This window comes from Chelon labrosus (assembly GCF_963514085.1).
Source record: "Chelon labrosus genome assembly, chromosome: 17".
In the NCBI taxonomy this organism is placed as follows: Eukaryota; Metazoa; Chordata; class Actinopteri; order Mugiliformes; family Mugilidae; genus Chelon; species Chelon labrosus.
This window is the reverse complement of record NC_140350.1, coordinates 15,283,370-15,422,563: the sequence shown is the minus strand read 5'-3', so window position 1 is coordinate 15,422,563 and position 139,194 is coordinate 15,283,370. Positions and strand designations below refer to the sequence as shown.

The 139,194-nt window shown below is 42.2% G+C and overlaps 17 protein-coding genes across 19 annotated transcripts; 12 read left to right on the top strand and 5 right to left on the bottom strand.

Moving 5' to 3' along the window:
* Positions 1–957: 957 nt before the first annotated feature.
* On the bottom strand, positions 958–2,658 carry LOC311502350 (beta-crystallin A1-like). Its single transcript, XM_084564534.1, has 5 exons — positions 2,611–2,658; positions 2,369–2,487; positions 2,097–2,238; positions 1,869–2,011; positions 958–1,684 (listed from the first exon to the last, which is right to left on the bottom strand). The coding sequence occupies exons 1-5, from the start codon at positions 2,647–2,649 to the stop codon at positions 1,537–1,539; spliced, it is 591 nt and encodes a 196-aa protein (XP_084420660.1). The 5' UTR covers positions 2,650–2,658; the 3' UTR covers positions 958–1,536.
* Positions 2,659–7,224: 4,566 nt separating this feature from the next.
* On the top strand, positions 7,225–21,603 carry unc119a2 (unc-119 lipid binding chaperone a2). The gene is made up of 5 exons (XM_084564150.1): positions 7,225–7,597; positions 17,520–17,633; positions 17,932–18,031; positions 18,143–18,315; positions 19,657–21,603. Exons 1-5 carry the CDS (start codon positions 7,336–7,338, stop codon positions 19,767–19,769), a joined length of 762 nt encoding a protein of 253 aa, XP_084420276.1. The 5' UTR covers positions 7,225–7,335; the 3' UTR covers positions 19,770–21,603.
* A 1,708-nt stretch (positions 21,604–23,311) lies between these two features.
* On the bottom strand, positions 23,312–29,717 carry slc13a2 (solute carrier family 13 member 2; the record flags this gene model as incomplete). The annotated part of the gene is made up of 12 exons (XM_084564400.1): positions 23,312–23,782; positions 24,489–24,626; positions 24,716–24,877; positions 24,975–25,090; positions 25,257–25,357; positions 25,494–25,703; positions 25,779–25,901; positions 26,005–26,170; positions 26,251–26,528; positions 26,780–26,916; positions 27,337–27,465; positions 29,616–29,717. 12 exons carry the CDS (start codon positions 29,715–29,717, stop codon positions 23,651–23,653), a joined length of 1,794 nt encoding a protein of 597 aa, XP_084420526.1. The 3' UTR covers positions 23,312–23,650.
* Positions 29,718–33,653: 3,936 nt separating this feature from the next.
* On the top strand, positions 33,654–37,449 carry vtnb (vitronectin b; the record flags this gene model as incomplete). Its single annotated transcript, XM_084565491.1, has 7 exons — positions 33,654–33,717; positions 34,645–35,079; positions 35,432–35,571; positions 35,719–35,875; positions 36,554–36,712; positions 36,804–37,142; positions 37,246–37,449. The coding sequence occupies 7 exons, from the start codon at positions 33,654–33,656 to the stop codon at positions 37,380–37,382; spliced, it is 1,431 nt and encodes a 476-aa protein (XP_084421617.1). The 3' UTR covers positions 37,383–37,449.
* Positions 37,450–38,246: 797 nt separating this feature from the next.
* Positions 38,247–39,864, bottom strand: LOC311502845 (uncharacterized protein). The gene is made up of 3 exons (XM_084565250.1): positions 39,431–39,864; positions 39,003–39,181; positions 38,247–38,904 (listed from the first exon to the last, which is right to left on the bottom strand). The coding sequence occupies exons 1-3, from the start codon at positions 39,558–39,560 to the stop codon at positions 38,287–38,289; spliced, it is 927 nt and encodes a 308-aa protein (XP_084421376.1). The 5' UTR covers positions 39,561–39,864; the 3' UTR covers positions 38,247–38,286.
* A 5,404-nt stretch (positions 39,865–45,268) lies between these two features.
* Positions 45,269–51,759, top strand: LOC311502748 (aldehyde dehydrogenase family 3 member A2-like). The gene is made up of 9 exons (XM_084565111.1): positions 45,269–45,592; positions 46,004–46,235; positions 48,270–48,355; positions 48,504–48,712; positions 48,865–48,982; positions 49,131–49,272; positions 49,382–49,548; positions 49,629–49,728; positions 51,195–51,759. Exons 1-9 carry the CDS (start codon positions 45,353–45,355, stop codon positions 51,539–51,541), a joined length of 1,641 nt encoding a protein of 546 aa, XP_084421237.1. The 5' UTR covers positions 45,269–45,352; the 3' UTR covers positions 51,542–51,759.
* A 3,614-nt stretch (positions 51,760–55,373) lies between these two features.
* ca4c (carbonic anhydrase IV c) lies at positions 55,374–60,510 on the top strand (the record flags this gene model as incomplete). Its single annotated transcript, XM_084564306.1, has 8 exons — positions 55,374–55,428; positions 57,356–57,403; positions 58,791–58,955; positions 59,069–59,214; positions 59,528–59,620; positions 59,727–59,793; positions 59,902–60,065; positions 60,322–60,510. 8 exons carry the CDS (start codon positions 55,374–55,376, stop codon positions 60,508–60,510), a joined length of 927 nt encoding a protein of 308 aa, XP_084420432.1.
* A 1,822-nt stretch (positions 60,511–62,332) lies between these two features.
* asl (argininosuccinate lyase) lies at positions 62,333–68,221 on the bottom strand. The gene is made up of 16 exons (XM_084565475.1): positions 68,094–68,221; positions 67,691–67,885; positions 66,551–66,634; positions 66,332–66,388; positions 66,122–66,219; positions 65,957–66,034; positions 65,780–65,857; positions 65,637–65,689; positions 65,492–65,554; positions 65,266–65,380; positions 64,957–65,041; positions 64,331–64,390; positions 64,154–64,237; positions 63,426–63,506; positions 63,070–63,176; positions 62,333–62,881 (listed from the first exon to the last, which is right to left on the bottom strand). Exons 1-16 carry the CDS (start codon positions 68,106–68,108, stop codon positions 62,737–62,739), a joined length of 1,398 nt encoding a protein of 465 aa, XP_084421601.1. The 5' UTR covers positions 68,109–68,221; the 3' UTR covers positions 62,333–62,736.
* Positions 68,222–69,136: 915 nt separating this feature from the next.
* On the top strand, positions 69,137–72,914 carry LOC311502258 (serine protease FAM111A-like). Of its 2 annotated transcripts, XM_084564399.1 has the most exons (4): positions 69,137–69,281; positions 70,289–70,366; positions 70,597–70,659; positions 70,851–72,914. In XM_084564399.1, the coding sequence occupies exons 2-4, from the start codon at positions 70,322–70,324 to the stop codon at positions 72,693–72,695; spliced, it is 1,953 nt and encodes a 650-aa protein (XP_084420525.1). In that variant the 5' UTR covers positions 69,137–69,281; positions 70,289–70,321; the 3' UTR covers positions 72,696–72,914. The 2 variants fall into 2 exon arrangements, with proteins under 2 accessions (XP_084420525.1, XP_084420524.1); XM_084564398.1 differs by lacking the exon at positions 69,137–69,281 and having other exon boundaries at positions 70,279–70,366.
* Positions 72,915–75,152: 2,238 nt separating this feature from the next.
* On the top strand, positions 75,153–77,505 carry LOC311502178 (serine protease FAM111A-like; the record flags this gene model as incomplete). Its single annotated transcript, XM_084564305.1, has 3 exons — positions 75,153–75,181; positions 76,125–76,308; positions 76,489–77,505. The coding sequence occupies 3 exons, from the start codon at positions 75,153–75,155 to the stop codon at positions 77,503–77,505; spliced, it is 1,230 nt and encodes a 409-aa protein (XP_084420431.1).
* Positions 77,506–79,043: 1,538 nt separating this feature from the next.
* crcp (calcitonin gene-related peptide-receptor component protein) lies at positions 79,044–83,300 on the top strand. The gene is made up of 6 exons (XM_084565588.1): positions 79,044–79,060; positions 79,810–79,846; positions 79,938–80,036; positions 80,135–80,229; positions 80,842–80,899; positions 81,286–83,300. The coding sequence occupies exons 1-6, from the start codon at positions 79,053–79,055 to the stop codon at positions 81,430–81,432; spliced, it is 444 nt and encodes a 147-aa protein (XP_084421714.1). The 5' UTR covers positions 79,044–79,052; the 3' UTR covers positions 81,433–83,300.
* A 1,165-nt stretch (positions 83,301–84,465) lies between these two features.
* LOC311502616 (protein-tyrosine sulfotransferase 1-like) lies at positions 84,466–93,345 on the top strand. Its single transcript, XM_084564929.1, has 6 exons — positions 84,466–84,710; positions 87,527–88,179; positions 88,590–88,748; positions 88,893–89,146; positions 91,664–91,865; positions 92,438–93,345. The coding sequence occupies exons 2-6, from the start codon at positions 87,772–87,774 to the stop codon at positions 92,471–92,473; spliced, it is 1,059 nt and encodes a 352-aa protein (XP_084421055.1). The 5' UTR covers positions 84,466–84,710; positions 87,527–87,771; the 3' UTR covers positions 92,474–93,345.
* A 25-nt stretch (positions 93,346–93,370) lies between these two features.
* On the bottom strand, positions 93,371–96,546 carry LOC311502177 (pinopsin-like; the record flags this gene model as incomplete). The annotated part of the gene is made up of 5 exons (XM_084564304.1): positions 93,371–93,598; positions 94,117–94,350; positions 94,442–94,613; positions 95,430–95,598; positions 96,204–96,546. 5 exons carry the CDS (start codon positions 96,544–96,546, stop codon positions 93,371–93,373), a joined length of 1,146 nt encoding a protein of 381 aa, XP_084420430.1.
* Positions 96,547–100,474: 3,928 nt separating this feature from the next.
* LOC311502693 (clathrin interactor 1-like) lies at positions 100,475–112,851 on the top strand. Its single transcript, XM_084565025.1, has 12 exons — positions 100,475–100,597; positions 106,924–107,028; positions 107,211–107,307; positions 107,738–107,846; positions 108,034–108,210; positions 108,681–108,849; positions 109,084–109,300; positions 109,381–109,462; positions 109,554–109,631; positions 109,922–110,244; positions 110,358–110,541; positions 110,827–112,851. The coding sequence occupies exons 1-12, from the start codon at positions 100,557–100,559 to the stop codon at positions 111,225–111,227; spliced, it is 1,983 nt and encodes a 660-aa protein (XP_084421151.1). The 5' UTR covers positions 100,475–100,556; the 3' UTR covers positions 111,228–112,851.
* Positions 112,852–113,391: 540 nt separating this feature from the next.
* Positions 113,392–116,510, top strand: LOC311502176 (uncharacterized protein; the record flags this gene model as incomplete). Its single annotated transcript, XM_084564303.1, has 5 exons — positions 113,392–113,587; positions 113,734–113,850; positions 114,435–114,674; positions 115,432–115,699; positions 115,987–116,510. 5 exons carry the CDS (start codon positions 113,392–113,394, stop codon positions 116,231–116,233), a joined length of 1,068 nt encoding a protein of 355 aa, XP_084420429.1. The 3' UTR covers positions 116,234–116,510.
* Positions 116,511–116,777: 267 nt separating this feature from the next.
* On the top strand, positions 116,778–130,046 carry tcerg1b (transcription elongation regulator 1b (CA150)). Of its 2 annotated transcripts, XM_084564222.1 has the most exons (21): positions 116,778–117,203; positions 118,159–118,402; positions 119,143–119,295; positions 119,626–119,908; positions 120,010–120,252; positions 121,905–121,964; positions 122,960–123,160; positions 123,374–123,480; positions 123,599–123,684; positions 123,790–123,950; positions 124,093–124,174; positions 124,307–124,442; positions 124,559–124,648; positions 124,747–124,865; positions 125,017–125,167; positions 125,330–125,494; positions 127,375–127,557; positions 127,844–128,023; positions 128,121–128,204; positions 128,906–129,006; positions 129,260–130,046. In XM_084564222.1, the coding sequence occupies exons 1-21, from the start codon at positions 117,157–117,159 to the stop codon at positions 129,459–129,461; spliced, it is 3,078 nt and encodes a 1,025-aa protein (XP_084420348.1). In that variant the 5' UTR covers positions 116,778–117,156; the 3' UTR covers positions 129,462–130,046. The 2 variants fall into 2 exon arrangements, with proteins under 2 accessions (XP_084420348.1, XP_084420349.1); XM_084564223.1 differs by lacking the exon at positions 121,905–121,964 and having other exon boundaries at positions 116,779–117,203.
* A 684-nt stretch (positions 130,047–130,730) lies between these two features.
* On the top strand, positions 130,731–138,754 carry pcyox1l (prenylcysteine oxidase 1 like). The gene is made up of 7 exons (XM_084565110.1): positions 130,731–131,049; positions 132,404–132,610; positions 132,693–132,867; positions 133,602–133,813; positions 134,134–134,274; positions 134,941–135,352; positions 135,561–138,754. Exons 1-7 carry the CDS (start codon positions 130,941–130,943, stop codon positions 135,808–135,810), a joined length of 1,506 nt encoding a protein of 501 aa, XP_084421236.1. The 5' UTR covers positions 130,731–130,940; the 3' UTR covers positions 135,811–138,754.
* Positions 138,755–139,194: the final 440 nt, after the last annotated feature.

The window sequence follows — 139,194 nt, the reverse complement described above, 5'->3', positions numbered from 1 at the left end:
TTTGTCAATATTTTGTCTACAATACACTCAGTAAATCTGGCCTAATAGCCACTTAATTAAAATTGTAAAAGTGTAAAATGTGATGTGAATGAATATGAAGAATTTTAATCTTTATCCTCCATTAATTATGACCCCTCAGATTTATGGCGACCTCTTGGGGGTCAGAACCCGAAATGATGATTTACTGAAAAAGTACTGAATGCATTTAAAGTAATTAAAACTATGTAAACTTACCTCCAACAACTTTAAAAAGCTGATCACTCGTGGACAACAATATAAATGAAAGTGTGGTGACAATACTTATTTAGTTTTATGTAGGGTTTTTACAGCAGAACTTTCCATTTCCAGTTGTGTGTAGTTCATGTTACAATAACACAGGAAATACACTGAACTTTTCTGCTCATATTGAAGTGGAACAAGTGGTAATATGTTTATATTAAATTTGAGTCTACAGCCTGCACTACCCTGTCACTGATCTCAGTTCTCTGTCTAGTCAGTCATCTCTTTATTCTATTGCACCGTAATACAGTGACTAAAGACACACCAGAAAAACATTTTCTGAATCTTTTCAAAAGTAATTAAATTGAGAACTGTACACCTTTACTTTATGTTCTGTTTTAGTTTAGTCTGTTTTAGTGTTTTAGTAGTTAAAGTTTAATATTGAAGACACTATCACACAAACTGTAATAAGTCTGTCCTACCAAACACCTAGTTTTTGTTTGTTTGTTTGTTTGTTTGTTTTACGCTAAAATAAGATAATTTAATTGAGTTTAATGCACCATATTGATTTAAAAAATGACTGTGAATCCATACATTTCAAGCTAACGTATTTAATATCTTAAAATTAAGCTTTGTGAATTTGGACTGTGGGTGTTTTAAAGAAATTCATTCCTATCCATAGTTTGACTCTGTGTCCAAGGTATTCACCAATTAGTTTCATGTTTTTCGATGGTGGATTACTATCATTTGAAGGGTTTGCCGCTCAGTGTCAGTGCAGAAAAATAAAACACAGATGTGATTGAGGTACATGTCATGAATCTCTCTGTCTCTTTGCTCATTCTCTTTATTCATCGTCTTGAACATAGGCAGTCATGGATATCACAGTAACAGCAAGACTGGTTGATGTAGAAGACAATGACGATGATGATGATGATGATGATGATACCATCAGTGGTGGAGATGAAAAAGAGCAAAAACTCTGTGGTGTTTTCACCGTTCTGCAGCCAACCTCAGCAGATGAGGCCTCTCTTTCATATTGATTCAACTTTTTCTCTCAATTCTATCATTCCTATTTTCTGTCTTTCTTACATCTGTCCTTTCTGCTGTGATGTTTCCTTTAAAAAACAAAAGTGTCATGAACAACTGACACCAGTGAGCACCTGAAGTCCAGTCCTGGATCCCACTTTGAATAGCTGGACCAGCAGAGCTGGGGAGATGGAGCTTTTGGGAGAGAAGGGAGGAGAAGGAGGGATGGAAGTGCAGGAGGAGGGAGAAGAGGAGGAGGAGGTGAGGAGGAGTGAAGGACGTGCTCCCTTCTCAGTGCTGGATCCTCCTGATGGACTGAATCTGGGGAGTCTGGGAGTGGGAGCCGAACTCACGGTAACACTTGTACTCTCCTCCGCGACAGTCGCACTCCATGATGTACTGGTGGCCACGGTAGCCTGGGTACTGGTAGCACACAAAGCTGCAGAAATACATAAGAACATGCCAAATAAATAAACGCACTTAAACAATCAGGCAAACATAGTTAAAAGTAGTGATAAGCAGACAAATGTAGATCTCAAAGTGGATTCAAGTGAACTATTTCCAGTCAGTTGTTCAGTAAAGATTCAATTTATATTTATTAAAGATCATGATAAAGAACTTACGCTCCACACTGAACGTGCATGGATCCAACCTCGTTGTTCATCCATCCCATGCCCTGCAGAGAGGGGTAGTCATCACACAGCTCAAACTGACGACCCATCATGTTCTCCATCTCGAAGATGGTCATGCGGGACTCCTTGTGGTTCTGTGCAAAAGTAGAAGAAGGCGGTTAAAACAACTTGATATTAATGTCAACTTGAGACTGTTCTAGTGTCTTGTGTTAAACATACAGCACAGCAGATGGGCCTGAAGGAGATCATTCTCTCAATGCGGTAGGAGTTGCTGCCACTGTAGGCCTCAAAGCGAGGATAGTCTCCCTTCTCAAGGACGAACTGCTGGCCGCAGAAGCTGGAGTGCTCATAGCCCACCCAGCTGCAAGTCAGAAACCAAGAAGAAAATTAGGTCTTGAAAGTCTAACATTCTGGAGCAATGCTGCCCCAATTTAGTTTTTAAATCAGCTCTTGCGTTTCAAAAAATCAGGAGAGGCTCTTTGGATACGTACGCGCCACACTCGACCTTCAGGGAGCGGATGTTCTCCATACCGCACTCCATGATGTTCTGGCAGCAGGCGGTGAACTCCATACGCCTTCCCTGGAAGTACTCCTGGTCGTACACGGTGATCTGAAAAAGACAAAACAAAAAACAGGTGAGCATCAAACTTTATTACAAACAAAGCACTGCTGTGTTTAATCATGAATACAACTTCTTCCTGCTCCTTGTGCTCATTGGAGATGTGGTGTTTACCTTCCAAGGGCCCATGGGCATGGGGTTTGTCAGTGCCATGTTGTCCTCTTTTTCAGCAGTACCTGTGGGAAAATACACAGACAGTCAGGACAGGGATGGATGAAGATGCAGTTCTTTACTCTGTCTGCTACCCTGAACTACTTTACCCGCTACTCTCTGTTTACACTGTCACACAGTTATTACAAGAGGCTAAAGTGTAAGCCTCCTGTTTCTTTTTGTTGCTTTAATTTCCTTTTTAAATTGGACTCCCTCATTTGATGCTCCTCTGACTTCCCTCCAACTACTCAAGCTTAATGATATATTACACTGGAGGACCACACTGCATCATGTCTATAGATTGGGAAACTGTGCTGTACTGTCGACTAGTCTGACCTACCCAAACTGGTGAGCTGTGTGTCGCAGGGTTCCACTGAACGATCTGAAGAGACAGTGGTTTTGGGGGTATATATACACCCACGGGCGTCAGGGGCCAGGGTGTGGGGGGCAGGCACGCCAGGACTCGTGTCAGCACTTTGCTTTGGACTCCATTGTTTTGTTGTGCGAGCCACAGAGGGGTTAACACGCACAGACACACAGTGATTCATGCAAACACAAAGAAGGCACAGCTATACTGCAGCTATACACACGGCTATACTGTGGTGAATCGATATGTTGTAGGGAAAAAAACGGTCCAGTAAAGGCATACGTACACTGTTAATCAATGATTAATCAGCGGGTCAAAGTCATATCTTCTTTGAATGTCTCTGTTATTTGATTACATTTGACTAGTTTGTTAACATGGATGCAGGAAGTGGGGATGCAAAACATGATTGGACTTACACGCTGTTTCCTCTTTTTTTTTTTTTTGGGTTTTGTACGGTGATGTTTGTGGCGGGACCAGTGGTTTTTATCATTTGTTTGTTTTAATCGGTTCATGTGACACTGTTGCACGTAGTAAGTTTGCCGTCATTAGTATGAGCGCCATCGTTTTGTTTGTCAAGACCCAGATCAATTCTCTGTCTCCACCCTGTGCGGGATCCTTTGTAAACGCATCAACTTTAATCTGATTTTCCGGGTTTCGTGACGACTGGAAAAACTGGATCAATGACATTAATTTGGAAATCGATACGAGCTGATTTTTGTTTGTTTGTTTTTTGATGATGATGAAAAAAACATCTGCAATCCGAAGAGGTTGTAGTTGATCTAGTATAGTTTTTCTTTCACCAAAATGCAAAAGCCATCCATCAATAATCAATAATACTGTTTACTGCGCCTTTGTCCTGTTTACACTTGGCGCTCTTTATGTGAGTTATGAATGAAAGTACCTGTTGCTAATTTTGGAATATCTGCACACGTGAATTAATCAACAGTAAAGGTTAGCCGGGGGCGAGGGCACGGCACCAAATAGGAGGCTGCATTGGCAGGTCTGGCAGCGGTTTGGCATCGACTGGTGAGCTGTAATTGGTAGCTTCACTTTCAGAAGGCAGCGTGCTGTACGGTATTATTACACAGGGATAAACTTCCCACCAGTGCCCTAGAACTGAAGAAGCTACTCGGATGAAACGTCTTCTCAGAAAACGCTACATGTCCAGTTGCCTTGTTTAAACGCTTTTTTGGATTACACAGGGAGATTATTGTGATATAATAAAGACGAGCTGACCTCTTCGTTGCCCCTTTTCTGACAGATCTGTGCCATCTTAGGCCACAAACATATTTTTTTTTAAATACAAACATGTAATTTTGCCTCAGCATCTGATAAAGGTGTTTTTCCAACTGTTTGCTCTTTGTTGTGTCACTAAAGTTGGAGACAATGTTAGGGGAAAACAGTGCGAACAGCTGGTAACTGAACGTTCACCCTCCTCTCGCCTCTTGCTGCACTGAACAATAAACATTTAGGAATGGCTTACTGAGGTCAGCACATTGCCCAGACTGTGTGTGTGTGTGTGTGTGTGTGTGCGTGCGTGTGTGTGCTCATGTGCATGTCCATGTTATTTCCTGATTAAACTTTCAACAGAGCGAGAGAGAAACAGGGAGGTACGTGTACAAATGATATCGCAATAAGAGTATTTTTGAGATCATATTTCTGACCAACGTGGATTTATTCAGGTCTGAATGTGAGACGGGACGGGGCATATATGTCAGCGTGCGTGGGTGTGTGTGCATGTGTGTATTTCTGCTGATGAAAGCAGCAGCTCAGATGTGACAAAGGGACGAGCAAACTCAGCAGGCAGATATGAAGAGCCCACACTGACCATATAGCCGACTCTCAGTGCGTGCATACAGACGCATGAACTCCACAAAACCTCGGTTTCTTCTCTACAGGTTTTAATAGACACTAAAAACCGCCTGCAGTCAAACAGACACACGCGTAACAGATGCACAAATTGTACAAATCAATTAAGATATCTGTTTGAAAAAGGTTTTCCTTAAAACTGACATTTCCAATATGGGATTTAGCAGATAGGGATGAAACTGAATTCGCCTCAGTTGAACTTTGGTGCCTGTTCTATGACAAAGAAACTTCTAATGACGGCATAAACCAGCCGAAAGGATAAATTCTCGTCTTAACTCAACCAAATTAAATATTCAGGCTCAGCGGTAGCCATCAAAACAGCATAAAGAGAAAAATCCTTTTGATTTCTTACTCAGTTCATAAGACTATTCAATGTCAGTATTTGAATCTGGTTTTGCAGTAAGCACATGCTACCTCTAGGGTGCAACATTTCCACACAAACCCAGAGTTTCCAGGTCTATTGTTTCTCATTAATCGTCATTCAATGATTTTCCTCTGAGCCATGTGTGAAACACTGCTGCAGCTGAAAAAAGTCTTTATACACTGTGTTCAAAATCTCCATATACTCTAAATAAGTCTATAGGCGTCTGTCTTATCTACTACTTATTGATCGGGGCTGCTTCACATTGTTTGGCACTGTTGCCATCACAATGCCACTGCAGAGCTGCGATAGATAGTCATGTGTGACTCTGAGCTCCAGTGAGTCATGCAGAGACTTTACATGCATCAGTAGAGAGTGAAAGAGACAGAAATAGGATTAAAACTGTGCTGTGTTGTTTCCATGCCGCTCCCTCCTCAGCTCCCCCAACTGTGTCACAACAATCTACAGATGTCTACGAGTTCAAGTCCATTTGTACCTGTTGTTTTTTTTTTCACTGTGTTTTGAGTCAAGGTTGATTACTTCAGTGGCAAAATAAGTGCATCCAAGTAATAGTTAATCCTGCTTTAGTGCAGAGGTTTTATCAGGAAAATGTAATGCAAGTGAAACTGCTCGTTCAGCAGTAAAATCCCTCCCGTGACTTTAGTCTTGTGTGGTTTAATTTGCACGTATTTACAGGCAGAAGTTTAACCACTTCTCCTGGTTTAACCTTAATCAAGCGAATCTATTTTAGAAACACAACATTTCCTTCCTTTTCCTGTGAAAGCAACAATACGCGGATGACCTCAGCAATGTAAGGACAACAGAAGACAACTGTGGAGGGTGATTCTTCCCATGGTGAAGAAAGCCCTCTTCATCCAGTCAAGTGAAGAAATATCATTATCAAAATATACCATAAAGAGAAGACCTCATGAGAGCAAATAGAGAAGGTTCACTGAAAAGGCCAGACCAGTCTTGAAAGAGCATGAAATAATAAAGTGTGTGGAAGGCTTGGAACTGTTCATTATACAAGGCATACAACATTATCTGCAAAGCATGATCTGTCAGTTATTTATAGTCCAGATGGACAATGACACAAAACGGCTCCAATTCTTATACACTTCAGGTCTGTTTACGTTGTTGCCCATAAAGTTGGAATTAAAAAGTTTTACCTTTTCTCATCAAATAATTAAAACAATGTGATTTATTCTTGATAGATAAAGTGTATATCTTCTCAAAAACATATAACTGATGTGTAGAAATAGGAATAAAAAGAGGAAAGTGTCTGAAAACAAGATTATCCCAACTTTATGCACAACAGTGAAATCGTAACTTCAGTTTGGTTTGGTAAAGAGCTAAAATAAGAAAAATTGTGTCCTAAGTGTATGCAATTACACAAGAATAGGCAACACCACGGTGCCCTATTGTTGTTTTTATTATTTTATTGTCTTATTATTGAATATAGCCACTTTAACTCTTTCCCACAGATATACAAATATACTTACCAGTGGACCTAATTTTATTTTTTTTTATTTTCGGCTGCACCTTCAACAGAAAACTTAAATAAATGCAAATATCAGGGGGTTTTGAATCAATCAGCTGTCTGTCATGTTGATTGCTGTGCGCACTCGTCGGTTGGAGCGCAGACTGTGCGCAGAAGCACCCGCCGCTCTCTGCGCTACTGAGACGCTGCCCCCATCCTCCTCCCCATCCTCCTCCTCCTCATTGACGGCGACAGCCATCTGCCGCCTCTTTTTCAATTTCAAACCCAGCAGATTATTTGCCACAGACGTCTAGCTTCACTTGACACAACCGAAAACAGCGTGTCAAAGAGCAGCTGCGCAGAAAAGCAGCGGCGAAGAGAGCCAGCTCTCCGCATATTGCGCTCTAGCCAACCAGAGCTTCGGGGTCGTTTGCATGCAACCCGCAGACAGACTGTAGGATCATACAGACGAAGCGGATTTGAATTAAGCACCGGATAACGGACAGCAACTCTGCATCCTTCGGTGGAGGGAGGGAGGGAAGGAAGGAGGGAGGCAACTGTTTTGTATCTTCGAAGCCCTGGGTTAGGAGAGAGGGGGAGGAGGAGCGGAGAATGAGCTATTCTTGTACCAGCAGAGGCAACAGCCAGGACCCATCAAGCGCTAAGAAGACTGCCGGTAGTAATCCGGGCAGAGACACCGACAGCGGCACAGACAGCACCAGCAACGGCAGCCCGAAGCAAACGGCGGCGATGAAAGTGAAGAAGGGCTGCAACTCGGCCGATGTGGGGGTCCCGGTGACCACGGAGGAGGACCTGCTCGCCAGCGCGATGGTCACTCCGGAGGATGTTCTGGGCTTGCAGAAGATCACAGAGAGTAAGTTTGAGAGAGCTGCTGGTTGTTGTTGTTGAGGGAGAAAAAGAAGGACACGGGTGGTCAAAATGTGACAGCTCCTGTATGACTCATGCATCGCGTCATTGTGTCCCCCCCTCCTCCTTCATTTATGTAATCTATAGAGGCCCGTTGAAAACACATGATGCTGCACCCTCAATGTCTGCAGATGTGCATTAAAACCCCCTCTCTAGTCTGCTGGCATCTCAGTAGAACCTGTGACCTGTGGAGGTGCAAGCCTGCCAGTGATGTATGGAGGTTAAAGCTTAGCACGCAAATGGGGGGAGGGAGGTGAAGTGTGGTGATGGACTTGAAGAAGAGCTGGAAATTATGACGAGGAGCATTTTATTCCCTTCAGTTTAATTTGACCCGAGAGGTTTAGAGTGAGATGCCAGGGGTGACTGAGGGGTCATCCTTCAAAGCAGCCTGTGCGCTTCTCTTTGCCTCAGTTCACATCTAGTTCACAACGGAGCGTTCAGTGTGCAGTGAAAATCAAATGAACGCAGGCATATTACATGACTGCATTAATGTTAATGATGCATCCATGTGTACGTGGCCTTTTGCTGTTGAGCTGGGGCTAATTTTAACTTCATTATATCCTGTTGTTGGTTAGTTTGATCTGCAACAACGAGACACATCAGCTGAAAGTTTGTGTTTCTTTAAATGGAAGTAGAGCAACAAAACCTAACAATCCAAATTATTGTCTTTAAGTACTTTTAAAGTCAAATTTAGCTACTCCCTACTCGTGGTTACATAGCATGCCACTTAATGCAGCTGTTTTTTTAATTATATCACAACACTAAATCTCCAGGAAGCTCTTAATGTGCACAGGAACACTTACATCTACGCTCAGGTCTTAGTTAGCTAACAGGTGGCAGCGGGACACTGACTATTTAAAGGCCGGTGTAATACCTGACTTACACAACACAGTTACACACACTGTCAGATCTTCTCGGGGCGGTTTCACCCCGAACCAAGTGCATCTTTGCTTCTGTCGGTCACATACCTTCCCGCTCAGCCGAACGCATTTCCACGTGTAACTGTGAGATGCTATAAGTGCTTGTCGTCTAACTCCTACAGCGAAGACGCCTCCACTCAAATCATGCTCCTCTTCTTGTAATCCCTTTTTATCTCATCCTTATTTTGATATAAGTGTAAGATACAGGAAGACAAAGTTATGGTGAGTCCTTGCTTGTCCACTCGAACATAATCACAGCTTACTGAGCTTTGGGAACATCCTTTGGCTCAGATTGCTTTTTGGTCACAGCCAACTTTAAAGTCTGGTAGTTTCTGTAATTGTCCTCTAAGTAATCCATTTTTAGAAACAGGAAAGTGTTCAGCTGGATTTTTTTACTTGACCGTGAACACATGTGAGTGTATATTCGTGTTCAAATCAAAGGCTGTGGTCGGTGATCCCTCAAGTGAGTCCGTGTGGGATCGGTGTCCGGTTGCGCAGGGACGCGTGCACTTTGTCTCCCACGCTGGACCCTATTATGGTCTTGGAAACTCTCACTTTCCTATCTCGCAGCGTCATCGCTGGAGGCAAGAGGAGGCATGTGTGAATCACCACAGCAACGTGGATACACGCTTGAATCACTACGGCAACGTGAAGCATCTCCCCTTGGTTACAGACAGTGGAGCTTGCATCTCTCTTCTCCCACACACTTCCTCCCTTCTTTCCTCTTCTCCCCCGTTTACCAGCGTAGGTGTTCTGACACCTGATGGATTTTATGGACAGAAATGGACACACACACATGCTAACACTTGCTTGACACTGTTATTGGTGTCGAAGAAAGCAGGAAACAACACAAGGTCTCTCCTGAGAAGGCAGCCACTAAAGCCCTTCTGTTGTTTTGTGACTTGTGTGTCCATGTTTTGTGCTGCTGCACATTCGCCAGTGGCTGAAATTGATTCCCTCTCTAAATGGCATGAAACATAATTGACTGTATGCAACACAATTCAGCCCGGCTTCACAACAGCATCGCAAGTCAAAGAATGTTTTGTTGTTTTACCCTGAGAAATGTCTCAGAAACTTCACTTCTCAGTTAAACTGTCGCTCATCATCTGTTCTGTTCACAGACAAATATATTCACCCACACTTCTTTTTACTATAGTGGATCTTAAACAACATTTCACAAGCCGAGTATTAGGTTCAGTTAAAAGATGTAGCCACAGCTTGTGTTATACACAATGTTTTAACACTGTGTTGCAGACAGCGGGGAGTGATCGATACTGTTTACATTGTCAGCCACACTGATCAACACCACTCATGTGGTTTCACTGTTTTAGATGACGTTTCCTGAGTACCGTGAAAAGCTTTCACAGCAGTGAGACTTGACAGAAGCTCTCATTTAAACATGAGGTGTGAACCGGCCAGTGACCTCGTGTGAAAAATAACTGAGTGATGATCTGCTAGAATAAACTCTGGTTCATGCTGTTAGGCATCTGGAGCTGAAATAACCCACTTAGGCCTGCAGCCGTGTTGGTTTGTGCTACTTTGGTGTGGTGCTGCAGTTAAATGCTCAGTGCTGTGAAGTTAAATGGGGAAGCAGGTGAAGAAACCAGGCCAACTTTGTTTGCTTGTCAAGATAATTTTAAAATGACACAGATGTGTCTTATAATTAGGGAAGTTCTGACATACATCATAGGCCTGTCACGCAAAGATAAGAAAGAACGACTGAGACGTTTTTTTTTTTTACTCGTTCAACACTGACGACCTGCAAATGTGGATTTATTTCCTCCCATGTTGTCTTCTTCTTACTTTTAGCAAATGTAACTGAAACACAAGAATCCTACAAACTTTTACGAGCTGCTGACATTTTGGATATTAATGATGCCTAAATGTAGGATTGTGTGCCTTCAAGTCAAAGGTTTTGATTTAAGAAATGTAAAAGTGACGATAAAATGCCTGAAGCCTGAGTGGTATCATTTCCAGTGTGTTAAATATTACATTAATTGGTGCTTCTTAAAATGCTTCTCCAATTATTTTTGCTAAGAAACGGGTCAGGGTGTTGACGTCAAGCACAACTTCACTAAAACATGCAAGAATTTTTAGATAAAAATGTGCTATCAGCTTTGTAGAGCTGTAAATAGACTCAGTAATCCTTTGAGTGAAATGCTATTATGCTAACATTGGCATGCTAACACGACTGTGAAAATATCTAAGGTTTTTGGCTGGTATGAGGTTGTAAGTCATTTTAGTTTAGCCTGTTAGCATGCTAACACAGACGCCACGATAGTTAAAAGTGTAAATGCTGCTTTTTTTTTCTTATTTAATCAGCAGGATGTTTCCCTTAAAATGCAAACTAATTAAAAAGTTGCAGGGTAATGATGAGATGGCATTTTCAGCATCTTGCCTCTACAGTTTGTCCCAGTTCACCAGATGTTAGCAAATCTCAATGCGGTAAAAAGGTCATTTCTTTAATTGCAGTCATTTAAGCTCCGCTACTTATGTCCTGCTTCTCTCTGCACACCTGCAACTCTTTGTCCCGCATCTCCCTCCCCCTCCTCACGGTTTTCCCCCTGCCCCCCTCTCCAGTCATTAGTTGGATTTGCCTTCATACGAGAAACTAAACCGGATTAGTCCATGTGAGCTGTGTTGGGCATAAGTGCCTTCCTTCTCCCACCTAACTGGGAGACCTAATTTCATTAAAACCAGCTAAAGTGGTCCTGTCTGTTGCTGTCATATATTCCTGGTTCTCTTTTATTTCACTGTCCTTGGCAAGAAATCAAACATTTCAGGCCCTGAGTGAATGCATCACTGTTCGTACTGTCTTCAGTGCAGCTGTGTTCAGTTTGTTCAAGTCGGAACAATATCATCCTGTGCAGCCACTGTAGTTACTTGTTAACTCGGTTATCACTTTACATTTGTGTTCGTGGCCTTGGTGTTCTTTTAGCGAGCATCTGAACGTGCTGTAACACATGATGACGAAGCCTTTCATGAATCGCACTGCGTTCAGTTTCCTCAAGCATAGAGTGATCTCTCAGAAATCGTCCAGAGAAGCTCAATATTCACTTTGTACACGTTTTAAAATAGCATTTAGTTTAAATAACTAGGTTTATATGTTTTTTTTTAATCCAACAGTTGTATTACTTGTTGCAAGAAGACAGTTTTTACAGTAATTTACATCAAATATTTATTTAATGTGGCACAAACAGCTCATAAATTGCCTCTAGTTTTAGTAAAAGATGATAATAAACAAGATTTATGGCTGCATCTCACTTCGACGCTTCATGTATGGCATAGCACTGGATCCCACGGCTTAGCCTACGCTGCAGTTTGTTGTGCACTTCCTCAGAAATCAGACCGCAACGGCTGAGTTTAGTTGAAAAAGCGTTTCCTTGTTCACGTCTCTAAGTGGTCAGACAAGCACAGAAAATGATCTCCTCCAGCCTCTTTTCTGATTCGCGCTCAAAGTCACTATAGTTCAACATTTATTAGCTCCAACTCCAACACGAGCCGCTCAGTTTCGGTCACTACAGTCTGAAGTACACAGAGAAAGCGACACACCAACATGGAATAGGCTCTGCATAAACCTATTGTGGGAGTATAAACCAATCTTCAGCTCATTTGCAGCCAATGCAAATGAGCTGAAGATTTTAAACATTAGTCCCTATTGTGTTTTTGATAAGTTATACTGACAGAAAGCTGCCTTCAGGTTCACATTATACACTTAATAAACCAGCATTAAAGCCAAAATTGCACATTTCTCAGACTGTTATGTTTATATTAATCAGAAAAAAAAAAAAAAAAACGTGTAACAGTGGAAACTTCCTGTCAGGATGAACCCACCAACGTGCCTCTTCCATCACTCGTTGTGTTAGGCCCTGCTCAAATGGGACACCCTGAACTAGATCCCATTATCAGTGTCAGCTGTTATTTTCGCCAGCGCGCACGCCATGTTTATAAGCCTCTAATATGGTTTCATGTGCCAGTGATCTTAAGCCCTGATACTGGAAGGTTCCTCGGATGGGTCCCGTCCCAGCGTAAACTGGGTGAAAAGCTAAAACGAGCTCAGAACTGTGTATTTTGACTGAATCGAGGTCATGTGGTACAGTATGTGTTGACCTAGTCTGGCTCTGAACTGGTGATTTCCTCCTTATCGCGCATACTGTGTACAACATCCCTTTTTTTCTGTGTTTTCACTAAATGGTTTTAGGAGTTTCTTTAAATATCCACAAGTACTCCCAACGTGCCACTTTGCCTTTGTCTGTGAAAGTAAGAAGAATTCACGACTGGTTCATTTGGTGACGCCAGCAAATTCTATATCAAACATTCACACATATAGTGCAGTTCTGGAAAATAATTAACCTTTTCCGTCATCTCCTCCCTGTATCTGTTACCCCCCTTCAAAATTTAGAAAGAATATCACAGCAATAAAACACAACTGTGCAATAGATAGATGTGTGTGCCTCATGCAAAACTTTAACAGAAAAATGCCAAACGCATCAATTTTACTTACTGAAGATATCAAAATATCATAAATAAAGTATAAATTCAGGCACAAAAACATTACCAGATTTAAATTCTCTGTAAAAACAAAATAGGTATTAGCCATGTGCACAAACAAGAGCTGTTACACACTAAGCCGTTTGCCGGTGGTGAGCTTTCTTCAAGTGTGTCCCTCACTGTTGTCTCCATAGACAGTATAAAGGTGGACGGAGGAACTACTCCTCAAAAGTGAAGCCAAAACAACTAGAGCTTCCCCTGGTGACTGGCTGCAGTATAGGTCATAAGCTCCACCTCCTCCATGTTAGTGGATGGGACTTGGACCAAAATTTTTTGGATAACTTTCGTTTCAGTTAGTTATTTGATGTTATAGAAACAGGATGTGACATAATGGTGACTACCAGTTGCCATGCTAACCGCTCCGTAAAGCGGTCCCGTGGGATCATAACAGTTGTAAGACAAAAATAAATTAAAACAAGTACAGTGTATAATCCAACATTTCCTTGTTACTGGAGGAGGTAGAGCAGAGCGTTGTATTAATTGAGTCTGGCGGAAGTGTGGTGGTGTCATTGATATCGCGGCTTCACGTGGCTCCACTCTTGGACTGTACTGTACAGACTCTGGCTGCAAAGTTGCAAGAAAAGGCAGTGGGGAGACGTTGTCCATATTTATACAGTCTATGGTTGGCTCTCGTCGGACCTTTATTGGCAGCTTTCTAGACCAGGCGTCTTCAACGTTTTCCAGGCCAAGGACCCCCAAACTGATGGAGAGATGGAGTGGGGACCCCCTACTTATGTATATGTGTATTTAAAGACATTTAAATTCAAAAAATATAATATAAAATATAAAAAAAAATGTCTAATCAACCAAAACTTTCACGACCCCCCATGCAGTACCTCTGCGGACCCCCTGTTGAAGACCTCTGTTCTAGACAATTCAGCGTGTTGAAACAGCAGTGAAATGAGTCGGTGAGAAAGATCTCTCTGATTGGCGAAACAATTGCTCAAGAGCAGAAACGAAAGGGACGAAAATAAACAAAACTCCTGTTACGCAGACATACGTGACAGCTGACTGTTGTCTGAAGTCTTCGTGCTGTGTTCAAGTGCAACATTTTGGTCCCGACATGGTGGACCTTTGACCTTGGACCTTTGACGTTAGTTTGGTCTTCAAGATGCAACTGTAAGTGGCAGGAATAAAATATTAAACCTCATACATGTCTTCACTGATGAGGGACATTAAGTCACTGCAGGATTTTCTTAAAACCTGCTGACGGTGACGTTTGAAGAAGTGGTTTGCGGATGAGCTTCCTGTTTCCAGCAGCAGAGTTCATCTTTGCCCGATGATAGTCTTCTTATTCTGTTGCGTAATTCAGCTTCGACTGCAAGGACCATACACTTCGCTGCACGCGTTGAATTCGCATGAATCTGATCAGTCTCGCACAAACGCACTGAGAGCTTGGGACATGTTCTGTCTGGAGGTGTTTACTATCGCAGCCCAGAAGGAGAGCTGACAGTGATGAACTGGAGTCTGCCGGGCGGATTCAGTGGCTCCTAGCAGCAAGCTACCCTCTCTGTGTGTGTGTGTGTGTGACCCGAGGTAGCAGACTGCATGTAATTTACTACAAACACGTCAGGTTTTATGAGGCCAAGTGCACCCACATGCACAGAAGGACACTGAGATTCACAGTCTCACACATAACAAATCCATTGTCTCTCAATCTACCACATTGTCCTTGTGGGACTTAATTAGGAGGCTCTGAGGTAACTGTTAGCTCTAGGATAGCAAAAGAACAAGGATGACACCAGCTGTGCTGTTACAGGTTATATATTACACACATGTGCAGCACACACGCACTAATCCTTGCAGGCATAGACATTTAATGTAAATGATGCGGCTGCTGAGGGTGTTTGTTTCGCGTGTGGGGGTTAGTTTGAATCTTCAGGTATTACATTAAGTGAAGTGCTGTACGCAGAGCTGATGTGTTTAGGAGAGCCGACCTCAGCGTTCAGGCTGACAGAGGAGCAAAGGCATCCCGGCGTCACAACCAATCAGATCAGCTCTGTCAGGAACACTCAGCTCAGTAAATGGAGTTGACAACATGCTGGGACGTCTTGAGGCTATGCTCCTTACTGTACATTAAAAAAAAAAGAAAAAAGAAAAGCTCACAGGGAGTATTGTGAATAATCCTCCAAGGTGGATTAAAGTAGAAACAAATAAGCTCAGCTTCCAGCTTCATCCTCACTGGTTCTAATCAACATCTTATTTATATTTCACATGTAAAAACACAAGTGATCTCCTGCTGAACCGCTACAGAAGCGTCATGTTTAAACTGATTTCTTGACCACTTAACATATTATTTAACCTATTTAATATCAAGAAAAGTTTATTAGCAAAGTGTGAGTAACATTCGGTTTTATGAACCTCAGCTAAATGTTCGCAGTTTTTAGCGCTCGTTTTGGTCTCTACTCAGTGACAGCCTCCGGCCACGGTAGAAGTGCCAAGGGCTGCAGTTCCTCTTAAGGCTGGCTCCAAAAATGAGTCAGTCCCCATTGAGCTCCACTTTAAAGTGCCCAACGTTACAGCACAAATAAACATGTTTACTGCCTGATAAGAAAAACGGTTAAAAAGAAAAGCAAATTTTCTTATGACACCTATAATTTTTATATAACCCAGCTGTTTAAATGATGTAGTTTTAAAGTTAAATAACATGAAGGATGATGCCGCTTTGAGTGACAAATAGGTGCTCTCATAGGCTGCTAGCTGTCTGCCTTATCGTCCCACAGTGAGCTTCCAAACTGCTCTTCAGGGGTCCTTTGTGACGTCACGGGGGTTTCGTCCGTCTTTATGAACATCCACTGGTTTCTACCAACTCCTAATCTTGCTTTTACCTGCACAATGCGCCACTACGTTCATCAGCTTGCCTCTGGATGTGACTTTTTGCCGATTAGTGCTGAAGTATTGTCCAGTGGGATTTAAGAGCTTATTTTTTTGTTGTTTTTATTCATTTTTTTTTGCTGAGAAGACAGCTGAGCAGCAAAAGCAAAGTTACTGAAGCAGTTAGAGTGAATAAACCTGTAATTTTATAATCTGACAGTTGAGAAAAATGAGCTGAGACTTGCTTTAAGTCTTCAGAGACAATACTGTGTGGGTTCATTACCATAAACACACGTTGTTATTCATTTTAGTATTTTAGTCGCTTTAAATATCATTACGTTACAATAGTTCCCAGCAGTGTACACGGCTGGTATGATTGATGCACATGTCTAAAACTATTTGGTGAAACATCTATCCGTGTTCATGTCTGCTGCGGCTTCATTCACGTCACGTTGCTTTGAACTGTGACAAGAAGCCGAGTGGGACAAACTCAGAGTGTCGGAGATATTGTGCATTTCTTGCTGTCAGTGTGCTATAACAGCCGTTGGGTTGATTGGCTGCTCAGAGCCGCCATCATTAGCGATTAAAGTGTCTCCACTGTTTCTTTGAGCGAGCAGATGCGGTCGGCTTAATGTCTGCTGACATAGCAAACGTGCTGTGTGAGGGTCGTGAAAACAATGCGTCAATCATGAGATACTGTAGAGCTGTTAAAATCAAATGAGGAGGACAGACAGACACTAAGCTAATAGATGGCAGTGAACAACACAACTCTCTGTGTTTGTCTTGTGGCTCCTCAGACCTGCAGTAATCCACGTTCAAGTCCCTGAAATAACGTCATCCTAAATATTTTCCTCTCTCACGTCACAGTTTCCGATGTGAGAGCAGTAACATCATCTCTCAGTTAAAACAATGGGGTAAATGTTTCTGTTTCACCTGCCCGTGGTATGGGATCAGGCAGGAAGCAGGAAGTGTCTGCTCTGCTGGGGAACTCTAATAAGTAGTGACACTGCCTGGTAAGGGCAGGAAGGATTAGGGGAACAAAAATAACTCACTTCTTGTTCTTACTGGGTGTTTGTGTGGGCGCCTGTGTTGTGTTTGTGAGCAGGTGGCTCCTCTAAACTGTTTTTCACCAAGATTTTCAGCTGTCTAAAAGCTGAAAATCATTTAAGCTGAATTAAATGGGATACTGTTAATTGTTGTGGAGCTTGTTTCAATGATGTTATTGATGTTATTGAATGTCTGAGAGCATATTTTGACTTAAAAATAACTTTTACAGGATGTGTTTACTCTCAGTATTGTTTTCTATTCATATAGCACTTGAGATTACAGCTTCACATGGTTCATCTCCTGTTTTTTTAGAGGATTAATTTTCTTTATTCAAAGCAGATTACTTTGGCTTCCCTCAGTGTTAAATCAAGTGCAATGATCAAGATATAAATATACAGATAAACCGCTGTTAGTATGTGAAATAAATTCTTCCAAATGAAGCGTGGCAAAAAAGCAACGCCCTGCTCGGTTCAAATACGTTCATCCGTAACTCTCTCATCTTCTTTCATTCATCCATTCTTTCAATCTCTCTCTCAGACTATCTGTGCAGCCCAGATGAGAACATCTACAACATCGACTTCACCAGGTTCAAGATCAGAGACATGGAGACCAGCACGGTGCTGTTTGAAATCACAAAACCTCCATCTACAGGCGAGTCAATGAACATCCTTAACAAACACACAGGCTGCATTATCCTCAAAAGATTTTCATTCACCTGCTTTTTTTAGGACATGTTTTACGGTTTATGAATGTACAATATTTTAAAAAATAGAAATTAGAAATAGAAAATAGAAATTATCTTCCATTTTGCTGACAAAAACCAAAACACTCAAATTAAAGCAAGTGGACAGTAGTTATTACATAAGTATAGATCTGTTACTTCTACTGCTCTTCCACGTCTAAAAGCATTTTATTTTTTTTTTTCATTTTAATCCGTTCTTCACCTCAGATAAAGCAGGAGAGAAGAGAGACATTGACCCAAACGCCGGCCGGTTCGTCCGTTACCAGTTCACCCCAGCTTTTCTCCGACTGCGGCAAGTTGGAGCCACGTAAGTAGAGAGTGTGTTTGAATCTTTATTTGCATTCAGCAGCGAAACAAATGTTTTGTTTTAGCCTGATTTCACTCGCTTTTCTCTCTCCGTCCGTCTCCATCCGTCCAGCGTTGAGTTCACGGTCGGAGACATGCCCATAGAAAACTTCAGGATGATCGAGAGACATTATTTCAGAGAGAAGTTGCTCAAGAGTTTTGACTTTGAGTTTGGCTTCTGCATGCCCAGCAGCAAGAACACCTGTGAACACATCTACGAATTCCCACCTCTGTCTGAGGACACCAGTAAGTCCACACACATTAGGAAACACTGTGGAAGTCCTGGGGTCCCAACTATCTCCCAGGCAGTCTTTGGGTAAAGTAGTGTAGGACCTCCTTTTTGCATGTTAACATAAATTAATCAGGAGTAAACACAAAGATCAAATGAGGCCAATGGGATTATGATTAGTTTTGAAAATGATCAAGAGAGAGGAATTCAGATGTTGGCCTGATGATGGTGCCAGACGAAGCGTTACAGGATTGATGTAGTGGTCACAGTTCTTGTTGGGAATGACATTAACGTGTGAGACAATTTCACTGTGAAGCCGTCCAGATATTTTAAAGACGTTCAACTGAAACCTGCAAATGGTTTACCTTGTTGTTTTAACGGCCACAAGATTCAGTCCTTAGACCTCCTTATATAGCACAATGGTTCCTCTCAAAGACGAATCGTCTACAATCCTACAGGTTAACTACATAGTTAGATACACTGAATGTTAGCTGACTTTCAAAGTTCCTCAGACGGCTTCTTGTCCTAAAGCTATTTAGTGAAACATTTAGCCGGGATAGGCTGCTGGCCTCCTACGACCCTCCAGAGGACAAGAGGTTACAGAAAATGAATGAATGAACTTCTCAAATAGGTCTGTGTAACGCACCGGCTATGTTTCGTCAACTCAACTGCCAAATATGTTTTGGAAAGTGCCTGCACTAATCCAGACTACTTCAAAGGATAACTTCTCAAATAGGGCAGCACGGTGGTGTGGTGGTTAGCACTGATGCCTCACAGCAAGAAGGTTCTGGGTCCGAATCCATCGGCCGACTGGGGCCTTTTGGATGTTCTCCCTGTGTCTGCGTGGGTTCTCTACGGGTACTCCGGCATGCTCGTTAGGTTAATTGGTGACTCTAAATTGGCCGTAGGTGTGAATGGTCTCTCTGTGTTAGCCCTGCGATAGCCTGGCGACCTGTCCAAGGATGCACCCCGCCTCCTGCCCACTGACAGCTTGGATAGGCTGTAGCCCTCCCACGACCCTCCAGAGGACAAGCGGTTACAGAAAATGAATGAATGAATGAATTAACTTCTCAAATAGGTCTGTGTAACGGACCATCTAGCACAGCTGGTTACTTGCCAGTAAAGGACAAATTGGAGGATCAAATAAACTGTTGGGATTTGACTTTTGGGCACCAGGAATTTGTGAAGATTCTTCACTGTGAAAAGGATAGCTAAAGATAAACATGTATATAGTTTAAGTCTTTGTTTATTCCTTTTATTATGTGACCTGCTCATATTTATCTTGGGACCCTGTTAGGGGCCCTGACCCACAGGTTGGGAACCAGTACTCTAAGTCTTATTTTTGTGTCTTCTCGCAGTCAGAGAGATGATCCTGCACCCGTACGAGACGCAGTCTGACAGCTTCTACTTTGTGGACAATAAGCTGGTGATGCACAACAAGGCAGACTACTCGTACAACGGCGGGACGTAGAGGCGAGACGCCGACGCAAGAGACGGGTGGATTCACGTATTGACCTGAGGGACGATCAGAGTACACTGGTGGGGTTAACGTCCTGTCAATCCAGCAGTCTCTCTCTCCCCTTCTTTCTCTCTTTTGTTATACTTTTCTCCTGCCGAGAAAACGCCGTCCAGAAAACGCCCACACAGAGTGTCAGTTACAGTCTGCGTGTGTGTCTGTGTGCATCAGGTTGTCGGAAAGAGGCGACATACACACAAACACACACACGGACGCGCCACAGTGTGGTTCAGCAAAGTGTAACATGACAAACCAGCAGGTGAGCAACTCTAACGTAAAACATCAGACGGTTTTCTCTCTCTAGCCACGTGAAAAAAAAAGATAAAACTGATAGAAATTATTTTTTTCAATCCTTTACATACATGTTAGCGATTAGTAACAAATCTCGATCTGGAAATAAAAAAAAATGTGTGTTTTTAGGATTTAAATAACAGTTTTTGGGGGAAATTACTTCTCAGATTCAGTGAGTGTGTGTGTCTGCTCTTGCTCTCTGGTGTGTGTTTCTTGTCTTTTGTATGATAGTGTGTGTGTGTGTAAGTATTTCAGTTTAAAGCACGGTCATGTTAAAATATATTAATTTAAATGTCAATAATGTGATCATCCGGTTTGTAAAATAGATTTCCAAAACCTGTTAGCGTATTTTCTACACAGTAGGCAGAAGGTAGGCATTTAATTTATCATACTATTTTTCGTCCTTTATTCATTAGTTTCTTATTTATTTCTCACATCGTGTGACAGTTGTAGGGCGTAAGTGTTTATTGTGTAAGATAAAAGCACAAAACATCTTTAAAGAGCCAACAATGAGGAAACTTGTAAAGGTGATCTGATATGACCACATACGTACTTTGTCATCCGTGCACCAACTGTACTTTTCCAGCCTCATGCCTCGTTGTTAATGTGATAAAGACGTTGTTAAAAACCTTGTAAAGGCGCAACATCTGTGCCCAAGTTCAAGTCTGCTGTTCGGAAACTCTTCGCAGGAGAAGAAAAGAAAAACTTGGATTTGCAAAAGTAATTTTTTTAGCGTGAATTACGTTGCGGGAAAGAAGAAGGTCAGGAAATGTAGCAGAAGAAAAAGTATTTTTTTTTTGTTTGTGTTCAGTCTAATGTCGGCCGTGTTCTCGTTCAGTCTTCTCATTCTCTGTGTTGTTTGTTCTGCTTCTCATATGTTTCCCTCTCTTGACACATTCCAGTGAACTGAGTGCGTTGATCTGTTGTTGTTTGGAGGCATTTATTAACCGAACTGTGTCGGGATGCCTCTAAACTGTAATATGCACAATTTCTTTTGGCTCAAACGCAACCTTGACTCATCCGGATATCTCTTTGTATTTTTTTCATTGTCATCACATCTTCACTTACCCTCTAACTTGAAGCACATGAACGTCAGTTAAGTTTGTGTTTGCTGACAATTAAAATTCATCGAAATTTATATTTGCAAATGCAAGTTGAGCCGGGTCTGTGGAAAACAGCAGCCAGCGGAAAGGAAATTACTCGAACGCAGCATATTGGTTTTTCGGATCAACAATCAGATGGTCACCCGAGCGATTAAAATGTGGATGTTTTTGTTGTTGTGGGCCTGCACGAGTTGCACAAGAGACTAAACTGGAAACGTGCTTAAAGAAGATAAAAGGACAGCAGGGGACTCAGATTAATCCGAGATTAAACTGATTGACTTGAATGTTTCGTCCTGAAATGTAACACAGATATGTAGAACAGATTTATATGAGACTGATTGTCACTCGTACAGATTATTTTGGACATTTTGGATTCAGATGTTGGTGTGACTGAACAAAAGTTAAATAAATAAAGATTTATGCGACTTTTTTTTTAAATATCACAGAGTCTTGACTTTTATTTATTTTTTTGCTGAATAAAAGAGATGCTTTGTTCACGTGGTTGAATTTTATTTACAGTGTATGAACGGTTCGTATGTCTTGTGTAATGTGGAAAAAACACATCTCTGTGCTGGGACGTTGTGTCTCCTGTCCTGTAGATATTCAGTTTATTACATTCACTTTATCATAAATGCGATAGACCTGACCTCCGCCACAGTCACATCCAGTTGGCAGCCTCTTATCGCACAGTTATCCTTCAACCAACCTTTTCATGTCTGCGCACTGTACACAATAATAACAACACATTCCTGCTGTTGACTTGTGCACTTTCCACTGTACATAGAGTTGTTTGTTTGCCTTGTTGATGTGAACACAATGCTCACAAGCTCTTAAGTGCAAATCTGACGTTTTCTGTTATGGAAGTTAATTTTTTCATGGTACTTTACTTGATACAGATTTGAATTCATCTTCAAAGCTGCGTACAACGTCTGTAGAAACTGTTGATTGTTGCTTGGCCACTTTAATTCATAGGTTCTCTGTATTTTTCCATTTTGCGACATTACGTAACTGGTTCGCTAAATTGCCGGACTCAATGGAGTTGACTAGCAGTGGTTTCCAGACATCTGAGTGCCAGTGTTACCACTTGAACACCAAGCCTTTCGTGTTCACGACTTTCCCGTGTCGCAATCACGAGCTCACGTTACATTTGAGGACAGCACATGCTTTAAAACATTTTTGACAAGTGGAGTGGACCTTTGACTGATATCTATGTGTTCAGTGTGAAGCCGGAGACAGTTAGCTTAGCTTAGGATAAAGACTGGAAAGTGAGGAAACTGCTCGCCTGGCTGTGCTTGAAGTTAAAGCCTAGCAGCGCCTGTGGAGTTTAATATTTAGCCTGTTACAACTGAGGTATAAAAATCATATACTTAAGGGGCGTTTATTTCACAGATTCATTTTTGACAGAGCAGCAAAACTTTTACTGTCGCCATCCAAGAAATAATGTGGCTCGTAATATTTTCACAGTGTCACTGATTTTACGTGTACACGTGATGCACTTTGAACACCGTTGACAGTTTTTACCTGATCTCCGTTGACCCCGTGTTTATAGTCTGAACTAAATCAGCTGCCAACTACTAACAGCGATCTATTTCCAGCAAGAGAAGAGCATGTTTCCAATTAACAACACATTAAAATCCACCGCAGGTCTACAAATAATGACCTAAAGTCTGATACTTTTGGTGACAAAATCAGATATACTCTATAAAGTGACAAAAATACTAATACATAAAATGTGCAGCAGCAACAAAAAAAGTCCACAAAAGGACCAGTGTAATAATAAGTTAAATTAACAGATACAATTCATTCTCATTCACCTCATTTACATTTGTCCTGTATAAACAGCATAATTATCTCATTATTTTATATAATCACTCCAACACAGCGCACTGTGTCATCGGTAAATGATAAGATGACGACGTACATCGAGGAAAATGTGTACGAGGAAATGACCTTCATTCCGTTTTAATACATCATTTCTGTTTTTGTTCTGTCTCTGGAATGGCACGAGGAAGTGCTGAACGCTAACACGAGGGAAAGCCTGGTTATTAATCGAGCTAATAGTCTAACAGCGGTTAAGGTTTACCTCAGTTGCTGATATAAATCGTCGAACACTGTTTTTCACCAAATTTTATGCCCAATGTGTTTGTAATTAAAAGACTAAGACAGGCGCTAAATTGCGTTTTGATTCAGAATCATTTAACATTGTTTTGGGTTTTTTTAACCTGCCTTACCTTCTACAGCTGTGGAAATTCAATGTGACTTTCTCTTTTTTCCTTTAACGTCATCATTCAAAAACACAATATTTTCAGTTCTGGTTACTTCGCCTGAAAGATTTCTCCACTTGCTTCTTTTGTCTTTTGTCTGGTTTGAAGCGTCTGACCTCATCTCGCGACCAATCCGATTTTAACATTTGATTCTGTTTCCGGACGCTTAAATACTGATTCAAGGCTGGCTGTATGAGGTGTTGGCCCACTGAGGGAAAGTGCCCATGTCAAACATGGCATACCCCCAGGTGTTGACGCCTAAATTAATGGTCAGGATCCCGATGAGATTCAACATGAAGCCAGCTCTCACCTGAAGGAACAGAAAGGCAAGATCAAGCAAAAGATTCAGTCTCGTACAACAACTCCATACCATCAGAAATATATGAAGTTCATCATCATATCATGCAGTCGCTCTAAAGGTTATGTAAAGTTGCTTTCCTTATCATGGTGTCCTTTGTTTCCCTAACCCTACTGTAAGTGTATTCAATATGTTTTACAAAGAGGGACTGTGAAGGAGGCAACAATGGATCAGCCAGACCTCAGAAAGGTGTTCAGACTGTTTGTAAACCACGTCTGAAAGGTGGAAATTAGTTAATAGCCAATCAGCTCCCACCTATTCACCTCTTCTTATGAGTGTCCTTTCGGAAAAGATTACATAATTAACTACACGTTTGGTTTGGAGGCGTGACTGTCTTGATTGACGTCTCTGGTCTGGGGTCATTGACAAATCCTCCACTGGTTCTTAACCAAACACGATGGCAGCAGCCAAAAGGTCTAACTTGAGGCTTCAAGATGGTAGAAGATCTCTGTGATTCCTTTCTTCCACAAACAAATACCACCTGTTTTGTAACTTTAACATTCTCGCCAACTGGCACCAAACAACTCTGTGGTACCTCGACCATAAGACTTGTGAAGATGGGTTTACTTTTTCAAATGTCTCATCTTGTTCTTCTGATTCTCTGATGCTCAGCTAAACATACTGTATATTGTGTGTTATGGACGTATATGGATCTCACCATGTCTACGACTTTGAGGTTTCCGAATGAGAAGGCGATGGCGTTCGGCGGCGTGGCCACAGGGAGCATGAAGGCCAGAGAGGCGGCGATGGTGCAGGGCAGCATCACATAAAGTGGATGTATCCCAATGGCTGACGCCTAAGATACACAAAACGCGACAAGGTCAAGTACACGAAGGTGGTTTGTGCACAGATATGTGTTGATGCAGACATGTGAGTCCAGTGTACCATTGAGCCCAGTATGGGCAGGAAGAGGGTGGTGGTGGCAGTGTTGCTGGAGCACTCGGTGAATGTTGCCACAAGCAGGCTTAGCAGCAACGAGATGGCAAAGGGGGGGATGTTTGCCAGAGGTGCCAAGCTTTCTCCCAACCACTTGGACAGACCTGATTTCTGCAAACACATTTTCACAGTTCACATTTCAGATCGTCATCCAAACCTTTCAGCCCAGTGTGAAAGAGAAAAAAACATGGTGTTCTTGGATGTTTACCTCACTGCCAGCAGCCAGAGCGAAGCCTCCTCCCAGCAGCAGGATAATGTTCCAGGGCATCCGCTCGTGGACCACCTGCCAGGTCAGCAGAGTCGGGGGAGCCTTCACCAACTTACCTGTGAGACCCAGATGAAGTTTGAACATGAAATTGTAATTAGTTTGAAAGAGCAGCACCGTGTCCGCTGGGTAATCATCACAGAGCGCTCGCATGAGCTGAAATTTAGGTCACATGGAGATCATTGAAGGCCTTCTATAATGGTGATGTTAGAATAAATATCTCACCTTCGTCATTGTAACCGTAGCCGCCACACCTGGGCAACTGAGAAGGGATGACGAAGAAGAGCATCGACATAAATATGGCAACGGTTCCATCTGACACAAACCTGAGAGACACAAGATAGCAAGTTTTTTTTTAAAGTATCTTGTCTAAGTGTCTCTACAAAGGAAAAGGAGAAAATCACGACATTGACCCTTAAAAGTCCTGACAAAGAATATGTTGAGAGAGAGTAAAAGACTCACGCCTGCTCCTGATTGAAGAGTACCGTTGCCCAGCCGTCTATGAAGCCTGGCTCCCGGGTGAACCACAAAACCACGAGCAGGATGAAGATGCAGAGCACCGCCACCTCAGCAAACTTCATGCGTCCCAGCTTGCTGTACTCCTCCCTCATCACTGCGTATGCCTCCTTGTCTCTGTCGCTTTTCGCGCCACAGCCGAACGTCTGCTTCAGTCTGCGGAAAGGAAAAGCACAAAGATGCCGCATACCGGTCAACAAACAACGGAGAGATTTACAGGCGAAGTCTTACCTGAAGCCCAGGAACAGGAACTGAAGCCAGAGAAAGGACAACACCAGCATGATCACCATGTTGGGAAAAGCAAAGCCGAACCAGCTGGCAAAGTTGATCACGTCGCCGTTGTTAGGGTAGAGCCTTCAGAAAAAAATGAGAGCGATGAGAAGAGAGGCAATATACACCAGCATGTTGTGTTGTCTTTAATGTCTTTGTGTTGTCTTTAACGTAATTAATGTCTTACTTGTCAATTTGACCTTTGAGGATGAGGTTAGGAGTGGTGCCGGTGAGCGTAGCCGTGCCTCCAATGCTGGCAGAGTAACACACACTCAGACTCATCCCTTTGGTCAGGTGCTCGTACTTCGCCTCCATCGCTGTTCTCCTGGCCTCCTGCTGTGCATCCTGCTGATCTGGAGACGACCCATTCAAAAATTAAAAGTCGCTGGACGCATTACTCTCAAGAAACCCATCCGTGCGCCTTTTTACTTACGCGTTGTTCCCTCAACCTGAAGCTTTTTCTCATCCATTGTTTCCTCCGCCTGAGGCTTTTTCTCATCCATTGTTTCCTCCTTGTTTTGTCTGATCTCGAGTTCAAACGCATGGTTGTCCTCGGCTGCGGCATGGAAATCTCGTTCGTCTGCCCGGGCCTCGGTGGCCTTCAGCTGCTGGAGGACGGCGTGGGCGATGGGCAGCATCATGGCCGTGGTGGCCGTGTTGCTGATCCACATGGACAGGAAGGACGAGACGATCATGAAGCCCATCATCAGCCTGTGTCGGAGTTAAAGAGGTGAAAATGACGACGGTGATCATGAAGAGTGTGGATGTTAGTACCATGCTGACATTTAACACGAGATTGTTTGCTTGGCTTGGTTTTAACTCTTTAACTTAGGCTGGTCCTGAAGAAGTCATGCATATGATTGCCCCCAACATATGGGCCAAAATAAATCTGGAAACCCAATGCATGGCGAACTGTCTGAGCCCGTGGCATAGTACACAGCTGTATCACAAGTCTCTCTTACAGCGACGGACGAACGCCAACCAGCAGCAAAACCCAGAGTGCAATGCGCTTGTGCAGATTCCAGTTCTCTACTGCGATGGCCACCAGCAGGCCGCCGATGAACAGCATGTTGGAGTCCTTCAGATACTCAACGCTGACCTGAAACAGATCACACAAGATTTACCGTACATCACCAGCAACCATACCATGGTAACCTGTGAACCCGCTGTCCCATGGAGTCAGTCATCAAATTTGTTTTATGAGCAATAAAAGGGAAATGGTGCTGGCATCAGCAGATTTGTGCATGTCGGTAAAACTGAATCTTAAAAGAAAGAAGTCAGATTGTTATTCTATTGTTCTGTGTGTGTCTGCTGTACTTAGCTGATCCTATAATCTCCAATACAGCTTCATTATAACACTTTAACCACTTTTTCTGTGAACTCAGATCTCCTTGCAAAAAGCTGAGTGGATTATGACAGGTTTCTGACGTACCCTTATGTAAGCAGCTGCATTTTCCTTTCAGTAGGAACATGTAATGTGTCACAAAATGAGGCACAGAAGTGTGAATAAGGTCTGTACCTCTCCAGCCTTCATGATGCCCATCATAGGGAAGAGGATGACCGGCAGCAGGGCCGTCACAGCCAGAGGCATGCACTCCGTGCACCAGTAGAGAGCCATGAGGATGATCGCATAACCACATTTTGCTACCTGTAATCACACGCAGATAAACCAAATCTGAAACACGCTCACAGACATTTGATTAAATTTGATTTTTACAAATACAGAAGCAGCGACAGACACACAGCTTTCTCATCCACTGGCCCATCTCCGGGCGTCTCTTTAAAAAGCGATAAGATTGAAGACATGCAGATAGCGGCAGTCCTCATAAAACAAAGTGTAATTCTTTATGGCGCGTTTAAACTACCCGACACGAAACTTTCCAGTGCCATGAGATTAAACTCTAATCTCTGCAGGTCTCTTTAGTGAGCCTGTCTGCTTCGTGGCAGATAAACCGCTTTTATTTCGGCAACGGACTCACAATTAAGTAAGCATGTTCTGCAGTAATATCATGTGCTTACTCATCTTAAATGTTTCATTTAAGATTGGACAACACCAGATGCATCATATTACGTGTTTCTCCTTTCATAATTTTCACTTATTCAGTAATTAGTTAATTACTTTATGAAATCGATTTTTAAAAGACCTTGAAGGGTTTTACAAGGCGAGAGATATCACTAAGACTGAAAAGGGAGCTGGCTGCATCAAACCTCATGACCTGATTAGATAATCCAGAACTCATTATTAGTCCCTTATGAGACCCTTATCTTTATGACTCTTTATTGGCACTGAGGGTGCAACTGTTCAGTCCTCATAAGACAAGTATTTTACCTTTCTTTTGTTTCAGTCTTTTACATATTTTAAATGATTTAGTAGCTGAGGGAGACATGCGGTGAGAAATGAGTGCAGTTTGCATGCAGTGCTCACAGAATAAGCAGCCTGTAGTCATAGTAGTAACGTTACCACATTTGTTTGATCCATTACAAAGGAATAAATGGAAAGTAATTCATAAAATGAATCTAGTGGACCTGACTTAGTTTTGATGAACCTGTTTCTACACTTTTAATTAATTGCAGAGATCTAGGGTAGAATCATTGCACATGCTCGTTTTACAAAAACATCTGGATAAAGTGTTTTTTCTTTCAACATTTGGACATGCAAAGATGAGAAAACTATTTTCCCTCAATGCAAGAGACACTGTAGTCATTTGTGAGTTCATCAAAAAAAAGGGATAGTCTTCAGATGACAGCTTTTAGGATTTTAACGCTTTAAAGGTTACAACATTCTCAGAGTTGTAATCTGCTATCCTAGTAGGAGTATCCTATCCCAGGTTCAGGGACAAGTGACTTTGTCTCAGTCCTAAACCCCTCCTCCTTATCCCTCTATTTTCTTTGCTTCCTCTTCCTTCTTTCGTAAAGTAAAAGTCAATCCCTCAGGACAATGGGTTGTAGTCGTGTCCCCACATCTTAAAATCATCTCCAGCCTCCACGTTCGACCCCTTTCACCCACATCCTTTCAACTGATAGACCTCTTTGCATCTACTGAGGTTTTTGCTCATGAATTTTTGTGTTGTTTCAGGTTAAAAAAAAACTTCCTCCACCTCCTACGTTTTGTCTCCTTTTCATTTCCAGTCATTAAAAGTTTGTGTGTACGGTTTTCTTTCTATTCTGCCTGCTGTCATCGAGGCCTTAGAGTAAAACATTTTCACTCGTTGTTCCCTCAGCGCAAACTCACCCCAGAAACATTTTTACTGCCATTTCCCCTCTGTATTTGTTAGTTTGAAGACTGTCCATTAATAAAAGTGGGCATCGATCCCAGTCAGTCACTGTCAGGAAGTTATTTATAGCAGCAAAACTAATGTTGCAAAGTCCTTCGCCAAGAGATTGACTGTCATTTCATGTGGTACTACTTTTGCTTTTGCCTTGAGGCCATGATGCATTGAAGCCTGAACGTCCAGTAGTGGCATTTGATTAATTGTGACTAAAGAGATGGTATGTTTCTTAAATCGGCACTACCTGAAGTTTGATCATTTACTTGTGTATTTGTACCAATATGAGATCAGCGTTTGGGAGACGAGTTAGCAGAATAATTTAACAGGTTGTTGTCAAAGGTTGTTGAATCCTCTGGACAAACAGCTGAATAAGGTGCATGTATCCACTTCTTCTTCTTCAGTCTCAAATAGATTTCAATGCACTGTGAAAAGGACTCAATGAATAAATCAACATATACAGGATTTTTTTTCACTCGGGGCAAACACAGATTAAAACAGCCCAGTTTTACGCACAAACACACATACTCACCGAATTAGGATAGACGAGTGGCAGTGGAAGGATTAAGATTGGAGTGATGAGGGTGATAAGGACGTTTCGGTGGTGCCACAGCCAATGCAACCCTGAACCCATGATGCCCTCAGAAAAAAGCAACAAACAGAGTCAAAAAAGCTCCCCTGAAGTCTGGCAGGTAACTCAGAGCTGACAGCTGATCAAGACAAACACTGGTTCAGGTGTGAGGACAAGGCTAAGTGCAGACAGTAGGAATTCAAACCAGAGCCAGGTGAGCTAACAGCAGAGATGAGCTGCACAAAGAGCCACTGAGGTAAACAGGCTAAAATGAGTGGAAATTACTGTTTATATGTCTGGTCGCAAATCAAACATTAACTCAACATCAGTCCCGCACAGAGAGGGAGATGAAGCTATTGGGAAAGAGAGAGAAGGTAGCGGTAAAAGGTGCAGAGAGGGGGAGGGAACGACAGATGAGGAGACAGATAGCTTAACAATAGACACGTTTATCATCTCATGGAGTGCAGCCCTTTCGGAGTTATCCAAAGGTCAGGTGCTTTGCATGTGTCAACTGAGTCGAAACCTTCTCAAAGTCTGTAGAACAACATCTGAGAGAGTGGAAATTTTGAGTGTAGCTTAAAGAGGAAAACTGGTTGTCTTCTGTGGAGGACATTTGTAAACCTGAATATCTCCCACCCACAGCGTACCACTGAATTAACTCCTTTTGCTATCAACACAGGACATTCAGGGCTTTTCAGTGATATCAAATGTGAAGGGGTGGGGCTTTGGTACCTTTCTCTTTCTCATTAAGGAAAATGTCGCCCATCAGTTATATGATATCTTAAAAATAAAACTGTTTTAAAAAAATAAAAATTGTTTTCAGTGGTCTAATTACCTTACAAGGATTGGGGAATTAAAAACAAACAAAAAAAAAATGTTGGACAATATTTTTTTTCCTGGTAGTCAGGAGGCTATTCTAGGAAGATATCGTCTAATGATGCAGAATGATGTTGACAGCTTTACTGTGTGTGTTTTTTTCTTAAATGTACATGAGTATTCCTTTTAGATCGCTGATGCAACATTCAGACGTAACATGGAGTTCAGCTCCGTAGCTTTAAGCCGACTTTAAAACTTGGATGTTGTAGTAAGACTGTAAACCAATAAAGATCTGTTCCTAATAAACTCATCACTGCAGCACTTTATGATCTAAAGCAGCACACGGAAACCACTGCAAGCCCTTTGTTGTTTTATAAATTACTTTCCCCCTAGACCATGTGTCAGATAAGAGACGGCTCCAGTTAAGTCGTAAAACAGAAAGCATGAAAACGGGATCTTCGACAACAAGTCTTTGGATTATTAAACGTTCTTATGTTGATCTTGGAGTTGGCAGTGGATGTGTTGTGGTTAATGAAAACTCTTGATGGGGTATTATTACAAATAAAAGGGTTTATTGGTTTGAAATCAGTCTATTAAAAGAAAAAAAAAAAGCACTGCAGGTTTGAAAATAGATGTAGAGAAAAGCATCGTATGACTTGTGATTCGAATCCCAGCTCCCGTATAAACTATTCCAGTGTTTTCAGGCTGATTATTTCAGAGAATAGTCAATCAAATTAAAATGATCTTAATTAAAAAGTGGAGAAATGACCTGTACCTAAAGTATTTACCTTAAACTAACTATTCCTCAGTCCATATTTAAAATTACACCTTTATTAATACAGAACACACTCGTTTTTAAATACGTTTTGTGTGTTGCACATTAGGGAGTGATTATTTTCAAGAGCAGTTACTGCAATTTGTAATAAATGTTGCTGCTCACTGTGGGAAAGAGTTATGATGTGACATTTTAAGGGTAAAAATAGGGACAACCCAAGAACTTCCTGGTTAATACGTTATATTTCATTTATACCTCACGTTAAAGCTGTTTGCTGTATTTGTACAGATTTTATGACTGAATGCGTAACATTGTGTCTAGAATGAAAAGCTCAAAGGTTTGGAGATCGCCTCTGAAAGCCAGCCTTCATCATGTGACCAGATTAATATTTGACATAAAAAGGGGTAACGCCAAAAAAAAAAAAAAAAAAAAAAAAAAAAATGCATCTAGAACTCATACTAGACAACAAGGCTTTATCGTTCATGGAAAGATTATGCACGTAAAATCATGTATCATGATGTAATAATTCCCCACCCATTAAAGTTGCGTTTAGGTAACTGTTATGTTATCTATGTTTCACTTTGGGGAAATGCAGTGGAGACGTCACATCTAATCAGCAACAGGGATCAGCATGAGTTTCAGAGTTCCTCGTAATAATCTGTCCTACGTACGGACACAATAATAACATGTGAACTTAAAATAGATAGCTCAGCGTTTGTGTGGTTATGTAGTGACTGTAAGAAGCCGGTAGCACACTGGAGCTGTGTCTAATCAAATATTAATTTAGACTATTAATCTGTTTTCATCTCCCTTGTCCCATCCTTTGTTTTCCAACATTTTGCAGCTGCTGTGATAAATTGCTGGAGTATCCCTTTAAAAACACTAAACATTTCCCCTTTACGGATGAAAATTAACTTCATATTTCAACTCGGTCAGTAAGGGTTCGACATGTGAGAGGCCAAAATGAACAACATTTGGATCTATTTGAAATTCAGCAAGTCTCCTTGCAGCTCCATCGATTGCTTTTGTCTGAATGATGAGTCAAAATACCCTTTTATGAGTTCTGTAACACAGCTGTACCAAGGAAGTCGTAGTAAAACTTGGACGCCTCTTCAGTGAATGTGTCTCGCTGACTGTACGTGCTCGCTGCAGATTAGACCAGATGAAAACAGCACACAAACACGCGAGCCTTGACTTTGCTTTTCAGTCTCACACTAAACTTATCTCTGACCTTAGACAACACCTTAGACACATGTCTATGCGTTCAGCGTGTGTTCCTCTGAGTGTCCATATATTATTGACTGTCTGCTATCGAAGATATGGCAGCAGCCCAGGTATTAACCAACAGATAAAGAGCTGCTCTAACAACCAAAGTCCAATAATCTGTCCTCTGCATGTTTACGCACACTTTTTCCTGCCCTTCAAAAAAAAAAGTTATTTACACTTTTAAATGCCGTCTACTTCCTTTATTGGTTCACTGCAGGGCTGACGTGTTTGAGTTTAGGTTTAGAGCTAAAATACCAGCTCTTTTTGACTGTTATGTGTGTTTCTGTTTATATATATATAAAAAAAAGTTTAAGAGCTGCCTGCTAGTGGCATTGATGAGTGATAAGGAGGCACTAACGTCACTTTAATCCAGACGCTGCATCTCTCCATGGTGCTGAATCTGATCGGCTGTCAGAAAACCCTTCGGCTGTTCACCATCCAAACAAGATTAAAAAAATAAATCCCCCCCTCCTCATTGTTCTCTCTTTACGGCATCTAGTTATATCGAGGCTACACTTGGAGGAAGGTGCTGTGTTGGTTTTAGGGTTGTTTATTCACTGCAGAGATCAATAGAGGAAAACGACCGCCCTGGTTACACAATGTTTGAGCTCAGATGCCCGTTCCTCATTTTCCAAGTCATTTGACCAGAAGATACAAATATATCTGCTCAAAAGAATCAGACACACTTCTGTTTTTTTTACTCTCACTTCTGCAGTTTCTTGTCTGGTTTGTAATTGTGCATTTCAGGCATTTTCCTAATTAGGAAACATGCTAATAAACATGAATTATTTCAGAGATTCATTTTAAACTATTATTAAATGATATTACAGGGGAGTAACGGATTCTGCGCCCCAAATTCATGCTGTGCATTCTGTCCCAGGAGGATGTTTCAGGGACAGACAGGACAGACATCAGCCCTCACAGTTTAATGATTATCACAGATCTCTGTTGACCAATCAGGATAGCAGGCGCCTGGGGGAAGGGGGGGTCAGCAGCAGCTCCAAAATATCTATTGATCGTCTGCACTCAGTGGTGCACCCCAACTGGGGCAGTCAGCGCAAAGTGGTAGGTTGTTTTTGCAGACGGGCTGTCATTAAATTAAATAAAAGTTTCCTACAACTTTTAGTTCGAAGCCAGTCAGCATGAAGGCAGCCGTGGTTCTGCTCGGCCTCGTCCTCCTGCTGGACATCGCCTTCGCTGCAGAAGGTAAGTCTTCCACATTGTCTTACTGTATGTCCTCAGGCTGTTATGTATTATTATGTGAACAATATGTTTTGTTTTTGATGTAGATGAACTAAAATATCTCTGTACTGGACTGGTGGAGGACGTATGTGCATCTGAATTGATGCCACTTACTCCACATGCTAGAAGCTGGGGGAACAGTGGTTAGAGAAGCAGATCTGGGAGCAGAAGGTCACTGGTTTGAATCTACTGGATGTCTGGTTGCATGACTGAGGTGCCTTGAGCAGCACCTGAACTCCAAACTGGTCCTTAGGGGTCTCGTATGGTTGATCAGTGAGCTCACTGCTCTCAGTTTGTACATATGGATGCACTGAATGGAGAGAACAAGTTCTTCTTCTGCGTGCACATGGTCAATAAAGTTCAAATATATTTATATATTCGCCAGAGGACTGTTATTCTGAGATCATTTCCTTTATTTATCTATGCATTTTTACTCTTGTGCATCGTTTGACTGCTATAGTTTTAACATCACCTCAAAGAAAATACGACAAACCTTAAAATATAACTACTTGCTGATCCAGACTAATGTTTCTTGTTACACCAAGAAGACATTACCTCCTTAAAAAGTCCAAGGTAGGAAGAAAAACATCCAATATTTCACCAAAAAAAAGTTTAAAAGTTTTATCTTGTGACAAACCGGAGTAACCAGACCCTCAGTAATCCATAAAATGCTAGTTGCAACCCTCAAGGATAAATCAGAAGAGTCATCATGCAATACATTGTTTATTTTTGGTTCTCAAATTCTTCCGTGCAGCTTTAAAAGCAGCACTTTTAATACTTGAAGTGTTGGACTTTGCTGTAGCCGTTTCCCTCACCTTTACTTCTTCCTTTCACCTTTCCCAGCTAAACAGTAGAGTCTGGCACTAAAACAAACCAACTGTGTTTCCACAGAGTCCTGCGAGGGCCGCTGTGGCTCCTTCAGCTCTCAGAGCAAATGTCAGTGCGACTCCATGTGCGTGTACTATGGAAGCTGCTGCAGCGACTTCTACACGACCTGCCCCAGAAAAAGTCAGTGGAACATTTCAGTGGGTGGACTATTGTTATTGAAATGTGGTCGTGTGACAAAACTTTCTCCTGTCCTGCCCTCAGTCTCTCGAGGTGACACCTTTGAGGAAGCAGAGGATGTGACGGGAGCGACGAGTCCGACCTACTACACAACTCTCATGCCAACTTCAAACACAGTCGCCCCAACCAAGCCTACCTCTCCCGTGTCTGACCCCACCAAAGAGCCCATGCCGACTGTAGAGCCTGATGCAGCGCCCTGCAGTGGTCAACCTTTTGATGCCTTTCTGCAGCTGAAGAACGGGTCGATCTATGCGTTTAGAGGTAAACCAGGACACACTCTGCTGCTGGTCCACTGCGCAGATTAAACATGTCAGTTTTCAGAAACCTAAAGGGGAATTTGCTCATATTTTAATCATGGATTTGAGTTTATCCTCTAGTGTTTGAAAAGGTTAACGTGCATTCTCCATGTCATCTGTCTCACACTCAAATGCTTCTGTGAAAGCAAGGATTTAAAATCCCCAAAACGTTTTTTCATCCAGTAAAGTTTGAGGAAAACAAAGCTGAATTTAAAGGCAAATCTAGACAAAGCAATGCAAGCAATTCTCCTTGAGGTGAATCCTGACATGAACACTGATCCGAAGCTTGATTTATTTTTTATTTTTTTATCTCCTAGGTGAATATTTTTTTGAGTTGGATGACAAGTCCATACTTCCCGGTTACCCCAAACTCATCCAGGATGTGTGGGGAATCTCTGGGCCCATCAGCGCTGCGTTCACACGCATCAACTGCCAGGGAAAAACCTACATCTTCAAGGTAGCAGCTCCAGTCTTTCCACAGCCTGGGATTACTGTAGGGTTTCACCAAGCCATAACTGAAGATTCAGCGTATTCTGACAACTCTTTACATTAAAATCCAATGATTTAAAAACCTTTGATGATAATTTATCTGTTCTTCCCCCAGGGTAACAAGTACTGGAGGTTTGAGGGCGATGTCTTGGATGAGGACTATCCACGGGACATTTCAGTCGGCTTTGAAGGCATGCCAGATGAGATCGATGCCGCGTTTGCCGTACCAGCACCGAGTCACCGTGGCAAAGAGAAAGCCTACTTCTTCAAAGGTGTTTGTGCAGAAATTTTTTTTTTTTTTGCATATGACTTTCAAGCAGCTCATCCAGTGATGATTGCTTTTAACCTGGCTGGGGAAGCGAATCAAAAAGAGGCATAGTTAGTGATTGTTCTGATTGTTGGAAAGTAACTTTAGCTAAGCACAGTCTTGATGCACATAACTTTAAATACTTATATTCTAAACTGTATTTCTGTCCCAATACAGTTCAGAAGGAAATACCGTACTTTTCACTCCTAGGGCTTTTTCTGAAAACTTTAAGACTTACCTTATCATTGATCAATGGATGCACTGTGAAGCATTAAGCCACCCTTAAGTATATCAAGTTTAAAGTCACATCATAACCAGCAGCACAATTAAGGAAATGCTTATTTGACGCATCTTGCATAATGAGTAAGTTATCGTGTGCTTTATGAGGACACACACCCACAGAAAAAAGAGAGTTACAAGTTTACAGGCTGTATAAAAGTTATATGTTAACAGATGCGTGTATTAGTTGTTTTTTTTTTTTTTTTTACTCATCACAGGAGGAAAAACAGCCATCAAAACTTTTAAGGCAGGACCATAAACTTGCAGCTCAATGGATTTCAGCCGGCTTTACAGTTTAAACACGTTTTCCTACTTTGAAGTGTCTTCTGAGGAACACAGTGTGTGTGTTTGTGTCTTCATTCAGGGGACAAATATTACCAGTATGAGTTCAAGCACCAGCCTTCCCATGAGGAGTGTGTCCAGATGAGCAAGTCCTCGCCGTCCGTGCTCTTCACTCGGTACACAGACATCTACTGCGATCAAACATTGGAGGATCTCTTCACAGATCTCTTTGGAAGCTCCCGTAAGGCCCAGCTGTTGAGTTTGCACCCCTAAACACCCCTTATTACTTCTTTTCTATCTGCATTTAAACTTTGTCCCTTCTCCTCGTTCAGTCAGCAGTCGCCAAACGGTCCCTCGTCTCATCAGCAGGGACTGGCACGGCGTGAGGCCTCCGGTGGATGCTGCCATGGTGGGACGAGTCCACCTCAGTCCCCAGGCCACACCATCTCCTCCTACAATGGGGATGAAGCGCAGGAGTCGGAGGAAGAGGCCCAGCAAGAAAAGAGGACGGGGTAGGAGGTATAGACGCTTTGTGTGGGGAGATTTGTGGTTTCATGACGATTTGTACGATGATTTGTTTGACTTCGGCGACTACGGCGACATCGCAGAGGAGGCCGCCACACAGGAGTACAAAAGCACCCCGGTTCAAAATGTGTATTTCTTCAAGAAAGGTATGAAAACATTTTCACACGTGAGTCAGGCTACAAATGAACAGGAAACTGAAAATTCAAGCCAAAACTATGACCTTTTTTTTCTCTCTCTCTATGGCGGCAGATAAATACTACAGAGTGGCTCTGAGGACAAAGCGTGTGGATGCTGCCTTCCCTCCTTACCCACGATCCATTGCCAAATACTGGCTGGGCTGCGAGCGTGAAGGGGTGACTGATGCATCAAGGGCAGAGAAGAAATAAGCCAGCTGACCACAGTCTGGACACAAAGAAATGCACCTCTATGTTGAGCTTACTAACAAGCACATGTTAATTTTGTTGCTGCAGCATTTAGTTCATGAACAATGCCTTTCCAATGCTTCCTTAGTTGAATACATCGAAATTATGAATGGTTTAATGAACTTTAGATGTTAGTTTTGTTTGTTTTGCTTTAATATACACTACCCAAATATGTACACACATGTACAAGTAATGCATTCACTATTGCTTTCTTTGTATATACTAACATTAACCACCGACCCTTTACTTAAACCGAATTCCGACCTTAAGTCCATTAAAACAAATGAATGTTTCCTCTCAAGATAAATAAATAAATAATTAAATAGCCAAAGCTCAAATGTGTTTTCTTTTAAGAGGGAGATTAGTAGATGTGCACATATATTAGTGTGACACGCAGCTGTATGTGCACACAGTGGCCTCTACTGGTCAGTGTGCTCATCTGCACCCTTACAAGAGTAATAAGACTTGATCTGCGTTGACCTCCTCAGTCTGTCCATGATTTGTATTAAATATCTTGAGTTGTGAAAAGAAAAGAAAATTATAAACGTGTGGTTTCGTACTGAATGCTAAGCGGCGTATCGGGAACAAAAAGGCACCGCTGGGATTCGAACCCAGGATCTCCTGTTTACTAGACAGGCGCTTTAACCAACTAAGCCACGGCGCCGGATGATGACGATTCGACAGAAGACCTTATAAATGAAAACAAAACGAGAACTGAGGACTATGATTAAAAATTGTTTTATTTCTAATGATCTCGATATACTCTCCAATACAGTTCTATAAATTTTTTTATAGTACATTTCTATACAAAACTATTCTATAGCTAATAACAGCGTGGCTTTAAATAGGTTGTATAACTTAACTGTTGTCAGCTCAAGAGATAATCAATCATAGCCGGAGAAATGTCTAAATTCGACAGATTGAAGTCGCCCATCAGCTCCTGAAAGCACATGTCAGACAGATCATCCATGGACTCGTCGGTGCTGGAGAAGCCCTGGTGGTCCAGCTGACTCTGGACACTCTCCTTTGACTCAACATGTCCCACAGATCCACAGCGGCTGCCCGCTGGCTCCGATCCCTGTCCATCTCCGAGGAAAGCTTCAAAGTCCTCTGTTGGATCCCACTCACCGAGCCGTGGGAAAACGTCTTGGCAGTAATCGGTAAAGTCTGGGGTTTGGTAGTAAAAATCGTCGGGGACTCCTGCATATCCATGCGGGGAGCAGGATGTAGGGAGGTCAGGGGATGAAGGTACTGCCCGGCTGTCCAGGATGTCCGAGAGCCTGGTGGACTGAGGCAAACTTGGAGCCGGGTAGCCTGGTGGAGACGGTATGGGAGTGGGAGCAAACGAAGGAGCCATGTGGAAGAGTGGAGGACTTGATGGTGCAGGGGAGGTGAACCCATGGTGGAGGTCTGTGCAGGGTTTAGGAGCTTCTCTGTTTGGTTTCTTGCTCTTGAAGAAGCGAGCGCGTCGATTTTGAAACCAAACCTGTTGAAAAGAAATAACAGTGCTTATTAGCCCATGCTGTTTAGCGAAAACATCGATGAGTTGCTATCAAAATTACGCATGAGAAACGCTTGACATACCTGGATTTTGGACTCCGGAAGTGCAGTTAGAGATGCAAGGGACTCCTTTGTTTTAATGTCTGGGTATTGAGTGACAGAGAAGGCCCTCTCCAGCTGGCTCAGCTGCGCCTTGGTGAAGGTCGTGCGCTTCCGGCGGCGTTGGGTCTCCGAACGTGTCCTTTGGGGGACATCGGGGTGCACTGCAAGGAGAGGACAAAATGTTTGTTATTTACTATGTATAGTCTCTAAATTAGAGCTCAACTAAACTGAGTGGAGAAACTAATTCAATCTGAGTGGATGGTGGACATATTCAGCTGCGTAAAATTAAGTTATCCATGACTAAATTATGTACACTTAACTTTATATTGAGATTTTAAGCAGCCAAAATAAAAACAACTGATGTATTTTATACACACACACATACACAATAAAACCGTGTATCCACTCACCTCTGCTGGAGTCCTGTGCGTAATCGTCGTTGTTGTTCATATCCATGCATGTAGCAGGCCAGTAATGTCCGGAGTAAAACGACATCATATCAGGAACACTGCCGCCAGTAAAATCCAACCCGTGTGCCATTCTTTTCTATAGAGCTCAGACACAAACCCAAAGACAGTATGCTTCCTTGAGTGTGTCCCAGGTGAGTCTGCAGTGACACTGTGCCCATGCAGGACGCCACAGGTTTTTATACTTTGCTTGACAGACACAACAAAAAAAAACGACCCCCCCTGCGCCCCTTCTGCTTACACACCTCCGTGGATATTGCCAGGCTTTACAAACGCGTGCCTTTGATGTGGTGCACACCTATTAATGGCTGTCCCGCTAATAGGTGTCTGTTTGATCCCAGATGAGCCATTAACGTGCCCATTAGCCTGGACGTGTCCTAACCTTGTCCTTTGCTAGCAGAATCTAAAATTATTTGTTGACATTTTTAAAGTTATTCATGATTTATTGGAAACTGTTACAATGCAAACTTAAATAATTTAAAAGTCTATTTGTGCCTACTGGAGGTAGTTTGTCTGCCTATTTCATGGGTTTGTGTAAAACTTCTACTTGTTGTTCAGACTTTTATTCATTTACAGTGCTCCAACTACTAAAGGGAAATGATTACATCTGTACTAAAGTGAATAACACCACAGGTAAAGCAGCCATTAGGATTTCTGGCACTTCAGTCTGCAGCACATCCTCTCCTCTGCAGCCCGCTCCCTCCTGGTGCGCAAAAGAAAAAGAGAAACAGTGAAAGTGTATTGCAGAAGCTGGCGGAGTGTGAGGCTTCAGTCAGCTGTAATGTGTGAAGGTGACAAATCTGGCTACTTTCTCTTCTTCCTGGTCGGTCGCGTTTCCACAGATCGAGACATCAAAACACCGGATAACGCAGAGTCCAATGCACAAGTAGTTCCCAGGCTAGTGCCAGACTCACCGCGTATGGCGCCATTAAAACTGGATTTAAACGTGTATTTTATTATATTTTACTCTTAGAGGTTATTTTAGATGAATATCATGACTGCCTGACTACTATTTGTATACTCAATGCTTTGGCAGAGTCACATGATGTTAAAATTGAACAATGTGTAATGATTGCCTCGAAGTAGCAGTGAAGTATTGCACATTGACTCCGTGAACAATGAAACCATTAAGATCTTAACTCAAACTCCTGCTGCCCGTCACATGACTGACATTATGACAGTATCGATGCTGTGGCCTATGGATGGGCAGTCGAAACCGAGTCACATGGTCACAAGCTACCGGGACCCAGTGACCCCTCTGACCCATGGCATCCAGACACAAACGTGGAGGAAATGTTTTACAGCAGAAATGAGTCAGACGTGTTTAAAGCTTGCAATGCATTGTTTTTGACATCTACGTGCATTTTATTTGACCTGGTTTATTGTAGAGGAGTATAACACCCAGTCTGAAAAGATTCCACTAGGTGGCAGCATTAGACCATTTGACCAATGTTTCATAAGCATCTATCTATCTATCTATCTATCTATCTATCTATCTATCTATCTATCTATCTATCTATCTATCTATCTATCTATCTATCTAGCAGCTATATGTAATGCAGACAGAATGAAATTGTGTTTCTCTGTGAGATCTGTGCAGACAGGTGAAAGACTCAGTTCAAATAAGTTAGAGACTTTCGTGCTCTGTTCTTGCACCAGCTCTGGAAAAGCTCTTGAACAGGAGGCAGCTAGACTCCGATCACTCTTTCCGCTGCCCTCACTACCCTCTGCAGGGCCTTCTTGTCTGCCACTGTTGAGCTGGAGTACCATGAGGATATACAGTAGGTTTACCACTCCTCTGTAGAAGGTGGTGAGGATGCGGGTGGGAAATGAAGCCTGCTTCAGTTTCCTCACAAAGTACATTCTCTGCTGGGCCCGTTTCATGATTGCGGCGGTGTTGCGTGAGGTTCTCAGAGAGATGAACTCCGAGGAGCTTGATGTTGCTCACCCTTTCTGCTGTAGAGCCACTGATGCAGCAGAGTGTGTGCTCAGGTCGAGACTTTCTGAGGTCATTTTTGTTGTCTCTGCACCAGCCCTCAAGATGTTTCACCTCTGTCCCCCACCGTCTGCAAACTTGATGATCAAGTTCTCTTCCTGACAGAAATAAACAGTAGTAGTAACAGTAATGGACTGAGTACACAGCCTTGGGGTGAACCTGTGCTCAGTGCGTCTGTGTTGGAGGTGTTATTCTCAATGCGGACTGACTCTGGTCTTTCTGTCAAGAAGTCCAGTACCCAGGGGCAGAAGGCGATCACAGTATTAAACGCTGAGCAGAAGTCAATGCACAGGATTCTGGCATAAGTGTCTATCTATCTATTTATCTATAATTTACTCCCGTTATTCATATATCAATTTGTATAAACTCAGTCAATTAATAAATGCAGTTTCTCTGCGCTATAAAAGCATGTTATTTAACACAATTTTTATTTTTACTGATGGCAAACATTACTGCATTAATTTGGATAATTTGAACATTGCTGGATCGTGCAGCTGACATTATAAAAGTATGCCAGAATGATGGAGGATTTTAACAAATGCAAATGCAAAGGGCTTCTACACTCACTCGCCTTCATTGTCACAAACAAAAGTTGGACATTTTAGAGCAACATGTTATAGTTCAATCTTTAAAAGTGCCAAATGATGGGGAAATTATCTCTATCACTCAAAGAGAGCCCAGAAAATCCTCCGAAACAGCTGTTGGGTCTCATTTTGGCCCCACAACTTTTAAATGCATTTCTTTACCAAACACAACACATTATTTTGAAGACTTTCATCTCACATGTCTCTAGCTCGCTTGTGCTTTTTGTCTCATCTGACTCTGTGGCCTGCTCTGCAGCCCAAACTGTGTTCCTGGCCTCTCCATGAAAAGCACACAATACACAAACTCTTCTTTTCTCTCCGTGTGTGTGTGAATGCTTCGGTTTATCCCTCATAAACTCAGGTGTGCACACAGAGCAGGTCTACTGTGTCCACACTACTCAGGGTTCACACTCGGGTGTGAATGACGCTCTCGCTCACCTACACCCTCGCTCCTTCATTCACAATACACAAACAGCACTCCTCAGGCCGCTGTTTGATGTGGAAAACACATTTCCCATTTCCTGTCAACCCTGAGAGATTTTTGGGCCTAATCCATGTGAAGCATGGCTGAGGAGAGGGGCTCCCCGCTTGTGTCCAGCTTTCCTGGACCCGTGAAATAGAAGCAGTGTGTGAGTCCATCTTGGCTCTGGATAAAAGAACAGCAGACTGCGCAGGGAGCGCAGGAGACATGATTTAGTGCAGCTATAGTTACAAAATAAACAGGTATTTCAGCTCAGAAGGAAAGGAAAGTGAAATATTCTGACCAGTGCTGCTAACAGTGCAGCAATCCAGCAGGTCAGTGTGACTTCAGCTTGACTTTGGATGAAAGTGATGAGAGCAGGAACGCAAAGCAGAAAGTCCACAAAGAAGACAACTGTGGTTTTAATTGCACAAAAATTCACCTAATGTTAAACAAAAAACATATGAAATGTACAAACTACAGTGTGACTCTCTCTAGAAAGTGTTCTGTGCAAGTTTAATGTGTCATTACTCAAGCAAACGCTGTAACATTCAAACGTTTGCTGCAAGTATGTTTGTTTAATAGTCCTGAGCAGAAGGTGACATCCTAAAATTTGTTTGTTTGCAAGTGATTACTTGTCCATCTGTTGAGTTTTATCGACTAAACCATGGCCTACTGGGTTTACATAGCCTGCATAACCTAAATTCAATTTCATTCAGATCACTTTATTTTTGCCCAGAAGGCAATTAAAAATTTAAATTTTCCTGCTGAGCTGTGTGTACTCGTATAATGGTCCACCATGGGAGATGTTCTAGGAAAAAGACTGTCCGATATTTGTCTCCACATTAGTATGTATAAATAAAGCTCTTTGTGGGGCTGGTATTTGCAGGATTTCTTTGAATCAGAGAGAATCACACGGTGTTTAAAGCTGAAGTGTGACTGCTGGCGTCTGATTAAAGACGGATTCATCTATTAACAACTGAGTTATCATTGTGTTCACCAGTTTTGATTAAATGACAACTTAAATAGTACAATATAATTATTGATATGTTATTTAATGTCCTTTAAGCACGTGCTTCAAATGTCTCAGGGACTTTTGATGAAACTGTTTGTGGTTAAGTCAGACAGGGAGATACTTTAAAAAGTAACACACAAATATGTGACTGAATTTAACCACCTGTAAACACAGAGTATGTTTTATTGTGTAGATTTTTAACTTTGATTTTATGTAACTGTCAAACATGATGATGAGTGATTTAAATAATTTTCTTATACTTTTGCTGTTAAACAAGCACTGTGAACGTGTAGGCAATGAGCGAGTAACTATTTTTAACATTTTTAAAAGGAAACTAATCAGGAGATTCTACCTTTATACATTTAAAATGAACCAAGGACACATTAAAGTGTAGAAGATAAATTCAGATGAATAAGTATTGAGAACTTTCAATAATGCTTTTTTCCTGGTTATATTTACATAGTTTTACATAAGCAACAGTTTTAGTGCAGAAGTTTTGTTGGTCATAGAGCAAAGTACTGGACAAACTTTGACCTGACGATGGCGCTAGAGATCTAGAGTCAAGGTCGTCGGCACCGGGACCCTCTCAGGTCCTGCCCCTGTGTCCGAGTGACCTAACAGAGAAGGAGGACCGCTTCCTCCGCTGCTGTCATTGCTCTGCTGCGCTGCTGCTGGTTGTCTCGACTCCAAGACGGAGAAAAACCTGAAGAATTCAACCGCAACAGAAATAATAAAGGTAGGACTGAGACAAGGACTTGAGGCGCTTTCTCTCTGTAATTTACATAACCTAAAGTAGTTTTTTTAAAATGTTCTCAGCGTGTTTTCTGGACAACGTTTGTTAAAACACACTAAGCAAAACACAGCTGTCCACCGTTTGGCTGAAGGGTCCTTCACATGGCATCACAGTAGATCAGTAAGGAGAACAGTGGTTTACTTCTGCAGCAGTGGAAGACACATATGGTTCAATTATTGTGTTGCATTTTATTCAGCATTGCAGAAGTATTGTGCAAAAAGTACTTTCATGTTTAATTTATACTGCGTGTTGTTCACAATTTATATATCATTGCATGCACTTCAATAAATATCTAGAGTCAGATTTGATATTTCCATAGATGTATAATGTGCACGCATCTAAAAACAGCTCAGTTCTGTTTTGTACTCTGATATTTTTCTTAAATTTGCATAAAAACAACACTATTTAACGTTTTATTAATTTACATCGTCATTTTGGCTCTCTTACATCTATAACATTCAGAGATGGTTTGGTTTGTGAAGACGCAACAGATATGTCAGCTGTTAGATGTGTCAGTTTTCATTAAATTTGTTAATCGATGTTGCCTAAATGCAAAAAAAAAAAAAAAAAGCTTGTTGTATTAGACCAAACCTCAAAGATATGCTTTATATAAAGCAGAGAAAGGCACTGAATCTTTGCGTACGAGCAGCCGGAACCAAAACGTGTTGCACTACTTTGAGCTAATTTATATTAAACGTTTAGTTAAATCTTAAAAAAGGTTGTTAATTATTTTGCTGGCTATCAATAAAGTGTTTAATCAAGTATCCTTCTCTGTTCTTGTAGCAACTGGTCAGATGTGCATAAAGGAAATAACGAATATCAGGACATATTGGCTGATGTGTACTTTTGAATGCGATTTACAATATCTCTGTACTAATGTGTAGTAAAAATGAGCCAAATAACAAAATGACATAAACTGTTATATATCTATTTTACAGAAACAAGGTAAATAAAAAAACTGTGACAAGTGAAAACCTCAAAGTTTCTTTTTGACCATCAACCAAAGTGAATTCTACAATGTGTTGTTACTTCACTACAAACCACATGGAACAGCGGACTAAAACCATCCCGTCCTCTTTCCATTTGGTTTGCAGGATGTCCCGGGAGCAGCAGGCGGTGGCCCGCGCCAGGAAAGCCTTCGAAACAGGCCGGTCCAGACCTTTGGAGCACCGGATCCACCAGCTGAAGAACCTACAGAGGTTGTTCATTGAGAGACAAAAAGAGATTTTAGATGCGCTTAAAAAAGACCTCAGGAGGGTGAGTAAGACATCTGATCTCCAACAAGCCGGCCGGGTTATGCTCTTAAAAGTTAAAACAAAGGCAGCTGGTCTCGCTTGAAGTTTCTTGAAGACGTGTCCAAGGAGACTTCTTCACTTCTACCTGGCTAAACTCTTGGATAAGTGGTGACACATCCCCAAGTCCAGCTGCTTTTGTTTAAACTTTGTTTTAGACATACCATGACCTGGATCCCTGAGAATCTTCCCACACGATACTGAAATTGTTATATTGGCTCAAATTAGCTTTGGGCTATTTGGTATTTTTGATTCTTCGTATTGTAGATAATAAGAACTAAAGAACAATAGAACTGATTAATGTATGCGGTATCTAAAGAAGATTTATGAAAACTTAAGCTATGAACAGGTTCAACATCATTATCTTCGTCCGCAGAGCGAGGTGTCCAGCCAGCTCTTTGAGACTGTGGGTCTGGAGGGGGAGATCAACCTAGTTATCAAGAATCTGAAGGAGTGGGCAGCCACTCGGCCAGCGGCGAAGGGCCTGTTGACCCTCGCGGACACCGTCTACATCCAGCCCGAGCCGCTGGGCGTGGTGCTGATCATCGGGGCCTGGAATTACCCCTGGGCTGTCACCATCCAGCCGCTCATTGGGGCCATCGCTGCCGGTAGTGTAGCATGCTGAATGTGTGTGTGTGTGCAGTGGGTGAAAGGGCAGGGTGTGTGTTTATATGTGTGTGATGTAATAAGGCGAGTGTTCAGTTTTTTATCCGTGTAATTTGAGCTTTGAGAAGGAATCAGTTATTCACAATATCTCCAGTTGAATCTGGACACGCTGATGCGAGATATGTGTCCCGTGTTCACTCTAACTATAGCACAAGGAGACACACTGTAGAAGTCAATTTAACAATTTAGCATTTGAAATGATCTGATTTCTCTGCGTTCTGTGGTCAAGTGACACCCATGTAGCTGTCTATAGATCACAACAGCTCCGTCGTGGTGTTGTTCTTTCATTTTTTTCAGGCCTATTGAGTTCCCCAATCCTGTGGTCATAGCTGCTCCAGTTCCCTTTGTATCCAGGCATTGCTCAATGTTCTTTCAGCATGTGATTACCAGTTCAAAGGCCACTCTGTGAACTTTATACATGCAATCATGAGCGCAGAGGTTTTAAGATTAGCATTAGATCCACTAATAAGTATTTCTGAATTTGCCACTGTCGAAGAAAGTCACAGGCCTGGAGAGTTGTGAATTCAGAGTTTAACGCGATGAACTAGAGAAAGGTTGAAGCCACACACATAGTTATAGTCGCTGTCGACATACGTAGATGTCAAACGGTGATATTATCACTGGGACAGTGGAACGCGCTGACCCTTTATCTATCCTGATATCTTAACACTTCAGAGACACTTGCAACAATTCTCAGGACATCGTGGTTTCAGAACAACATGTTCACACATTACCAAAGTTCATTTCAAGACTCCAGACTCTCACGTTTTCCACGTGAATACGTATGAATTTTTCAGACAAGGTCAAAGTTGGAGTGAATCCTTCAGCTCCAGTAAGGAGTGAGCAGGGGTGCCCAACACGTAGATCAACCGGTAGATCACGAAGACGAAAACAAACAAAACCATCTTTTTTTTTTTTACTTTTTATTGCAACATGCCCTCAGTTCAGTGACACACATCCGCAGCCATGCACAACTTCAACAACTACAACTCAGGACTGCCGTCTTTCTTAAAGGGACAGCGCTATTTTTCTAAAGGTGCAGTGCACCAATTTTTCTTAATAAAAATAAAAACAAAGATGGATAGAGCTTTTAACACTGTAGCAACAATTAATATGACTTTATGACTTAGTAGATCACTTTGACTTTGTAAAAGTCATTGTAAAAGTAGCTTGCAAGCCAAAAAAGTGTGGGCACCCCTGGGCTAGAGGCTCTTTAAATTCAAAGAGTTGGCATTCGCGTCCGCGGGGCGCCATCTTGCCAAATTAACACACATGGTCTGATCTAATACATATTAGTGCTACAAGCATTAGTGCTACAAGAACAACTTCAGGCAGGCAAGACGCCTTGTATATCATTTGGCTTCAAACAAATGATATACAAACTCAAACATTTAGGGCTAGAAGGCTGAGCCCTGCAGCGCATGTACTATTTACACAGCTTGAACTTTGTTATTTGCTCCTCCAGTATCAGATCTTGCATAAGGGCTTATATTCTCCTGTGTGTCAGAAGTCTTCTGTTAAGCGGCAGAAGCAGATAATAAAATAAAAGCTGAGGCCAAGACTCCAGAATAAAAGCACATGGTTTTAAATTAACACAGTTTCAGGTGTCCTGTATTGTGATAAAGTAACGGCAAAAAAGACAGATTAGAGCAAACACACAGAGCCATAAACCACTGATATAGTCTGTATAATAGCCAGGTAACACGCGTACCATTGTTCAAAAACAAACCCAGTATATGTGACACCACCTGGTGAGAGTTATCAGATAAATGTGCATTTCAAGTTGGAATCAGAGGACACACCCAAACTTAGTATGAGGGCAGCTAGTGACCTGTAAGTGTAGGTAGTAAGAAGATTGGACAAACAGCACCAAACTAAATCAGTGAACATGACGTTAATGAGGTTTATAATGATAATATTTTGGTGGAGCATGCTTTTCTAGCTTGTTCTTTGTCCATTCTCATTTACCTGTGCAGGTAATGCAGCTGTGGTGAAGCCCTCTGAGGTCTGTGTTCACACCTCTAAAGTCATGGAGAACCTGCTGCCACTTTACATTGACAAAGTAAGCATGAGAACAAACCTCACAGAGTCAGCTGTGAATGTAACGTCTTACGATGTGAAATATTAGTGTTTGCATAGATTTTATTACGTACAACTGACCAGTAGTCATTCAAAAAACCTGAACGTGTCTTTTTGCGTCTGTTTGTCAGGAGCTTTATCCTGTAGTAACCGGAGGAGTGCAAGAGACGCAGGAGCTGCTGCGCCAGAGGTTCGATCACATCTTCTACACCGGCAACACCGCGGTGGGCAGAATTGTCATGGAGGCTGCTGCCAAACACCTGACACCTGTCATCCTGGAGCTGGGCGGCAAGAGCCCCTGCTATATCGACAAGAACTGTGACATAAGCATAGCCTGCAGGTCAGAGAACTGGCTTCTTTTTGTAGTCATTTATTTATTTCACTTATCATTTATTTCATACACATTTATTTGGGTTGTGTCCCTGTCCTTTGCTTTGACATAATATTTTTAAACCCAATTTTTGTCTACTAATCTCTTGCTGTGTACTGTAGGAGAATCACCTGGGGAAAGTACAGTAACTGTGGACAGACCTGCATCGCCCCAGACTACATCCTCTGTGAGCCCAGCATCCAGGACCGGGTCATCGAAGAGATAAAGAAGTCCATTAAGGTACTAAATACAGCTCCCAATGCAGATTCGAACTCTAAAAGTAGAGCTATATTCTTCAAGGGTGACTAATAACGGCAACCTGAGATATAACTGAAAGTCCTGACATGTATCTAACCTCTCTCTATGGATATGTGGATATATTTTGTAGGAGTTCTACACAGACAACCCAAAGACCTGCCCCGACTACGGACGCATCATCAACCAGCGCCACTTCAAGAGGATCATGTCCATGCTGGAAGGCAGCACCATCGCTGTGGGAGGAGACAGTGAAGAGTCTGACTGCTACATCGGTAATCATTCGGACAGCTACCGACTTTTTAAATGAAAATCAGTCAGGACATAAGAGACTTAATGTGTCATATTTAGGTTTTAATTCAGGTGTTCCTGTGTCATTTTTAGCTCCCACCGTTCTGCGGGACGTGAAGCCAGAGGCAAAGGTGATGCAGGACGAGATATTCGGACCTCTGCTTCCCATCGTGCTGGTCGGCGGCCTGGATGAGGCGATCAAGTTTATCAACAAGGGAGAGAAACCTCTCGCACTCTACGTCTTCACACAAGATGACAAGGTAACTGACAAGAGACACTGCATGTATGCAGATTCTGTTCAGATTGGCAGACTATTATATTTTGACTTCTCCCTCTCTAGGTGGTTCAAAAAATGAGAGATCAGACCTCCAGTGGAGGACTGCTGGCCAATGATTGTCTACAACATTTTGCTGTTAGCACTCTGCCGTTTGGAGGAGTGGGTAAGTGCACAGAGAATATACACTGGCTAGCCAAATAAAAGTCGCCACCAGAAATAAAGGTCACACACTCTAAGATTTATTTCCATCCAGTGTTGCATTCATTTTTCACCAAGATCTTGTATTGATGATGGGAGAGTCTGCCCACTGCGCAAAGCCTTCTCCAGCACATCCCAAAGATTCTCAATGGGGTTAAGGTCTGGACTCTGTGGTGGACAATCCATGTGTGAAAATGATGTCTCATGCTCCCTGAACCACTCTTTCACAATTTGAGCCTGATGAATCCTGGCATTGCCGTCTTGAATATGCCCGTTCCATCAGGGAAGAAAAAAATCCATTGATGGAATAACCTGATCATTCAGTATATTCAGGTAGTCAGCTGACCGCATTCTTTGGGCACATAATGTTGCTGAACCTAGACCTAAGCAACTGCAGCAACCCCAGATCATAGCACTGCCCCCACAGGCTTGTACAGTGGACACTAGGCATGATGGGTGCATCACTTCATCTGCCTCTCTTCTCACCCTGATGCCCCCATCACTCTGGAACAGGGTAAATCTGGACTCATCAGACCACATGACCTTCTTCCATTGCTCCAGAGTCCAATCTTTATGCTCCCTAGCAAATTGAAGCCTTTTTTTCTGGTTAGTCTCACTGATTAGTGGTTTTCTTAAGGCTACACAGCTGTTTAGTCCTAATCCCTTGAGTTCCCTTCACATTGTACGTGTGGAAATGCTCTTACTTTCACTATTAAACATAGCCCTGAGTTCTACTGTTGTTTTTCTTTGATTTTTCTGACCACATTTCTTCCTCAAAGACAATGGTTCCCCACTATCCTTCCAGTTTTTAATAATGCGTTGGACAGCCCTTAACCCAATTTTAGTAGTTTCTTCAATCTTCTTAGATGTTTTCTCTGCTTGATACATGCCAATGATTTGACCCTTCTCAAACAGACTAACTTCTTTTGTGTGTGTGTCTTTAGACATGGTTGTTTAAGAAATTAGAAGCTACTCATTGCATCAGTTGGGGTTCAATAACTTGTTTCGAGCTGAAAGATAATCACCCATGCAGTAATTATCCAATAGGAGGCTTCTACGTATTTGCTTAGCTAAATCTAGGTGGCGACTTTTTTTTTTTTTTTGGCCAGGCAGTGCACATGCTAATGAAAGCTAGTTCACTTATTCTGTGTTTTTATAGTTGTCACTCAGTAATCTGTCCCTTGAGAAAAGGTGTGTTGCAAACATATGAGGTTAAATGACATTTTTTTAGAAGCAGAGCGCTTCCACGTGGACATGTTCATTGGACTGGTTTACTGTTTTACACCTCTGAGAAGTTTTATATTTACATTTTTGTAATGGTTCCAAACCTTTTTTGAGAATTGGTTTGCTGAGATTTTAGTGTGTGAAGCAGTTAGTTTTGGCAACTTATACTCAAATACACACAATAAATCTATTAAATCTATGTTCCAGGAAACAGTGGTATGGGCTGCTACCACGGCAAGTTCAGCTTTGACCAGCTGAGCCACCTGCGTGGCTGTCTCATCAAAAAGCTGAAAAACGAGGGCATGAACAGCATGCGCTACCCGCCTCACACAACCAAGAAACTGGACTGGGCGCGTTTCTTCATCTTAAAGGCTGCAAACCTGGGCTGGATGAAGCCCGTCGCGGTCTTAGCTCTGCTAGTTGTGGTGACTGCTGTTGTTCTACAGGTGAGTTGTGGAGGAAGAGAGACTTTTCACTGCATTCAACACATTTTATATAGAGGTGGACAAACGTTCAGTGACGTCACCCATAGGTTTTCTGAAGAGTGGTATTGAAGCTCAGTGTTGGTGGTTCTGGCAGTCGCCATCTTGGCAGTGCCTGACTCCGCCCAACGTTACTAGGTTGCAAAGCCAAAAGAAAACACATCTCTGGACCATTAGTTGCCACTTAAGCTGTTTCGACTGTCACTTACCAATGTCACTGTTTGTTTGGCTTGAAGATCCAGAGCACAATAGACCCCAAAAATAAAATTACGAGTGTAAATGAATATAATATGGCCCCTTTAATAGTGCACGTGTGTAATTCTTTTTATTACTACTTTATGCTTCCAGGTTTACTTAAATGTGATTAAATATTTGCTAAAAGTTTTCTCAAACTAACAGTGAAGACATAGCCTAAAGGCTGACACAACACCCCCATGTCAGCCAGATTCCCTCCAAGCGTCTCCACTTATTTGCATTGGCAAAACTGACACTAGTTTCCCAGGGATACATCTTTCAAGTTTAGAGCCAGAATCTACACAATACGGTCCAAGAGTGGAGCCACGCGGAGCCGCGTTATCGATGACCTGCACACACTTCCTCCACACTATTATTTTTTGCTTCATGGCATGCCGACTGGTAGTCATCATGATGTCACATCCTGTTTCCATAGCGTCAAATAACTAAACCGAAACTTTAATCTGCCACTTGAGTATGCATCAGTATTATATTAACTACCTAAAATGACAGAAACCATCCCTGAAAAGACATTATTTGACTTGTATTATAGTGTTTTAGTTTGGTCCAGGTCCCATCCACTAACATGGAGGAGGTGGAGCTTATATTGCACCAGGGGGAGCTCTACTTGCGTTGTTTTTTGGGGATCTGCTCCATCTTCATACAGTCTATTTGATAGATAATATTGGAGAGTCAAGTAAACGCTGTTTCACCCCTGCCCTCTATAGTCAGATATCAACTGAGAGATACTGGCATAGTAAGGAACAAAAGAGATTGTCTCTAAGTTATTTATTTATTTATTTATTTTTCAGAATTATGTCCTATGAAGACATCCTGCTGCTTTCCACACAGGACCGGGACTCACGAGAGAACAGCGTGACATCCATAAAAATACAACACAAATCAAATCTTCAGTGATACAGGGATCGATTCAGGTGTTGCCTTAATCCATTTCATTAACGGTGTGAAGGAGCTCTCTGTAGGGAGCGGCTATTTTCATGAAGGTAATTATTTATTGTCACGTGTTGCTCTCATATTTTTACCCATTTCATAACGTCTCATGAAATGCTGAAGTCTATTATGAGCGGTAACTTGACGTACAGTATTTGAACATTTTGGCGGCCGAGTGCAGTTTAAAAGCGTTACGATGAAAACACCATGTTCAGTGTGCCTCTGAGATTTCAGTGTTTGGTCCAAGCTTTTCAGTCTTTCAGTTAATTTCAGCTCAAACAGAACCATTAAAATATTAGAGTTTATACTGATAATTGAATCAATATGAATGTATTTCACATATGTTTTCAAATAAATATAGAATCTTGCAACAGTTTGTGATTTGATAATTTCTTGTTTTATCATGTGTTATTTCATACTGTATATTATTTATTATATGGGTTTCTTTTGTCCTTCAATCATCGTCCTTGAACCTGCCCTCAGTTTAGGCCTCGACCGCTGGGGGACTTGCCACAATGCACCGAGCACCTATCCTCTAATTTTATCTAATTTCTCCTCTATTACTCTTTATGCATTCGTGTGCTGCTACTGTTCGCTGTGTTATTAGTTGTGCATCCCTCTTTCCATCTCACCTTTCCTCCCCTCCTCTAATTCCCCATCTTCCTTTTTCTTTGGCCTGGAGTTGTGCATTTCTGATCTACAGAGCTGCATACGACCCATTTGCGGTCCTGGTTTCATCAACCTCCAGTTATGTTACAGCAGGGGTGTCAAACTCATTTTCATGGTTCGGGGGCCACATACAGCCCAATTTGATCTAAAGCGGGCCGGACCAGTAAGATAATAGCATAATAACCTTTGAGTCCATTTGTTTTAGTGCAAAGAAGATCAAGTAAATTAGGAGAATGTTTACATTTAATGAACTACATTTACATTTAATACGGTCTGCTGCTTTGTCCTGGGTCTCTGTGTTGTGTTCTGTCCACTTCTCTTACTAAAACAGTAGACAAATTATGGATGGCAGTTATTTTCATTAACAAATTGCAGTCTTCTATGTAATTTTCGCACTTTCGCAAATTCGCCCTGCGGTCCAGATTAGACCCTCTGCCGGGCCGCTTTTGGCCCTCGGGCCGTATGTTTGACACCTGTGTCTTACAGTATCTAACAGCTTTATGCCCCTATGCTCTTGTTTGTATTCATTTTCAATCTCTCATGTAACATGCACCAGATTTATGTTTATCTTGTTCCTCCTGCTCCTCTCTATCTTTTTCTGTCCCTACCCATCCAGCCTCAAGAAGACGGGTCCTTCCATATGAGCTGAGTTCTGCTCAAGTGTTTCAGCCTCTGGGCTCTGTATAACCTCTTGAGACAATTGACCTTTGGCTAAGCCCCGCCCCCCTTAGTTACTGTTGCTACGTCCGACATTCTCTTCTGGGCTGTGGTTTTCTGGTTATCTGTAAGGCTCTGGTATCAACATGGCTTATGCTGTGACAGCTCTTCCTGCTGAACTTTTGTCAAACTTTTATAAAGCAGCAAATAAAGTGTCCGATAGAAGTAGGCAAAAGGGGCTGCAATATGCGTTCGAAGGCTATATTCAGGACATACAAGTGAAACGCAACGAACAACAAGGCATCCAAACAGAGGGGAAAGCATACCGGTCACAGTCAAAAAATGAACTACCGCATATCCTATTAATCGAGACGGAGGCTGGGACTAACAGTATCAAGGAGCAACACTGTTCATGCAAAGCTGTGTACGTCTCTATTCACTTCTATAATCGTTATTACGAAGCAAACGGACTAACGTTACGCACGTACAACGTTGTATTTCTTCAGTGTGTGCTAGCGTATCAACAACTGTGCAACTTAAGCTGTAACGGTGATGTTTTGGTTAGCTCCACAGGGTTTTGCTCGCACATCATTGAGCTTATCCATACCCTGGATATATACCGACAGTATAGCCTGCCGAGACCGAAAATATGAGACGCCTGCGTTAAAGTCAATGGAGCGCTGTGAAAAAGTGTCGGACCCCTGTGGGAGCTGTGATTGGTCAATCTACATTCCAGGGCGGGGCTTAGCCAAAGGTCAATTGTGACGCCAAATAAATAAAACTGAATTGAAAGTTGAACTGAATAATGATGCCTCGGTCCCAGAAAGAAAGCCTGACAAATTACCTAAAAAAAGATTATCAGAAAGCATTTATCTCAGCAGACGTTAAGACTTGCTGTTGCAGGAAAAGCAGAAGTGAAATTCATGATGGCTTGCTTCCATCAAATGAGCCAGGGAACTGTTGAAGCGATCCAGTTTGCACAACAGCAGAAAAATCACTAAAACTACTGAATACATATGTGCACTTCCTGCTATAAAATTTTTTCCTGTATCTTTATGTTGAATTTGTATGATCTGCACCTTCAAAACGGTCATTGCTGGGGCAGCGACACCTCGGATGAAAGAGGAACAGAAAGCTACAGCGAGTCAGATTTTACCACCAGGTGTCCATCTTTCCTCCTGCACACACCTGACCTCTTCTTTCTTCTCTCTTTCTTCGACCAACACACACACACACACACACACACACACACACACACACACACACACACACCTTTTGTCACGCTCATGACCTTCTCCCTCCCACCCTCAAATGCCGCTCCGAATCGGTACGTGAAGGCAGCCATAAATTTAGTTTATGAGGATCTTGTGTCGTCTCCACGCTGGTCCTGATCATGGGTTTTCCTCTCTACCTCCCGACTCTGATTTTTCTCCTCTCTCAATGCACAGGTAGGACACATACACATTTTAGGGGGGGAAAGATTCAAATTAAGAAAAAGACTGGTTTAACCTCAGCTTTCTGGGGCTCGTCTACACATTGACACACACTGTTAATATTGTTGAGTTTCTGGCTTGTTTTAAACAGGTAAATAATGCAATGATGCTTGAGTGACAGTGATTTCTAACACTAATTAAATTAAGGGATTCTCAGTCAGCTGGAAGACAGAGGTTACAAGGTAAATGAAAGGAGAGATAAACACAGTGGCAAGACAAAGGCATTCATATTTTTACTAATCTTTGCTTTATTCTTGTAAAATACTGCTTTGTAAAATTTTACTTTATTTAGAAAAACTAAAACTTTTATGAAGTGGTTAAAGTTGTTTAATTAAAATATGACTGTCACTACCAGCTATTTTTACTATTGGTTAATAATATGCCGTCATTTTCAACAACTGTTTCTTTGTTTGGGGTATAAAATGTCATAAAACTGGGAAATATGTCTGAAGATGCCTGGAAAAAAACTATATAAAAAAATGGGGTGCTCAAGGTGAAATCTTATTTTGTCAAACTAAAACCTCAAAATATTTATATCATGTAAGACAGGGGGAAAAAAAACAGTAATTCTCTCATCTGAAAAGCTGAAATTGTTAAATGTTTTCTTAAAAATGACTGATTACCAAAATGTTTCCAGATAATTATTAAGTCCATTACATGATTAGTCAGTTTACTTATTAATTTTACTGTTGTGTCTCTGGTTTTTAAGTCAATTTGATTTAAAGGAAGACTGTAACGTTTGTTGAAAAGCAGTGATTTTGGTCACAGTTCACAAGAACCACATGAAAAAAGTCATGAGGTCAGGAAACTGACTAAACTATCAGTCCAAACTGATTTTACATGGCGCCACTTTAAAGGCTAAAACTGTTGTTCATGCAAGCGGTGAAGTCTTCGTGGATGCTAGTTCCTAAGATTAATGAAATGCAGGTTTAATGAGAGAAAAAGAAAGGAATTAAAAGAAAACAAAGTGGGCAAACACGGGATTGTCTTCCGTGCTGCTCAATCTGACACAGGTGCATGAGCCAGGTGGAGTCGAGCCAACCTCAACCTGTGCATTGTTCTCACTTGGTGAGAACTGTTGTCCCCTTTCAAAGGACGGCATTGTGGGAGGCAGCGGGGTTAATCTGTGTTCCTATATTAGCTAAATGGTTCTCTATAGCGGCCTTCATTCCCACCGCAGAGTCAGACACTGGAGTTTCATTCACATCAGCAACACAATACGCAGCGGCAGCGCAACACTAAATGACTTCATCAGCACCTGTTGGACGGGCACGTTTAATGTGTAGAGGCAGTTAAGGAGCTGGATAAAGCCCGACATCCACTTCACACCCAATGCAATCAGTGTAATAACAACCAATGACCTGTCTGACAGATTAAAATCAGTCTTTAAACTCACTGTCATAGACAGAAACAAAATAGTGGTGAAATAATAATAGCCTTCCCTAAAGTAAATAAATAAATGAAAGATCTAAGTTAATTCTAATATTCAAAAATGGCATTTATCTTCCACTGTGCTCATCAGACATTATGATCACAGCTTCTTTGAATCTCTTCACTTCACACAAGACGTTGTGTAGAAAGGCCTTTTTTTCCAGAGAGGACATTTTCAAACACAAATATCCCGTGTAGGTCACTGGATTTTCCGCCAAACATTAATGACAAGACAAGACCGCCTTATTCATGTGACCTCTCAAAGTTCAGCTGCAGATCACCTGGTGAGGTCGCTGACTCAGTGCATGGCTAATAGAGCGTGAACGTGGCATCAATTAATATTCATTAACTGCAGAAAGACGGCTTGTTTGGCATAATAGAGAACTGTCCTGAACTCGGATATGTTGAACTGAATGCACTGTATTTGTGCGTATTGTACTTTCTCCTCCAGCTCAGTGGTGTTACCAGAACCAGTACTCCTGCGATGACACATGCAGAGGTAAGGCCAAGATGGAAAGACTCCTACGGAATAAGTAAGAGAAAAGCCTGAAATTAAACCCTCATCTGAACCATCTTCAGCTAGAAAAACAAAAAGCTCTTTTTTGTTCAAATTGGACTGAGGCAGTCCACCAGGTTTAGTGGGTTTACTGGAGAACCAGCCTGCGTTGAAGGCAAAAAGAAACTACAACACCCTTGGTTTAAAAGTGCACGGGACGACTGGACTCTGGACTTTGGCCTCCAACTTCAGTTTTTCAATCTCACCAACTCTAGTGGCCATTTATCAGTAAAAATGAAAAATAAAATTAAAAAAAAGACAAAGTTAAAGACTAGATAGTAAACACAGTGTATTTGGCAGCTAAAAAAGACCAATACGCCCCTAAAGCAGTTCTATAAGAAAGTTCATATAGGGCTTTCCTTCACCCGGAGGCCAGAAACTCAACTCTAAGTAAATACCAGTGTTTCTTTTAGGGAACTATTAGCCATCGCATTTGCTTAATCAGCTTGATAAATATAATATGTTGGTGTCCTGGCTGGTTTCTGCCGCCTCCAAGTGGTGGAAAAAGCATTTCAGATGTATCCTGGATTAAATTTAAAGGGACATTATTATTATTGCACTTGATTATAGTTGGGTAATTCACTTCTCATTTCTAAAAAGTAGTCATTGGTGCAGCAGAATACTAAATATAAGACAAATAAATACACTTTCTACTGGTTTTTAATGTAAGTGATTTTAATGCAGGCCTTTTGAGGGAAATATCTGATCCCGACCCGTGGTTACATATAACCCGCCTCACTAGAAGCATGTGTAAAATTTTCTATTAAGACATCTGCAGTGTCCTTTTTTAAAAATAATAATTAAGAAAGGAGAGAAGAATAGTCTATTGATATATTCATATGCTGCTAGTTGTTAAGAGTAATGTGTTAGCAAACATTTAAGCAGGGAGTGGCTGTCAAACAAAGATTAATCCAAATATTAGCCTCAGTTCCTTATAGAGCAATTATTCATTATTCTATTCTATACTATAGAACAGAACAATGTGCTCACATATTCCTACTCACGTCGCTCCAGTTAAATACGTTTTTAATTTTATTTACTGGCAGACATTTTGGCCCAGAGCAACAAGCGGTGAGGGATGAGCCAAGCTAAAGCGGCTTGACGTCCAGTGAATTTACATTTCAGCCGTTCCATTTGTCAAAGAAGAGCAAACAATCCAAACAACTGGAAGCAAATGGTTTTGACGTTGTGATCAGCACTAGCAATTATCTCACATTCACAGGGCCAGTTGACTCAATTCTACTTTAAAATACCAAAACAATAAATTGTGAAAGAGAGCTAATAAACTTCTAAATTACTTTTTAACACTCTTGCTGCTTGTGTTGTTTAGACCCCAGCCACTGGGCAGCTCAGTTTCCCAGCTGCGGAGGATTACGCCAGTCACCCATTAACATCATCACCAGCAAAGTGCACATCAACACTGCCCTGCCACCCTTCGACTTCATTGGTCACAACAACATCATCAACATCACAGTGGAAAACAAAGGCCACTCAGGTGAAGGGGCCTGCACCTTTTCCAACCTAAGACACAAAGCTGCTTTCTTCCCGTCCAGAAATAAGAAGTTGAAGTGTTGTGAGTTTAAACCGTCCCGTGTCTTTTTCCTGTAGCTCATTTTGTTCTGCCTCAGTCCGTCCGACTGACCGGTGGAGCTCTGCCAGGTCACTACAGAGCGGCGCAGTTCCACTTCCACTGGGGAGGGAACGGGAGACCAGGATCAGAGCACACCATCGACGGAGAGAGATTCCCCATGGAGGTACAGGACTCAGCGCTGCTTCCCGTTGCATGTTTTATATTATAGATTTACATATGTTAACACTTGCATTATTATTGATATAATCCTGTAGCTATCACTACAAGCACTAAAACAGTTAATTCATTCATTTTCTTGGGCCTTGACTCACATTTCTAGTATTTAAATGATACTTCACAAAAAATCTGACTCAACTGGTCACAAAATCGTGACTACCCATTATTAATTGTGACAAACTATAATCAGAGGGGAGTTTTAACACAGGTTACATGTTGCACAGTAACAAAGTGTACTCCAGCATACTCTCTTCACACAGATGCACATTGTGCACATCAAGGAACCGTACGGCTCTCTGGCAGAAGCAGAACATGACATGGCGGGTATAGCACTGCTTGCCTTCCTGTTTGAGGTAACACACAGCGATGTTTTCGTCTTTCGGAACTCCACCCGTAATGAGATATGAGCAAATGACCATTAAAGCTTGTGTCATTATGTTGATGACATCCTTCTCACAGGAAACAACCGAGGATCACCCTCATTTCGACTCGATAATAGCTGCTTTGGGCCGAGTGCAGAATAATGGTATCAATTATCTTAATTAAAACGTAAAAGAGTTAAAAATATGACAAAATTTAAGTTTAACATTTGAATTAGGTCCCATTTTCAGTCTACCTTTCTTGTTGGGTTAAGGCAACATCACCGTGATCCCAAACATTCGACTCAGTGACATTATCCCAGCAGCCAAGGACCTGCACAATTACTACCGCTACGTGGGCTCCATGACAACTCCAGGATGTGAGCAGGCAGTCGCCTGGACGGTGTTTCACAAGACTCTGTCGATCAGTAGTCGACAGGTGAGCAACTTCTGAAACATAATAGTGAGGCCTTTTGAAGTCCACTAAATGAATCATTAAATTACACAACGAAAATGTTTAAAAATAGTTCAATCCCAATGCAAAACTTTTATCTTGGAACATTACAAAAGCACAGGGTAAATACAGAAGGTCTGGATCAGCGATTGTAAAAAGCAAACAAGATGTTTTATACATTTGTGAAGCAAAAATCTCACCTAATCCAGTAACTCTTGATGCGTCCGTTTTCCCTTTCCAGCTGGATGCGATAGTAAAGCAGTGCCGATTCTGGACAGGACAGCCCATGATTGACATCTTCAGACCGACGCAGCCTCTGGACGGCAGAGTTGTGTACTGCTCCAAGGCGAGTACATCTCTGACAAGTGTGAGCCACTTGTGGGCTGGTATTTTCTCAGCTGTGCTCGGGACAACGGGTCTGATGCACTGACTAGGTTCATAAAAAACCTTCTGATTTAACCGACTAAAAAGCTACTCGACAGGTTCTGTGCTGGTGAAACCTTGACACGTTTGTGTTGAGCCCCCAAGTGCTTCAAAGGGAAATTATTTTCTAAATGACTTCTGACCACAACAATGCATTGCACACACACACACACACTTTACATATACGTAGTGCTACACCGATTAAAACTAATGTTTCACAACCACGATCACATTGAACCATCATCACATGGTCAAAAGCACCAGCTCTTCCCAGTCAGCCCTTGGCAGCAGTTGGTTAGACCAGCTAGTTAACTTTCTAACTGTACAGTGATACAAGTCTTGCTACAAAATACCATAGATAAAGCTTATCCTTCCTTCCTCTGTGGATCAGAGGTAAAGCAAAATAAAATCTCTCCATCATCCACTGAGGGCTCCGTACAGTTGTCTTTTTCAGCATTGGTACATGACTCAGACTAGATGTTCACTCATATTGTGCATTTATTTAAGAGCATCAATGCTGCCTGACAAATTACCAAAGAGCAACATTAAAATGGTACTTTTGACCTTGCTAGCAGCACAGCTCTAGTCATGGCGATGTTGAGTCAGTCAGTCCAGTACTGGTCTAGTAACAACTACTGGATGAACTGAATGCATGGTTCCCAGAAGATATATCCTGCTATCTTGAGTTTTCCTCTAACACCATTAGGTTCAAAGCGATGGTTCTAGGTAAAATATCTCATAAACTATCGCATGGTTTGCCATGAAATTTGTAACAGACATTCATATTGCCCCTGAGGAAGAACTGTAAAGACTTACTTGATCCCTGTAGCACCATCATCAGATCGAACGACTTTCTAATCAGACTCAGCTTTACCTCGTGTTTAGTGCGAGCCACAGAATGCATGCTAACACGCTACAACGCTGAACATTATTCTTAGCATGCTGGCTAGCACTCGGCTCAAGACGCCATAGTATAGCTGCTAGCTGCTAGCAACAGACGTGATCATCTCTGTGATCATCATTTCTTAACTAGCAATCAGATGCGTAGCCGTGAGTGTTTGAATATCCTGCAGCACTTAAAGAGTAGGGATCTTTACCTCAGCAGGCCTTTATGTCAACCATCTTGATGATGAGGTCAATATTTTATAGTCTCACATTATGGCTTTATATTAACTTTAATCTGCTTTTCAGTAAAAACAGACGTGTGATCAATATCAGTGTAGAATTAGGGGTTTATAATCATGTTTTCTTCCTACCTACCTTACAAGCAACTACTATTCTACGTCTTTACTTGTTGTGTATATTGCTCTGTTGTTCAGATGACTGAAGGAAGTATCAGGTAATTAAGGCATTTCCTACATGTGCCGCGCATTTGTTTATTTGTGTGTGAAATACAAACGAGTCATACATGTACATAAACCTCTGCCCTCCTCTGCCAGTGTAACAGCTTGTTATATATTCCTGCTTCTAATATAAATCTCTGAGTGCTTAATGCATTGATTTGTCTACAATCAGCCTTTATGAAATGAAAACTGGGGAGAAATGTGACGTCAGAGCTAGTATAAGAAAGATTATACATTGATAAACCACTTTCCAGGATTTATCTGAAAATTACTCTCAACACTGATTTTAAATGAGCTTTTTATCGATCATATGATTCAATAATTTCAATTAAAATTGTTAATGCCAATAAATATGAAAGTGATTGCCGACTTCTTTCTTTGCAGAAACTTTCTGTCTAAACTTTCTTACCATCTGTTTTAGTGCACAGTTTTTAGTTTAGGTGAATTTCATATATGTTATTACTGAAGTAAGATACTACCACGCCACACTGTTACAGCGTTTTTTGTCTTTAATGTAATCTCTAAAAAATTACTAGCCTCTCTGTACCATTACGCAGCCCTATCTTGAGGCTGTATGGGTCTAGACATGAAGACAAATTGACTCAGATGCTTTTGTAGTGGAAATCAGTCAGCCCTAACAAATTAGGCTGTAACAATACTGTTTATTATTTTTTTTGTCACTTGTACATGTTCAAAACATCGTAGGTTAGCCTATATACCATCCAACTTGTATATCAAATGTACCCAAGGACCCGAGAGAAGAATGTTTGAAAGGCAATGTGGTTTTTAAGTTATTTATGATTCGCTTTGACTTCTGTTTGACAGTTCATACTATAATCAATGATGGCGGTAAACCTGATTCAGAGTTTTAAGGCGTAATCAGATGGAAGTCACTGTGCCTGTTTCTTCAGCCAGTTCCTCAGGTGTTCCACCTGTGCAGCGACGCTACTCTTGGCTGTGCCACCAGGGGCGCTGTACTGCTCCACACTGCTCCCGTAGTCCCACACTGAGGATATGTCACTTCCAAACAGGGGGCTAAAGTGCAGGATAGATACAGAGAAGAGAAAGAGAGAGAAGTTTTAAAATAAGTCATAAAGTAGCTGGAGGAAGAAAAATATTAATATTAATTAATCCTGCTCAAATAAATAACTATTCGCTTGCACGGCTTTAGACTTTAAGGCTAAAGCTGAGCATGTATGTGAGAAGGATGAAAGGAAATCCACCTGACAGCACTCAGGTCTTCCACAGTGAGTTGATTCAGGGCGATATTTTTGGATTCAGCTGTAAACACAGCTTTACCGGAAACACCGTGGGCCTCTCTGAATGGCATCTACAAAACACGATAAAGACACATTTACACGGTAACACACAACCATGAAAAATGGTTGTGAGAGTCACACAAGTCATGAGAAAGAAAAAAAACAAAGGCAAAACCCTGCATCTGATTCTTTCAGGTGATAAGTCTGCACAAAATAATAAAACTAAAAGAATACTATTATCTGTTTTGATTTTCTTTTAAATTATTTCAAAAAATCTGTAGACTATTGATCCACACCTAGATGAGAATACATCAACTTACCCCCTTTCTCACGAGGTAGTAGGCCAGATCAGTAGCCAACATGTCGGGGCTGAGGGCAGCCTCCATCACACTCTGGTTGATCTGAAAGACAAAAACGGGGGAAAATGAGGCCTGTTATTTTTTTCCCCTCAAACTTTCTCCACCAATTCATATGCATTTATAAATGTTCCACGCTCCTGCAACTTTGTAAAACCACGCTGCTTAGGAGAGGTGAAACATAATAAGTCCCTCTAAACTTTTAACAGCACCAATCAGAGCACACTGGGCTTTTTGGGAGGAGGGAGGGCCTTCCTAGCTTCCTTGTACTAACTGAATGAGAAGGCATTTCTCTGGTTATTCATTCATTCATTCATTCATTCATCTTCTGTAACCGCTTGTTCCTGTTAAGGGTCGCAGGGGGTCTGCTGGAGCCTATCCCAGCTGTCATCGGGCGAGAGGTGGGGTACACCATGGACAGGTCTCCAGTCTATGACAGGGCTAACACAGAGAGACTCACACACACCTACGGCCAATTTAGAATCACCAATTAACCTAACAAGCATGTCTTTGGACGGTGGACACAGAAAGTCCCAGTCGGCCCATGGATTCGAACCCGGGACCTTCTCGCTGCGAGGCATCAGTGCTAACCACCTCTCCACTGTGCCACCGAATAGAGAGAAATGTCCAGATTAAAGTTTCAATAATTGTGTAACAGTGCAACCAGGCTTCAAAGTAGATAAATGTCTGACCTTGAGAGTTGACATGACACCAGTTGTCACCTGGAGAACAGCCTGGACAGTATCATAGCAGTCAAACATGGCCTCCTTATCCTCCTGAAGAAGGGGGACAAGAACAAAGACAGCAGGAAGTTAGAAGACAGATATAGCTCAAGGAGTCCTTCCCACGAAGTGAAAACACTTTCATACCTGCAGGTCTTTGTTGTAGGTGCTCGGCAGGCCCTTCATTGTCATCATAAACCCTGCACACTGAAACACAAAACACAAAAGTGTATAGTCAGAGAAAGAAAAAAAAAAAAGAAAGCTGTACAGTGTTCAAATGAAGTCTGAATGTGCTCCCCTGAAAGGTAAATTGATTCATTCACAAAACTTGTTATGCAGCGTGACAGCACATAAAAGTGCTCTGCTACAACTCACCCTCTTTGCCCGTGTCTGCCTTGCAATCCTAAATACTGCCCTACGATAATAAAGATAAAAATGTTTTGTCTTCTCCCACTGATCGCTTACACTGATGATTGTACTGTGGGCTGCCAGGGTTGCTTCTGTAGGAAAGCTTCATGGGCACATAATGGTGCAGGTTTTGCAGAGAAAAGCTTGTAGCAGACAGTGGATGAAAGAAAAGTCTGCAGTAAATTTCCCCTCTAATACAACAACCCTGCAACCTTGTTACAATAGGAAGCAACAAGATGCACTTAAACAGATTTGTTCTCATGTTTGTTGTAATTATACATGATATAATTCAAGCGGCCCCTTCAATGAACAGATACACTGATGATTTTCTATAACGTGTACTGTGTCTGTAGTCGAAGTCTTACTCTGCCAAAGACACGACCTGCTTTGCTCCTGATGAGCTCCAGACTGTCAGCGTTCTTCTTCTGGGGCATCAAACTGCTGCCTGTGCTGCACACGCAAAGATATAAATGAGAAGATGGCAAATGTGGAAGGGAGGCACCGGGAAAGTCTAGCAGCAGAACTAACAGCAAGATTCAAAATGAACGGACAGCTAAGATGGTCAGGACTTGAGTGACAATGATGCCAGAGAGCTTATATTTCAGTTCCAAAATGCATGTCTACATGTGAAAATGTAAATAAGAATCAGATTAAAAAGTAAAATAAAAACTGACCTGTAGGCGTCAGAGAGTGTGATGAAGGAGAACTCTTTTGTGGTGTACAGCATCAGGTCCTCAGCCATCTTACTCAGATGAGTCAAACACAACGAGGCCCAGAACAAGAACTCCACTAAAGACACACAAACAAGTACATTAATGTGAAAAGACAGTTTGAGAACAAATAAAACGACTTCAACATCTTTATGTAAATAATGTTTTGTTTTTTTATACATTCACGCACCAACAAAGTCTCTTTGGCCTGTGGCATCCATGCTGTTTAGACTGATGCTATCAAAAGCCAACTCTACAGATCCAGAGGAGAAGCAGATTTAGTTTTTAAAGATGCATTTTGTAACAACAAAAACAAAAGAAGAAATGGCCCTGACCTTGCCGCAGAAGCTCCCTGTCAATATCAAGAGGTGTCCCAGCGATGGCACCACTGTAAAACAACAGGAATCATTCTTTGTTATGTTATTTCCATTCAAAAAAATAAAAATAAAAAATCAATGTTGGCGTGTTCACGGCGTACCTGCCAAGGGGTAAGACGTTGACTCTTTTCTTGATCTCCAGAAGTCGGTCCACATCTCTACACAGAGCAACAGCATGACTGCGAAAAGAGAAGCACGAGATGCACGTGAATAACACATCATCTGATACGCAGGGAGGCGGGAGACATGCACTGTGGATTGCGCTGCAGGAGGGTCACCTTAGAATCCAGTGGCTCCACCTGATTGGCTGAGCCCTCTGCATGTGGGTGTAGCCCGGAAAAAGGACGTCAATCTCCCTGAGGTGCAGGAAGAAGTACTTTTAAAAAGCACAGTTACAAATGTGTGAACGTGTGTTTTGATCTGCTGGTGTGTATTTGTCTTACGCTGCTGCCCGCTCCACCATGGAGGATATTAGCTGTAGGGCGTTGTCTGTCAGGGTTGTGATGGCATCTCGCAGCCACAGCCTCATGTCAGTCACCACCTGGTCAACCAAAACACACACAATACAGTCTTAAAATGCTGAATAAACATAAACCAGTCATTTCTAATGAATTAAACACAAGCTACAACTCCAAATGGTAATTGAGTCAAACCTGATCGTTTCTGCTTCTGCCAGTGTGGAGCTTCCCTGCAGGTGCACCAATCAGTTCCTGAGAAAGCAAAGCATCTATGACATGGCTGTGTTTACTTCTAGCTTATTACAGAAAGAATAAAACATATAAATCATTTGCTTTTTCAGTTTCACAGAGAAATAATGGTAATAATGGTTTGCAATATATGGTAGCGACTTCTTAGTAGGGTCAATACTTCACCTTTAGCCTGCGCTCATTGGCAGTATGAATGTCTTCATCTCCAGGTCGGATGGCAAAAACCCCTTTGGACCACTCATCAGAAATCTGGAGAATAAAATGAGAATTATTTCACTAAAAATTAACTTAAACACATAACATCCACATATCAAATGTCTGTATTGTGTTTATGCACACTGATCAGCCACAACAGTAAAACCACCAACCTGTGAAGTGAATAATATTGATTATCTCATTACAATAACATGTTCCTCTGGGAAACTACTGGGCCCTGGTATTTATATGGATGTTACTTTGATACGTACCACCACCTGAACATTGTTGTAGACCGAGCACGTCCCCGTTACAACAACAAGGGGCTATTCCTTGCACCCTGGAGCCATATGCTCACCAGGTTAACAATTCATCGGCACCGTGCCATCCATATGATGCCTCAGAGTAGGCCACCTTCTTCCATTGTGGACCAGTTATGATACACACGTTCCCAGACAGGGGTCAGCATGGACATAGTTTAGTCTCATATACAAGAAACTTTTTTCAGGACTCTAAGCAACATGTTCGATCGCATCACACTAGTCAGCCTTCACTCCCCACGTGAATAAGTGGTTCTTGGTCACCCATTATCTTGTTGCCGGTTCACCACTTTTCCTTCCTTTTTACCACGCAACTGAATACCAGGAATACTCCGACAACAGCAGCAGTTTTAGAGTTGCTCCGACCCAGTCGCCATGCACTTTTTCCTGCTTTTAAAACATCAACTGTGAGGACACAATGTTCACTTGCTGCCTAATATGTCCCACCCGCTGAGAGTTGCCATGATAATGAGGCAATCAATGTTATTCACTTGACCATAATGTTACGTCTGATCTATGTATTGTGCTGTTTACCCTACGTGTTGCACCTTTGCACCCTGAAAGCCGACCGGATTGAAAGCATAACTGAAGCAGCCGACACCTGTCACATGATGATACTATTGTTCAGGAGAACACACAGGAATCCTGCACCATGGCACATTTTCAGCTGTCATCTATTAACCAGCATTTTACACTAAAGGGCAGAAAGTGAAAACAAAAGCATGCATGCAACAACTAGGATCATATGGTGTGGTGAACTTCTTCTTAGTGTGTGTGTGTGTGTCATCACCTGATCCATCCCACGTAAGATTTGCTCCATCTCCTCCGTGGTGACCAACTTTGCCTTTTCCAGAGCTTTAACATAAGCCTTGCTCCCTCGGATGTCAGCATCCCACATCCTCTGGTCGTAAGCGATGGATGCATTGAACTTCTCCATGATAGGATCAGTGTCTCCCACGAAACGACCTCCCCACAGTTTACTCCCCTGATGGGCAGTAGAGGCAGAGGCATTAACAAAATCTAGCTAATGAAAAACACATACAGGCTTTCGCAAGTTAAACGTTAGCTAATGTGCAGTATGTGGTTAGTGGGTCTCAGTTTGACAGCTTGTTTTGTTAGCAGCCAGCTGAGTATTAAAACAATACGTCAGGGGCCACTGGTTGAAGTTATTTACAGTCACACATAAACCTTACCTCTGTATTGGCCATATTAATCCTCTGTAGTGGTTCAGTGGTGGGAGAGTGTGCTGAAGGGACGCTGAAAGCCAACAATCAGTTCAGAGACATGCAGAAAACGAGGCAGCTGCTACTTAATGTGTCGCTGTCGCTTTAAATGCGTCAGCGGAGACGTCTTCTGTTGCTACGTAACAGGGAGAAAAAAATGTTGCTACGTACCAGTGCGTCACTGGGGCGGGGAGAGGTGTTGTGTTTCCCGCGGGAAAAGAAAAAAATTAAACCAAGTAAGTTATGTATGAAAGTCTCCACACCTTCCTCTAGACAAGATAAGTATTGAAACACAACACAAAGTGGCAATTCAACTGGATGATCATTTTGGAGGATGTAGTTTGTGGTGCTGTTAATCTGGATTAAATTTAACTTTAAAGTGTTTCTGTTATTAAGCCTAGAACAAGACAAAAATGGGGTTTTCAAAATAAATGAGAACATTTTCAATAACACTTTTTACCACAGCCTCCAAAATGAAAATATAATTGAATCAGAAACACCTCCTCTCACGACGTGATTGTGATTTATATTAACAGGAATTAAAAGAGAAATGTGCCTGAAAACAAAATTATTCCAACTTTATGGGAAATAGTGTACATGTATATATTATCTTATATCTACACGAAAATAGATAATAATAGTAATTAATAAAATAAAATAAAATAATTATAAATAAAATAGAAATTGATTCTTGGAAATACAGAAAAAAATATCTAAATGTTTTTATTTATTTAATTCACCAATTATAAATTAAACCTTATAATACTGTGGCCCTGAAGGTCAAAACAGAACAACATTTCAGAAAACATAAGGACATTTCAAAAAACACAACAACACATAGATCAGATGATGTTTACTGAAATGTCGTTGTGATATGACCTTCAGGGCCACCGTACATATAATTTATGATTTTACCTTACAAACTCCAGTACAGTAGGCGGCGACATTTGCATTTGACTGTGGTGCCGCAGTCTGCCACTGAAACCTGATACTGGTTTGAAAAAAAGGCGCGCATTTTCCATTTGCAGCACAGTATAGATCACTGTGCTTTAACTCTTGGCGCCAAATACAAAGGAGACACGCTGGGATCAACAAGCGACTGTGTACCACAGTCCACGTCACAAGAGGCTCTTTCTTTCACACAGAAACAACCTTCTGGTAAGTTCGAGCAAAAAAATACTTTATACTATCTGTAGACAGACGTTGTAACAATATAATTAGCTTCCATGTAACAGTGTTTTTTGTTTATTTGTTTGTTTTTAATATCAAGCCAGTGTACAAGAAGCGAGTTTACCAGTTTACCACAGTTGTTGTCTTATGCGCTCGAAGAAGTTAGCTTAGCAATGTTGCTGTTAGCAAAAATACACGGTGAAAACGAAAGTCTGCTGAGAAGGGGATTTTATTGTCGCACTTGTCTAGTACTGTCCAAGTTACTGTAAAACAAATGCCAGCATGGGTGAGTTTTGCACGTAGTAATATGTGATAGAGAATCATGGCAATTATCATTTTAAAACATGTGTTATAATCTAATTCACCTTTAGACGTTTTAATCGTTCTCTATGGCTGTTTCTTCCACACGTTTTCGGGTAGTTTTAGATAAAAAATAAATAAATAAATAAAAAATACCCTAAACCCTAAAAAACTTGCAACAACAAGCTTACATTGTTTTGTTGAAGGAAAGTTCTGGTAACTGTTTTGTGTATTATACAGAATCAACAACAAGTATGAGAGACATAGAGACAGTACAGATAAAGATAATACGAGTGTACATTGTTTAAAAGTCAGAGTGGACTGTTTTTTTAATATTAAACTATTGTACAACAAGAGGGGTTTCCCCAGGTGTCAGCTTATATGGACAAGGAAGTTAACTGTGAGAAGGGTTAGTTCAAGAGCACGTAACATTTTTAATTTGGTACGTTGCTAATATTACCCAAGCTATCGTAAAACAAAGGCCACTCATATTTACATGAACTGAACCATCTGTTACTCTGTCAACATATTAGTCTGAATTTGATTGATGATCATCTTAGATTGGTTGTCAGGCTGCTGTAAAATGAGTAACAACAAACACTGTGTGGATATGATAACAGACAGCACAACATTTGTTGTGTAGTATAAGATACAGTATTAGAAATTAATAAATTATTAATCTTTTCAATTTTCAGCTTTTTTAAAACTTGTCTAGAAACAACAACAACATGGTGACCAGCAACGTTGGACCTACAGACAACTTGGATGTCGAGGTACTAATTTTCTCCTGTAATGAAATGTGCACTCAAGTCAAGTTAATTCAGGCAGTTTCAAATAAATATTCTGTAGCTTATATTTTTATGCTACGACATCCTTATTTGATAGACTGTGATTGTATTGTATATGCTTATTGTTTAAGGCAAGAAAACAAAATAATAAATATATGTCTGAAGTCCATATGTAATGCATTGTTATTAATAACATTTTTGTCTGTTACCTCAAGAACACAACAGCAAATCTGAATGAGAATAGCAGTTTGATCCCAAATTCACAGCCTGTTGCCAAGGTTTGTTATATATGTTTTTGTTTTGTAATAACATTTAACATTTATGAGTCACAGCTGCTGATGTTTACTGTTGGACCGTTTTGTGGATAGTATGAATATATTTAGTACTATGCATACTAGGTGATGTTGAGGCATTGGTTTAGCAGAATAAAACTGAATTCAATGATCCTTGATCTGTTTCATGTTCCTAGAAAGAGGAGCCACATCCAACCCATACTGTCCAGTGGTGCTGGAGTGACAAGAAGCCTACAACTATTACCTGCAACAAAGCACAAACTGTTGAGGGCTTGCTGAAGCAAAGTTCACAGTTTAGAGACATTGCAGAGAAAAACAAAGCTAAAGAGCTTGTTGTAGTAAGAGATGGGAAGGCTATAAGTTCAAACTTTCCATGCAGTTTAATTAAAGGTGAACGTCTGACTGTGAAGTATGTGAAAGCTCAAGAAAAGTCAAAGAAACCGACTCATCGCTCCTCCAGGACAGGACCAGCTTCTGAGCTTGTGATGTTTCATGTGTTGGCAAGGGGAGGTAAAAATGTAGTGAGAATCATGAGAAATCCAGCACTAAAAACAGAAGTTCAGGAAGTTACTGTTTATGCATTCAAAGGGGAAACCGTAAAGCGAGCTCTTAGAGGAGATGGTCGCTTTCTGAACATCATATTCAAAAAAAACTGTGCGCTGTCTAACGAAAGTGCTGGCGTAAACACAGAGATGTCCAATCTGGTTGATGATCTTGATGATAAAACTTTCCAGATCATACTGCTCAATAAGTCGACTGTACCAGAGAGTCAGCCCAGCAGTCTGGAAGAGGAGTATGTGGTGAAAAGTGAACCTGAGAGATCTGATTCTGGTGGAAACCAGGACTCCTCAGAGCAGTCTGAAACAACAAAGTCAGAGAATGGTGACACACAAAAAAAGAAATCAAAGCTTCCTGCTAATGTGGCAACAGTACATGAAATACCTTCTTCAGAAAAGTTACGGGCTCATTTATCTTTACAGGTTGATAATTTGGTGAAAAACAAGCGCCCCGTTACTAAGTTTTCTCGTAGCCAGAATCTCTTCCGTGTGGAGTTTGGACAAAATGCTGAGATATGCAACGAAGTGCAAACAATGAAGAAGCTCATGGAACTTAGTAATTCTGTTTGTCATGTGAGAATAAATGGGATGTCAGCAGGAAGTGGCTTTCTCCTGTTTGGCAATTATGTCCTCACAAATGGACACGTTGTCATAAACATTTATGATGACAATACGAGGCAGTTACGTGGAAAGATCACCGTCCATTTCTCTTATGAAAGTCTGGAGCAGACTGAGGGAGGTCCAGTAGAAGTGGAAGAGGTTGTTGGCTTTGAATTTTGTGCTGATGTGCCGGGGTGTGACTGGGCTCTGCTAAGGCTCAGCACTGATGAGAAGTTGCCCGTTGGTTTATTAACACGGGTTGGATTTGTTCCCCAAACTGGTGGAATTTGCATCATTGGACATCCAGATGGTGGGGTGAAAAAAATAGATCCATGTTTGATCATTCCAACTGAGAACCGACACAAAGTTGTTGAGAAGCATTACCGGGAAAATCAGGACCACATTCAGTTGATTACTAATCGCTTCTTTGAGGGCGTGGCAGAATCTGTTCAACAAAGCCAGCTGCCGATAACCTATGGGTCTTGTTTTTATTCTGGATCATCTGGTTCTCCTGTGTTTGACAAGTACTGCAATGTTGTTGCAATGCATTCTGGGGGATATCCCTACCTCAGCAGAACAGGTGCACCCCAGAGTGTCATAGAGTATGGACATCCTTTGGTTACCATTGTTGCACGCTTCATTGTTCAGATGATGGAAAAAAGAAGGTTGGATGTGCTGAAGGAATACCTTGATTGCCCTCCTGCTCAACACCAAAACATTATGGCCTTTGTGAAAGAACTGTTTGAGAGGGAAAAGGTCACATTTGAAAATGTAGAGAGCACAGACGACCTGAATTTGACAATATTCTTTAAATATTTCATTCAGAAAGAGGAGCCAGTCCCAATGGACATCGACACAGACTGAGTGCACACAGATCATAACAATGCAGAGTTCTGTCATAAGATAAGAGTCTGTTATCATAAATCTTTCTGAGGAATGCAGAACTATCATGCTAAACTTAAATGTTTTCTTTACTGTAATTTTAATGCTTGTTTGTCTAGACACGGTTGGGAAAAACTGTGTGAGAGCACACCATATGTCCACCTTTCAACCAGTATTGCCATAGTAAATACTGGTACTATATAAGCATGCTTTTTAATTGTTTAACCATATCCACATGGTTACATTTTTAAAATATTCATAATGTTCAATCTGTAATCATAAAAATATTTTTCAGTTGTATATGTGATTTCCATTTGTCATTTTTCTCATATTCATCGTTCAAACGATCACAATTCAAATGTATTACTAAATATTTCTGATGCTCTTCTTTGTACTTCATGCTGTACTTCATGAATACTGTGCCTTATAAGGCATTATTTTTTGTTTTTATTATGTGTATTATGAATACACATACACATTACAATTAATGAGACATTTTTGGTTATTTGTATGTCCCTATGCAATGTAGGGACAACATATTTTCTTAAAATGCAAAATTACCGTATTTATATAAAGGCTTGGATTTCTGGTCATCAGACATGCGAATCTTGAAATAATGGATCGCTGGGAGACCACTGATGTGATGAACTTTATTCAAATGAACAGTTTTCAAGTAATTTAATGTTTAATATTCAAACAATGAGTTGACTTTAAATTTTGGCAAAGAAGTGACACAAACAAGTGATCATACTTGTAAAAAGATTCACAAAAAAAAATTAACTCAATTTATGAAGCTCCACACAAACCTCACTCTTTCTTTTTTCGATAGCATCACACTAGTCAGCCTTCACTCCCCACGTGAATAAGTGATTCTTGGCCGCCCATGATTTTGTTGCCGGTTCACCACTTTTCCTTCCTTGGACCACACAACTGAAGACCAGGAATACTCTGACAAGCTGCTCCAACCCGGTCGCTATCTAGTTGTAGAAGATTTTTCCACTTTTTCCTGCTTTTAAAATGTCAACTTTGAGGACACAACGTTCACTTGCTGCCTAATATGTCCCACCCGCTGACAGGTGCCATGATAATGAGGCAATCAATGTTATTCACTTGACCGTAATGTTACGGCCAGTGGCGTCGTTAGGCCTGTTTTAGGGGGGATGAAGCCCCCCTAACGTTTTCCCTGCGACCTTGCTTGCGGCTCGGTACCCGCAGCCACACAGAACCGAACAGAACACCGTTAGGAGAAGAACATGAATGGATGGATGGATGCGCAAATGGATAGAAGAACGTTTTTCAGGAAAGTAACTATTCTTCACTGCTGGTAGTAACAATTAGTTATTTCCAGCCCCCAGCTAACAGCAGAAAATCCCATGTAATTAATGAAATGCTCCATGTTTGACAAATAAAAACCTGGCTTACACACTACAGACAATCTCTGCGCACGTCTTATCTTTGTTGTTTTGGGTCAAAAGTTACATTCCAGCTGTAAAAGTTCGCTGCTACTTAGCAAGCTAGCTATAGCTAGGTAGTCTGAAATGCACTGTGAAGGTCCTGGTTGTTTATAGAGTTCAGTGTACACTGTCTTCACCATATCTTTGGGGTGACTTCCTTCTGGAGCATCAGCTGTGTTTCTCACTTTACGCATGGATGCACACCGTGAAACGAGCTGACCTCATTCACGTATGATTATCATCAGTGCATAATAATAATAAATAATAAATAATTTCTCATTCTTTGCTATTTGTGAAATTTTGTGCTCGCGCACTCGTTTGCTCACATCCTGTGCATCTCCTTGGTCTAAGCCCCCCCCTGTCCTTAAAACCTAGTGACGCCTCTGGTTACGGCTGATGTATGTGGGTCATTTCAGAATTGCTTCTCCCAGAAAAACCTTTGGTTATTTCCCCTTAAAAAAGTCTTTACTGGATCTGTTTTAAATAATATTGCTAATTATACTGAATGTTCACCAATAATAATGTTTGGTGTGTTTTTTTTGGCACAATTTATATGTTAAATATTTATTAAATGACCCCCCCCCCCCCCAATTATTGACTGTCTTCAACTTGTGATTCACACGTTCGTAGTGAATTAACATGAAATAATTCAGTATAATTCGCAGTTTTTTTTGTGCTAATTCTATAAATACTTATACAGTCAGTTGCACAGAGTATTTATTTTCTGTAACACATGGGATTTCAACATTAAAAATATATATTTTTTATCTGTCCCTATGATCCGGTCAACTCTGTTATCTCTGTTATAAAACCACATAAAAACCCCACAGCATTCTAATAAAAACCTGTGAGCTGCACCCAGTGATGCCACTTCCTCTTGCACAAAAGATTTGGAGGGAACTATGATATGTTAAACTTTCTCTCAAGAGGCAAGATTTCTGATATCGCTTTCCAGGTCAAGAAAATTTTATTATTTTCTAGATAGATGAAGATGAAGGTGTCGGCAGCAGAAAGGCAACGGCAATACAGGGCATGGCGAAATGCTGACCATGAAAGGAGGGCAGCAAATTTGGAAAAAGACAGGGATAGATGGAAGAAAAAGAGAAATGCAGGGAAATCAAGTGGGAGAGCAAAGATGTGATTGGACAGTGGTGTGTCGTTAAATACGATGATGACTTCTCTCCACACCTAGACAAAATTTATATTGAAACACTTTAAGAAAGGTGGCAATTCAACTGGATGATCATTTTGGAGGATGTAGTTTGTGGTGCTGTTAATCTGGATTAAACTGAACTCTAAAGTGTTACTGTTATTTAGCCACCTAACCCCTAGACTAAAATGGGGTTTTCAAAATAAAAGAGAACATTTTCAATAGTACTACTTACCACAGTCTCCAAAATGAAAATATAATTGAATCAGAAACACCTCCTCTCATGAAACTATTGTTACAGTGTGACTTATGTTAATAGGAATAAAAAGAGAAATGTGTCTGAAAACAAAACTATTCCAACTTTATGGGAAACTGTGCATGTATATATGTACATATATGTACATATATACATGCACAGTTTCCCATATATATTTTTTTTTGGCATTTGCAGTTCAGGAAAGATGACTGTACTTTAACTCTTGGTGCCAGTCAAGGACACATCGGCATCAGCAAGTGAGGAAACTCTAAGACTGCGTAACACAGTCCACGATCACAAGAAGCTCCTTCTTTCACTCAGAAAACAACCTTCTGGTAAGTTCGAGCTAAAAAATACTGTTTGGTTATATTATCTATAGACAGAAGTTATAGCAATGTAATTAGCTTCCATGCAACAGAAAAGAGTGTTTTTTTTTTGTTGTTGTTGCTTATTTGTTTGCTTGTTTCAATGGCAGTTTCTTCCAAATGTTTCATGTGTTGGCAAGGGGAGGTAAAAATGTAGTGAAAATATTATTTTAATAATATTAAAAGAGATGGTCGCTTTCTGAACCTCATATTCAGAAAAAACTGTGGGCTGTCTAACGTGATTACTGAGGTAAACACAGAGATGTCCAATCTGGTTGATGATCTTGATGATAAAACTTTCCAGATCATACTGCTCAATAGGTCGACTGTACCGGAGAGTCAGCCCAGCAGTCTGGAAGAGGAGTATGTGGTGAGAAGTGAACCTGAGAGATCTGATTCTGGTGGAAACCAGGACTCCTCAGAGCAGTCTGCCACGACAAAGTCAGAGAATGGAGACACACAAAAAAAGAAATCAAAGCTTCCTGCTAATGTGGCACCACTACATGAAATACCTTCTTCAGAAAAGTTACGGGCTCATTTATCTTTACAGGTTGAAATTTTGGTAAAAAACAAGCCTCCCGTTGCTAAGCTTTCTCGTAGCCAGAATCTCTTCCGTGTGGAGTTTGGACAAAATGCTGAGATATGCAACGAAGTGCAAACAATGAAGAAGCTCATGGAACTTAGTAGTTCTGTTTGTCATGTGAGAATAAATGGGAGATCAGCAGGAAGTGGCTTTCTCCTGTTTGGCAGTTACGTCCTCACAAATGGACATGTTGTGAAAAACATTTATGATGACACTATGAGGCAGTTACATGGAAAGATCACCGTCCATTTCTCTCATGAAATTTCGGGGCAGACAGGAGGTCAAGTAGAAGTGGAAGAGGTTGTTGGCTTTGAATTTTGCCCTGATGTGCCATGGCGCGACTGGGCTCTGTTAAGCCTCGGTGCTGATGAGAAGTTGCCCGTTGGTTTATTAACGCGGGTTGGATTTGTTCCCCAAACCGGTGGAATTTGCATCATTGGACATCCAGGTGGTGACGTGAAAAAAATAGATCCATGTTTGATCATTCCAACTGAGAACCGCCACAATGTTGTTGAGAAGCATTACTGGGAAAATCAGGACCACATTCAGTTGATTACTAATCGCTTCTTTGAGGATGTGGCAGAATCTGTTCAACAAAGCCAGCTGCCTCTAACCTACGAGTCTTGTTTTTATTTTGGATCATCTGGTTCTCCTGTGTTTGACAAGTACTGCAATGTTGTTGCAATGCATTCTGGGGGCTATCCCTACCGCAGCAGAAAAGGTGCAACCCAGAGTGTCATAGAGTTTGGCCATCCTATGGTTACCATTGTTGCACGCTTAATGATTCAGATGAAGGAGAGAAATAGGTTGGATGTGCGGGATAAATACCTTGATTGCCCTCCTGCTCAACACCAAAACATTATGGCCTTTCTGAAACAACTATTTGAGAGGGAAAAGGTCCCAGACGACCTGAAGTTGAAGGCATTCTTTGAATTTTTCACTCAGAAAGAGGAGCCTGTCTCAATGGACCTCAGCACCAACTGAGTGCACACAGATCATATCAATGCAGAGTTATGTCATAAGATAAGAGTCTGTTATCATAAATCTTTCTGCAGAAAGAATGCAGAACTATCATGCTAAACTTAAAAGTTTTCTTTATTGTCATTTTAATGCTTGTTTATCTAGACACGGTTGGGAAAAACTGTGAGAGCACACCATATGTCCACCTTTCAACCAGTATTGCCATAGTAAATACTGGTAGTGTATAACCATGCTTTTTAATAGTTTTTTGCAATTTTGTTTTATTGTTTTTGTTGTGTGTGTTTTGCACCATATCTACTTGCATTTCATGTAAATCACTATCTCTAGTTAAATTTAAACATTGCAATATATAGATTTTTAAAATACGTCCAATCTTTAATCATAAAAATATTTTTCAGTTGTTGTATTTCTGATTTCCATTTGTCATTTTTCATATTCTTCATCGTTCACACGATCACAATTCAAATGTATAACTATATATTGCTGATGCTCTTCTTTTCTGTACTGTACTTAATGAATGCTGTGTCTTATGAAGACACATACACCTTACAATTAAATGAGACATGTTTGATTATTTGTATGTCCCTATGCAATGTAGGGGCAAAATGTTTCGTTCAAATGCAAAATTACTGTATTTCCCATAAAAGCTTGGGTTTCTGGTCATCAGACATGAGATTCTTGAAATAAATGGATCGCTGGGAGACCACTGATGTGATGAACTTTATTCAAAGTAACAGTTTTCAGGTGATTTAATGTTTAATTTTCATACAATGAGTTGACTTTAAATTTTGGCAAAAGATGTGACATAAACAAGCGGTAATCCTTGTAAAAAAGATTCACACACAAAAGACTTAACTCAGTGAAGCTCCAAACAAACCTCACTCTATTTCTTTTTAATTATTATAATTGGTTTAGGTGTATAATAGATTTATTCTCCCATTTTAATTGATATTTAATGTTTTAAATTGTGTCCCATTCTAACACACTTCATCCAAGATCTTGTGAAAGAGATTTGTCTGAGTCAGATTTAATATCAAATAAAGCCAGTTTTGACAGTCCCATGGATTTCCATCATATTCCACGGTGTTGCTCCCAAGTTTGGAAATTCACTAAGTAGCCTGAACAGAAGAGGGCGTCATAAACCAAACAACAGTCCAGGGGTGGACTAATTTACAAATGAAAGAAAAAACAACAACAAAACAAAGGAGGCAGATTTGAACAAATGAAATTTATTAAATAATTTTCTCTAAAAATATTAGGACTTTCCCCACACTGAATCCAACCTAATAGTTGGTGTTAAATGCTTAAACCGCGGAGTGATGTCTGTTTCTGCTTATATGTGGCTCCTCTTTACTTTAACCTGAACATAACTTTATCCATAACCATAACCAGCACTAATTTATAAGATCTGACCACATGGTAATCACACCGTCTATTCCTATCTAATCTCAACCTCACATCTACCAGAGTTTAGGGTCGGCGGAACGTTTTATCCAGTCTACGATTTCTACACGGACCAGTTTGACAACGGACCAGTTTTACCTGGCGACATGGAAGTGTAAGAATTACAAATTATTTCTGTTTCTTAATTAAGATTTTAACCAACAAGGTATTTAATCGGCAGCTATGTATTGTTTTTTCAAGCTGTAGCCAAACATTATGACTAAAAAAATAAATCAAACAGTCACGTTGTTTAATTTCCGGTTAATTTACTGATTAGCCTGTGCGAGTGTATTGACACGAGTGGTTACAGGCAGATTTTTAAAGTCTTTCTAATCGAAAAACTAAACATTGCAGTGTTTAGAAAACAATATGGCAGTAACGATAAAGCTCTGTATACGTGTGCCTGTTCATTTAATCGATATTTGGTCGTACAACACCGAGCCGTTGTGTTTTTTGGATTACAATAACACTCCTTAGTTCTACTTGACTTTAATAACTCTCTACTTGATTTTTGACAACACTTTCCCCAATGTGAGGAAGTTTATGTCTTTGTGCTGGTAACTGACACAAATAACAAAAACACTTAATTGCACAGAAAAATTTGAACCTTTATGTTTAAAGAAATTAATTATTGTATTCATTAACTACCTTAAACCATTTTACACCATTTTTGTATAGCCTACTGTACAGAATTTGTGCGGCCAAACTTTATTTTATCCTGTGTACTTATCTGCATAGTAACTACTTATTAATTCTGTTGTCATCATCAACTCTTATTGTGTATTGTCCCAATAATGTAAACTTATAGCCCACACATTGAAGTCTGTGTTGGAGGAAGCTAACAAATACTTCTCTTTTTCTCAGGAAAAATGCTAATGCTGCTATGCTTAGTAACTATGAGGTAAGGCATCACCGTTTAACTTTCCGTCTTTTTTACCAATTAATTACTTCATCGGACTGATGGCAGATTTGTTTATCCGTGCGTTTCTCAGGTGTTCAAACTCCTGACCGACCTGAAGGAACAGAGGAAGGATAGCGGGAAGAACAAACACAGCGCAGGGCAGCAGAACCTCAACACCATCATGTATGAGGTCGGCACACGTCCTCCCCCCTCTCTACACTGACTTAAACGTGCTAAACCATGTGTCTGCTGTGTCACATTTACAGTTTCCTCTGCATTTACACGCAGACGCTGAAGTACCTGTCGAAGATGCCGTGCAGCAAGCAGAGTCCAGAGATTGTCAAAGAGTTCCTCACCACCATGATGCCTCACAAACTCACAAAGTCAGTAAGATCCGCCGTAGACGTTAGGCTTCATGTTATCATTTCGAATTTACACTGATCGGCCACAACATTAAAACCACTAACAGGAGAAGTAAATAACATTGACCATCTTGTGAGGAAACATTTGCACCTGGCATTCATGTGGATGTTACTTAGACGTGTAGCACCCACCTAGACCAGACCAGGCACCCCCACCCCATAGCAATGACACTCCTTGATGGCAGCAGCCATCCCCAGCAGGATGCAGCGTGACACAGACACACACACAATAACGCTTTAGGAACAACTCAAAAAAACATGAAGAACAGCACAAGGTGTTGACCTGGCCTCCAAATTCACTAGATCCCAAACTGATCAAGTGTCTGTGGGATGATCCACAGAGGCCCCTCCCCTCAACCCAAAGGCCAACACTAACAATATTCTGTTGCCAAACACCACAGGACACCTTCAGAAGGTCCATGTCCATTCTCTGATGAGTCACAACTGTTTTGGAGTCACAAGGGAGACCTACACAATATTAGGAAGGAGGTCATAATGTTATGCCTGATTCGTGTATGTACTGCATTAGGTGCACGGCGTCTTTTAATTACCTCCTCATTTTCCCCCAAACAGGGCAGAAAAACTTCAGCTACTGAACCACCGACCACAGACTGCAGTGGAAATGCAGCTTGTGAGTCTTTTTTATTACTTGCTGTTATTACACACCTAGTTATATTTTTCTTTTAGTGACAGTCTGCATTTCCTTGATAAGTTTTGAATTTTGAATTCATATTGTTGTTTTATTATCAACAAATCTGACAAAATGTACAAATCAACAACAATGAGTAGATCCTTCTTACATTCATTGTCAATGCTGTCAGAGCCTGATATTTATTATCTAATAAATATCACACGTTCTCCGCTGTAGTCCAGAGGAGATGAGAAGTTTGTTAGTGAGCCACATGTATCTACAGTAGATATACTGTACATCAGAAAAGTGCTGAAGCATTTAAATACTTTAAAGATTATGAGTGTAATACACACAGCTTTCATTTTTTTGTTTGCTTGTGTGTTCAGATGGTAGAAGAGAGTGAAGAGCGATTATCAGAGGAGCAGATTGAGGAGCTCATCCAGACCGTCGCAGACATCCTTCCCGGTGACCCGGAGCAAGAAAACGCAGCCCCAGCAGATGCAGAGATGGACGAAGGCGGTGAACAGTCATGACACAGAGACCGGGCAAGAACTGATCCATTCGTGGAGAACTGGACATAAAACTATAGCAGAACTGTACTGGCTACTTCTACCTGCCTCACCGTTGAACAGACCGACACTATGACGGACGGGATGCACACTGGCTGCCTGACCATGGCTAAGAGGACATTGTTACCTTTGAAATTAAAAGATTCATTTCTGTTTATCTGTGCACACATAGCTCGTAAATGCAGGGTGTTGGACAGTTGAACTTGTTTTGCATCAGATGTTTAGGCAGACACCGCCTCCTACTAACAGTTTCTCAGGTAATGTTATCAGTTTCTACCACAGTGCATAGGATGAGGATCTTTACTGCTGTATAGTTTCCAAAGTTCATTCAGTTAGACTTTCCTCGGTGCAACACAGACTTAAGATCATGAATTATCATCAGTATAGGAGCAGGAGGTGAGCACAAATTCTTAATGAATTTACAGGTTGAAAGGCTATGTAAAAAGAAATAAAATAACCTGTAATGTATCTACAGCTTTCTGTCACTTCGTTTGAATTATGTGGTCAGCCAGTAGGGAAGTGAACGCCACAGCATTTGCTTTCAGTAAAAGGCCACAGGGCTGTTGTTGTCTCTGAATGTGTATGTGCTAGAGGAACTATAAAATAGATTATCAGACTTCACAAGTATGATGGACTGTGAAGGACAGATGGTAAATTAGGTATATAAAACTTTACAGTACGTCAGTGAATGCAACGAAAAGCCCCACTGGGATTCCACAAGCACACACTGTGCACTGTTTATTCACTGTTTATGTCTAAGGTTGTGATCACCTGACAATCATTGTAGTTATTACTTCTTGGATTTTACATGGGACATAAACGCAGGCACTGGATCATGCTTCTGCTCTGTTGTGGCATAGCAGAGGAAGGATATGCTAGTTAGTGTCATCTACCTTTCTGTTTAAGGTTTCCTGTTTGTGTATCACATCAGTTTCCTGTGCTTACTGAATACTTTGCCAAGGCGGAACACGGAAGTAAAGTAAATGTGGACACAGCCATCATTAGTACTTAGAAGTGAATACATCTGTGAAGTGTTTCTGAGTACTTAAAGTCCAATCTGAACATTACAGAGATTATAAAGTGTAGAACTTTTATCTATGTACCCGGGTAGACATGCACAAAACTGCTGAGTAACCGTCACTTAGTGTACTTAGATACAGTTATCAGTGTTACAATGTTACAGTGTTATAATGACCTTTGTGAGAGGAAATGGAAGAAAACAGAAGTGGAGCTGTGAAATAATACAGTGAAACACTATAGTTTTGTGTTCCTACAGTGTGTGATAAGCCTCGTTACGAAATGTCGTGCTACTCGTCTTCATATCACATCTTTATAAACTGAAAATGTTTTAGCTTGAGATTGTTGTGGCTGGTTGCTGATTACACTGGAACAAAAACGTCCCACTACGATCTCGGTCATGCTCTGAGTTGTAAACCTCTCAATGTCAAAATCTATTGTTATGGGGATATGTTGCAACATCCTCTGTTACTGTGCTTTACCTCAAAACAAATACACTGATCAGCCACAACATTAAAAACACCAAATGGAGAAGTGAAAAAACTTTGATGATCTTGTTCCAACATAATTTTCTTCTGGGAAACTTTGGTCCTGGCGTTTATGTGGACGTTACTTTGATACATACAACCACTTGAAGATTATCGCAGAATAAGCACATCCCCATGGCAATGTCAAGGAGGTGACCCTTGCCTCCTAGTGATAAATGTTCCCCATGCTATCAGACTACTCCACCTTCTTCCTTTGCTCTGTGGTCCAATTCTAATGCTAACGTGTCCATTGTAGGAGCTTTTAGTGGTTGACGGGGGTCAGCTTGGCCTATACAGCCCCACGCAAAACAAAATGGGATGCTATGTGTGTTCTGACACTTTTCCATCACATCTATCCACTAACTCTTTCAGTAATTTGAGCTGCAGCAACTCGTCTGTTGCATCGACCCACACCGACCTTCGCTCCCCACCTGCATCAGTGAGCCTTGGCAGCCCATGACAAAGTTTACCACTTGTCCTTCCTTGGACCATTTGTGATAGACCACCAACTATCAAACTAGCCACAGTTGCTCAAATCCTTCCACTTGCCCTTCTTCACTGATTCTAACACCAACTTTTAGGACAAAATGTTGACTTTCTGCCGAAAACATCCCGCCCACCGACAGGGGCCATGAAAACGAGATAATCATTGTTATTCACTTGACCTGAGATTGTGACCAGGGTTTGCAGTATTTCGGCACACACAAGAGGTTGGGATCAACAGGGGAAAACAGAAGCACTGATATGTGCATGACTTCCTCAGATTCAGACCCAGCTCATTCACATCAGCAGCAACAGGGAAGCACTATTGATTTGTCCGGTATTTTTAATATCATAGTCAAATTTGACATGAATCACGATAAGGGCTTTTATGATTACCATTCTGTAACAATATAATAAAGGGATGTTGTGGGGAAAATGAATGTGTCAATATAAAATTAAAGGAAGCCTCTCTTTTTAATCACATCACTACTACTGACTGTATCACAGTACTTATGCATGAAATTTGGATTTAAATGTGGTCACATTCATCCGTCCACAGAGGGCTCAATCTATCACGATGATCTCTGTAACCTTGGAAGAGCAACCAAAATCTGCTACTAATGAAAAGATGGGTAAATTAAATGCGTCGGCTTCAACCTCCGCTAAGTCCCCGCACTGTGATTAAATTTCCCCTGTGGGCTTTTACTGGGAGCACACCAATCGATGAGATAAAGTCATTTTAGCCTCCAGTGTAAAAAAAAAAAAAAAAAAAAAAATGGAAAAAAAAAGAAAAAAAAAAAGGTTGTCACTGCGGCGGAATTGCCCTTTAACAAAACAACCAATAGGAGTCGCCCAAACAGATGTGTTCTCGAATTCAGAACGGCCGTCGACCAATCAGCGCCCAGCTTTCTCTGCCTGCTATCGCTCGTGTCCACTTCTGTTTTTTTTTTTTTTTTTCCCTCTCTCTCTCTGTCTCTCTCTTGCTCAACGGCTTTTCACGGTGCGAAGTTACGGCGGAGATACGTTGTGTAATTATGTGCTTTTAAAAACACTAAATGTTGTAGAAACCACGGCTCAGAGCGCCGCATATAGATGAGATAAACCCCACCGACGTGTGTGCGAGGAAAGAGGTGTTCGTTTTGAGCCGTTTGGACCAGTTGGTTCATACATGTGTGTGTGTGTGTTCTTCGGTTTTCGTCAGTTTCACGGACGTTGGTAAGTGAACTCCATTTTTTTTAACGGTTAAGATTAGAATGTTGGCTACCTACGTGTAGATACATGAGCCTGTTCATATTGGAGGGGAGAGCTGGATAGATAGCGCAGTGAGAGGGGGGTGTCTGCCGGTTGTGGTGAGCTGTAGGTGGCCGCTGGTGTGTCACTGCTAGCAGGTCATTCACCTGGTGGTTGCCTCGGGTGCATTTTTCCATTTTTTTTATTATTTTTTTTGCAGACGATTACCAGGCCAGATGTTCGTGGCTGCTGGGCCCGTTCAGTATAATCACATTTACTCAGACACACACACACATGTTACACCGTTGGAAGCTTGACCCGGTTATTAATACGCTCAATAATGGATCGACCGTGTAATTTGTAAACGATTTTCATGATTGAAACCGTGTGAACCTTGAGTGGAAACGTTGCAGGCGTATCTCACGACAAGAGGTGTTAAAATGTGGTAAGAAATGATTGCGATGGAGATATTGCAAGGGAACAGCTGAGGCTAATCAGTGGCTCGTGTAAAAAAAAATGCATGTACACGAAGAGATACAGCGTGGAGCACTCAGGGAAACGGCTCAAGAGATTTCACAAGATTTTGGTTGGCACAGGTGCACTAGTACAAATGAAATCATCCTAATATAACAGCCCTGCACTCAATCCCCCTTCATGATTGTCTTGAGTGTTCAGTTCACGTTGAAACAGTGTCAGAAAGGTTGCAATTCAACATTTTTGATCATGTTGGAGGATGTAGTTTGTGGTGCTGTTAAACTGGATTGAATTCCCACTGACAATACATTTCAGCAATTCACAATACATGCAGTTGAATTACCGCCTTTCTGACGCTGTTTCAAAGGCGCTTCTGCACACCACAACCTTTGCGAAGCCAAGGTTTACTGCACGACTGCCACATTCGTTTTCACTAGTGTGCCTAATGAAGTGGCTTCTGACTGTATTAACGCCTGCGTTCAGGGAAAGTGTAGGAGGTGTTCATCCTGTCAGACTCGACCTTTGGCATGAAGTCAGTATTTTCTCCTGAGAATAGTAAGAAGGAGGTGACACTGGTTTCCTGACAACCTTTGGCTCAGAAGTGTCAACGTGCTCCTCTCTCTCTTGCCAGCCACCTCAACTGTCACCTGTAGACAGATTTCTGCTTATTATAGACTTGTTTGTTGGCTTGTTTGCGATCACCGTACACAGAGGCCGAACTGGGGTCAGTTTCCACGTTTTTCAGAGAAAGTATTCACAGCTAATCTTTGATCACCATTTTAATTCACATTGCAGTTTATATACACTCAGTGTAGTGGAGGTGAATTGAAACTTTTCCATGGTGTAATGCACTGGAAAAATAGAAGTGGTTCCCTTCTTATTCTAAATATATTCAGAGTTGATTTGGATTTCTTAAATGTAATGGGAATATAAAATTAAAACTGTCTTCATGGGTTACTAACACAAGACAATCAATGGACAGAAACATAATTGCATAATCTGTTATTTAAGCGATTTAGCCAACAACAAAAAAAAAGCCTATTATCCCTTGTTTCTACCTTTAAGTTGCAAAAATATGCGACTTTTCTTTCCCTTATGGGACGTGAACTGCAGATTTTTGGTTTTACAGTGTTGATCAGACAAACAAAAAATTTGAAGACAGTGTTTGTCACCTTAATTTATAGTGAAAGCAGTAAAATAATCACAGAAATAAAGTTATTTGCGCCCCTATAGTGAGAAAATGTGGTTGATCCAGCCCTTTAATTCGGTTGAGAAAAAAGCAGTAAGGCCCATCTTGCGCTGCCCTAATTCTTGACAATCTCCAAGTGGCTTAATCTCTGCATGAAAATGCATTAGCGTCCCATGTAAAGCTTGTGGTCTTAGCTGGGCTTAAGGCAGCACCTAAGTAACCGAGCCAGACCCTGATGTCCTCGTTTCCAGCTGTTTTTCCTTTTGACTGATCGTCAGAGAGAGAGAGAGTATTCAGGGAGGCTTCTCCAGTCCAGGGAGGGTAGCGCTCCCCACGTGGCATCCAGATGTTGGTTTCCCTCCACATCCAGTCCGAACAAGAAAGACCACAAAATCTGAGAAAGGGATGTCTATTTCAAATTTGCTTTTACAAGAAGTAAAGCCTCAATTTCAGAGCTTCAGTGTGGCTTTCAAAGTAGACACTGCAGTGAAATCAGTAGAGTTACTGAATCAGATATTTTTTTTTTTTTTTTTTTACAAGCATATGCATTTTGTGTGCTAAGAAGAGGAATTAGGCCAGGGCATATGTGCACTTTGGAGAAGGGAAACGGAGAAGTTGCAGGATGTCTGACTTGGTCAATAGTAACCTGAGCTTCAATAAATAGTTTTACGTTTCATTGTGGCAGGAACTGTCGGAGCAAATAAAAACGCACAAGGGAGCTGTAATTAGTGGCTTTGGAAACATTGCCTGAGAGAGTGTCTGCGTTGCGTGCCGCAGTGAACTTTGATATGGTTTTAACGCTCGGTGGCTCCATAGAGGAAAAAATGCAAAGTAGCTGCTGCTTTGAGGACAAAAACCGGATGCATTTCAGCTCCTCTGGAAGTCTGTGCGAGCGTTCTTGGCAAAGCGATGGTCGCCATCACACCCTGCTTGCTGATAATAGTTCACTCATACAGAACAGCATCAGTGTTTTTTATTGGAAATTAAAAATATGATCACTGATTCTGTTTATTACCTAGGAAGCTGCGAAATCAATCAGGGTTAAGAATAATCCTTTGACTGCTGCAGTAAAATCCTGACAAACTGATTGTGGTATAGCTCTTGCTGAGGTGTGCATCGTGTCCTTCTTGTGTTTTAGGTAGGAGCCATGGATGAAACGTGCGGCCGGCTATGGAGCGCAGCAGCAGGCCCAGATCCTGCTCTCCGACAGCAAGGCTTAGGAGCTGCAAGGGAGTGAGGAGTCGTCCCAGCTCGTCCCTGAATACCAACAGCCGTCTTTCTCGTGCTCGCCCTCGGTCAAATTGACCTTAACTGAAAATTACACATCGGATTCCAGATGTGATTATTTCATGTCCTCCTAATTCCCAAATATACTAAACAACCATGAGGAGCAACAGATCAACCCTGCTGATGGGCTGCGTGCTCCTCTGTTCCGCCTCCCTCCTCTACTTGGGCATGAGTGGGGTGGAATGCCCCCCGAAAAGCCATCGCTACCGGTGGATGGAGCTCAACCTGGGCTCAGGTAATCAGAGTCTATCGCTGACTGAGCACTTCCCCGAAGACACTCCCATCATCTTCATCGGGGGCTTTCCCAGGAGCGGCACCACGCTGATGCGTGTCATGCTGGACGCCCACAATTCCGTTCGGTGTGGGGAAGAGACTCGAGTCATCCCCCGCCTCTTGGCCATGAGGGCCACCTGGAGCCGCTCTGTTAAGGAGAGAATGCGGCTGGACGAGGCCGGCGTCACTGACCAGGTGTTGGACTCAGCTGTGCGAGCATTCCTGTTAGAGGTGGGTTGTTGTGCGGTCTACGTCGGAGAGCCTGAAACACATCTGTAAACATGCTTGAGTGTTTCAGCTTCTGGGAGCGGTGTTGACACAGTGATGAATCAGTCCAAAACCCTAAAATAATACAATACAGATGGACTTCTACATTCTACATACACAAATAAATACTTATTTGGAAAGCAGAGTGCAGCTGCTAAGACAGAAAACTCAATGAAATGGCTCAAACCAGACCCTTCATTTATATAGGAGTTATACAATGATTTAAAAAACTGTTTAACCTTTTTGTGATCCCAAACACAAAAGGTAATAATTATTCCATTTTGGTTAAACTGCAGATTTATGTCTTTGACAGGATACGTGTGCATTTAATCGCTCCACGTTGAAACACTTTCTGTTTTTTGTCTGTGATTCAGGTGATAGTCGGCCACGGGGAGCCTGCACCTCGACTCTGCAACAAGGATCCGTTTGCATTAAAGTCTCTGTCTTATCTGGCGCGTCTCTTCCCTAAAGCCAAATTCGTGCTCATGCTACGAGACGGACGGGCGACCGTCCACTCCATGATATCACGCAAGGTATGTGTGGTTTTCACACCAGATAAACTTCCTCACGGGTTTCCAGACAATCACATGACCAGACAAAATTTCCATTGTCTGTGTTTTTGCTTTCATGCTGGCACGCTTCCTGCGTTTACCTTCTCACCGTGCGTTCGTTCACAGGTGACCATCTCTGGTTTTGACCTGTCCAGCTACAGGGACTGTCTGACCAAGTGGAGCAGTGCGGTAGAGACCATGTTCAACCAGTGTCAGGCGTCCGGGGACGCCAGATGTCTGCCCGTCCGCTACGAGCAGCTCGTTCTCTACCCGGAGGAGGAAATGAGGAAGTTGCTTCACTTCCTAGAGCTGCAGTGGGACCCGTCTGTGCTGCACCACGAAGAGCTGATTGGAAAGGCTGGTGGCGTTTCTCTTTCCAAGTGAGTATATGAAATGAGTGTAGCAAGCATACACTGCACTGTAGCTCTACGCATATCTAACCATGCAGATAGCTTCCTTTAGGATGATTTCTGATAAATCAACTCCTTGAAATCTGTTTTCTGCGAAGGTGGATTACTCAGTTTTTCCAATTTGGTGTTTAGAAAAAAAAAAGCCAATTTGTTTTTATTGTGGTAGTGTAAAAGATGTCAGAGCAGATATCTCAAACCTCAGCACACTGAACTGAAACTATCTGCAAGACAAGATACCCACAAGGGTTCAGTGCGAGTGTTTAAAAATAGGTCTCATCCTCTCTTCATGTTATGAAAGTCATACTTTCAAGTACAGTATTCTCCTGCAATGCAGCTTTTATTGACAGCTTTTAATATATTTTTAAGATATGAATTTGACTAAATTATGAAAATAATTGTCAGAAATGTAAGCTGCTGACAGATACCACAACTTAAGCGTCCCACGTTAAAGAATTTAGCAGCTGTTGGTTAAGACGTGTTTTCTGACTACGGTTGAAACTAAATATATTTATAGTCGTTTCCGACAGCCACACGGGAAGGCGCCGGTCATTGAGAGGGTGTAGACACATATTTATTGTTTAAAATCGGGGATAATGGCTCACATTTTCAGGCAGTCTCTGTAGGGAGATGTTAATGGTTTTGCACTGTTGCACACATAAAAAAATATAACGGTAACCAATGAAAAAAGAGAGCTAGAAGGACAAGTACACTCTGCTCCATGTTCAAGGTTGCAGCAAACGGTCAACACAGACATCCACTATTTACTGTCGGCCAGTTTACAAAGGCTGGTTAAGAACATTTGCTTCAGTCGAGTTGCTTCACGGCTGACAGTGTTTCCCCTGTATGTGTCATTGGGGAGTGGTCTGGTTTTAAACATGTTTACTTCCTGACTGCTTCTGCTTTTGGAATCGGTTTCATTCTGAAAGACCAAATATAAATCTGCTGAAAGTCGGGTCCTGCTCTTCAGAGGTTCAGTAAATATTGCCTGTGCCTGAGTCTGTCTGATTATTCCTCGTGTGAAGTCCCGCCCTGCTGGCTGTGAGAAGCAGCTGTATTTCTGGATGATAGGTGTTATCTTTTTCAGGCTGTGACAAGGCCGTTGTGATTCTCTCAGCTCACACGCTCTACCGGCTAAAACGCACCATGAGCTGTTGCTCAGAATAACAAGGGCTCTATTTACAGCTTCTTAGTGGCTATATAAATTTATACAACATATAAGTGCTCACATTTCCAGTGTTTCCTTCTTTTGCTTTTATTATTCTTTTCATGTCATCCGTCTACTGTTACGTGACAGTCCTGAATGTGGGTGAAACGAGTCGACACTGGAAATTTAAAACTGTATTGATCCAGCTAAAAGAAATTCTGTTTTTGCACGACCTGTCCGCTGGAGAGGTCAAAGCACAGAGTGACCCTGGGATTCTTGACTGTGTCAACAGTTAGTAAAGTAGACAACACACAGAAAAGACTGAACTGAACAGAGAATGAGTGGAAGTCAAAACAGACAACTGATATTCGGTGTAAGAGCTCTTGTGTTTTTTCTCTCTGAATTAAAATGCTGCACAGGTTTCGAGGCAGATTTAAACACAACACTCGTCATGTACTTGAGCCCGCTAAGCCACCAGTTTTCATCTGAGGCAGCCAAATCTTTCAAGGTCAAGTAAAGCTTAGGAACTTCCCCCAGTGGATTTTTTTTTTTTATTTTTTAATTTGCTCCACTTGTTTTGTTGTGATTCAAACGGAACGTCTCTTTTGCTGGGCTTTGGATTTGGTGGGAATCTGCCCCTGCGTACTGCTAAACCCAAACCTGGCGTGTATTTGAAGGAATTAGGCCACATTTGGAGAGAATTAGCACCATTATTCTGATTAGTTATGCAACGGTTGGCGCAATATTAGTCACGGCAGTGTTTTATAACCTCTACGGAAATGTAAGTTCTCACAAAATGTGACGACGTGTGGTTCTGAAATGTGTGTACACGCTGGTACAGTTATTTATTCAGGAGGATCTGTATGGAAGATTTAAAATGTCTGAAGTCAAAACAAGCTAAAATATGTGCACATCAGTGGCATCTTTTAAATCTAAGCTCAAGATGTTTATTGTTACTTATTGTTGTACTATTACATTACTCTTTTTATTTACTGTTTGTATTTGTCTAATTGGTCATTTATTCTTCTGCAGTTCTGTAAGAAGCACTGTAACTTTATTTTGAAAAGTTCTATATTATTGAAGATGGATATTTCTATTTTTTATTTATAATGTGTCATGATTAAATTAAAATAAAAAAGAGAGTTACTTACATTTACTTACACAACTCAGTTAATGAATTGACCTTGCTTGTTATTTTAATCTACCTGATCAAAACTGAAATGCCATATTTCTTAGTCTTATTTCTACAACTATCTGAAATAAGCAAAAATCCTTTTTTGTCTGCTGCTTAAGTGTTTTTTTCTGGTCCAACACACACTCACGAACCGTTTGCTTTTGTGCAGAGTTGAGCGCTCGACAGACCAAGTGATGAAGCCAGTGAACACAGAAGCCCTCTCCAAGTGGGTGGGAAACATTCCCCCCGACGTGATCAACGACATGGCTGAAATAGCCCCCATGCTGGCTCGTCTGGGCTACGACCCTCACGCCAACCCTCCTGACTACGCGCGAGCCGAGCCCATGTTGTCACCGTTCAACTACTCACAGGTGAGGCGGACAAACTGAGAAGCACCGGTCTTCTCAGTTGTTTGATGCTTAAAAAAAAGCCTCAATATTTTAAATTTAGCGCATAAAACTATAAAAAGTTGACAAATACATTTGAGTTTAAAGCAGGGTTCTGCTTTCTTTCTTGACTAATGACTCAAAAGACAAACCAGTCTACATATATAACTGATTATGAAAAAATTGAAGTGCAAATGAACACCTGATTATCTGCCACAATCCCTCTAAATAAATTTTAAAAAAGAGTGAAACGTGAGTTAGCGTCAAACATTTCTAATTAGAGTTTTTCTTAAGAAATAGCTTTGAAAAAAACATAAATTCATTCAGTCATTCTTGCAAATTTCCCTAATTCACCATGACCTGGATGACTGAGAATCTTAACAGACAAAAAGCTTCAATCGCTCACAATCAAAATCACAAATTCTCCCTCACCCTTGGTTCAAGATGAATCAAAGCCCTTTAGTTGGAGCATGCAGCTCTCACTTGTCTTATACATTCATAACTAAATGATATTTTTCCCCTGTGAACAGTGAACATTGTCTCTTTTCTCTCCTCAGAACTTGAAAGCAGCAGAAACTCCTCACCCCAGTTAAACGTGGCTGCGCTGTTCCATGGTATGGACGCAACTTAAACCCGGACTTCCAGTTCAGCAGTACCTACACCTCATGGGAAAGTTTTTATTGTTAAATGTGTATTTTTGAATTGTCCTCAAGACTTTTGTGCGGTGTTCATGTCTGTACGCTGGTGGAGTGTTTAAAATACGGACTTGTTGAATGGTTTGGAGTCTAAATCTCAGCTGGGGTGAACTGCCCGCTCCTTGTCACGCTCCATCCTTTCCTCCGCAGTGAACCAGCAGTAAATACACTGCTTTTTGACACGTCCGCCACCTCATTACCTGAAAGTATTTCAACGTGTCTGTGAGTTGTTACGACCTCATCACAATGTGAATGTGTCTTCAGACGAGTCCTTCGATTACTGAGTGATCAGTCAGTATTCACGAAGCATAACGACTGTATATTTTTGAAGACGTATGTTTATTTTCTTAATAAATTATTCTGGTGTTGACCATTCATTCACTTTGAAAGTTGAAAGGAATAATTGTTTAATTGTATATTGTCAGAAATTAATAATAAAAAAAAACTAAATGTCATCTTTTAATTGAGTGCACATATTGTGTTTACAAATTTATTGCTTGTTTGGCAGCGAGCTGAGCCACAGCGCCCTCCAGTGGTAAAACAACAACAACACCAGACACAAATACTGACTTCTACCTGGACGAGCTGCTGCAGTAGGATCAATGTCAAAAGTCAAATGAAGTTACAGTGTGTTTGACTTGAAAAACCCTGAGATAGAGTGGGCTACTGACTGTTAACAAAGATATTGTATATCATAAAATTAATTGTATTTTCATCACTTAATCAAGGAGAATTAAAACATTCCGGTATAAAAGTTCTAGGGTTACTTTAGTGCTTTAAAATATCTCATGACCTTTAATCTTCCTGTTGAGTCAGTGGCACCAGGATGGGTCGCTGTAGTCGCGGCTCTGTGGATGCGAACATAACATGAGCCGTGTTTTGTTCCTCTGTTGGCGGCATGGACGTGTTTGGCGGGTTGAGAGCGTGAGGCCACGCCCCCCTACTGCTGGCCACTGTAGAGAGGACAGGGGTGGGCGGGGCTTCGGAGCTCCACCTGATCATGTGCAGGAAACACCTGGAGAACTGAAAGAGAAGATATGGAGTATTAAGAGCATGATAACTGCAACTAAGGTACCAATTGTATCTGGTTCCATCCGACTACCACATCACATTTTTACAGTTTTAACTTCCATTTTACAGGAAATACTTTCAGGTAAGGTAAAGGTAACGGTTAAAAACTAGAACTAGCCAACAGAGACACAGTGCAAAGGGTAATTCTTAGCTAAAATAATGGAATAAATTAAATGGTTATGTCGTTGTTTAAATTGTTAGCTAACTACAACTAGTCAGTACAGACAGCTAGCTTAATTAAAATGCTAAAAGTAGTGGATGGATGGTTGTAATAGCTATACTATATAGCTATAGCTGTATGTAATGGGTGAAAATGACAACAAATGAACACACCTGTAAGATGATGGGCGATGCTAGTGCTAACACACCTGCAGGTGCCATACTATATATTGGGCGTCTGTTGTGGCCCAGTAATACATTTTATTCACAGGTTTTGCCAGGTGAGATGTTTATACAGTGACTCCTTTCACCTGGTGGTTGAGCAGAAGATAAATAATGGGGTTGAGGACGGTGCTGATCTTCGCCAGCAAGGATGGGATTAAACTGGCAGCAGGCGGCACCACACCTGGCCGTCCAAAAGAGGCCAGCATCGCCACAACGCCATATGGCATCCAGCACAGCAGGTAGCCGGTCACCATGGCGACGACCATCAGCAAGACGCGGCCTTCCCTCCACTCGGCCGAGGTCCGGCTCACCCCGGCGACCTGGGGACGCACGCATTTCAGACGCAGCGGTGGACTCACAGTGAACAGCGGGGACATCGAGCAGAGGTCAAAGGTCAAGCTGCGAGCTCACCTGTCTCGCCACCTCTCGCACCGCCAGCAGGATCCTCCCGTAGCAGAAGAACATCGACAGCAGCGGCAGGAGGAGGCAGAAGACAAACAAGCAGCTGATGTAGGAGCGAGCTGTGGCTGTGCGTTGGTGCCACTGGACCGAGCAGGTGGTACCTGGACCCTCCAACCCGTAACTGCTCCACAACACAGGATGTTATGGTATGTTATACTTTCATAGCTTCTTATTTACTCATAAGTTCTAGCTATGAGAGGAACACATTTATTTATAATCTTAGAAAGTTTTTCTCTCATTTCACATCTTAGATCTTTGTACATATTTATCAAACGTCTGTCAATTACACCCACTTGCCAGTCCATTAGGTACATTATTCTATTATATCAGTCAAATCCCCTTCATGACTGTTATGATGTTAAAAATACGTTTGGTGAAAAGATCTGTTAAGAAGGAGATCTGATTTGGCGTGTTTATATGAGCTTTTTGTGAGGTTTGAGAGAGCATCATGACAATTTCAGTTTTAAAATATTTATTACAATTTATTAGAAATTTAAGCATATGAATTATTCTTGTTTATGTGTTTATACTCTATATATATATGTTTATACTCACTTGCCAAAACATTAGGTACACTAGTGAAGCAGCGTATGATCCGTGGTAATTTAGCTGGATGATCATCTCAGAGGATGTAGTTTGTGGTGCTATTAAACTAATTAAATTAAGCGTGTTTCTGTTATTAAGCCCGCTGACTAAAATGGGTTGTCAAAATAATGAAAACAAATGAAAACACAGGTGAATTAGTTGTTTTAAAGAAATGCTGAATACCATAACCATCATGAACATAAGATTTAGTTATATTAATTTAGAATACATTAGCTTTCAGTCTCAAATAACTACATACTTATTAGCTTAAAGCAGACGGAATAAATAAATAAGTAAAGGGGCGGATAATGTGATGAGTGATGAGATGGGTTAATACTGCAGCAGTGCAGACCTGCTCCAGCCCAGCAGCGGAGGCAGGGTCCAGGCCAGCGAGTAGAGCCAGGAGGCCGCTATAGCGAGCCAGGCCCTGCGGTACTGAGACGAGTCCGAGTGGTTTCTGCAGAGCAGCGCAGTGTACCGTTCAAAGGACAGCAGAGAGAGAGACACCAGAGACACTATACCTGACAAAGGCATCACAACAGAGTAAAGAAACAGCAGTCAGTGATGAAACTGTCATGAAATAACACATTGACTGCGTGGAATAATTACAACATTTCAGAAGAAGCAGTTTTGCTTTTATGGCTTTTATGTTCAGTTATTTTATCCAAAGACTGAGCTATTAAATCAGATTGATTTTTATCCATGAGTATTTAAAGTAGTTAAGCGTCAACCATCTGTAGCATTAAATGCTGCTTACATTTTACTTTATTTGTTAATTTATTTGTATCTTCGTTTTCCGTTCCTTTTGCAACTAGACACTTCCAGAAATTGCATATAGGAAAAACAATATCACACCTGTGGTGATCATTCAGATAAAGTATACTATGCATGTGCTTTCACATAGGCTTAACATACATATAAAACTTATGTTTGCTGATTATGTTTTTTTTACTAAAATATTAAAAACTGTACAAATAATAAGGAATTTTAAATGTGCAGAGATTGAATCAACTGACATGTGCCTGGATCTTTTTCATTAAGTGTGGATGGATATCCTTTTATATATATATATATATATATGCACATATATTGTGACTCATTATTTATTTTATTTTTTTGTCCTCACCGAAAAGCGCGTTAGAGAAACCGTACCACTGGCACCCGTAGGATCCGGTCAGCCACCTGCCGCGTACGCTGGCGGCGAAGCTGAGGGGAGTCCCAAAGAGGCAGACGAGCATGTCGCTGACGCTGATGTTGACGAGAAGCAGGTTGACCGGAGTCCTTAGCAGAGGACAGCGCGAGAACACCAGCAGCACCAGGAAGTTACCGAGGAAGCCCAGGACCAGGATGAACCCGAGGACGACGGCCGCTGCAGTGTGGCCCCCCCGGCTCAGCGCCCCAGAGGCAGCGTCCTGCACGGAGAAGTGTCCGGTGCTGAGGTTGTTGCTATGCTGCAGGTGCGTGGCCATGGCAACGTGAAGTGAAGTGAAGGGTCAGTAGAAATGCATAATGATGATGGAGAGGATGAAGAGGGAGGGAGGGGTAGCTTCCTCCCACAAAACATGTGAGTTCTAACAGAAAATATATCTTCATCGTGTGTAACACAAGGTAATCTTTAAATCTTTAGCATTTGAAAGTATTCTTCAAACGGAGAACATAATCAGATGCCTAATAGTAGAATAAAAACATGAAAAAACAGAAACAACCAGATAAAAGTCAACAACAAGTCAATGCCTTCGTTCTGGCCTAATATGTTATTCTACACCAGATTGTGGACCCAAATAACTGAGCCAACTTTTCAATAATACAAGCTTTGGCTGACTCAGAGGATGAGATACTGAAGGCACAAAACCGACGAACAGTCAACATGATTGAATTATGATGGCTCCAGTAAGAAACTAAACACGTATGATGTGAAATGAAAGATATTAGCATATTAATTATTCTGAATTTGTAAGTGAGAGATGGGGGTGTGGATGTGAAATGAATTAATATGGAATGGGTAATTTCACGAAGGGGAAAGAACAGATCATTTGTTATTTAAATCACTCCGTGTTATTTGACTTGTCCTCTGGAGCGAATGCACTTGATAACAGCTTTACACACTTATATATCAGATTTCAACAATACCAATATTTTCTGTTGTAAATAACAAAATTAAATGAGTGTGTTCTTGTTTTGTTTCATGTTAAAGTACGATACTGACTCTCGCTTTTATGCAGTAGCAGACTTTTTTCAGTAGAGGATGGTATTTCCTGCTGTATGAAACTAAGAAACAGCTCATGTTTAGTTTACAGAAAGTAAAAAAAAAAGCACTATCGCTGTTCAGTTGTCATGACACTGTCTCAGAAACAAGCAGACATGTTTGAATTATTTTGAATTTTAAAGTTTACTTAAAATATTAACTGTACTTAAAAGGATCTTAAAGAGAGGGAGGACGAGTAAAGAGGTGGAGGTGACGGGGTGAGGGAATGTGAGGGGGGATTAAGGGGTAATTTGATTAGATTGAGATGGAGTTGAGGGGATGAGGCTAAAGGTTTGAGAGCAATTTAGGAAAAGAGAAAGGTGGTCAGTCCTCCCTTCTCTTTTTTCCCTCCCTCCTTCTTCATCCTCTTTTCCGACTCCTTCTTCTCTTTCTTTTCCAGCTCTCTCATCTTTGCCTTTTCTTTGTCGGTTTTGGAGGCGAGCTCCTGAAAACGCAGAAGAACCAGTTTGAAACAAACCGTCACAGTTTATTTAGTTATTATTGACATCAAACAGTCAGCTGATGAGACCTGAAGCTCAGCAATTTTCTGCAGCAGCAGCTTCATCTCCTCCTTCGTCTCGTCCTTGTCGATCCTCTCCTCCTCCTCCTTGCCGAGCCACTTGTCCTCGTTGCCTTTATTCTGTTTCTGCAGCTCCTCTATTTGCCGGAACATGTTTTCTTTCGCCGCCAGCTCAGATCTGAGACGATCCTTCAGAGATCTGTTTTTGGTTTCCCATTCGGCTTCTCTCTGCTGGACCTCTGTCTTGATGCCCGCAAATATGCTCATGTTCTCTTGTACCAGTGCCACCGTTTCAGTCAAGACGCCGGTGACGGCATCATTTTTTTCCTTGGTGATGTCGCTCACCTTTTTCTCATAGTGTGCCTGCAGCGTCAGAAGCTCAGCGGCCACCTCTTCCTGCCTTGCAAACCACCACTCCTTCCACTTTGCATTACTCTCAAGGATTGTTTTTTCAATGGAGAGCATCACCTTGCTGGCCTGGTCTTGTTCTGCCTTCCAGAGTCTTTTGACAACCTTTGTCTCATTCTTTTGGAGATGCAGACTTTTTCTCAAGGATTGGACTTCATTCTCCTTTTCCTTCACTCTCTTGTCCAACTCGTTGCGCTCTGTCTCACATTTCTGGTGCTCAGTTCTCGCAGACTCAAGATCCTCCGCCAAGCTGTCCAAGTCTTTTCTGGCCGTGGAAAGAGTCGAAGCTAAACTGTCCTTCTCATCCAGCAGCTTCTTCTTCTCTTGCTCCCAGTTGGGCTCATTGCTGGCAAGACCCTTCTTCAGAGCAGCATTTTCTGCAAGCAGCTCCTGGTTTTTCTTTCTGAACCCCTGAAGGGCCAGTCGCAGTCCGTGCAGCATGGGATCGTTCTGCCAAGCGGCAGCTTCAGGCTGCAAAGACAGAAATAAACAAAATGGGTAAAAGTGTGGTAAAGGGCGCAGACATACTCCTGACAATACACCTGTCTATATCTCAGGAAATGTACTCATTTATCATTCTGTGTAATTTTGGTCTCTTCTCAAATGCTCAGCTATTTCTCTTACACGTGTTATTTTGGTGTAGTACTACTATTGGAGTCTTTTATTATTCATGATATTCATGAATGTCCATAATGTAAATTCAACCACCAGCCCTTTTCTTTCACTTAACTCCACTTATTAAACTTTGGTTGGTTTCTCACCAAACCATAGCTAGCTAGGAGGCAGGACACTGTAAAGTCACTAGTTCATAGATGTTGCCATGGTGTCTGATATTTAATTGTAAATAAACAGGCCACGCTCAGCTGTGACAACTCATCCTGTCACACATGTTATGTTAAACTAACTTGGTCAAACTTTTATGGCGTCTGAAGTCAAATAAAATACACGTACTTCTTTCGTACAAGGATTATGTAAACAGCATGCACTTGTACCACATATGCAGAATTTTTCTTTGTTTTGGCGTCTTCACATTTTGTAAAATGCTTTTTCTGCAGTTGTCACAACAGCAGAAATGTGATCAAGTCTAATCATTGCATGATTATTGTGTAGAGCAGAGTACTTAACTTTCAAAATGCTGTTTGTCAACCTGAACACTAGTTTAACAGTCAAATCATTTTGTTTTATTACAACTATCTTAAACAGCCAAATGTATAATATTAACAACATCTCATGCTGAGTAAACTACAGCAACGTAAATGAATAAAACATCATTAGTCTAATTATCAGGCTACAAATGTGGTGACATTAATTCAAATTCATTAAATCTTTGGAAATCTAATGTTTTTGTTAAAATTTAAGCAATAGCGTAAAGGGAAAAAAAAAAAATCAAAGAGAACAATATTGGATTTAAAGAATTGTAGTACTATAAATATCCTAAAATTGTCACCTGCTTAGAAAATCTTACCTCGCCTGTTGCGTTGGGACTTTTCTTCATTTTGGCTGAACCCAGATTGTGTAGACGTACAGGATGCAAAGTATTATAGTGCTTGTAGTTGTGGTGAGTTCTCTGCAATTGAGCGTAACTGAGCCAATTTCCCCACGCACTTTAAAACATGACAGCATTCATTCAAATCATAACAGAGCTCAGAATGCGGACAACAACTCACTTTGTAACATAACACGGACAGACGTGTTAAAACCTCCTTTATACCAGTGAAGTTTAAACAAAAACATCTAATAATCTACATTAAATTGTATTTTATCTGTTTATATTTCTTTTCTATTTGAAGAAAAACGTTTGCAACACACAAATGAAAAAGAAAAACCATTCCCTTAGATGTGTAGTCTGTCTTGTTTTGATTATGAGTGTTAAAATTACCTAAACGTGTCAGACTGAATGAATATTAATAGATAATTTTTAAGTCAAGTCTCCAAAGTCACATCAGTGTCCCCCACCCCATGTTGTACAGAATAGAAAACAACAGAAATCAATAAAGACTGCTGTTGTTTGTTTGTTCTACTGTTTAATTTTGATTTACGATTTGCCGTAAACACGCAAACGAGTCGTCAAACCGCGAGCGAGGGTTTATCGCGACGCCTCGGTGACGTAGACGGAGAACGACGTTTCCGTAGCAACTGGGGCCGGTCCGTTAACCGCAGCGGCTGCTCTACTACCGGAGCTCATCGAGGAGTCAGGTGGGGGGGGGGATTGCCGTCGGTAACCGGATACCATCTCTGGCTTGTGGGACGCAGAGACACGGGGGCGAAGCGGTATCGAGGCGGCGAGCCCGCAGTTCCGTGCGGAGATGCTGAATATGTGGAAAGTCAGAGAGCTAGTGGACAAAGCGTGAGTACCGAGCAGCGCTAGGCTAAGCTAAACCGCTAGGTGGCTCGTAAGCTAACCGGTTCATGGACGGCTCCGGCCGGGCAGCATCAGCAGCTTTATCGCTGACAGTGGAGGGGATACGGGTCGTGACGTCACGTCGGTAGCCCTCAGCTGTTAGCTTGGACTAGCTGGCTAGCTGCCAATCCTCAAACTGGTGCCTTAAATTACAGCTAAATTATGTGCAGTGGCATCCCCGTTACATTTCACATAACCCAAACCTGGAAACCCTTATATTACAAACTGTGAATTTAATTAGTTATGATGCAGAATCGATGCTATGCAGCTGGCTAATTCCGCTAGCAGCGCTAAGCCCAGGTTGTTATGTCTGTCTCTCTGCGAGTGGCTGCTGCAGAATCACGCCTTGTCCCGCCCTGGTGATGCTCGCCACCTCCGCTGTGAATTCATTTAACATTATATCTTGACCCGAAATCTAAGCATCAATAATAACGGGGAAAATAAGTTGATAAATAATTGGACGTGAGCAGCGAATTTCCTTCTAATTAGCTTCCAACCATCTCACACTAGCTTCACCGGTGTAACAAGGCCCATATATATACCCCCATGGACCCGAACAGCAGAGCCGCCCTGCTGCTTTGTGGTGCCGGGGTTGCAGCCTACTACACGGGAGTTGTTCAAATACTGGACATGCTTCTTTGTCATGTGTGTCTTTGAAATGTCTGTTGGTGCACATACAATGCTCTGTCTGCATACTGTACGTAGTCATTGTAATGCAACCCTGCGGGAGGAGGAGGAGGAAGAGCAGCTTCACGTCCTGCCTCTTCCTCGAGCTATGCCACAGATGTGTGAGATGCTTTGATGCGTTTTATTCAAGAAGGAACTTTTGATGAGCATGATGCCCATATATGGAAGGCTGTGGTTTGTGTTTAGCGAAGGTAAAATAAATTTTTTAAGTGCAAAGGAGGCATATGTCGTGTGTGTACAGGTGAAATCTGAAGGCGGCAGCGAAGATTCAGCTCAGAGTAGTCACGTTTAAGAGAGCTCTCATCCAAAGTTATACAAACTTCATGTATATGTTCACTTTCCAGTTCATTATGTACACCGGTGAAAATGCACGCACAATAATATAACAGTCCTGCACTAAAGTTATGGACTTCACCCTTTATTTTGATTTTGGAGGTGGTATTTTGTAGCATCATTGAATCCCTAACATATAAGTGTATATTTTGGCTGATATTCAATTAATCTGTTCTTAAAAATCCATGAAAACTGACAGAAAGTTCCTGTCTCATGGTATTTCATTGATGCGTCTGCTGTCACAAGTTAAAGATTTATAGTCTCCTCTTTAACGCTGACTCTTAACAACATTGTTCAGTACAAACAGTCCGTTGAGTTGGTCAGTCCTGGGGTCATATCGAGTGTACATATCAGCGCTTTCACTTGTCTCACACTGTTATCCTCACAAAAGAGAGATAATAATGTGTTCAGAATTACAACACGTGATGTATAGCCTCTAAAAATGCTCCCATTGATTGTAGAAGTAGTATAAATTGACAAAGTGATGAACTGCGTTATGTCGAGACCCATCTGTTTAGAAACATGTGGTGGTAGGAACATTACAAATAGATTTCAGTGGAACACTTATTCAAAACACATTTTTGCAAAGTTAAACAAAAGATATGACAGAGTTTCTGTACTGCATTGCATTAGATTACACACTGATCCCTTTAACTCAAAACATGCTCATCTGCCGACTTCTTATTTTGTGTTCTTTTTTTATTTTTGTCTCTTGCCGCTGTCTTTATCTCTATACATTGTTTTGTTGTATTTGAGCAGGGTTTTTACAACTTAGAGGCTTCAGCTCCCTTTGAGTTATTCTCTTGTTCTGTTATCAAGGTCAGTGCTGCTGTTAGTACACATTGCCAGGCTGCTGTGTAGTGCTCGTGTTGTGCTTATTGCACCAAAACAACACAAACTAGGAGTGGTCTTAAAGGGGAACTCCGGCGCAAAATGAACCTGGGGTTAATAACACATGTGTACCGAGTTCGACCGTTCTCTGGTATTTGTTTTCATGCATTTGTTTTGTTAGTCAAATGTGACCAGTTTTCTTGCAAACCGCTATTTAGCGTATGACGCTAGCCTTCGGGGCACACCGACACATAAAAAGAAATCGCTATTTCTATACCACTAACAAGGCTCACAATATCACCACACTTACACGGTAGCATAACCAGGGTCTCTACATGTAAACCGAAGCATTGAGAACTTTGCAAGTATACAGGCAGTTTATTAAAAAAGGAACACAGTACCGTTGGCGTCTGGCTCGCATATCCAGGCGGGCGCCATCTTGGGGAAACTGAACTGTCTGTTGCCGGAAGAAAGCACTGAGAGCATAGAGAGCCGAAGTCCCGCCCCTCTACTTCCGGGTTATGGGACCTATCTTTCGAAAAAATATGAACGGCAGTCTATGGAGAGATCATAATTATTTTTTGGTCCCGTTCGAATTGTGGCATGAATTTCACATATGATGTGTGTGAATTTAAAAGATAATTTTTCACGTCAAGAGATAAATTATTTGACGTAAATAAGCTGAACAACATTAGGTTTTGTATGAGATCGCTTAGTGAACTACATCTCTCGTCTCGAACAATGTACGTCACTAGAGAACTATGGCTGTCTCCTTGTTGAGCTTTACCGTCTTCTTCCAGGACGAAGGCAGAAGCATCAAACGAGGTGAAAATCATTATAAATCGGGTCATGTCGAGAGCTGTAGTTACAGGAAGGGAGTTTTGGTCGGTTCTGTACGCGCCAGCATGCGGGACTTGTAGTTCGTTTAATTACGTATTTTCCATAGCGTTTTACTGAACTTTCTGGAGACAAACTGTGACATTCTTGACGTGTAAAATCATTTTTTATTCTGAAAAACAACATATCTATAATCCAAGGCACAAGTCGAACGGGACCAGAAAATAATTATGATCTCTCCATAGACTGCCGTTCATATTTTTTCGAAAGATAGGTCCCATAACCCGGAAGTAGAGGGGGCGGGACTTCGGCTCTCTATAGAGAAGCACTGAACGAAGACAGTTCAGTTTCCCCAAGATGGCGCCCGCCTGGATATGCGAGCCAGACGCCAACGGTACTGTGTTCCTTTTTTAATAAACTGCCTGTATACTTGCAAAGTTCTCAATGCTTCGGTTTACATGTAGAGACCCTAGTCATGCTACCGCGTAAGTGTGGTGATATTGTGAGCCTTGTTAGTGGTATAGAAATAGTGATTTCTTTTTATGTGTAGGTGTGCCCCGAAGGCTAGCGTTATACGCTAAATAGCGGTTTGCAAGAAAACTGGTCACATTTGACTAACAAAACAAATGCATGACAACAAATACCAGAGAACGGTCGAACTCGGTACACATGTGTTATTAACCCCAGGTTCATTTTGCGCCGGAGTTCCCCTTTAATTCAGCTTTGTAGCGATGCAGCCGTTTGATTCACTGTTGTACTACATACTGCTTTATAGTGAGACATGTTTATATAATTCAATGCACTTCAGCAGCACCACAGACACAAAATGGCTCCATATTGTTTTCATGAAGGTAGTTTTTGTCATAGTCCAAGGCTATATTAGTTTCAGCTAGATGTATCTAATGACTGAGTGTTCTTTAAAGGACCAGTCAGAGTGTGACAATTAAAAAAAGAGGAAGTGAGACGGACTGGAAAGCAACATCAAGGACAGATAAGCGAAGATAGGCGTTAAGAAGAGGGAGTATGAAGAAAATAACAGATAACAGCTCCCATCAGCTGTTGGTTGTGCCCGGCTGGGCATGATGAACACACTCTATTATTGATCTGCCTCTACAGAGCTGTCAGTGGCTGCCTTTCTTTTCCTGCAGATTAAGAGTCACACTGAGATATAGTGTAGCTCACATGTACCGATAACAACACAATCAAAGGCAGCTTTCCATTAGCGGATGGGATGAGAAAAGTGGATTCAAGATTGAGAGAAGAAGGAGATAAATCAGGAGAGAAAACGAAGTGAATGTGTGGCACAAACGCTGTTATGAATCAGTGGAGGGGAAGAGAGGTGCTTCAAGTCGCAGTGCCGACTATGGAGGAAGCCAAACCCATCAGGATATGAAGAACACACACACACATATAAATACACGGGCACATCAGCAGGTGAGCCGCAAAAACAAAGAGGGCAGGAAGTTGACATTGCTTGTGGGGAGGTTTGTCTGTGTTGGCTGCGTTTTTCCTCCTCATACACACAGAGCGATATTCACTCGCCTCACTTTCAGGTACACCATCGTCTACACACATTGTCTCTGCTCCTCTTTGTGCCCTCAACAGCTTTTGTTTGTGTGCCCACACATTCATGTCCGTCTTCTGAGGCGCGCGGCCAGGCTTTTAGAGGCGACATTCATTATTCATTGAGCTGAGGTCCTCCTGGTCAAGAAAACATTTCTCTCAGTATTTACTCTGATGTATTGTGTCTAAGACATTAAGACACAGGCATGATTATGTTGTGATTATCCTGTTTTACACCGTTAATTAGTGAATAACACTGATGGTCTTGTTGTCACGGCACCTGTCAGCGGGTGGGATGTATTTGGCAACAGGTGAACAGTGGACGTGTAGGAAGCAGGGGAAAAAAGGACAAGTGGACAGATTTGAGTGACTTTGACAAGGGTCAGACTTTGATGGCGACTGGGTCAGAGCGTCTCCAAACCTGAAGCTCTTGTGTGGTGTTCCTGGCTCCTTGGCCATAGAGAGCCGAAGTCCCGCCCCTTCCGATTGCCTCCATGGGACCTATCTTTTGAAAAAATATGAACGGCAGTCTATGGCGAAAGATAAATTATTTTCTGGTCCCGATCGACTTGTGCCTTGGATTATATATATATATATATATATATTGTTTTTCAGAATAAAAAATGATTTTACATGTCAAGAATGTCACAGTTTGTCGCAAGATAGTTAAAGGGGAACTCCGGCGCAAAATGAACCTGGGGTTAATAACACATGTGTACCGAGTTCGACCGTTCTCTGGTATTTGTTTTCATGCATTTGTTTTGTTAGTCAAATGTGACCAGTTTTCTTGCAAACCGCTATTTAGCGTATAACGCTAGCCTTCGGCGCACACCGACACATAAAAAGAAGACACAAGATGGCGCCCGCCTGGATATGCGAGCCCGACGCGAACGGTACTGTGTTCCTTTTTTAATAAACTGCCTGTATACTTGCAAAGTTCCCAATGCTTCGGTTTACATGTAGAGACCCTAGTTATGCTACCGTGTAAGTGTGGTGATATTGTGAGCCTTGTTAGTGGTATAGAAATAGCGATTTCTTTTTATGTGTCGGTGTGCCCCGAAGGCTAGCGTTATACGCTAAATAGCGGTTTGCAAGAAAACTGGTCACATTTGACTAACAAAACAAATGCATGAAAACAAATACCAGAGAACGGTCGAACTCGGTACATATGTGTTATTAACCCCAGGTTCATTTTGCGCCGGAGTTCCCCTTTAAGTAAAACGCTATGGAAAATACGTAATTAAACGAACTACAAGTCCAAGTCGCTTACCACTTACCCGCATGCTGGCGCGTACAGAACCGACCAAAACTCCCTTCGTGTAACTACAGCTCTCGACATGACCCGATTTATAATGATTTTCACCTCGTTTGATGCTTCTGCCTCCGTCCTGGAAGAAGACGGTAAAGCTCAACAAGGAGACAGCCATAGTTCTCTAGTGACGTACATTGTTCGAGACGAGAGATGTAGTTCACTAAGCGATCTCATACAAAACCTAATGTTGTTCAGCTTGTTTACGTCAAATAATTTATCTCTTGACGTGAAAAATTATCTTTTAAATTCACACACATCATATGTGAAATTCATGCCACAATTCGAACGGGACCAAAAAATAATTATGATCTCTCCATAGACTGCCGTTCATATTTTTTCGAAAGATAGGTCCCATGGACCGGAAGTAGAGGGGCGAACATGGCATCAGGATGTAAGGACACCCCGTCGTTGTTGCCATGTGGATGTGTACATTGGATATAATAATAACACTCTGGTAGCCTCCCCATATAGTCATTCAACATTTGTCTTCATTTCACTGTGTCAATATGTCCGATTGTCTGCCTTTGGATCAGACTGTTCTCTGAAGAATGGAGCGTGAATAAAGGTCGACTACAAACTGAATATCGGGTCACAATGAGCAAACTGAAAGACAAGACAGGAAAGCTCTTCACCTCACACAAATACTGAAGTTAGTACTGCATTTCATTAGTATAACTGATAAGGAACATGTATGTTTGTGTTTCAACAGCACCAATGTGGTAATGAACTACTCAGAGATTGAGTCCAAGGTGAGAGAGGCCACAAATGATGACCCCTGGGGACCCTCTGGACAGCTAATGGGAGAGATAGCCAAGTAGGTGTAACACACACACACACAACGCGCACAACGTTACTAGTCACTCAAAGTCTTGTATTAAGAAATGATTGAGACAGACAAGGTGAGGTTAATTATCCAACTACACCTGATTCTGCTTTACTTCCACGTGTTTTCTCACTGTCATACCACACTTAAATTGTACGTGTTTGTATGTCCAGGTCCACCTTCATGTACGAGCAGTTCCCGGAGGTGATGAACATGCTGTGGACCAGAATGCTGAAAGACAACAAGAAGAACTGGAGACGTGTCTACAAGGTGTGGTTGCACTCTGGCTGATTTGTTGGTTGGTCGTCAGTGGTTCCTGTGTTGTGCTGCTCTGCGCGGCTCATTTCTCTATGTTTGGTTATTTATTATTTCAGTGTCTCAGTGCTTTTCTGGGTCAGCAGCCGGATATCCACATGGGCTGCAGTGTTTACACAACTGGCTTGTTATATATACACACACACACACATATATATATATGTATATATATCTAACCCACAATAATTAAATTGTACGTCTGTCATTATCATAAATTATGCAACACCCAAGGAGTAAAGAGTAAATGGTCAGTTATGTAAAAATCTGTCGTTTATGTATTCATATAGGACAGATTGTTTTCTTACTGAGCAATGCTGATTGCATCCTCCACATGTAACTCTCTTTTTAATTCACTATTTACTTCATTTCTGTCTTCTTCTCCCAGGCATTACTGCTGCTGGCCTATCTCATCAGGAATGGCTCTGAAAGAGTCGTCACCAGCGCCAGAGAACACATCTACGACCTGCGATCTCTTGAAAACTACCACTTCATTGGTGAGTCTTTTTTACTATGGGTGAAATCAGTTGCTGCTTTGACAAGGGTGTTTGAGACTAGATATAAGGACGGGGTGTCACCGAAGCTACTATCCACAGAAGTTGTAACAGCAGTCTGGTCGGTGGTCGTCCCGATTCTGTTTTCTGTCTCCGAGTGTGTGTTTTATGCACTTGCGTCTGTGTCCAGATGAGAATGGTAAGGACCAGGGCATCAATGTCCGTCAGAAGGTGAAGGAGATGGTGGAGTTCATCCAGGACGATGACAGACTGAGGGAGGAGAGGAAGAAAGCCAAGAAGAACAAAGATAAATATATTGGAGTCTCATCTGACAGCATGGGCGGAGGAGGGGGCAGCTTTAAGAACTGTAAGTAAATCACGGCGTTTCATTTGACAGGTCAAGTAGACTTAAAACTTGTCTAAGGATATTGAGGAGAGCAAGACAAAGACCTTAACTGCATTGTCTGCATTAACATGGACATTTAAAGTTCTCGATTAGCTGTCTATAAATACCTACAAAGGTCTTCAGTGTCATACAAAGATATTAAATGCAGACAATCTTCTTCACATCTAACCAAGAAATTCATTTATTATTAAAAGTAATTAGTTCTATGCGAAATAGTAATTAGAAATTGCTATTATAGGCAACTGTTCAGCATATATTCATTCATCCACAAACGGCAAAAGTTAATGATATTTAGAGTTTTTACCGTGTATGTCATTCTTGTCTGAAGTGATCTGCCTTTACCAAATCTTTTATATGCGGCTGTACGTTCTTTATCAATTCACATGAAACTGGAGTCTCATTGTCTTCTTCCTCCATCTTCTTCCCTCCAGCTAATGAGTTGGATCGGAGTAAATGGGATGAAGACTGGGACAAGAGCAAAGGAGCTTTCCCCTTTAGCGAGAAGCTCGGAGAGATCAGTGATAAGATAGGCAGCACCATCGACGACACGCTCAACAAGTTCAGAAAGAAGGAACGAGACGACTCACCTGACAGAATCAGGTAAACGTTTCTACATGTTTAGACTCTCTGTATGACTCTTGTTTTCACAGTATATCAGAAATGAAATAAACCAATCTGCCACCCAATCACTTGTCTTTGTCATGCGTATGAAATGTTTAAACTGCTCTGTCCTGGATTATCGATTACATAACCAGACAATAACATACAGAAATCACAATTATAGCGAAGCAAAATGTCCTGAGTGCTCATACGTCCTTCGTGTGGTTTCCATAGTGACAACGAGGAGGACCGAGCATCGAGAAACGGCAGGCAGGACACCCTCGAGTTCAAAGATGAGGAGGAAACCGTCACAACGAAGAGCATCCAGATCACACAAGCAACAGAAACCACCACCACCACCACACGGAAACGCAGCGGAGGAACAAGCAACAAGACTCTGGACCTGGGCGCTGCAGCCCACTACACAGGAGACAAGAGTCCAGAGGAGAAGGTACTCGCACTTTCTCTTTTCCTAATTTCGCCCATATTGTGAATACAACTCTAATCAGTGTGTCTCTCTCCTCGCTTCAGTCGTCAGTCAGGCAGTCTTCCAGTGGCGGTTTAGCCGACCTTCTAGTGATTGACCCTTTATCCAATCAGAGCTCTGCAACGGGTAACTAAAAGCTCTTTTTTTCCACTTTTTATTAGACAAGAAATTTTGTACACTTTTTTTTTTGTATAATTGTGTGTTTGTGTCTGTCCAGGTGGCAGCTCAGACCTCATTGGTGGCTTTGCTGACTTCTCCTCTCCTGCTGCCTCTGCAAGCCTCCCCACCTCCACTGGTAAGCGCCTCTTCCTCCTCTCGGCTCCTCCTGTTGTAAACCTCAATGCCGGTTTGGATGTATCCAAAAACAAAGCTAAAACAGAAGTAACTGGACTTGTTGAGTTGCTGTTTTTTCCCCTTCAAACTCAAACAAGTCCAGCTGCCCTTATTTTAGATTCATTTTTGGATATACCGTGACCTGGATAACTGGTGAATTTTTAGAAAATAAGTTTAAAATGCAGCGATGGCGTGGGGGTTGTTGCTGTCAAAATCCACTGTTGTACTAAACCTCTGCTGTCTCCTGGCCAGCTGCTGCGTCACCCAATGGTAATGGAGAATTCGGGGACTGGAACGCCTTCTCAGCTAATCCTCCCACTTCGTCTAGTTCCGCTCCTTCCCAGCCAGTCGCCGACCTGTTTGGCAGCGTCCAGTCACCCACAGCCTCAGCTTCTAATCCCGCCCCCGTCCCACCTTCTGCGGAGCTCTTTGACCTGATGGGTGGCGTTAACCATCAACTAAACAATCCTCATACAACGCTCAGTGCGTCTCAGAGCATGACTTTCTCTCTGGGAGGGGTGACCCCGGGAGCATCTGCTGCTATGCCCACCATGCCCATTTCTCGCTCCCAGCAGGTATGTTGTCATTTTAATACTATATGTTGCTCTTATTTTTCTAATAGAGTGATTATTTTTTCTACTTTGTTGTGTTACTTATTATACTGTGTAATATTTGTAATTTCTTTCAGAGTTTGGGAGGCATGGCATCTCAGCAGCCCATTGGGCAGCAGCAGAAGGTCGGCGTCGGAGGTCAGGGGTCACTAGGGTCGACCTGGTCTGACCCCTCTGTCAACATCAGCCTTGACTTCCTCTCCGCAGGCCTCAACCCCACTAAGACACCACCCACACTCAACAACATTATCCAGCAACAAGGTATCGTACTCCATCCTGGAAGTCTTGTTCTGTGTTGACGTGATTACTGTGGACAAGCGTTCAATGATTAATTAATACACAAAGTAAAATCAGTTCTCACAGTTTTAGGATGTACCGGGTTTAGTCTTTCGTTACAGTGGAATCAGCATCATTTTGGCACCAGATTTAGATTAGACGAGTCAGTGTAATCGTCTAAAACGGAGTAAAAAGGACCTAATTATCATTCCAAGTTGTAAAAAAAAAAAAAAAAGTTTATTCAGTTAAGGCTCATATGTGTCTGTACAGGAGTACCTCCCGTCAATCTGTTGGCCCAGAATTTCGGAGGACTGAACCTCAGCTCTCCGCCCCATGTGACACCCATAAGACCAGCAGCCAATCCCATGATGGCAGGCAACGCCATGACGATGGGCATGCCGGCATCAATGGCAACCGGCATGGCTTCTTCGCTGGCGGCGGGTATGCCACCTTCAATGACCACGGGTTTACAGGGCGGAGTTCCTGTAAACCAAGGCATGATGGGAATGAACATGAGCATGAATATGGGCATGGCTGCTCCGATGATGATGGGCGGTATGGCTGGCATGGGCGTTCCAGGAGTAGGGATGGGCCTAGCGCACTCCATCACCCCAGCCGTGGTCCCACCCAAACAAGATGCCTTCGCTAACTTTGGCAATTTTGGGAAATGAAGGTTTGCCGACGTCTATGTGTGTCTGTGTGCTAGAGAGCGCGAGTGCATGTCTGACATTATGGGAGTATGAACCACAGAAGAACTGCTGTACTTGAAGACAACCTTGCATGTTTCTCTCTCTGCTTCTGCTCTCGTTGGTGAGGTGGCGCCAGTGATCGTTCACATTCCCAATCTGGTGACATGATCTCAGAGGTAGGTGAGCGTGCTCACTGATGCCCCTTATCCAACGACAGTGTTATGTGTGAAAGTGTACCACACTGAGGACACCCGAGGGGCAGGGAAGGTGTCAACACACAGCCTCTAGTCATTACTTCCCTATGGGGAAAAGTACATCATCTTTACCTGTTTTATATATATGAACTACAGTATATTGCCCTTCACTATAAAATCAGTGCAGACAATTCAGTCAGTATAGTGGTCTCAAATAAAATAGCCATTCCTCCATTGCCAGTGGGTGACTATTTCTTTCTCCTCGTGCATCTGGAGTATAAAGAATCCATACTCTAGTCCTCCAGCAGAGGGCAGAATGAGTGTACGCGTTGAGATAACACTGGCTTCTTTTTCTTGAGCCATATAAGAGTGGACGAATTACACATTACATCTGATTGTTTTTTTCTTCTTAGTTTGTCTTCTCCTCTTTGTATCAGGTTTGCAGCAGTTCACAATAGATGGACACTCGGAGGGTCAATACATTTTTATGGCCATGTTTAGAAGGCAACGTGAACAAACGCACCTAAAAGTTATACTTGCCGCCTGCTCTACATTTCAGATGCCTTTGCCAGATTAAAATCTGATTAAAGGGTTAGCCACTGTGTTATTCAGAAAACTGTTTCTTTATTGATATTTTCTGACTCCTAAACCACATAGACCTGTCTCTTGCATATCTGTTCCTGTATATGGACAGGAGGGCGCCATTTACAGGACTGAAAAAACACACACTGGTAAATTAGTTTCATGTTTACAGCAGTGACAAAGCAGAATTTTTAGCACAACCTAGCAATGTCTCGTTAATAAAAATGTATTTTTGCCAGCAAACATTTTTCACCTTGCAGCTCGCTTGGCGGCCCTTAAGTACAAAGGTTGCATACCTGCGCCGCATGAACCATGTTTTAGAAAATAACTTCCCCATGGATTCATTTCATTAGCTGCGTTTTTCGCAAATGATTACTAAGACTAGCTGAGACCAGTTCAAGGAGGTTTGGGTGGTTTTTGATTGAAGTGTGTGTGGGAAATGCGTGAATGAGTGTGTAATTTTATGTATAGTTTTCTCTGTTTGATGTGCAAACACAGCTAAGCAGAGCCTCTTGTCATTTTCGGAGGCACTGCACGAAAAATGACCAAATCTTTATTTTGTTACTCTCAGAAGGATAATTCCATAGTTTAGTTAAATATTTTATTAGTTTACTCGTAAGGTTACGTTCATACGGGAGCGCTACTGCTAATGTAATTTAGTTAACTTGAATCAGGATTTTAGTTTTGTTGTTTTTTTTTTTTTTTTTTTTTTTTTTCCCCAGTACAGATCATTTGATTTGATTATACTCTATATTTTCTGTACTTCATTCAACATTAAATTAAATTATAACATTAAACGCTCAGTATGTCTTCCTTATATTTTCATTACGTTTAATTCTGAATTTGTGGAAATAAAACTGAATCCATTTTCATTGTGACAAACAAATAAACAAAAACATCACCTCTCCGTGTTAGATTTGTGACTGTACATGGAAAATTTAAGATAAATTTATCCTTATCCGTATTTTAGAAATAAAATGTTTAGTGTTTGGTAGCGTTATGGGGAAGGGGACCCCTTCTCTCTTTTTTTTATGTATTCTCTGTGTTGTATATTTTAATTGAAATTTGAACAAATGAGAAAAGATATCTTTCGGATTACAAACATACTGGACGAATATAAAATTTTTAATCAAAGGGTTGTTTATATATTTATACTGTAGGCCTTTTTCATAAAACAATGGCAGCTAAAGTTTTTAAACCCTTATTTTCTGGCGGGAAACCCCGTTTTACGGCACGTAAACCGCCGGAAAGCTCAGGTCACGTCGTACGAAGACTCGCGTTGTCAGGGAAACCAACGGGTTCTTAATTCAAACGCGGTCCAGATCAACCGACATTAAAACGGGGACGTTAACGAAACAACCACTGCCACAATGAAGACGCTGATCCAAAATACGACACGAGAAACGGTTCGAGTAGATAGCCCTGAACTCAGAGACCCAGGTCAGGAGTCGGCGAAATCCGTGGATCGACTCTCTGGCATCGGAGATGGAGGCCAAGTTCAACCGCGGGACGGGACTGGAAATGAGTTCAAGACGTGGGATAACAAAAACTACTCATTTAGAGCAAGTAAGTTACTCGTTTCAGAGAAGGGCTGACGCCATGTCATATATACATAAATACAACTTTATAAACCTACAAAGTTTAGTGTGGTAGTGGAGGCGAGTATCCATAGTGACAGGTCAGACAGGTGAAACAAACATGTCCGGTTCCAGGTCAACAGGAAGCCGGTGAGACACCTGCCGCAGATGGAGAACCCCTCACCCAAACCTCACCCACACTGGGAGGTAACCATCCAGTCATCAGTTTCACCATCCCGCCAACAGACCAAGGTATCCCCCACAGTGTGTAGAGAATCTGTGTGGATTTTATATTCATATTAGATAAGTTGTTTATTTTATTCTGCACAGTTTAAAAATAACAATATAGTACTCAGAGAAAGGTGAGGCAGAGAACCCAAATGGGCTAATTTGAAGCTACCACCTTTATAATATTAAGATCTCACATTGTTATAGAAAACGTGAAATTAACATAGACGCTGATATTACATAAAACTGATGGAAAGAGAAAAAATAAGTGCACATGTTGGGAGTCTGTGCACCTGTATTGTCTTCTGGGTAGAAGTAGTAAAACATATTGTTGTGAATGAAACAGATAACACATGGACAAATGGACCCTTAAAAAAATAGTATAGATTTGCTGCACAGTAAGTAATTAAATAGTCTCCTTTGTATAAAGATAAAAAGTTTGAGATTCTTTTTTATTTTCTATCATTTAACAGTATAATTTATTTATATGCAATACAGAGATTAGTTTAAATCAAAATTACGACCCTGAATATCCTTTGTGTTATTGTTTTTCACCGGATATCTGCACTGTGCATGAATGCTTCCAAACGCCCAAATATCTCCCACAGATTTGAAGCAAATACAGGCTGCGCAGCACAAGAATGGACACATTAAACGGCCGATGAACGCCTTCCTGATCTGGGCCCGCATCCACCGAGACGCCCTGCAGAAGGCCTTCCCTGCAGTCAGCACGATAGACACCAGTGCTCAGCTGGGCTTTGAGTGGTCTAAGCTTAGTGATGAACAGAAGAGGCCGTACTATGACGTGGCCCAGAAACTGAAAGCAATGCATGAGCGTCAGTTCCCCGGTGAGAACGTTACACAGCTAAGTGATAGCAGCTTTGACTAGAGGTTAATGAATATTTGTGCAGATACAGTGCCACTTAAAAGTATTTGCACCCCTTTCCTACATTTCTGCATAAAAACAACTTAAAACATCAGAGGACAAGAGACAAAGAGAATCCAATCAGACAAATGAAATGGAAATATTGTACTTGTCTGATTAATGATTCAGGAAAATGAGCCAAAATTACACGTCTGTGAGTTGCAGAAGTAAGTGCACCACTAGGATTACAAGTTCATTTCAAGGCCAAATTAGAGTCCATCTGTTCAGAAGTGTTTCCAATCAATGTAATGAGACTTTTGTCTTAAAAAAAAATAAAAATCAGGGCACAATCACAGTCTGATCTTCAACACGTTTGTGGAAGTGTATGATGGCACGGACAAAGGAGCTTTCTGAGAACAGAAAAAGACTTCTTCTTGTTGTTGAATTATACCAGCAAATTCTAAAAGACGATGTCTGTCACATCAGATGCTGAAAACAACGGTTCACATACTTTTGTAACTCACAGATGTGTATAAATGATTAATTTTCTTGAATAAATCAATGTACAAGTATTCTATTTCTGTTTCATTTGTCTCTTTGTCTGCATTCAGGACTTAAGCTGATATTTTGATTATTTTTTATACAGAAACCTGGAGAATTCAGACACGCACAAATACTTTTAATGTATGCTGTAGATATCTCATCACTCTTTATCTGTTCTTGTTGCCATATTGTGCTAGATTACGTTTATCGCCCCAAGAAGAAGAAAGGCAGAAAACATTGCTTCTCAGGGCAGCAAACTGGACAGGGTGCAGGACAGAACCAGGATTATGGCGTTTCCTTTTGTCACTCACAAACCGCGCTCAGTTCAGCTCAGTTCGAACTGCTTGACCCTTGCATGTATGCGTGTCCCACCGTGATGCCCTGCACGGCTGGCTACTATCCCTACCCATCTTTATGCCTGTATCAGCCAATGGGCCTCTACTTCGCGGTGCAACATCACTCAAGGTTAGGCATCGTCAGGGAAAGGTTCCAGCAGTTTACTTTCTGTGAACCTGTTTCCAGTGTCACATGTAATGCAATCAGACGATATTACTGAATGTTTCATTTAGATTTCCTTTCAGGAGCAGGACACAGAATAATTTGGATTTAGGATACAAGTCTTCTCAGTTCAAGCAGCTTCTTATGTTTCGTTTATAATATATACACTTGCTGTTACATGATCCTTTAATAGAGTTTGGATTTACAGATATTTCACATTAGATTTCTAATTTATATCAGCCCTTTTCCCACAGATACTCAGACGTCAGCAGCTCCACGGAGCACATGCAGGCGGACTCAATCGCTCTGGCCGCGCTCAACGGGGAAACTGTGCAGCGTGTGCAAGATCCAGCCAGTGTTAGTGGAGAAGTCTTTACTGGCTCTGACGCAGCTTCACTGCACCTCGAACAGCCCGATAGTGACACCGCTCAGCAGCTGCCTTCAAACAGTGAGGTGGTGTGTAAATGCGAGGATGATATTGATGTTGTTGGACTGTTCTAGGAGAACACGAGTAAAGCGACACAGGCAGGTATTTTGAGTTTGCTGTTTGCATAAATTAATGCTGTAATAATATCATCTAAGAAACACATTTAAATATAGACATACTGTAAGTGTGTAATAAACATTATAATACCTGATAGTCAGCTGCATTTAATTTTTATATCTCCGCATGATTTCCTCTTTCAATCTTGGTGTCCTGTCTCTAAATAAGTAAAGCTCTAAGTGAAAATAAACATTTTAGGCATAGTATTCTGCCCCAGAGCATAAGTGTTGTCTTTGTGGAGGCAATAAAGAATAGACAAATATAAATTGAGTAGACGGAAAGGGGTTTCATATGACCAATACATCTGAAAGAGTGAATGACTTGCAGCAGTACTTTTCAACTTTAGGGGAAGCCTGCGTCGAAACAAAATAGTAAGAATGGTCAAATTTCCCAAAGCCGCGTCTGTGCATGAGCCCTTTGAGTCGTGGTATGATACAATTGTTCCTTTTCAGTTACACGAACATATTTGCGAATACAGGCATCCAAGGACAGTCGTTTACCACTGTGATATACAACTACTTGATGACTGCAGCTCCTTCTCCAAAGCAGTTTGGCGCACAAAATACCCACAGCACATATAAAATACCTTTCGCCACTATAATAAACACAAGCGGGGTCAAAAGACTCGCCATGATTACGGTCCAACTTCTATAACCTTTTTACCAGCAACACCCTGAACAGACTGAACAAAGACATCACAAATAAATGCGACCCAAGCAGGCCAATTAACGCTCGGCTGAACACTCGCGAGAAAACCCTCATCCAATCAGAGCGCACACAGCGCTGGCTGCGCTCTGATTGACGTCAAGACGTAGCAAATAGGAACGGTAGAAACCACGTGGGGGCGTTTCCAGGAAGAGAGTAGTTACATTTTCCTGTAATGGCGGACCAGGCGGAGAGCGAGACTATCGGGTACAGCGACAACAGGTCAGATAACAACAAATAAAGACTTTAAATGAATACGAGCAGAGTGTAATATTAAGCACTGGTAGATTGTTCGTATGCAATTGGTCGGCGCGTTATTTAGCCGAGGGGTTGTGATAAACAGTGCATTTGCTTGTGAATGTAGCCACGCCAGCTAACTAGCTTCTAGCTAACTAGCCTCTGTTGCCAAGCGGCTCGGCTGTGATGTGAGCTCGTGGCACGCGGTAAACACCGGCAGTTAGATTAAACACAGACAGATATTTTCTTTTTTTTTACCGGACTGTCCAACTCACCAGACACAGTAAGTTAGGCAGACACAGCCGCTAGCATAGTGTGTCTACATTTAGCGCAAATGTTATCATATTTTAGCCAGCCAGCTAGCTAAGCTAAGCTAAGCTATGCTACAGCCATTGGCAAGTAGCGGCGCATAACTGTCCATCCAGTGTTTTGAATGGACTGGGCATCTGTGGTCTAGTTAGCAGCAGAGATTACAGCTTCCTCAATTATAAACCTCGTCTTTAATATAAATTGTCCCAAATAGTCTGGATTATTGAGCATTGAGAACTACTTGGTATCACCTTCAGATGGCCCTGCTTTCCTTAGGTGTGTTTGTTTTTACATGTCATGAACACAATTGTACCTTTGTGACTAATCATATAAAGTCAATTATTGGGTTATTGACTTTATATGATTCATAAATGACTGGACAAAAACAACTGAAAGCAGCATCACCATTCAATGTTATTATCTGACAGCTTGACCACAGTGAATATCAGAGTGATGTACACATCCTCACTTTAAGGTAGTTACCTTTCAGCGTTAGAATTATCCGCTGTTTTCTTGGACAGTTTCATATTATCACATCTTATTTACATGAAAGCTGTAATTTCACCAGGTTTCTGTGAAAGCGTCTCGCTGCTCTGCCACTGAACTGTCTTGTTTTGTCTTGTTTTGCTAGGATGGCGCAGCAGGCAGTGAGGTTCCGTGGTCCTGCCCCTGCACCTGCGCCAGCACCCGCGCCTACCCAGACCCCAGTGTTGCGCGGCCCGCCACCACTCCTTAGGCCACCGCCGCCTCCTTTTGGGATGATGAGGGGACCCCCGCCGCGACCCCCATTTGCACGTCCACCCTTTGACCACAGCATGCCGCCCATGCCGCCACCGGGAGGCATGCCGCCGCCGATGGGACCCCCCCACCTACAGGTGACGGTTTCCCTTTTATGCGCAATGTGCATGGTTTTCTTCATGTAGCTAGGGCTCGACGAGTTATTTTTGTTTATGCATTGTTATGCATGAACCGCTGAGTGATATGACTTTCAAAATGGTACAAGATTTGTCTTGAGCTTTACTCCTGCAGTAGATATCCCTTTACTATCTCTGAGCGTCATAGGATGTTGTGTCCAATTCTGCAAATCAGTGGAGTGCTATATTGGAGTGTTTAACACTTGGATCTCATCTTGTTTTGATTGTGGCCAGCGTATGTGTAGGAGAGGAGTGTCATTCATGCGTCTCCTGTGTGACACAGCTACTTCACATCAATCAGTTTTGCAAAGCTTACAAAGAAACCGACCAAAAACAAAGCTTTAGTCCTTTCTGGCATTACTGCATAAATCAATATTGGCTCTTCGGAAGAGACTCTGGGTTTGATGTTCTCTTTGGCCTCCACCATAATTGATTCTTTGATGCATAGTCATTTCCCTTTTGAATGATACATTATCGATGCACAGGCCTCCTAATTTGAATTCAGAGAGTCCAATAAACATCAGCCGTTTGCCAAATAGTGTACTGCAAATCTGACTGGGCACTTTTCTGCACCATACGCATCCACATTTGCTTGGAGGACAGAGCACTCTAATGGGGTCATTTAGAGCCACATCCGTACTCCTTACAGCATGAGAGCCTAATGCTGGGCCTGTTTTTTTTTTTTTTTTTTTTTTCTGCAGAGACCTCCGTTCCTTCCTCCTCCCATTGGTAACATGCCGCCTCCTCCGGGGATGCTGTTTCCTCCTGGAATGCCTCCCGTTCCTGCATCTGGAAACCCAGCACTCAACCCTACTGAGGAAATCTGGGTAGAGAACAAGACGCCAGAGGGAAAGGTAGGGCAGAAGTCCCTTGTAAGCATATACCAGGCTCCTTGTGCTGGTTTGTCTAATGAGGCTCGTCACTTTGGTTTTCACATCTTCATTGGAGCTTGTCTCTTACAAGGAATGTAATTACTATATATTGCTACTGCAGCAGAAGCAAACAAGTCTTTAAGCTTGATTAAAAATGATGAATGAAAGTGAGACATTTGACTGAAAATGGCATTTTGGTTCCAAAAAACTATCACAATATTTACAATATCATGTGTTATGATATCAGATGTAGATGTTAAATTGTTGCTTGGCTTGATATTCTTGTCACCTTCTCTTGAATCCCCTCTGCAGGCATATTACTACAACGCCAGGACCAGAGAGTCCTCATGGAGCAAACCAGACGGTGTAAAGATCATCCAGCAGTCTGAGCTCAACCCTCTTCTTGTGGGGGGCGCCGGAGGTTCGGGTGCAAGTGTAGGGGTGACTGTAGCTGCCAGCTCAAGCAGTGTCAACACAACAGCCAGCACAGCAGCCTCGCCCACTCAGGCCCCGTCCACAACCCCCCCCAGCACACACGCCTCCAGTGCAGACTCCATCACAACCCACTCCCCCTCCCAGAATGTGACCATGGCAGGTAAACGCACTCTTAAATCGAGGGAGAGATTTACACACACAGTCACACACACACACACGTAAAAACAGAACTAACATTATTTCATTTGTTCTTAATAAAAGCCACAGTTGTAGCAGACCTCACCCCTGTTGCCACAGTGACGTCAGCTGTTCCTGTGTCTCCAGTCACTGTGGTGACTGTTTCCACGGTGCCATCACCCGTTACAGCAGTGCAGACCGTGCCACTGTTGCCGGCAGCCCTGCCTCACAGTGTGGCCCAGCCTACCGCAGCCATACCTGCCTTCCCCCCTGTCATGGTGCCACCTTTCAGGGTGCCTTTGCCAGGCATGCACATCCCTCTACCAGGTAAGAATGACACGATAATACTGAGTTTTAGTCCTGTCCTACAATAAATACCGCAGTTAGTGACGCTGTAGATTTATTGGTCGGCCACATTTCGGCTTGCTAGTCTTGCTGCATAGCTCGCTTTTGCAACGGTCTACTGTTTTGTATTTTGCTTGTATATACATGTAAAGATTCTGGTGTACTAGTTATAGTGAAGCTCAGTTCTGTTCGGCTTTAACAAAGAGAGATTTTTGTCACATTTGCTGCTTAAAATTAATATTTTGTGACAGTTTATAATCTCTGTGGAGGCTTTTTATTATGGTCACTTTTTTTTATAACAACAAATTATACAGATAGCCATTGGTTCCTGAGAGTCGTTAGCCTGGGTGTTCCCATACTGCTTTGCGCGCGATTTCATTCTCGCTGCAAAAGCAGTCTGGAAACCATCGCCCATATTTTCTCCTGAGATAGGGAACCAATCACAGAACGGGGGGGGGGCAGCAAGACGATGACGACGTCTATGCGCGACACCGAAGCTTGTAGCGTGTTAATCCAACATGGTAGCGGACCTAACGTTACCGTTCGATGCAGCCTTAGACAGTGTTTTAAGTAGCTTAGAACGCAAGTTTATTTTAAAAAAGAGCAACGTTTGGCGTTGAAAGACTTCATTGCCAAGAAGGATGTGTTTGCTCTGCTACCAACAGGCTTTGGCTATGAATCGCGCGCAAGGCAGCATGGGAATTACCAGGCGCATTTGATAGACATTCGTAGCGCCCAATAAACGGCTCTAGGCATTTGTAAAACCACGCCTCAAATACGAGAAAATGAACACGTAGTTTCCAGACCAGCATCTCATTGAGATGTGCAGTCGCGTCAGCCAGGCTAGAGAGTCGTAGTATTACCACAGTATTCTCTGGTTGGTACATCTCGCTTATGGCTTTCCTTTTGACCAGCTCTTCTCCGTCATCATACTTTTTAAATCATAAAATGCTGTCAGCTTTCAGGCCCGACGTTGCTCTCAGAGTTTGACCTTCTGTCTTGTTTTGGATCTCCCTCACACGTGGACTAATCTTGTCGCACGGTCTTGCTAGACTAGTCATGTGAAACCAGTCTTGCAAGACCGCAGCGAGAAAAAGAAAAGATCCAAGGATTTTATGAATCGATATCAGATCCTTCAATTGTGGGCTGATTTGAATCAGAAAATCAATTTTCCTACATTTTGATGTCATTTTAAGAGGCTCACCCGGGTTGTTAAGTTTGTGTGCTCTTTATGAATGTCTGGTAAAATTAGGATTAAGTTGGATTAGGTCTCGATTAGTGAAAAAGTATTTTTTGTTGACAAACGCCAGGCTGGAAGCTACGTCATTGACTGAGATACATGGTGGTGTTATGCATTCACTTCCTTTTCAAGTGTTTATTTTAGTTATAACAGCCTTAAAAAATAAATCTTAAGTTAGAGTATACACTGTGCCTATTCTCTACATCTTTAAATAACCTTACACGTACATAAACAGAGTAACTGCTGCGATAAAACAGTCATGCACAATCCAAGATCTGAGTGTTGTGTCTGTCTGAGTGGGGGCCACACGCGCCAACTCCTACCCACCATGGTAGCTGATGTCTAGTGTCCTGCTGTGTTCAACCAGATGCTTGCTTGTCCGTTGTTCTTGCAGGTGTAGCAATGATGCAGATAGTAGGTGCACCCTGTGTAAAGGCAGGCCCCAGCGCCAACGGTAAACACCCAGCCGCTCGCCGCTCAGATCCACAGTAGATGGCATGGTAGTGAATGGTGTCTACATGCGTCATATGGTGTATATGGAGACCCTCAAACAGTGGCATGGTATTGAATGCTGTGAATATGATCCATTCAGTGTTCAGTGGCGAAACTTCTTCCTTCATATCAGACAGATGCAGAACGTTTAGCTTTGAGCGTGATTATACTTACAGACGTTTATTATTTTTTGCTTTACTTACTCCGGACTTAAGTTCTTCATTAACGCTTTACTTTGAAGAAAAAAAAAATTAATTTCCACCATCCCCTTGTTCAAATCAAACGCCTTATTTAGCTTTCACTAAATGGTAAATGCTCCTTGTTTGCGCGTTGTCCTCAGGAATAGTCAGACTAATTATTTTCTTCTGTTTACTTCAGATTAGAGTCACGTTGGTTGTTAGGATCTGTTATTTTCACGTGCTTGCCGACAAGCTGAGAGAAAACCCGTCTTTACTAGGAGACCGCCATTAACGCTAGCTGCTGTTGTCTAGTGTGCTTGAGTAGTGTAACTGTTAGGGCTACATGTTGTGGTCACGTAGTTGTCTTTCTTTGTGGCATGGTTGTGTGTGTGTGTGTGTGTGTGTGTAGTCACTGCTTTGTTTGTGTATGTGGCTTGTGTTTGTTGTCAGATAGTTGACAATTGAGATGGAATAGTTTCATCCTCAACATGGTAATTTGTTTGTTGTAGTCACATATTCATTTAATTATCTATTTTACTTGATGACCAGGTGAATACGTACAGCGAGGACCCTTTTTAAGTTGCACTCAATCACTTTTATCCTCTTCCTCACCTTTGGTTTTGTTAATTCGTGTCTTTAATTACAAGTGTCCCACCTGGGAAATGACATCTCACACACTGATGCGTAAATTAACGCCAGCGTAGTCGGCTGTAACCGCTGGGGAAAAAAAGACCCCACTCATCTGACCGTGATGTGTCTCTTTCCTCTGTAATGACAGGCATGCTTCCTGGTATGGGCCCGCCTTTAGTTTCCATGATGCACCCTCAGCTGGCGCTCTCGGCAGCTCCTGCCTCCATGGCTGGATCACTGCATCTCCCCGAGTGGTCAGAGTACAAAACGGCCGATGGGAAAACATACTACTACAACAACCGGACACTGGAGTCCACCTGGGAGAAACCACAGGCTGTTTTGGACAAAGGTAGGCACGGCTGACACAGTGAAATGAGCTCATATCTCTGTTTGCGAGGAAAGTTGAAATCAAATTGTGAGTGGTGCTAGTTAGGACAACAAACACTTCACAAAAGGGGGACTAAAAAGTTCAGAGGACGTTCCCAGTAGTAATTACACACACTACTTTTTATTGCCTCACATTTTGTTTGTGTGTGTGTACGTCCGTCTCCCCCGTCCACAGAAAAAGAAGCAGAAAAGGCAAAGGAGCGCCTCGCCCAGGCGGAAGCTGAGGCGATGGAGATGGAGGACGAAGAAAACAAAATGGAAAACGCTAATAATGACAAGGAGGTGTGTTTATCGAACTGCAATGATGTACTATAAATATATTAGATGTATAAAAATCCTGAAAAGTTGTAATGAACATTTGACTGTAGTAGTAACGATGAGAACTCTCTTTGTCGAGGAGACTAAGGAAGAAGAGATGACGGAGGAGGAAAAGGCAGCTCAGAAAGCCCGGCCCATTGCCACAAACCCCATCCCTGGCACACCATGGTACGCACCTCACATCACCACACACTCACTCTCTCTCTCTCTCTGTACGCCGCTCTTTGATAAATGTTTTCTCCTCTAATCCACCGTCGGCCAATATTCTTCCAGGTGCGTGGTATGGACGGGTGATGATCGCGTGTTCTTCTACAACCCGACAACGCGGCTTTCCATGTGGGACCGGCCCGAGGAGCTGGTCGGCCGAGCTGATGTTGACAAGCACATTCAGGAGCCGCCGCACAAGAGGGGTCTGGAGGACGGCAAGAAGACAGGTGTGGACAGATTACTTTTGATTGCTTTGAACCGTGAGATTAAAGGCCGGTTTGTTAATGAACACAATTTGAACGATAAGTATAATCATAGCTGTTCTATTCTGCGGTGTTTTTAATATTGTTTTCTTGCTTTTGTACACAGGCGTCAATAAGGAGGAGCCAGAATTGTCAATTGCTACTGAAGAGAATCTGGACGAGGAGCCAAGCAAAGCCAAAAAGAGGAAGTAAGTCTCCCATTACATAATAGTAATAACAGTTCCAAAATCCTCTTCCTGTCGTTTTCTTATTGTCTGTTTTTCTAATTATTTCTGATTCCTCTCACCACCTCTTGATCTTCGTCCTCCTCACCCTCACAGGAAGGAGGAAATTAAAGAGGCAGACACGGAGAAGGAGGCAGCGATGGAGGCAGAGCTCAGAGCTGCCAGAGAACGAGCTATAGTGCCGCTGGAGGCCAGGATGACGCAGTTCAGAGAAATGCTGCTGGAGAGAGGGGTAACGCAAAATTTACCTTATTTCTTTAGTCATTTGATGTTTTGTCAGGTCAGAACATACCATGTAGTACTGGGCCTTTGTGGTATATGGTAACGATGTCATTGTCCTACGTGTAGGTGTCTGCATTCTCAACGTGGGACAAAGAGCTTCATAAAATTGTGTTTGACCCACGTTACCTTCTGCTCAACCCGAAAGAAAGGAAACAGGTTCGGTGTCTCTCCTTTTCCTCAGTGTTACTCTTTTTTTCACAGTATTGCCACGTTTGTTTTTATTTGATTTATTTTATTTTATATGTCATCTTCAGGTGTTTGATCAGTATGTGAAGACGCGAGCGGAGGAGGAAAGGAAGGAGAAGAAAAACAAGCTGATGCAGGCCAAAGACGAGTTCAGGAGGATGATGGAGGAGGCCAAGCTCACGCCCAGGTAAAGGGACAGATGTCCTACTGCTAGTTCGTGATGATGGTTGTAAAGGTTGTTATTAATATGTGATGCATAAAACTGCGTTTACTTTATATTGTAACATGTTTCATTCTGGTTCTTGTTCATTTTTATTTATTTATTTTAATCTTTGCAGAACAACGTTTAGTGAATTTGCAGTGAAGCACGGCAGAGATCCACGATTTAAGACGATCGAGAAGATGAAGGACAGGGAGGCTATCTTCATTGAATTCATCACCGCCATGAGGAAGAGGGAGAAAGAGGACTCCAAATCCAGAGGAGAGAAGGTATCGCTCACACACTATTGAGTATCAATCTTAATGGTCTTCTGGCTTCTGTTGACGCATGTGTCTTTGAGCAAGTTACCTCCATCTGCAGGTTTGCTGCTCTGCTGCTGACCGTGGTTGTGGACAGATTTGTAGTTAACTTTGATGTGTGTTTGCTCCCAGGTGAAGCAAGACTTCTTCGATCTCCTGAGTGACCAGCACATCGAGGGAGGTCAGCGGTGGAGCAAAGTGAAAGAGAGGCTAGAGACCGACCCGCGATACAAGGCTGTGGACAGCTCCGCACTCCGAGAAGAACTTTACAAACAGTTCATGGAAAAACAAGCCAAGGTAGGAGCAGCTATTTCAACAGAGGAAGATGGCTTCAGTATTTACACTGATCAGCCACAACATTAAAACCATTGACAGGAGAAGTAGATAACGTTGACCATCTTGTGATAATATAATGTTCTGCTGGGAGACTTTTAGACCTGGCATTCATTCATGTGGATGTTACCTAGACATGTAGCACCCACCTAGACCAGACCAGGCACCTCCACCCCATAGCAATGACACTCCTTGATGGCAGCAGCCATGCCCAGCAGGATGCAGCCTGACACAGACACACACACACACACAAACGGTTTAGGGACAACTAAAAAAAAAAATGTGAAGAACGGCACAAGGTGTTGACCTGGCCTCCAAATTCACTAGATCCCAAACAATCAAGAATCTGTGAGATGATCCACAGAGGCCCCTCCCCTCAACCCATAGGACCCAAAGGCCCCCACTAACAACATCCTGTTGCCAGACACCACAGGACACCCTCAGAAGGCCCATGTCCATTCTCTGATGAGTCACGTCTGTTTTGGAGGCACAAGGGAATCAATGTTTAGTTCAGAGTTGAACTAAACATTGATTTAATAAAAATGAATGGATTTTTGAGAATGGTTATGAGTTTTAAATTAATCTAATTTGACGTCTACCTGATCAATCTTTTTCTCTCTCCTTGATCGTCAACATGTTATTAAGAAATACAGCACTGGCCCAGTAAAAAATATGATTTAATGTAGGGCTGGGCGATATGGCTGAAAAATGTATCACGATATAAGTGTTTCATATCAGTCGATATAGATAATTATTGATTCATTTTTTTAACCTTCTACCCAGACTTCTCAACTGTGCTAAACTGCATCCGTTATTTCTTTATATCGCTTTGATGTTTTGTCGTATGGCACTGCTGCCTTTTACCTTGATCAGAGGTTGCCCTAGACGTTTTCGCTGTCTGTCACTTTGACTGACAGGGTCATAAAAATCCCGTCATAACCCATTTTTACCCGTCACTTTAATTTTTTAAAAATGATAACAATGACATATTCAATAGCATTTAATTTTCATTCATTTTTAATAAATATTCAGTAGCGGTGGAAAAAAAAGATTTGGTTCATATAACCAGCTGTCAAAGACGACTCAAGAATTACGAATCTAGAGTCTATCTAACCGGCTCAGTTGAGTCCTGCCACGTTTGATTGATATAAACTGCACCACTAGCAAACTAAGGCACTCAGACACTCACTCACTTAAGCACAATACGCAGAGAAACGAAACTTAACCGACTCATAACCGCTGCTCGTGGATCCCTGCTTAACCGAGAGTCAGCAGCCACTCACTCGGCTGGCAGAAAAACGAAACTTAACCGACTCTTACACTACTAATCAAGAGAGACAAGGGCCAATTAATATGCTCACTCGCCACCAAGTTCGCAGACAACATCGGTCTGACTCTTGTCTGACTTAAAATAACTGAAATATTGCCAAACTGGTGACGTGACCTTTCATTTTTATCTACAATTTCCTCTCGCGCTGTCGCACTCATATTCTCCTTTCACTCCACGCCGTTCGTTGTTGTTGTTGATGCCACCAACCTGGCTTAGCTGGGCCGTGACAGGTCGAGAGGCTAAAGCCCTTCCTCTGCCTACATCCCCCAGAATGACTTGCAGTTCTGGCTCGGGGTTTTCTTCCTATTTTTCTCTAACGGAGTTCAAGTGAAATTATCGAACATATTTTCTATTGATACGGATCACGTGTCTATCGCGATATATATCGTTATCGTTTTATCGCCCAGCCCTAATTTAATGCATTATTCACAGCATCACATGTTCTTTTTGAATGGAAAGTGTCGCCTGAAATCATGCAGGAGTTTAAACCCACCATGTACGTGATCTCTTGCAGAACGTGGACATTGACAAGGAGCGAGAGATGGAGCGGCAGGCTCGTATTGAAGCCAGTCTCAGAGAGCGGGAGAGGGAGGTCCAGAAGGCCCGATCTGAACAGACCAAAGAGATCGACCGAGAAAGGGAGCAGCACAAGAGGGAGGAGGCCATCCAGCATTTCAAAGCTCTCATGTCTGATATGGTGAGGTGCTTTTCAGGTTTATTTAGACGTGCTGTTGAGTGATGAAACGCATAGTTATCATGTTGATTATTTAAGTATTAATCTGCGTTTCAGCACAAAATCTGTTATGAAAAGCATCAAATTAACGGTTGATTATTGTCATTCAGACAAGACAATAATATCTGTATTCAACACGTGGGATTTTACTTTTGTAGCTGCTGGGATAATCACAGTGTTCACAGTGTATGTTGCACTGTATTTACATTTTCTCTGCGTTTAACATGTTTTTCTTTTCTTCATTGCTCAGGTACGTTCTTCAGATGCAACGTGGTCAGACACACGTCGCAACCTGCGCAAGGACCACCGCTGGGAGTCGGCGTCGCTCCTGGAGAGAGAGGAGAAGGAGAAGCTGTTTAATGAACACGTTGAGGCTCTGGCCAAGAAGAAGAAGGAACATTTCAGGCAGCTACTGGATGAGACCAGCATGGTGAGGCATAACAAAAAGAAGCTGAACGGGTGTCAACAGAACCTTCATATCTATCCGTATGTTGGGTTTCATGTCATTTTTTTGTAATTACGCGTAGATCACGCTGACGACGACATGGAAAGAGGTGAAGAAGGTCATCAAGGAGGACCCTCGCTGTATTAAATTCTCTTCCAGTGACAGAGTAAGTATTTTGTTTGGTGACAAAAAGCTTGATTTGACTACTTGAGGCTCATTTAGGCCACTGATAGTCGGCGCTGTGTCTTTTTTTGCCAGTCGGGTTAATTTTTGTTTCCACTTCCTGCTTCACTTTCAACAATGGCGACTGAAACGAAATTTCGCCGAAAACGAGTCATATAAATGTTTGTACGGTCGATCCTCCTCGGTTGACCCTTGTGTGTTCCATGTGTATTGATCCAAAACAATCAATTCGAAAATTGCGGAGATGGAGAAACAGCTGGAAATACTAAAGCGGAAACACGCTGCAGCTCTTGCGGTCTGCGTCGCCGCAGCGCGTAGTTACATTTCTGGGAAGATGCTCGTCAGCTGCGGTCTGCGTATGGTCTATGATGTTGCTGTAGCTTCTGCGTCGACTTAACGCTGAAGTCGTGTCTCAATTAGTCGGTTTGTTCTCTGATTTGAACTGAGTTAGTCAAATTGACATCAGTCCTCAACATTTCCCTGTTCAAATTAATTTTAAGCTCCTTGTTTCACTTTAACAAGATCTGTACTCTGTTCCATCATCTGTGGGAGCAGCTTATTAAGTTAAATAAACGTTACTCCACTAAAATTACTTCAGCCTGAAGAGGATTTGACTGATATTGTTTTATATTTAAATACTAGAATGTGAGTTTTAATGTCTGATGTGTTCATGTGTCTTCGTAGAAGAGACAGCGGGAGTTTGAAGACTACATCAAGGACAAATACATCACAGCCAAGGCTGACTTCAGAACTCTGCTGAAGGAGACCAAGTTCATCACTTACAGGTCTGTACATTCACTTTCACATACGTGTTAATCAAAACAACTTTGTACCAAGTAGTTATACAGCAGTGTATATAATTTCAAATGTTTTTTAACTCATGGGCAGTTTGAATATTTGAATTATAGTGAATATGGTTTTTAAAGAAGAAACGTGAACCAAAATCCGAGTAGCAGATCCCAGGGGCACAGGGAGGATGCTGTATATAATATTACCATCCTGTTTCTGAGTGCCTTCCGTCCGTCTCCCCTCCCCCAGGTCGAGAAAGCTGATCCAGGAGTCGGAGCAGCATTTTAAGGACGTGGAGAAGATTCTCCAGAACGACAAGCGGTACCTCGTTCTGGAGTGTGTCCCCGAGGAGCGCCGGAAGCTCATCATGTACTACATTGAAGACCTAGACCGCCGCGGCCCGCCGCCTCCCCCCACTGCGTCTGAGCCCACCAGACGCTCTACCAAGTGACCAATCCCATCTCCATCTCGGCCAGTGCCCTACTCCTCTTCTCTTTGCCCTCCCTTTGGCCAGAGCATGACCTCCCCTCAGCATCCCCTGAACCCCGCCCTCCAGGCCCGCGGCTGGCCTTGCAGTGTTAATGCTGGGGGTCATGTCACTTAGAGATGTACCATAGAGATGAACGGTTAAGGTCTCTGTGTTATGTCGCCTCTTAGCCCTGAAATAGCCCTGTATTTAAGGCAACAGCAGGGAACAGAGGTTACCTGATCTCGAGGTGACCCTTGACCTCTCACCTCTGACTGACCACATTAGAGGGAGAGGGATAGTGATAAGGCTGCTGCCTGAGCAGCCACACAGGTGTAAGATAGCCGATGTAAATGAAGACGAGTGTCTGAGTGTGTGTGTGTGTGTGTGTGTGGTGTGTGCATATGTGAGTATGTGTGCATGTGTTTGAGGCGTCCTTCGGCCTTACTGCTCCACTGTGCCAGTCATTGTTTCAGCGGCTCAGTGTGAATGTTAGTTTCTGCTCCAGTGGTTTACTCAGATGTTGCAGCAGTTTCTCTGTTGAATGAAATAAAGGCAACTTCCACTGTTTTTCAAAACGCTGCGCTGTGTGGTTTTTATTACCCTCCGGTGTACGTTTTAAACACTCGATGTACGTTTTATGGAGAAAATAACCCCAAGACAGTTCTTGATTGATGTACAGCAGCACAAAGGAGCAGTAGAAATGTATTAAGGAAGGAAAAATACTCAACACAATAATACCTCATCGTTGGTTGAGTTGATAATGCACAGTGCTACGCAACAGAGCTCCAATAATGATATTATATTATAATGGCTTGAGTGGGACATCCATTAAGGATGATAGCTTTCCCACCATCTGAGGCATCTGAGGATACTGTTGCTACAACAGGACACACCCAATGATCACACTATAGTAGATGAGTCTTAAAAGGTCAATAAAATGTAGCTCCAAATGTCATAGTCTGCCCTTTCTTCATGGTTTATGAATACATTGTGCTACACTTCATTTAAATTTTATATTTTAACTTTTCAGAATCCTGAAAGAAAAAGCCATATCCACGAAACATTTTCATAGTAGCCGTTATCCACTTGTCTCCTACGTGGACGAGCTTTGCTGTGAATGAATGCTCGTCCACGGTGCTATTTCCGGGGGGCGGGTCCAGGGGGGGCGGGCACATCCCGACGAGGAGGTAGCATTATTCGACAGAACACCGGAACACACGATGTGACCGGCTGTTCATTAGTGGATGGATCTGCACCATCACCATTGTCAAGCCTTCCTTTGTGCAGAATCCTAAACCCACCCAGACGTTTATGATCCATTTAGACAAGTCTAACATGTGAATATAATTATTCTGAGCGCACTGTCCTCGTAGAGTGAGAGCAGTTTGGTTTATAACGGTCGCCGAACTCTTAACCGTTCGCCTCCTCTCCTAACGGTCATTTCTCATCCGTGTTGCCGCTATGGGCGGCTCTCTGCTCCCGCTTTTCGCCGTCGTGCTGGCAGCCCGGTCGGCCGTCGGAGACCCGGAGGGACCCGCTCATGTGGACGGAGCTCCGCCTTCGAAAATAGGCAAGGAAAGCAGCGTGCTAACACTTAGCCTAGCTGTGTTTAGCTGATGTTAGCATGCGGTCTGGGGGTCAGCGGTCGGCTGTTCTTCATGGGAGATGTTTAGAGTTCATCAACCACTTCTAGAGATTCATTCATGTTATTAATTATTTATATTGATGTAAGCACGTCCTATTGTAGGTAGCCTCTGTAGGTAGCTTACATGTTGTAAGCTAAGTTGTTGTGATGCTATAGTTTTGTCTCCCCAGGTCATTTACCCAAAATAGATGGTTAAGTCTGAAATATAGAAAATAAAATCACATGGGCCAGGGTTCAGATGGTCTTTGTCTTGTTACCCCCCCATCACACACATCCCCATGGCCCAGTGACCCATGACTTCTACAAACAGCACCCTTGGTTTGCTCCATTAATTGATTGAACGTTTTGCAAACAACCCAAAACAAAACCACAGGACACTTGGTGTAGAAACTCAGAGTCACGTCCTAAAGGGGCCCACATGCTGTCATAGCAATACTGGGATCATTGATCGCTGAACACTGGCTCCCAGCAGTGGGTGGAATAGCTCGGACCTGTAAATAAACAACTAGCCGTCAAAGTAGATGCATCCTGGAAGATTTAAGCGACTTTGGCAAGGGCCAGATTGTGATGGATAGATGACTGAGTCAGAGTATGTCCCAAACCGCAGCTCTTGTAAGGGTGTCTCTAGTCCTCGGTGATCAGTACCTGTCAAAAGAGGACCGGGGAAGGAAAAGAAGTGATGCACACGAGGAGAGCGAAGGCTGATCTGTGTGGTCCGATCCAACAGACGAACTGCTGTTGCCATGGCAGTGTACGTGGTCTCCCAACAGGTGTTGCCAAAGTAACGTCCACATCAGTGCCAGCGACCAGGTTTCCCAGAAGAACATGATATTCTAATAGATTTATGAATGTTATTCACTTCGCCGTTTGTTGGTTTTAACTGTGTCTTCCAGGCGGGGTTACAAATCAGACATGTTAAAAGTGTTTGGGACATGTTATGTAATAAAGCCTCCAACCAGCACTGCAAAACCCAGTAGTATCAATGATAAAAAAACAAGACAAAAGTTAGTAAAGTTAGCGTAATAAAGGAGGCTGCCATGATTCTGACCTGAGTCATATTAAAGATAAACACTAGAGTTCCCGCTACACCCTAAACTCCAACATCCTCAGTCCATCTTGTAGCTATGGCTGACCACTAAACTGCAGAATAATAAGAAAGTCATTTTCAGACGCTGCACAGTCAGTTCTGTACTTTTAATCATAAGATTTAAGACCCACCTCGCTTCCAAACCCGACACTCGCTTCACACCTCCTCTCTCTCTGATCGTCTGTGCTCCAGCGGTGGTCGGGGCGGGGATAGGAGGCAGCGCCACTGCCCATTTCCTGCGGCAGCACTTTGGCCCCGAGGTCCAGGTGGACGTGTTTGAGAGGTCACAGGTCGGAGGCCGCCTCGCTACTGTAACCGTCAACCACAATGACTACGAATCCGGGGGATCCATCATTCACTCCCTGAACCTCCACATGCAGGAGTTCGTCAAACAGCTGGGTGAGTTTACATGAAACGTCTTCAATATTAAGTTCCTGCCATGTGTGTATCTACATCTCGCCCTCCCGTCGCCCCCCTCAAGGTTTGAAGTACCGTCGCAATGTGGCGGGAAAGACGGCGGTTTTCAACGGCGACGAGATGATTCTGGAGGAGACGGACTGGTACCTGCTGGACCTCTTCCGGCTCTGGTGGCGCTACGGTATCAGCTTCATTCGCCTGCAGATGTGGGTGGAGGAGATTATGGAGAAATTCATGAGGTAAGCCGGAGATATTAATGCCCCCGATTGTTGTTTGCTCTCTGCAGCTGCTGCTTGGCATTCTGCGTATAGCTGACACGGCTGAACTAAAGCCGGCTTGATGCCCCCCCCCCCCGTGTCGTCGTGTGTTTGTTGCCGACGTCCAGCATGTCTGCGCGGTGGTTCTCTAGTCGAGTTGATTCGGGCCTATTTCTGGTGTCGGTGACGTTATTTGATAGTGAAGGTAACGTGAAGTGAAGCTTTGTAAACGCAATCACCCAAGGCAGAGAATGAATGCACAACACTGCCTTCTAGTGTTGGATTCAGCGCCTGGATCCTATTTTGAGCTGTTTGTTCTCTCCTATCATGCCTTAGGCCTCCGCAGCCATAATCGCTGAAAAACCTTGACTCATTTTGTGACTTCCCGAGCCTGAAGTCTGTGCAAATATAGACAGCCATCTGCCTGGAATTTGCCGAAAGGAAAAAAAAACAAACAAAAAAAAAAAAACAGCCGCTGTAATGAAACTCCAGCTCTCTTCGTCCTCTAAAAACAAAAGAATCCAGTAATTTTAAATACGAGACAAAACTCCTACAACATGTCAAATCTAATTCAGTTTCCTCAACTCGACCTCTGCTTGACACATGACTTTCACTTCATCCCTCCTCCCTCCACGATCCCCATTCACTGACCTCTATTTCCCCCCCTCAGCTTAGTGGTAAAAACATTTGTTTTTGTGTGTGCATGTTCACTAAAGGATCTACAAGTACCAGGCCCACGGTTACGCCTTCAGCTCCGTGGAGGAACTGCTGGACTCCCTCGGGGCCAGCGGCTTCATCAACATGACCCGGCGGCCGCTCTCCGATTCGCTGCTGGAGCTGGGCGTGTCGCAGCGCTTCATCGACGAGGTCATCGCACCCGTCATGAGGATCAACTACGGACAGAACGTCAGCATCCCTGCTTTTGTAGGTCAGCTGAGAGGGAAAGGAACCAGCGGCGGGGCTGGAAGGAGTGAGGGGAGGCCGGTGATTTAGGACTAGTTATGAGGCGAACACCGCGCCGTCCCTGCTGATGTAGGTCAGGAGAGAGGAAAGGCTGAGGTGGGAAAGGAATAAGAGGAGGTATGGGAGGAGAGGGGAGTCAAGAATAGAAGAGGAAAGCAAGGTGAGAGGAGAGGGTGGCCTGTGGGAGCGAGAAGACGGGAAGGCGTGTGGGCAGCTGATAATTGGTTTATAGCGCTTGGCACTGTCTCATATGAGTGTGTGTGTGTGTGTGTGTGTGTGTTTTAGGCGCTGTGTCTTTAGCTGGTGCCCAGAACAACCTGTGGGCGGTGGAAGGAGGCAACAAGCTGGTGTGTTCTGGCCTGCTGAAGATGGCCAATGCTAACCTGCTACAGGCACAAGTCACCTCCATCTCCCCCGTCCATTCAGGTACTTCACCCTGATGTGTCCTGAATGGGAACATGTGCTGCTGCTGCTGCTGATGATTTATTTTTTTTAGTTTGAGTGCTTCACTGTGGCCGCTCCTCAGCTGAATATTAGCTCCTTTGCACAGCAGGAAACGAGGGGAGAAAGAGCGGTATGACCTGCAACAAAAGGCTGGAATCAAACCAGCGAGTTTCTAGCGTGCACCTAACCAGCTACCGATTGTGGTGTCTGAATTTACCGAGTCTAATCGGAGCGAACTATAAAGATCTAAACGTGATTCGGCGCCGCACAGATAACTTGATTCTTTAATCGCTGTGATCTTAAAATAGCTCACGACGAGTCCAGCAGAGTCGGAGCTGTCACTGCGGTTTTATTTGGAATAACAAACTCCAAACACTGTTTCTGTTTTTTCCTGGCAACTTCATTGCTACAGGGAGTTCTCAGTAATGCGCTAACACCTAGTGATATCTGGGCATGTAGGTTGTTGAACTGAAGCTTCACAAATGCAACTGATAGACCCCTATAAATAAATAAAATGCATCCTCTCTTATCATTCCAGCATATCTTCTAAAGCAGATGCTTCTAGATGAAATCATGCTATGAAACCGTGAAGTATATCAGAATCATGTAGCGTGATGTTGACATTGACGTTGTGTGTTTCTACTACAGGGGAGTCGCTCCAGTATCAGCTGAGCTACACCACAGCGGCAGGCACGGATTCGGAGCTGTACGACATCGTGGTGCTGGCGACGCCGCTCCAGGCCAGCGTGAAGTCCGGCGTCCAGTTCCAGGGTTTCACGCCCCCCTTCGACCAGCTGCCCGGCCGCTACCACGGCACCGTGGCGACCATCGTCCACGGCTACCTCAACACCACCTTCTTCGGCTTCCCGGACCCCCGCCTGTTCCCGTTCGCCAGCGTCTTGACCACCGAGACGCCGGATCTGTTCTTCAACAGCGTGGCCAGCGTTTGTCCCGTCAACATCTCGGCGGGCTTCCGGCGCAAGCAGCCGCAAGAGGCTGGAGTCTACAAAGTGTTCTCGCCACAGCCGCTGGACAAGTCTCAACTCAAGACGCTGTTCAGGTCAGCCATTTCCTTCCTGGTATAATAATCATCCCGTCAACATTAAGCTACAACCAACTATTCCTAACATTTCACTACAGTAATTGATCTTCCGACAGATTGATATTTCTACGTAGCCTTGCTCAAAGCAGATCTTTCCTCATTCAACAACAGCCCTACAATAGTTATTAAACTCTGTGACAATGAGTTATTTTTCCCTTCATCGTAGGTCGTACTACTCAGTGCAGGTGACGGAGTGGCAGGCCTACCCTCGCTACGGCAGCAGCCAGGGCCTGCCACCTGTGGAGCTACATCCCAACCTCTACTACCTCAACGGCATCGAGTGGGCCGGCAGCGCCATGGAGATGAGCTCCGTGGCTGCCAAGAACATCGCCCTGCTGGCCTACCACCGCTGGAACAGACAGACGGACATGGTGGACCAGAAGGACCTGATGCACAGGATCAAGACTGAGCTATGACCCGGTCTACCGAAGGCCACGGATACAAGATAAAAGTGTTGGCGGGAGGAAGCAGAGAAGGGGTTTCTGGGTAATCGCGGGTTTGCCCATGCATTCTGTCGGTACATTTCAAGCTACTTATGCAACATAGATCTAATATGTCGGTTAAAGAAATCAAAGATCAAGTTAGACTCGTTTTAGTGACGCTTTTGAAGACCACTGCTTGTCCGAAGGCCGTTTTGACTTTGCAGATTGTTTCGTTCTTTCTCAGCGAGACATGCCGCAGTTTTCGTTCGGGGATTTACGGCCGGTGCCAGTCGGTGGTTTTCATCCAAAAATTCTTCTGCATCGAGGTTTTCTTTGCCAAGAACACACCAGCTGATGCTGAGTACATCTCAGTGGAGCGTGGCTGTTTTTTGAGCTGCTGGAGGTGTCGTTTAACGCCGGCGTTGACCTTAAATACTGATGCTGCTCTGCGTAAATAAATCTCACACCAAAAGGAGCGGCGGTGTATCGTGGAGCCGAATCGCAGACGATAAAGAAAGACGGGGACAGGATCCCCAGGAGTCTAGACACTGGTGGAACGGCATAGATAGCAGGTGGATGGAGGAAAGACCACTGATAAAGGACTGCTAGGATGGAGGAGGGTTGAAGGCAGAGTGACAGATTTACAATGAACTCAAAGGACGAGGGTTTGATCGGCTCAGAGACAAGAGTGGTTATTTTTACAGCGTGGGGAAGAAGAAGAAGAAGAGATGTGGAACTAGAGCAGCAGGACTGAGCCAGGTCACGGTGATCTTGACCTTTGAACACCAGAATCTAACCACGTCATCCTTGAGTCCAGGAGGACGTTTGTGCTCGGTGGGAAATCTGAAAGGAATTCCTTTTAAGATGATCCTGACACACGGGGTTCACAACGCGGGCTTGAACCAGAGACGAGAAGACGACCGCTGCTGGCGACACACGGACATAAAAATGCATCTTTAACGTTAAGTCACATCTAATCAGAGCTGCAGCACGCCTGTCACTGTCTGTAAACGTAAGGAATGCTAATGCACTTGCTGTTGGCACCAGTGAGATCTCACTGAAGTAATCTCTGTAGGATTTTTTTTTTTAGTAAATTAATCAAATCATCATTCAGTGACTCATGGCGGCGGCCGCTGGTGCTATGCTCCACTGCCCCTTTCATCAGACTATTTCATTATCTCCCCCTTCCTGCTGCCTTTGTTGCGTAATCCAGCGGAAAGAATTTTTTTTAGGACCGGAGCCAACCAGCTTTCACACTGGACTGAATAAAAGCAGAGGGCAGATCTGCTGCGGCGGCGGCTGCTGCTGCTGGTGAGGATGACATTTTTTTCCTGTTCTCTGGAGCCTTAAAGCATTGTGTTGTGTTTTTTTTTTAAATAAGGATTGTAATCTTGCAGAAACGCATCAGAAACTTCCACGAAAGCCCCGGCACTAAAAACATGGTGTGACGAATAATAAACAACAGTTTATTATCTTCATGAGTCTCAGAGACTCCTAGTTTTGTTTTGTTTTTGTTTTTTATTTCTGATTTATATCAGTGAATTATCTGGCTGAGGCACGGGACGTCTGGATTTGCAAAAACTTTCTCGAACTGAAAAATCTTCAAAAGGCTTCAGTTCGTGGATAATGTGATTGTGCCATGTGACGAGCAATCTGCCACATCCCTGTAATCTGATAAAACAGCATTGTGGCGTCGGAAAAGATGGTGGAGAACGGCTGAAATGAAGACGTCTTGAGGTCTGAACGGCCGACTCCTTTTGTAATTTAAGTCTTTTTGTGTCGACGGAGGCTTCTGTTTGGTCTAAATGTGTAAAGCAGTAGGGCCTGTGTGATGTGAAACCAATGCACAGTTGAAATGCACATAAAGTATTCCCAATTAAATGCCGGCTTGCTGACTTTTAAGTATCTTTAAACTCGTTTTATCCATAAAACCTCTAAAAACAGTGGTTTAGAGTCCCTAAAAAGAGCTGTAAGTAACATAACAACAACAATACACAAGTAAACTGGAGCTGGGACTGTTTAATCAAAATACTATGTCCAAGGTCATAAGGAACTTGGGGTTATTTGACATAGAGACCAAGAGCACAGGACAAACACAACATTTAAAATAAAAGTTCAGTTGTATTTTTCATTAGTAGTAGATGAAGTGCATGCAACAATATAACGACACACAATTACTTTTAAAATCCTACAAAATATCTGCGACATGTACTGAACTGTACTTCCCTAATGCGAATAAACTTACGCGTGTCTCTTTTTTTTTGTTACATGTGGAAAAAAATGATTCCCAACCTATGGGTCAGGGCCCTCTCCAGGGTCATGAGACAAATCTCAGGGGTCTTGAGATGATTATTGTGAAAGGAAAAAACAAGATTTTGCACAACGTTTTAACTTTAACTTTTTGTTTTATTCTGTTGTTGGCCTCAAAGCGTTGTTTAAACAAAACGACACGAACGATTTTGATGTATTTGCCGTGTTTTACTTTGAAAAGCGAACACGTCGGACAAGAAAGCTGAAATGTATATTGTGTATATGGATTTTGAACAAATGTCACGTAAAATATTTATTTACTAAATAACTGGAGATGTCATACGAGGTCCTAAAAAGTAGACGTGTAAAGTGGCGCACGAGAGTAATCCATAATGCTCTGTTATTACTTCAACCCCAGTGACTATTATTAGACTGACCTTAGAAATAGTAGCTGGACAAATACAGCTTTAGTGGAGGTTTCCACCGCAGCTCTGTGTCCTCGTGGACATCTGGAGTCATGAACTCCGCCGATGACAGCAGCTACATGCAACAGCTTCCATGTGACCGTCCACATCTAATCACTGTTAAACTACAAAAATTCGGCAAATGACAGCATGTACCAACACAATGTATGTAATCAGTAATAATAATGCAGAAATATCCTGACTGGTAATAAAATAAAGCGACTGTATTGTATTGAGTTTTGTTTCATTCATGTTTTCTTCTCTAATAATAATAATATACGCAGAAGAAAACTGACTTGTTGAGAACCCCCGAGGACTCTTTGGTAGACAAACGCTTTCTGTTTCTTGGCCTGTGCTGAGTCATTTGAAGCGTTTCGTGTATTTGTTTTGCTGGAATGGGAATAAAAAGGGGAAGTGATAGGTCTGACAATAGGGCGCTACGTCATCTAAGCCTCCTTGACAGTGAATACTTACACTCAGTTGCCGGTTCATTAGGGACACTAGTGTCTGAAATAACAGAGATTAACTGCTGATTCGACTGTGCTTCCATTTTTAAGGCTGCGCTTTGTAATGCGATTGACTTGTATTGTGTTGTTTTAAAAAAGCCTAATTTCAGTTTAGGGCTACGCTACAAACAGAAACACATTAGTATTTATTCAATACA

Excerpts from the sequence above, each read along its gene's own strand:
- LOC311502350 (XM_084564534.1), bottom strand. The coding sequence starts at position 2,649 with ATGGCACTGACAAACCCCATGCCCATGGGCCCTTGGAAG. Across the intron at positions 2,239-2,368 it reads CTGAAGGTCGAGTGTGGCGC|CTGGGTGGGCTATGAGCACT; the intron begins GTACGTATCCAA and ends TCTGACTTGCAG. Across the intron at positions 1,685-1,868 it reads ATGCACGTTCAGTGTGGAGC|CTTTGTGTGCTACCAGTACC; the intron begins GTAAGTTCTTTA and ends GTATTTCTGCAG.
- unc119a2 (XM_084564150.1), top strand. The coding sequence starts at position 7,336 with ATGAGCTATTCTTGTACCAGCAGAGGCAACAGCCAGGACCCATCAAGC. Across the intron at positions 17,634-17,931 it reads CACAAAACCTCCATCTACAG|ATAAAGCAGGAGAGAAGAGA; the intron begins GCGAGTCAATGA and ends TCTTCACCTCAG. Across the intron at positions 18,032-18,142 it reads CTGCGGCAAGTTGGAGCCAC|CGTTGAGTTCACGGTCGGAG; the intron begins GTAAGTAGAGAG and ends CCATCCGTCCAG.
- LOC311502845 (XM_084565250.1), bottom strand. The coding sequence starts at position 39,560 with ATGGCACACGGGTTGGATTTTACTGGCGGCAGTGTTCCTGATATGATG. Across the intron at positions 39,182-39,430 it reads CGCACAGGACTCCAGCAGAG|TGCACCCCGATGTCCCCCAA; the intron begins GTGAGTGGATAC and ends CTCTCCTTGCAG. Across the intron at positions 38,905-39,002 it reads TTCCGGAGTCCAAAATCCAG|GTTTGGTTTCAAAATCGACG; the intron begins GTATGTCAAGCG and ends TCTTTTCAACAG.
- LOC311502748 (XM_084565111.1), top strand. The coding sequence starts at position 45,353 with ATGTGTTGTTACTTCACTACAAACCACATGGAACAGCGGACTAAAACC. Across the intron at positions 46,236-48,269 it reads CATTGGGGCCATCGCTGCCG|GTAATGCAGCTGTGGTGAAG; the intron begins GTAGTGTAGCAT and ends TTACCTGTGCAG. Across the intron at positions 49,729-51,194 it reads TCTGCCGTTTGGAGGAGTGG|GAAACAGTGGTATGGGCTGC; the intron begins GTAAGTGCACAG and ends TCTATGTTCCAG.
- asl (XM_084565475.1), bottom strand. Across the intron at positions 66,635-67,690 it reads TCTTACGTGGGATGGATCAG|ATTTCTGATGAGTGGTCCAA; the intron begins GTGATGACACAC and ends TTTATTCTCCAG. Across the intron at positions 65,555-65,636 it reads CAGGGAGCTTCTGCGGCAAG|AGTTGGCTTTTGATAGCATC; the intron begins GTCAGGGCCATT and ends CTGGATCTGTAG.
- LOC311502258 (XM_084564399.1), top strand. The coding sequence starts at position 70,322 with ATGGTGACCAGCAACGTTGGACCTACAGACAACTTGGATGTCGAG. Across the intron at positions 70,367-70,596 it reads CAGACAACTTGGATGTCGAG|AACACAACAGCAAATCTGAA; the intron begins GTACTAATTTTC and ends TGTTACCTCAAG. Across the intron at positions 70,660-70,850 it reads ATTCACAGCCTGTTGCCAAG|AAAGAGGAGCCACATCCAAC; the intron begins GTTTGTTATATA and ends TCATGTTCCTAG.
- crcp (XM_084565588.1), top strand. Across the intron at positions 79,847-79,937 it reads CTATGCTTAGTAACTATGAG|GTGTTCAAACTCCTGACCGA; the intron begins GTAAGGCATCAC and ends TGCGTTTCTCAG. Across the intron at positions 80,900-81,285 it reads CTGCAGTGGAAATGCAGCTT|ATGGTAGAAGAGAGTGAAGA; the intron begins GTGAGTCTTTTT and ends TTGTGTGTTCAG.
- LOC311502616 (XM_084564929.1), top strand. The coding sequence starts at position 87,772 with ATGAGGAGCAACAGATCAACCCTGCTGATGGGCTGCGTGCTCCTCTGT. Across the intron at positions 88,180-88,589 it reads TGCGAGCATTCCTGTTAGAG|GTGATAGTCGGCCACGGGGA; the intron begins GTGGGTTGTTGT and ends TCTGTGATTCAG. Across the intron at positions 91,866-92,437 it reads CACCGTTCAACTACTCACAG|AACTTGAAAGCAGCAGAAAC; the intron begins GTGAGGCGGACA and ends TTCTCTCCTCAG.
- LOC311502693 (XM_084565025.1), top strand. The coding sequence starts at position 100,557 with ATGCTGAATATGTGGAAAGTCAGAGAGCTAGTGGACAAAGC. Across the intron at positions 107,847-108,033 it reads TGAAAACTACCACTTCATTG|ATGAGAATGGTAAGGACCAG; the intron begins GTGAGTCTTTTT and ends GTCTGTGTCCAG. Across the intron at positions 109,632-109,921 it reads AAGCCTCCCCACCTCCACTG|CTGCTGCGTCACCCAATGGT; the intron begins GTAAGCGCCTCT and ends TCTCCTGGCCAG.
- tcerg1b (XM_084564222.1), top strand. The coding sequence starts at position 117,157 with ATGGCGGACCAGGCGGAGAGCGAGACTATCGGGTACAGCGACAACAG. Across the intron at positions 124,175-124,306 it reads AGCAAAGCCAAAAAGAGGAA|GAAGGAGGAAATTAAAGAGG; the intron begins GTAAGTCTCCCA and ends TCACCCTCACAG. Across the intron at positions 128,205-128,905 it reads AATTCTCTTCCAGTGACAGA|AAGAGACAGCGGGAGTTTGA; the intron begins GTAAGTATTTTG and ends GTGTCTTCGTAG.
- pcyox1l (XM_084565110.1), top strand. The coding sequence starts at position 130,941 with ATGGGCGGCTCTCTGCTCCCGCTTTTCGCCGTCGTGCTGGCAGCCCGG. Across the intron at positions 132,868-133,601 it reads ATTATGGAGAAATTCATGAG|GATCTACAAGTACCAGGCCC; the intron begins GTAAGCCGGAGA and ends TGTTCACTAAAG. Across the intron at positions 133,814-134,133 it reads CAGCATCCCTGCTTTTGTAG|GCGCTGTGTCTTTAGCTGGT; the intron begins GTCAGCTGAGAG and ends TGTGTGTTTTAG.